General features: G+C 46.4%; 1 protein-coding gene across 2 annotated transcripts; it reads left to right on the top strand.

Moving 5' to 3' along the window:
* Positions 1–2624: 2624 nt before the first annotated feature.
* On the top strand, positions 2625–88592 carry hells (helicase, lymphoid specific). 2 transcript variants are annotated; one of them, XM_038822175.1, is made up of 23 exons: positions 2625–2748; positions 5420–5505; positions 8435–8556; positions 17560–17682; positions 28030–28074; positions 29845–29884; positions 34768–34832; positions 36251–36289; positions 40359–40589; positions 47663–47845; positions 47946–48089; positions 49293–49489; positions 51193–51289; positions 58777–58935; positions 59929–60068; positions 67454–67595; positions 70524–70607; positions 77196–77315; positions 78917–79033; positions 81941–82100; positions 82805–82901; positions 83770–83846; positions 86934–88592. In XM_038822175.1, the coding sequence occupies exons 1-23, from the start codon at positions 2741–2743 to the stop codon at positions 87020–87022; spliced, it is 2565 nt and encodes an 854-aa protein (XP_038678103.1). In that variant the 5' UTR covers positions 2625–2740; the 3' UTR covers positions 87023–88592. The 2 variants fall into 2 exon arrangements, with proteins under 2 accessions (XP_038678103.1, XP_038678104.1); XM_038822176.1 differs by lacking the exons at positions 2625–2748; positions 5420–5505; positions 8435–8556 and adding an exon at positions 21454–21562 and having other exon boundaries at positions 17615–17682.
* Positions 88593–124303: the final 35711 nt, after the last annotated feature.

Below are 124303 nucleotides of genomic sequence, written 5' to 3'. Positions count from 1 at the left end.
GTAGTAGGTTCACCCTCGTCACCGAGGGTGAACATAGCCTTTATGTTCGATAACGCAAAATGGGGCAAAATTAAAAACAACAAAATCTTGAGGTGGAGAATCGAACTCTCCACCAATACTTACGATATCAAGTATAGTCCTGGGGAGCTCAACGAGCCCTCAGATGCCCTGTCTCGCGGCACATGCTCCAGCGCGCAACACAACCGACTTCGGGCTATCCACAATGACCTCTGTCACCCGGGGGTCACTCGGCTTATTAAGGCCCGCAACCTGCCCTACTCCACCGAGGAGGTCAGGGCCATGACCAGGGATTGCCAAGTCTGCACGCAGTACAAACCGCACTTTTACCAGCCAGACACGGCTCACCTGGTAAAGGCCTCCCGGCCCTTTGAGCGCCTCAGCATTGACTTCAAAGGGCCCCTCCCCTCCACCAACCGGAATATGTACTTCTTGACCGTCATTGATGAGTACTCCCGCTTCCCCTTCGCTATCCCATGTCCCGACATGACCTCGACCACTGTTATAAAGGCATTGCACAGCATCTTCACCCTGTTCGGGTTTCCCTGCATACGTCCACAGTGACCAGGGCACCTCTTTCATGAGCCATGAGCTGCATCAGTACCTGCTCAGTAAGGGCATCGCCTCGAGCAGGACTATGAGCTACAACCCGCAGGGAACGGGCAGGTGGAGAGGGAGAACGCGACGGTACGGAAGGCCTTTCTTCTTGCCCTTCGGTTTAGAAGTCTCCAGATTCCCTGCTGGCAGGAGGTCCTCCCCGACGCCCTCCACTCCATCAGATCGCTCCTCTGCACAGCCACGAATGAGACCCCTCATGACCGTTTGTTTATCTTCCCTAGGAAGTCCATCTCCGGGGTCTCGCTTCCATCCTGGCTGACAATTCTGGGACCTGTCCTTCTCCGGAAGCATACGAGGAACCATAAGACTGACCCCCTGGTCGAGAGGGTCCAGCTGCTGCACGCCAACCCCCAATATACCTATGTCGCGCACCAAGACGGACGGCAAGATTCCCGTACCAGCCTCCCCGGACAGGCGCCGGAATGTGGCGACTAGGGGCTTTTCACAGTAACTTAATTGAAGTCTACTCGTGACAATAAAGCGATTTTCATTTTTTCATTCAAGATGCGGTCTCCCTCCAGCTCCTGGCCCCCGCTGGTTCCCATGTCAATGCGCCCCCCCTCCCCACCGCCATCCCCCCAACCACTTACGCACCCCTCCCCTGGGGCTCCTGTACTGTCCTGAGCCTACACTGCAGCCATCCACCACCCCCCTGCCGTCATCCACCACCCTCTGCCTACCCCCACTTCTCAACCGTCGGCAACACGCCGGAACGAAGCTCCAGACAACACGCTCTCAGAGTCAACAACTACAATGCCTGCACCCGCCGCACCACCAGAGCTGAGAAGGTCCAAAAGAACCATCCGGCCTCCAGACAGACAGAACGTATAATGACCCCACTTCACCCCCGCTGGATTTCATTTTTTAACAGGGGGTGAATGTATTCACCATGATATAAGTTGTCTGTATAGTACTGTGGCCTATGGCCAGGGAATGGTAATATGATCTCCTTCCATGTATTGTTCTGGAACCCTGGTGGGCTCCGCCTCTGACCCCCGGACGGTATGTAGACCAGCCGCCTGGGGGCGGCACTCAGTTGTTACAGCAATCTCAGGCAGGCAAGTTCTTGGATAATAAAGCCTATGTTCACTCGCTCTCACCGTCTTGTATGAATTGATGGTATATTATCATAGGATTTACAGTGCAGGAGGCCATTCGGCCCATTGAGTCTGCACCGGCTCTTGGAAAGAGCACCCTACCCAAGGTCAACACCTCCACCCTAACCCCATAACCCAGTAACCCCACCCAACACTAAGGGCAATTTTGGACACTAAGGGCAATTTATCATGGCCGATCCACCGAACCTGTGGGAGGAAACCCACGCACACACGGGGAGGGCATGCAGACTCCACACAGACAGTGACCCAAGCTGGAATCGAACCTGGGACCCTGGAGCTGTGAAGCAAATGTGCTATCCACAATGCTATCGTGCTGCCCCAGGTTGGCACCTCAGTTTTTGGTATGTCTGCTGTCAATCCTGGCAACCTCTCCATTTATTGATCTAGGGTTGAGCTCCTGGCTTGAGAGTGATAGATATACCACAACATGAAGTTACAGATTATGGTTGAGTATAATTCCTCTGATCGCCCAGAACCCCTCAACCGTGTCCAATTCTCAGCTGCTCCACAGGTTCTCAACTTATTCCACTGAACATGCTCCAACCCTGCGCGCCCCCTGCCCAGCGCGCGCCGTCTTCTTATGCGCGCTCCTCTGTCTGGCGCGCGCCTTCACTTCTCGCGCGTCGCTCGATTGGGGTTTTCCACTCGTCCAAATAAATGGGGGGGAATGCAGTGAAATTAAATTTATACACACAGAAACTTAGACAGACGGAGAACTGCAAAGATTTTCTTCTACAATGTATCCTGGAGATTTCAATAATGTTGACAATTACTACCGTGAATTCAGGCTGGAGACTCCAAGCGCTCAGCTGACCGTCACAGCACCCCCTCCCCCAACCCCTTCACTTCGACTCGACCGAGAAGAGGCGCGAAAATTGTACATCTCGCGCGCGAGAGAGAAACTCAGAAAGAGAGATACCGGGATAGAGAGATACCGGGAGGAAGAGAATTGCCCCCAGTGAACGGATTAAGTCTCGACCGGCAAGATGAACGGGTGAGTGCGGGGGGACCCTGAACATTATTTTTTGGCATTTAATACCCCCCCCCCCCCCCCGGGCATGGACATCCCTCCCCGCCCTTCCAAATGCATTGACCCCCCCCCCCCTTCCAAATTCATGTACACAACCCCCCCACTTCCAAATGCAGGGACACCACCCCCCCCCCCTTCCAAATGCAAGGACACCACCCCCCCTTCCAAATGCAAGGACACCACCCCCCCTTCCAAATGCATGGACACCCCCCCCCCCTTCCAAATGCATGGACACCCCCCCCCCTCTTCCAAATGCATGGACACCCCCCCCCCCTCTTCCAAATGCATGGACACCCCCCCCCCCCCTCTTCCAAATGCATGGACACCCCCCCCCCCCCCCTCTTCCAAATGCATGGACACCCCCCCCCTCTTCCAAATGCATGGACACCCCCCCCCCTCTTCCAAATGCATGGACACCCCCCCCCCCCTCTTTCAAATGCATGGACACCCCCCCCCTCTTCCAAATGCATGGACACCCCCCCCCTCTTCCAAATGCATGGACAACCCCCCCCGCTCTTCCAAATGCATGGACACCCCCCCCCCTCTTCCAAATGCATGGACACCCCCCCCCCCTCTTCCAAATGCATGGACACCCCCCCCCTCTTCCAAATGCATGGACACCCCCCCCCCTCTTCCAAATGCATGGACACCCCCCCCCTCTTCCAAATGCATGGACACCCCCCCCCTCTTCCAAATGCATGGACACACCCCCCCCCTCTTCCAAATGCATGGACACCCCCCCCCCCCCTCTTCCAAATGCATGGACAACCCCCCCCCTCTTCCAAATGCATGGACACCCCCCCCTCTTCCAAATGCATGGACGCCACCCCCCCCCCCTCCAAATTTCCAAATGCATGTGACCCCCCCCAAATGCATGTGACCCCCCCCCCCAAATGCATGTGACCCCCCCCCCCCCAAATGCATGGACACCCCCCCCCCCCAAATGCATGGACACCCCCCCCCCCCCAAATGCATGGACACCCCCCCCCCCCCCCCAAATGCATGGACACCCCCCCCCCCCCAAATGCATGGACCCCCCCCCCCAAATGCATGGACACCCCCCCCAAATGCATGGACACCCCCCCCCCCCCCAAATGCATGGACACCCCCCCCCCCCCAAATGCATGGACACCCCCCCCCCCCAAATGCATGGACACAACCCCCCCCAAATGCATGGACACCCCCCCCAAATGCATGGACACCCCCCCCCCCAAATGCATGGACCACCCCCCCCCCAAATGCATGGACAACCCCCCCCCCCCTCTTCCACATGCATGGACAACCCCCCCCCTCTTCCAAATGCATGGACAACCCCCCCCCCCCCTTCCAAATGCATGGACACCCCCCCCCCCTCCAAATGCATGGACAACCCCCCCCCCTTCCAAATGCATGGACACCCCCCCCCCCCCTCTTCCAAATGCATGGACACCCCCCCCCCCCCTCTTCCAAATTCATGGTACAACCCCCCCCCCCTCTTCCAATGCATGGCACACCCCCCCCCTCTCCAAATGCATGGACACCACCCTCCCCCTCTTCCAAATGCATGGACAACCACCCCCCCCCCCCTCTTCCAAATGCATGGACACCCCCCCCCCCCCCCCTTCCAAATGCATGGACCCCCCCCCCCCCCCCTCTTCCAAATGCATGGACCCCCCCCCCTTCCAATGCATGACACCCCCCCCCCCCTTCCAAATGCATGGACACCCCCCCCCCCCTTCCAAATGCATGACACCCCCCCCCCTCCAAATGCATGGACACCCCCCCCCTCCAAATGCATGGACACACCCCCCCCCCCTCCAAATGCATGGACACCCCCCCCCCCCTCCAATGCAGGGACACACCCCCCCCCCCCCCCCTCCAAATGCATGGACACACCCCCCCCCCCCTTCCAAATGCATGGACAACCCCCCCCCCCCCTTCCAAATGCATGGACAACCACCCCCCTCCCTCCCCTTCCAAATGCATGGACACCACCCCCCTACCCTCCCCTTCCAATGCATGGACACCCCCCTCCCCCTCCCCTCCAAATTTCCAAATGCATGTGAACCCCCCCCCCAAATGCATGGACAACCACAGCCCCCCTCCCTTCCAAATGCATGGACAAACCACCCCCCCTCCCCTTCCAAATGCATGGACACCCACCCCCTCCCTTCCAATGAAGCGTGGGACCACCACCCCCCCCTCCCCTTCCAAATGCATGGACAAAACACCCCCCCCCCTCCCCTTCCAAATGCATGGACACCACCCCCCCTCCCCTTCCAAATGCATGGCACCACCCCCCCTCCCCTTCCAAATGCATGGACACCACCCCCCTCCCCTTCCAAATGCATGGACACCACCCCCACCCCCCCCTCCCCTTCCAAATGCATGGACCACCACCCCCCCCCCCCCCCTCCCCCCCCTCCCCTTCCAAATGCATGGACACCCCCCCCCCCTCCCCTTCCAAATGCATGGACACCACCCCCCCTCCCCTTCCAAATGCATGGACACCACCCCCCCCCTCCCCTTCCAAATGCATGGACCCCCCCCCCATCCAAATGCATGGATAGCACCCACCCCCCACCACCACCACCACCCCCACCCTGAATTTTAGTTCCCGTTTTTTGCATTTCTGATTTAACCTTTTTTCCTGCAGTGTTTTTAAAGGTCAAAGAACCACCTCTTGTCTTCAAGTGAACTCCAGTGCGGAGCAGGACTCATTGGACACTGGCTCTGCCGGAGGTAAATTATCAATGGGTACTCCCAACAGTGGTATTTTTAGTTAGTGTGTAAATGTAATCTTTGTTGTAGCATGGAGACATTGCCTCTGATTTGAAGGGTATAAAATACCATTGACATCTCTTTGATTTTTTCTGGCCCATGTACAACTTGATGTTTATATTGAAAAATCCTGATCATGTTATGTAAATCGTCATTAACAAAATGTTTAACTAATCACTGACCAATGTGCCCTGAAGTTCTCAATATTAACGAACCATCATATTGTCACCTTCCGACCAAAGTGTCATCAATTATCACTTTCTTGTTTAAACCTACTGTTGAGCAGAAAACAGTGCTGAACTTGTCCATTTTTAAAAAGCCTACTTACATCTATGTAACATCACTGACCTAGGTTAGGAGCATGTCCAGCAACATCTGAATTTTAATATTATTCTTTTCTGATCCTTCTCTATCTCACTCACCTTCCACAATGCTCTCAAAATATCTGTTTAAACTCAGCAGGTTTGGCACCATCCATTGTTAACTTTTCAGATCAAATGATCCTTCCACAGAACTCTGACACTTTCTTTTGGGCGACCCAACTGAAAGGTGTTAACTCTGGGTAACGAGACAGTCTCCTATTAGTCTCCTAGATCAAATTGGATAATGCTGTTCTTTATTCTGCTATTCATACCCACTCTTCCCAATCTTTTAAAGGCAAATTACTGTGGATGCTGGAATCTGAAACCAAAAGAGAAAATGTTGGAAAATTTCAGAAGGTCTGGCAGCATCTGTAAGGAGAGTGGATGCTGCCAGACATGCTGAGGTTCTCCAGCATTTTCTCTTGGCTAACAAATCATTATCTTTATTGCAGCTATTTACCACTCCATTTGCCTTTTGTGCCATGAAATCTTGCATCAGTTAATCTCTCCTTGCCCGACTTCCATTTTGTTGTTTCTCAAGCTTATTTTTATTTTTCATTTAGAGTACCTAATTCCTTTTTTTGCAATTAGGGGCAGTCTACCTACCCTGCACATTTTTGGGTTGTGGGGGTGAAATCCATGTAGACATGGGGAGAATGTACAAACTCCACATGGACGGTGATCCGGGGCCAGGATGGAACCTGGACCTTCAATGCCGTAGGGAGCAGTGCTAACCACCGTGCTACCATGCCGCCCTAGTTGCTCGAGCATATTATGTTTCTACATTTCCTCGGTGCTGAAGAGAGGTCCTTGACCTAGAAGGTTAATTCAGTTTCTTTCCACATGCTATCAGACCGGCTGAGTATTTCCTGCATTTTCTGTTTTATTACAGTCGTGTGCACACCCTGTTTAGCAGTAATCTCTGAATTGGGGAGTAAAGTAATGGCTAAGTACTGCTAAGTATGACAGTCGAGTACAAGTACCAACTTCCCACTCAAAGCAGTGCTTTTTGATTTTGCTGCAGAATGGAACCACTGGGATCTCTGCTTGGACTGACTTTTGCAACGATTCCCTCCCTCTACTCAGAGATCCTAAGGGACAGTACAGCGATATTTTTGAAACTAGCTGTTTGTCTTGGCAATCACAGAAGGCAGGAAGTTGAGTGCTCCAAGTAGTGCTTATTGCCACACCATGATGGAAACTGGCTTTGCCTTTTCAGATGGTGTAGGTCAACACAAGTTGTGGGACTTGTTGCTCGTTCTGGGTGAGTGTGCTTAACACTCGATTTGGCTCTGTTTCGTTACTTAGCTCTGGAGTCGCCAGGTATCGTTAAGATACCGCCACAAGTTTCAAGGTCAAGTTCAAAGCAATAAAACCATACACCAATTAGTAAGTTCAAACAACTGAGTTTATTATAATACTACCCATGCACACGATGAGATGATTAAACTATTCCTACCACTAAATAAACCAATACTTATCTCAAAGGGAACTGCCGGATCAGGGGACAAGGTCTCTTGCTCTGTTTTGGTCTGCAGACTTCAGGTTGGTATGGGTTAAAAAGGGGTCAGGAGTGTCTATCTCTGGTAGTGATCGTTGTGAGACACTTACTTGCTGGCGGCTGCTGTCCCAAACCTCTCCTCTCTCTCGGTTAAGGTCTTCGATAAAAGCTGGTCGAGAGGGCTGGTCCAGAGAGGAGGGCTGGTCAAGAAGAACGAACTAAGTTTGGGACCTGTCTTTTATAGGTCCTAGGGCGTTGCGCCCTTTTGGGCGGTCCCTTTACCATCTGGGAATCGATTGGGTCTCTTCCCAATCGATTTGTTTGAATCCCCCCAATACTGAGGCTGTCTCTCGGCCTTCAGGTGCTTTGTTTTCGAACCCCGCCGGTGCCGGGGTGTCTGGTTTCCCATACAATGTTGCAATCACTTCTCTATTTGTGTCCATTGTCCCTGGGATCGTTCCATTGCTATGTTAACTATCCCGGAGATTGCCTCATTAGTATGCGGAATGTTCGTTTCGGTGCTGTCTGCTCTCAGCAGACAGAATACACATTGGCTTGGTGCAGCCTGCTTGTGCTGCAAACATTGTCCATTTTAACCTGCAAGCTTTGCGTTCCTCCATTTTGTATTGAGGGAATGACCAACTTCAGTGGCTACAGACTGCTGTGAGGTAATGGCTCTGGGCATTGGCAACTTTCCAGTACCTCAGTCAAGTGGTCAGTCTTCATGTGCAAATCAAGATGGTGAGTATTGGCAAGCTGTGGAAGTCATGGCCACACAATGACCCGTGTCCTGACAGAAGGACTGATGGCAACTGATCAATGGTGAGATTTCTCTTCTTAGCCAGGGTAGCCAAGGATGAGTATAACCCTAAAACGGTATCTGTCAATTCAACACAACTTGGAATCAAGCTTGGGATCTTTTGTTGCGTGCGGCTTGGGAGCTCATTCAGCAATGAATTTATTGAGCAATCGGGAGATTATTTGTAACCATTTGAATGAGTGCTCTGGACTGTTTTTCTTCCTTCAGACTCTAGAAATGGTGACATGGTTGAGGATGAGGTGAATGAGATCATAACAGCCGGCATGTTAGAAGAGGAATGGCAGCTTGAAAAAGAAGGACAGGAGGAGGAGAGAAAGCTGATGCAACAGGTAAGGCTCTTTGTTAAATTACAGTGTAGTTCAGATGGGAGCTGTTGAAGAAATCTATAAAAACTTACAGCACAGGATTTTTCAACCCAACCGCTCTATATCATAGAATTTACAGTGCAGAAGGAGGCCATTCAGCCCATCGAGTCTGCACCGGCTCTTGGAAAGAGCACCCTACCCAAGGTCAACAACTCCATCCTATCCCAGTAACCCCACTCAACACTAAGGGCAATTTTGGACACTAAGGGCAATTTATCATGGCCAATCCAACTAACCTGCACATCTTTGGACTGTGGGAGGAAACCGGAGCACCCGGAGGAAACTCACGCACACACGGGGAGGATGTGCAGACTCCGCACAGACAGTGACCCAAGCCGGAATCGAACCTGGGACCCTGGAGCTGTGAAGCGATTGTGCTATCCACAATGCTACCGTGCTGCTCTATGCTAGTGTTTATGTTCCAACTTACCTTCATCTTGTCCGATGTATAATTTTTATTCCTTTTCTATATGAGGGGGTGGGATGAAATCTGAACCTTATTTTATTTCACAGTGTGATGGGTATATGCTCTTCAAAACTAGAATGGAAATTGGATTTATTTCCTTTTGAAAGAGACAAACTTTTTAGGTGAAGTTTGCAACATGAGGCATAAAAGTGAAAACAAGGAAGTTAGGAATGAGAGGAGGTTAGGATGATTTTCTTTCCCGCACCGAAAGGTGTTTATGAAGCAATTATAAAAAAATGTTTTGAGGCTGGGCAGCACAGTGGCGCAGTGATTAGCACTGCTGCCTCATAATGCTGAAGTCCCAGGTTCGATCCCGGCTCTGGGTCACCGAATATGTGCAGTTTGCACATTCTCCCCGTGTTTACCTGGGTTTCTTCCCCAAAACCCAAAGATGTGCAGGGCAGGTGGAATTTATTTAATTGTTTTGAGGCACGATTCAGCTTGCTTTTAGCTGGGAAACAAAATGTAAGATCACAAATATAATAATCTTAATTGCTCCTAATGCCATGTGCTACTTTGCATGGAAATTGGAGATAATGTTGTTTTAAATGGCTGGAGAGAAGGTGCAAAAGGAAGGATGTTTGGTTCCTGCTACATTAGGATCAATTATAGAGAAATGGAACTTGTGCAAACCGGAGATGTTGGATTCTAACAGGGCCTGTGATAGGGAAGTTGGGTTGTGCTGTTGGGAAAGGTTTTAAACAACCTTGGTGAGGAAGTCGAAGCGTCATCTTAGAATCAAACTTTGAAATGGAACAACAAAAATAAATAGATAAGCATGGAAGGCTGTCTAATGTCCTTCAGATGAGGAATTCTGTTGTCTTTTTCTATCTGGCCGTTGATCCATGATCCACACTAGATGGTTGACTCATTCTCAAATGGTCTCTCATGCAACTCCGTTTTCATACCCTTCATAACCCGGCTTCCACCAAAAGCCTCATTGTATCCGGTCAAAACCAGAACAGGAAATTTCCTGTTGATTGCCATCACCTGCCCTCCTTCAGCTGATGAATCAGTACTCTACCATGTTGATACCAATTGGGACAAGCACTGAGGGTGGATAATAAGGGCACAGAGGTAATTTGGGTGGGGAACTTCAATGTCATAGAATCATAGAATTTACAATGCAGAAGGAGGCCATTCGGCCCATCGAGTCTGCACTGGCTCTTGACAAGAGCACCCTACCTAAGCCCACACCTCCACCCAGTAACCCCACTTAACCTTTTTTTTTGGACACTAATGGCAATTTAACATTCCCAATCCAGCTAACCTGCACATCTTCGGACTGTGGGAGGAAACTGGAGCACCCAGAGGAAACCCACACAGACACGAGGAGAAAGTGCAAACTCCGCACGGACAGTGACCTAAGCCGGGAATCAAACCTGGGACCCTGGAGCTGTGAAGCAGTGTGCTAACCACTGTGCTACCATGCCCCCCAACACTGAGGACATCTGGGTGATGTCCATCACCCAGAATGGTTCGGGTAGCATCGCTACTGACAAAGCGGCATGGTAGCACAGTGGGTAGCACTGTTGCTGCACAGCTCCAGGGTCAAGGTTCGATCCCGGCTTGGGTTACTTTCTGTGCGGAGTCTGCATATTCTCCCTGTGTCTGCGTGGGTTTCTTCCAGGTGCTCTGGTTTCCTCCCACAAGTCCTGAAAGATGTGCGGTTAGGTAATTTGGACATTCTGAATTCTCCCTCTATGTACTTGAACAGGCCACCAGAATGTGGAGACGAGGGGCTTTTCACAGTAACTTCATTGCACTGTTAATGTAAGCCTACTTGTGACAATAAAAGCTAACCCGAGTCCTGAAGGATGTATCTGCCAGGCTGGGTCTGCAGCAGGTGGTGAGAACCAACAAGAGGGGAAAAAGTACTTTTTCTTTTCAATCCACCTGTCATAGATGCACCTGCCCATGATAGTATTGGGAGGAGTGACCACCTCAGTCTTTGTGGGTATGAAGTCCTGTCTTAACACTGAGGACACATTTCATTGTGTTGTTGGCACTGCCATTACTAAATGGGATAGATTCAAAACCCATCTGGGCATTCATGAGGCGCTAGGTATCAGCAACAGATTTGTAGAACATAGAACATAGAACAGTACAGCACAGAACAGGCCCTTCGGCCCTCAATGTTGTGCCGAACAATGATCACCCTACTTAACCCACGCAACCCGTATACCCGTAACCCAACAATCCCCCCATTAACCTTACACTACGGGCAATTTAGCATGGCCAATCCACCTAACCCGCACATCTTTGGACTGTGGGAGGAAACCGGAGCACCCGGAGAAAACCCACGCACACACGGGGAGGACGTGCAGACTCCACACAGACAGTGACCCAGCCGGGAATCGAACCTGGGACCCTGGAGCTGTGAAGCATTGATGCTAACCACCATGCTACCGTGAGGCCCCTTGTATTCAATTATAATCTGTAACCTGGCCCAGCATATCCCTCACTCTACCATTACTATCATGCCTGCTTCAAAGTGGAGTACAGAAAATCCATGTCAGGAGCAGCAACAGAAAAAAGAACTGCTAGCCAGGATGTGATAGAGCTAAGCAATCCTGCAGCCAACAGATCAGATTTAAACCTTGTAATCCTGTCCCATTCAGCTCTGAAAGATGGTAGATAATTAAAAACCTAACTGGAGAAAATGCTGTATGAACACCCCTATCCTCAATCATGGCAGAACCCTGTCAGTGCAAAAGAGTCGTTCCTCAGGCGGAGGTGCCAAGTGGATGATCCATTTTGTTTGCCTCCTGAGGTTAGGTTGTTGCTTGACTGGGAGTTAATGTCAGCCAGTGAGGATGGGGGTAATGGGGGAATGGAACTTGCTGCGAGCTTTCATGGGCAACAGCGTTTTGGATGACCTCAAGTTTATGGAGGGCAGAATGTGCAATTTCTCGAATACTGAAGTAACCCCTGCCCACATGTGTCAAGCCCTGGGCAGCATTCGGGGCTTGGCATGATGATTGGAAAGTAACAGTTATGTCACACAAGTGCCTGGTGATGATCATCTTCAACAAGAGAGGATCTCACCATATCCCCTTGGTAATGCCATTGCTGAATCCCCTACTATCACCATTCTGAAGTTATCATTGACATGAAACTAAACTGGACTAGTATATAAATACTATGACTACAAGAGCAGGCCAAAAGTGGGAATTCTGCAGCAAGTAACTCACCTGTTGAATCTTAATTCTAATAGGACTACACAGGGTAGAAGCAGGGAAGATTTTACCAATGATGGGTGTGTCCAGAACCAGAGGTTACAGCTTGAGGATTTAGGGTAAACCATTTCGGACAGAGATAAAGAGACATTTCTTCACTATTGAGTTGGGTGATCAGCCATGATCGTGATGAATGGCGGAGCAGGTTAGAAAGGCCAAAATACCGCCTCCTGCTCCTATCTTCTATGTATCTATGTATTAATAGCTTGTCCACCATCTACAAGGCACCAGTCCGCAGTATGATGAACACTCTCCATTTGCCTTGAGTGTAGTTCGAACAACACTTGAGAAGTTCCACACCATCCAGGATAGAGCAGCCCATTTGACTAGCATCCTATCCACCACTGTCAATATTCACTCCCTTCACTAAACTCTCAAATTCTTATCATCCAGGACAGGGTGGCAGACATATGGCAACATTGTCACCTCCACATTCCCCTTCAAGTCACACTATCCTGACTTGACTATGTTGTCATTCCTTCACTTTGGCTGGGTCAAAATCCTGAAACACTCTTAGAAGAAAGAAAAGTACAGCATAGGAACAGGCCCTTCGGCCCTTTAAACTAAAATCTTCTACACTTCTGGGGTCTGTATCCCACTGTTCCCATCCTATTAATGTATTTATCAAGATGCCCCTTAAATGTCACTATCGTCCCTCCGTCCGCCACCTCCTCCGGCAGCGGGTTCCAGGCACCCACTACCCTCTGTGTAAAACACTTGCCTCGTACATCTCCTCTAAACCTTGCCCCTCGCACGTTAAACCTATGCCCCCTAGTAATTGACCCCTCTACCCTGGGAAAAAGCCTCTGACTATCCACTCTGTCTATGCCCCTCATAATTTTGAGGACCTCATATCAGCTCGCCCCCCAACCTCCGTCGTTCCAGTGAGAACAAACCAAGCTTATTCAACCGCTCCTCATAGCTAATGCCCTCCATACCAGGCAACATCCTGGTAAATCTCTTCTGCACTCTCTCTAAAGCCTCCACATCCTTCTGGTAGTGTGGCGACCAGAATTAAACACTATACTCAAGTGTGACCTAACTAAGGTTCCATACAGCTGAAATCTGAAAATTTCAGCTGCAACATGACTTGCCAATTTTTATACTCAATGCCCCGTCCAATTAAGGCAAGCATGCCGTATGCCTTCTTGACCACCTTCTCCACCTGTGTTGCCCCTTTCAGTGACCTGTGGACCTGTACACCTAGATCTCTCTGACTGTCAATACTCTTGAGGGTTCTACTATTCACTGTATATTCCCTACCTGCATTAGATCTTCCAAAATGCATTACCTCACATTTGTCCGGATTAAACTATCTGCCATCTCTCCGCCCAAGTCTCCAAATGATCTAAATCCTGCTGTATCCTCTGACAGTCCTCATCGCTATCCGCAATTCCACCAATCTTTGTGTCGTCTGCAAACTTACTAATCAGACCAGTTACATTTTCCTCCAAATCATTTATATATACTACGAACAGCAAAGGTCCCAGCACTGATCCCTGCGGAACACCACTAGCCACAGCCCTCCAATCAGAAAAGCATCCTTCCATTGCTACTCTCTGCCTTCTATGACCTAGTCAGTTCTGTATCCACCTTGCCAGCTCACCCCTGATCCTATGTGACTTCAGCTTTTGTACCAGTGTGCCATGAGGGGACTTGTCAAAGGCCTTACTGAAGTCCATATAGACAACATCCACTGCCCTACCTGCATCAATCATGTTTGTGACCTCCTTGGAAAAACTTAACAGGTTAGTGAGACATGACCTCCCCTTCACAAAACCGCGTTGATACGTCCTGGGACCTCGGCACCGTGCGGCAGCAGGGCTAACCCACTGCGCCACCGTGCTGCCCTTGGGTGCCATAAATTTGAAGTAATTGCCAGAAAGGTTAGAGAGAGACTGAGAAATATTTTCTGAGAATGGTGCGAGTCTGGAACTCATTGCCCGAAAGAATGGTAGATGTCGCAACCCACAATGCATCTGTACAATATACCAATTAAAAACTGGAAAGTGGGATTAGACCAGGTCGCTTTTGTTTGGCTGTCACAAAGGCCATAGAATTTCTGTAGCACAGAAGGAGACCTCTTAACCCAACGTTTCTGTGCCAACTCTCCGTAAGAATTTTCATAGTGCAGCTTCCTCGCCTTCTCCCTGTAACACTGTCCAGTGTAAGCCTTCTGTTATGCAAATTTGCTGTATTACTCTCATGCCCTGTAACATTTTCAGGATGTCCAAGAATAACTAATTTCATTAACTGTAGGTGGGAGATCCTGCAAATTGTAAATGGATGAGTAATCTATTTTTGCTAGTATTGGTTAAGGGAGGATTATCGGCCAACACACAGAACTATCTTCTGAAGGTGCCATGGGAATTTTAAACATCTAACTGAACAGGCAGATGTCCTTTTTTAAAAGGAGTACCTTTGGTACAGCCCATGCCCATTGAGAAAGAAAGGCTATGGGAAGGCTGACCTAAGGAAGTTGAGGATGGTATTAAATTGAAAGTCACTGTGTGAAATGCAGCAAAGATTAGTGGCAGGCCAGAAGATTGGGAACATTGTAGAAACCAGAAAAGGCTGACGAGAAACATGGAGGGAGAAACTAGTGAGAAAATTAACAAGAAATATAAAATCAGAGACTTTGAACCAATATTTTATGTATGTCTTCAAAGCAGGAGACACTATCGCCCCAATAATAGTACAAAATCAAGTGGGACACGTGAGGTAGAAACTTTGATCAGTAGAAAAATAACTGAGAAAATGAACAAGACCAAAGACTGACAGGCCCACCGGACCTGGATGCAGAGATGCTTCAGTGTGATTTGGACAAGCTGAGTGAGTGGGCAAATGCATGGTTGCTGCCGTATAATGTGGATATATGTGAGGTTATCCACTTTGGGAGCAAAAACAGGCAGGCAGTTTATTATCCGAATGGCTATAAATTGAGAGTGGAATGTGCAATGAGACCTGGGTGTCTTGTACACCAGTCGCTGAAGGTCAGCATGCAGGTGTAGCAGGTGATTTAAAAAAAAGGCAAATGGTATGTTGGCCTTCATTGTGAGAGGATTCTAATACAGGAGCAGGGATGTCTAGGTGCAATTATACAGGGCTTGGAGCGTCCACACCTGGAATATATGTGTGCAGTTTTGGTCTCCTTATCTGAGGAAGGATGTTCTTGCTGTAGAGTGAGGTTGTAGAGAAGGTTTACCTGGGATGGCAGGACTGACCTATGAGGAAAGATTGAGTCAGTTGGAATTATATTCGCTGGAGTTCAGAAGAATTGGGGAGATCTCATGGATACATGACTGGCAGACGGACAAGTCCGAATCGGGAAAAATGGGTCTTTTTATGGATGGCAAGATGTAACTAGTGGGGTGTGACAGGGTTCGGTCCTCGAGTCCCAGCTATTTGCAATCTATATAAACGATTTGGATACAAAGGTTATATTGCTAAATTTGCAGACAACACAAACAGAAGTGGAGAGTAAGTTGCAGTGAGGAAATAAGAACCGTACAAATGGATATAGATAAGTTAGGTGAGTGGGTCAAAATGTGGCAGATAGATTTTAACGTGGATAAGTGCGAGGTCATGTAATTTGGTCAGAAAACTGGGTTGGCAACTTATTATCTAAATGGGGAGAGACATCAGGGTGCTCCATTGCAGAGAGATGTGGAGGTCCTCGTTCGTGAGTCACAGAAAACTTAGCATGCAGATAGAGCAGATAAAGAAAGTGAATGGAATGTTGGTATTTATAGCTAAAAGGAATGGAGTGTAAGGTAAGTAAGTGTTGTTGCAACTGTACAAGGCATTGGTGAGAGTGCGCCTGGAGTATTGTGCACACATTGGTCCCCTTATTTGAGGAAAGATGGAATGGCATTGAAGGCAGTGCAAAGGAGGTTCACCAGGTTGATTCCAGAGATGAGGGGCCTGTCGTATGAAGGGAGATTAAACAGTGGACCTATACTCCAGAGTTTAGAAGAACAAAGGCAGATCAAATTGAGGTATACGAGATGGTAAAAGGTATGGATAAAGTAGACATGGAATGGATGCTTGTGGGTCATTCTAGAATGAGGTTATTGTCTTTAGAATAAGAGGTAGCAAATTTAAAACTGAATTGAGGAACAACAACTTCTCAAGGGTTGTGAATCCCAGAGTGTGGTGGATGCTGGGGCAGTGAGTAAATTTAAGGAGGAGTTAGACAGATTTTTAATTGGTAATGGGTTATGGAGAATGGGCAAGAATTTATTTGGCCAACTTTTAAACCTAACATCTATCCTGGGGGGGGGGGGGGGGGGGGGGGGGGGGGTGGAAATGCTACAATCTTGGGCTTTTGTTGTGAGGGTGCGGAAATACAATGGTTCCCAAATAAGGGGCCTCCCATTTAAGACGGAGATGAGAAATTAATTTTCATCTTTGGAATTAATTCTCTTCCACAGAGCAGTAAAGACTTGGTCATTGTTTAACTAAGGCATGAATATATTCAGATTTTTGATATACTGGGCAGTTGAGAGTTATGGCCACATGGAACAGCCTTGATCATATTGATTGGTGACAGGCTTGTTGATCCAAGTGGCCTATTCGTGCAATGCCAAGTTAGAACATTTCTATAAGGGCAGCACGGTAGCATTGTGGATAGCACAATTGCTTCACAGCTCCAGGGTCCCAGGTTCGATTCAAGCTTGGGTCACTGTCTGTGCGGGGTCTGCACATCTTCCCCGTGTGCGTGGGTTTCCTCCGGGTGCTCCGGTTTCCCCCCACAGTCCAAAGATGTGCAGGTTAGGTGGATTGGCCATGATAAATTGCCCTTAGTGTTGGGTGGGATTACTGGGTTATGGGGATAGGGTGGAGGTGTTGACCTTGGGTAGGGTGCTCTTTCCAAGAACCGGTGCAGACTCGATGGGCCGAATGGCCTTCTTCTGCACTGTAAATTCTATGATATAAGAGTTTCTTATTTCATAGAATTTACAGTGCAGAAGGAGGTCATTCGGCCCATTGAGTCTACACTGGTCCCTGAAAGAACATCCTGCCTAAGCCCACACCTCCACCCTATCCCTGCAACCCAGCTACCCCTATTAACTTTTTGACATGGGCAATTTAGCGTGAGCAATCCACCTAACCCTCACATCTTTGGACTGTAAAAGATTTGTAAAAGATTCTTGTAGCTAAACTTATGATCTCAGTGAGGTTAAAAGTAGAAATTAATAGTTGTACTGCTATGTGATTGTTGGTCGAAATTTCTTTGTGACACAAGATTTATTTTTCTAGGCCAAAATGTTCTGGGAAAAAGACTCGCGTGAAATGCGTTATAAGCGATTGCAGCACTTACTGGAGAAAAGTAACATTTACTCAAAGTTCTTATTGACAAAAATGGAGCAACAACAGCTGGAGGTAACTTCTGTGTGTTTCTTTGTGTTATTGGCCAGGGTTTAGAGAACCCCAAAGTGTATCATGGAGTTCACCTGACCCACAACTTTTAATAGATTGTGGTTATGGAGGAGCACACGGGCCTACTTTACAGGGTGGTGCACCAGAGAGCTAAAGTACTTTTAAATTAAAACAATGTTTATTTATGAAACAAGTTAACACTTTATAAACCCACAGTAAACATCTTAACAACTATCAACGCCAATCATCCCCACAGATACAATATTCTATAAGTAATCCTTAATCTTTCCTTATTAACATCCATTAAGACCATTTTTAAAAACACGGATCAGGTTTAAATTCTCTATTGAGAGCAGTTATCACTTTGAAATCACTGAGATGATCTGGAGACAGTCTTTAGATTGCAGAGAGGTCCTTATACAGCTGCTTGCATTTCCTGCAGCTATCCAGCTCTCAAAACTAAACTAAAAACACCCTGTAGCTGCCTGCTCAAAAATGAAAGTGAAAGACAGACAGACCAGCTCCAACCACACTCTGACATCACTGCAGCTATTCGATAAACACACGTTTCTTAAAGGTACTTTCACATGACTCTCTGGTTTCGTACATGCTATCTGGAGTAGGTCGGAGCAGGTCACCCAGGGGTGTATAATGAAAATGAAAAGTTGAATGGATACCACAATTTGCAGGCTAAATCAAAAGATTATAATAAGTATAAAAAAGGATCCCATCTGAATTGTTAACCTGTCTATTTCTATGTCATATGGCGGGTCTGCTATTCCAGCATTTCCTGATCTTTATTTTTTGATAATTGTTTGTAGTTTGCTTAGTTGGCCTTGGACAGTTATATAGAGCTTCTTGCTGCAGGAAAATTAAATATGTGGAGTCCATGATGGAGGGGACTGTATATGGGTTGGAAGGAAATGCAATGGATATCTTAATGCCTATGAGAGGTTAGGTAGGGAGTCATGGGCTGTGTGAGGAGCATGATTAATGGGTCACATGATGTTACGATACTGGACCAGACTCCAACATTTGTTAGGCTACCTAACAAAAACCCCAAACATGTTTTTCTAATTTGTAAAACTGAGGAAAGGATACTTCATCCCAGGAGTTATGACCGTGACCCATAAGTATCTTTTATATCATCAACGCATTTTCATTAAGCACCGATTAACCCCGTTACCTTCTAAGGAAAATAGCTTTACAGTTCTCAGTTCTTACACAAGAAAAATTCAAACTTGCTATCTGTACCCGCTACTAGGTCCAATTAAGAGACCTAATACATTTCAACTTATAAATAAAGTTAACAAACATTTCTTGCTTAGCTGTGTAGGTCTTTGGAGAGCGTTCCTTTTCAAGAGCAGATGCAGTAAACTTCTGTTCAATGATACAGCATTTGGCAAAACTGCTATTCAACTTAAATTCCTTCTGTCTTGTCAGACTTAAATCCTACGGCAAAACTAGACTGCTCTGGTTCCCATTAATTACATCATCTGTATCACACTAAGATGTTACGGGACCTGTTTAGCTAGGACTAAATACAACCCTCATAAATGATCTACTCTCCAGTAGCAATCACAATAATATCCTATGAGCCCTCTACATGCATTAAACAAGTAAATACTCAGAAACCATGATTACCTCACTTTTTACAACTTAATTGCAGTTTTAGCAGATGCAGTCTAGATGCCTTAACCTAGGTCCTTTAATTATATTACTGCAACAAATCTATACCGCACCCAGGCTTTTAGTAACATTACAAATATACAATATATATCAATTTCTACTCTTAAAGGGGCGGCACAGTGGTTAGCATTGCTGCATACGGCGCTGAGGACCCGGGTTCGAATCCCGGCCCTGGGTCACTGTCTGTGAGGAGTTTGCACATTCTCCCCGTGTCTGCGTGGGTTTCACCCCCACAACCCAAAGATGTGCAGGTTAGGTGGATTGGCCACATTAAATTGCCCCTTAATTGGGAAAAATGAATTGGATATTCTAAATTTATAAAAAAAAAATCTACTCTTAAACAAAGATGGCTGTGTTCCAAAGTCTCTTCCACTTTAAACACTGCTCATCATTAAACACTATTACATTGTATGATACATATCTCGTCACGTTTTTGTGTGCAAATTTAAACATCAGTGTTGTTCATTGTACCTGCCTCTACCACTGCCTCTGGCAGCCCATTCCAGATGCTCACCATCCTCTTGTGTGAAGAAATTTCCCCTCGGGTCTCTTTTGTATCTCTCCCCTCTCACCTTAAACCTATGCCCTCTAGTTCTAGACTCCTCTACCTTTGGGGAAAATATGTTGACTATCTACCTTATCTATGCCCCTCATTATTTTATAGACCTCTATAAGGTCACCCCTAACCCTCCTACGCTCCAGGGAAAATAGTCCCAGCCTCTCCTTATAGCTCAGACTGTCAAGCCCCGGTAGCATCCTCGTATATCTCTTCTGTACTCTTCCTAGTTTAACAATATCCTTCCTATAATAGGGTGACCAGAACTGAGCACAATATTCCATGTGTGGTCTAACTAATGTCTTGTACAATTTCAACAAGACACCCCAACTCCTGTATTCAATATCCTGACCAATAAACCTAGCAGGCCTTCTTCACCACCCTGTCGACCTGCGACTCCACTGGAGCTATGAACCTGTACCCCTAGATCTCTTTGTTCTGTAACTCTCCTCAACTCCCTACCGTTAACTGAGTAGGTCTTGCCCTGATTTGATCTAGCAAAATGCATCACCTCACATTTATCCAAATTCAGCTCCCATCTGCCATACATCGGCCCACTGGCCCAATTGGTCAAGATCCTGTTGTAATCTTGTATAACCTTCTTTACTATCCACTATGCCACCAAACTTACTAGCCATGCCTTACATTCTCATCCAAATCATTAATATATATATATAACAAATAACAATGGACCCAGCACTGATTCCTGAGGCTCACTGCTGGTCACAGGCCTCCTCCAGTTTGAAAAACCACCCTGCAGAACCACCCTTTGGCTTCGGTCACCAAGCCAATTTTGTATCGAATTAGCTACCTAACCCTGGATTCTGTGAGATTTAACCTCATGTGAGACATCTTGCTGTTCATCTTCTTAGAAAAATACAACAGCAACGCCTCATCAGTGATCACCTTAAATTGTTTTCGGTGTTGCCAAAACTGGAGCGGTGTTTAACAGTTTTCGGACTGTGCCTTCTGGCATTCTGAGGTCTAATGAAATTTCTGTTGTTTTTTAAAAATTCAGTCAGTGGAGCATCCACACTGCTGAAACATGGCACAGATTTTCTGTAGAAACCACTCAATCCCAGAAATCTAAGGACGTCTCTCCTCGATGATGGTAATGGGATTCCCCATAGCTTTTGTTTTCACATTTTGTGGGGCCGTCTGACCATGTCCAACAGTATGGCCTAAGAATGTGACTCGGGCTTTAACAAACTCATTTTTAGTCCTGTTTACTACCATTCCAGCCTCATGTAGTTGATAAATTAATGTTCAATATGTTCCTTCCATGTTTGACTGAACACCACCAGATCGCCTATATACACTGCACAATGCTTTAGTTCAGAAATGACCTTGTTGGTTAGACTTTGGAATGTTGCTGGCACATTCTTCATTCCAAACGGCATATCTGAAGACCATTTGGTGTCACAAAAGCCAAAACTTCCACTGCCCTTTCTGATAAAGGTACTTGCTAGTATCCTTTAAGTAAGTCAATTTCAGTAATAAAATTTGCTTGTCCCACCTTTCCAATACAGTCTTCCAAATGAGGAATAGGATACGAATCTGACTTCGTAACTGCATTGGCTTTCCTATAGTCCACACACAACCGTTGTGTTCCATCTGGGTTTGGTACCATCACAATAGGTGAGCTCCAATCGATGCAACTCACTTCAATGATATCATTCTTAAGCATGCATTCAATTTGCTTTTGTACCTGTGCCAACTGAGTCTGTATGGATGTTGCTTAATTGAAAAGTAATTTCCAACATCTACACCATGTATACTTCCTAGTTTGTTCCCAAATCTAGCTCTTATGTTTAAGTGGTTCTCTTACCTCATGACCAAAAATCAATTCGAACGGAAATAAATTAGTTAACTAATTAACTGCATCCCTAATTGCAAACCGTATGAATAAAATTACTTTTTCCCAATCATAGCATTTACAGTGCAGAAGGAGGCCATTCGGCCCATTGAGTCTGCACCGGCCCTTGGAAAGCGCACCCAACTCAAGCCCACGCCTCCGCCCTATTCTCATAACCCAGTAACCCTACTCATCCTTTTTGGACAAGAAGGGCAATTTAGCACGGCCAATCCACCTGACTCGCACATCTTTGGACTGTGGGAGGAAACCGGAGCACCTGGAGGAAACCCACGCAGACACAGGGAGAACGTGCAGACTTCACACAGACAGTGACCCAAGCCGCGAATCGAACCTGGGACCCTGGAGCTGTGAAGCAATTGTGCTAACCATTGGACTACCGTGCAGTCCTCTGTATAATCCTGCCTCGAGGCCCTCAAAATGGTCTTTCAAGTTTGATACATCTTTCTAACGCACCCTGTGATTCTGGATGATGCGCAGTTGATTTAAATTGCTTTACTCATAAGCTGTCCATAACTTGCCTGAACAACTTCAGCATTAAATTTGATCCCTGATCTGATTGGATTTCTTTTGGTCGTCCTTATTTGGTAAAATATTTAGTTAACTCCTCTGCGACCCTCTTAGTTTTAATATTTTGTCATGGAATGGCCTCTAGAAATCTAGTTGACACGTCCATTATGGTCAATAAAAGTGTTCCCACTTTAGTTCTTGGGAAGGGTCTCACACAATCAACTTGGACCCTAGTAAAAGGTTTCTCAAATGCCAGAATGGGTATTAAGGGTGCTGGTTTTATTACTGCATGAGGTTTTCCTATTACCTGACATGTGCGACAAAATTCCACTGCATCCTTATGCAGTTCAGGCCAATAAAAATGTTCTTGTATTTTCGCTTGCATTTTCCTTGCACCTAAATGACCCCCTACTGGAACGTCGTGCGCTACCCGCAAAACCTCCTTTCTCTAAACCACCGGTAATATAGCTTGATAAACTTCTGCCCACTTCTCATTTGTTTGAATATCTAAAGGGCTTCACTTCATCATTATTAATTATTTCTTTTTTTTTTTGCAAAAATGTGCAAACATCAAGGTAAAATCAATACTTCAATCGAACCATACTACACAAGCCTGCTCCTCTCCCATCGACACTACCCGCCTATTTATCCCTCCTACTCTACTCCAATCTCTCTCTCTTCCCCCCCCCCCCGCCCGACATTCACTCTCCCGCAAAGAAGTTGATGGATGGTTGCCACCTTCGGGCGAACCCCAGTACAGATCCCCTCAAGGTGAACTTAATTTTTTCCATACCCAGAAAACTTGACATGTCTGAAAGCCATAGCTCGGTCTTTGGGGGTTTTGAGTCCCTCCATGCCAGCAGTATTCGTCGCCAGGCTATCAGGGAAGCAAAGGCCTCTTTCTCGCCCTAGACTCCCGGGTCTTCCGAAACCCCAAAAATTGCCACCCCCATGACTCATCACCACCCTTGTTTTTAGCACCCGGGACATGATCCCCGCAATCCCTCCCAGTACCCCCTAAGCTTAGGACATGCCCAAAACATGTGAACGTGGTTTGTTGGCTGCCTCCACCCTCGACCTCATTTCCAGTGCCTATTTCAAGTCCCTCCCACGTCAGCAGAACAATTCCCCCCCCCCCCCCCCCCCCCCCCCCGAACAACATCCCCTGATACCCCCACCCCTCCCATCCACTGGCTGTGATCTCTCTCTCTCTCTCTCTCTCTCTCTCCCCCCACCCCCCCTACCTGACTCCCTTGACTAGCCAACACTGGCTGTGATCTCTCTCTCTCTCTCTCTCTCTCTCCCCCACCCCCCCTACCTGACTCCCTTGACTAGCCAATCTGCTAGCCCGGTGACATCCAACATCTTGCGGGGCGGCCATGGGGAGGACGGCAACCGCGCGTGCGCGGGTGGCGTCATTTACACGGCGCGCGCCGCCGCCTTTACGCGGCGGGAAGGCCCTGCGCGCGTAAATGACGCGGCACCGCTCCTAGCCCCCCCCCACCGTGGTTGGGAGAGTAGAAGCCTGTGAGCGGCCTCCGACGCCGGAGTGAAACACTCCGGTTTTCACTCTGGCGTCAGGACTTAGCCTTCTGATGGGAGAATTGCGCCCTAGTTTTCTTATCTCTCCCACCTTCAAGTTTTGCTTTTAATGTGAGGCAAAATCACTTTAGAATTTAGAACAGTACAGCACAGAACAGGCCCATCGGCCCTCGATGTTGTGCCGAGCAATGATCACCCTACTCAAACTCACGTATCCATCTGATACCCGTAACCCAACAACTCCCCCTTAACCTTACTTTTTAGGACACTACGGGCAATTTAGCATGGCCAATCCACCTAACCCGCACATCTTTGGACTGTGGGAGGAAACCGGAGCACACGGAGGAAACCCACGCACACACGGGGAGGACGTGCAGACTCCGCACAGACAGTGACCCAGCCAGGAACCGAACCTGGGACCCTGGAGCTGTGAAGCATTGATGCTAGCCACTATGCTACCGTGCTGCCCCCTAACTTTAATATCTCCAACTAGACCTCCTTTGCCTTGAGCACCTGAGGATTTCTCACTTACCCAGTTTCTATCCATCATAGATTGAAATTGATGTCAAAAATAAGACCTTGATTTATGAACTAATTTAATATCATCTGTCATTTCTGCTGCCTGCTAGTAGTTTTAACCCTTTGTTCTACCACAGGAGAGTTCTCACTTCTGCGGGAAGTGAACCTTTAAATTCCTCCAAAATAAAAATTTCCCAAAGAACTTCATACGTTTGGTGTACTTTTAATGGTCATGTCCACCTAATTGAGTTATTTTGTTTGATTATTTCAAATCCTATACCTGGTTCTTCCCTTAAATTTTCTAAACTTCTGTTTGTGGGCTTCTGGTACTGGTTCATATGCACTTAAAGTGGCTTTTCTCATCTCATCATAATCCCCTGATACCTCCTGATCATGACGCAAACATGTCACTAGCTCAACCTACAAGCTTGAACCCACAAGGTTTTTGGCCAATTCAATTGTATAGCTTGATTCTTAAATGAGATTTTTAAAAATGCTTCCATCAAATCTCGTCAAATTCCTACACCGCGTGTATATATTTAAACATATCAATATCTGCATTTAATGGCAACGTTTTAAGTTGATACTCTGTAGTTCCATTTTCCAAAATTCCAATTCTCTCCCTTTTCCTTCTGCTGTTGCCACTTTTTTCCTTTGCTTTTAATTCCAATTCAGACTGTCTTGGTTCTATTTCTTTCTCTTTTTTTCTGCATTTCTAATTGTTTTTTTTGTAATTGAATTTTAGCTAATTGCAATGATTCAGATTGTGTCTCTGGCAAGTTTAAATGCTGAGCTGTTGCTTTAATTACCTTCACTTTCCTCGCCCCTTCAGGTAAAATCAACTGCAGCTTGACTGCCAAATCCAAAAGCCTTGTTTTAACCACCCCTTGAAAACGACCCAGAATTACCTCTTCTACACCCAGGAAACTCTTGGCCATTGAAAGAGCCGTTTTACTAGTCACTCCCTATTTAAATTGACAGAGTATCAATGCCTGAACAAACGTGCCAGTTCCCCCCTCACACTGTCTTTGAACTCAATAATCCCAAACAAAACTAGGAATTATACTTTTTAATCCCGGTAAAGAGCCCCCAATTTTGTTACAGGATACAGGACCAGACAACAACATTTCAGGGGAGGCAGTGGCATAGTGGTATTGCCACTGGACTAGTGATCCAGGGTAATGCCGGTCTGGGTATCCATGTTCGAATCCCATGGCTGATGGTGAAATTTTAATTTAAAAATTTGGCAATAAAAGTCTAACGATGACGATGAAACCATTGTTGATTGTCGATTTAAAAACCCCATCTGGTTTACTAATATCCTTTAGGGAAGGAAATCTTGCGTTACCTGGTCTGGCATACACTTCAATGCCCTCTGAAATGCCAGAACAAGCCACTCAGTTCAAGAGAAATTAGGGATGGGCAATAGAATGCTGTGCCACCCAGCGATGCCCACATCCCCTAAACAAATATTTCTTTTAATTGGTAAGATACCGGACAAGAACACCAAACGTTCTTTTGTTGGAAAACGGAGGAAAGGATACTTTACCTCAGGAGTGATGACTCTGACAAATATTGTCAAAACAAACTTTAATTTAAACACAGAATTAACAATATTACCAACAAAGAAAATAGCTTCACAATGATCAGGTAAACAAAGAAAAGCAGAGGGACTGACCCATCGGCCCTCCAAGCCTGTGCCGATCATGATGCCTGTCTAAACTAAAACCGTCTGCACTTCTGGGATCCTTATCCCTCCATCCCCATCCTATTCATGTATTTTTCAAGATGCCGCTTCGCTATTGTACTTGCTTCCACCACGCCCCCGGAAGAGAGTTCCAGGCACGCGCCACCTCTAAAAGCCTACCTTGCACATCTCTAAACTTTGCCCCTCACACTTTAAACTGATGTCCCCTAGTTGTTGACTTTTCCACTCTTTGGGGGGGGGGGGGGGAGACTATCCACTCTCCCCAATGCTACTCATCATTTTGTAAATTTCTATCAGGTCGTCCCTCGAGCTCTGTCGTTCCAGTGAAAACAAACCAAATTTACCCAAACTCTCCTCATAACTAATGCCCTCCAGACCAGGTAGACCTCTCATGTCCCCTCTCCAAAGCCTCCACATCTTTCTGGTAGTGTGGCGACCAGAATTATACACAATATTTCAAATGTGGCCTAACTAAACTTCTGTACATTTGCAGCATGACTTGCCACTTTTATACTTAATGCCCCGAGCGATGAAAGCAAGCATACCGTATGCATTCTACCTTATCCACCTACTTTGTCACTGTTAGTGATCTGTAGACCAGTACACCCAGATCTCTCTGCCTGTCAGTACTCCAAAGGGTTCTCCAATCTATATTAGACATTCCGAAATGCATTGCCTCACATTTGTCCGGATTAAACTCTATCTACTGTAGCTTTACAATTAACAGTTAAACAGGTCTTAAAGGCAAGGAAAAACAAACTTAATATCTATACCTGCTACTAACAATTAAGCAACCCAATACAGTTCAAATAACACCTATAAATAATGTTAACAAAAAGATTCCTTGCTTAGTTGTGTGAACCTTTAGAGAGAATTCCTTTCAAGAGCAGATTGAGTACACTACTTCTGCTGAATTTAGCAGCACTTGGCACAAGTATTGTTCAACTTAAATCCTTCTGTCTTGTCAGACTCAAATCCCATGGCTAAACTACAGACAGCCCTGGCTCCTCCCATTAACTACATCTGTATCCCACTAAGATGTCACATGACCTGCTTAGCTAGAATTACATACAGCCCCTCAAATGATCTACTCTCCAGGGAATCTCCAGCAATCTTAACAATATCCCGTTATCCCTCTATATGCAAATAAGTAAATGGTTAGAAACTATGGTTACCTCACTTTCTATGACTTCTTAATTACAGCTTTAGCAGAAACAGTCTGGGTACCTTAACCTAGGTTCTTTAATAATATTACTGCAACAAATATAAAATACAATACAATATATATCACTTCAACATTCATCTGTGTCATCTGGACTATTCTTGTTCCTTGCTATCTTCGGAATTGAATTCAGCAGCCCCCCCCCCCCCCGTTAAAAGTACCTGCCAGTTAACTGCTTTAAGTTTTCCGTTTGAAACGTGGGGAGGTTTTGATGTATCAGTTTGAAGGTTCAGAGCTCTATTTTTTTTAATCGGCATACCCAATCTATCTCAGTGGTGTCGTAATGACCTTGTTATATGATACAGCTGTTGGTTCTGTACCTTTGGAATAGGCAGGGCTGTAATCAGCTAGAACTCCTGTTTAAATTCATTGTTCAATGATCCTTGCCGGAAGGTTTATAGGTATGGCTGTCTGACAGAAACAAAACGCAAGTTCTGTTTGTTTCTACCTCACAGTGAAAGACTTGCACATAAAAGTATCGCCATTTTGAGGTGGGCAAATGGATAACTGCTTGTCGAGGGCATGAGATTGGTTTCAGGAGAGGATGGGGAAAATAAACAAATTGGTTTTTTTCCCCCAAAGATTCACTTGGTGAAATATCACCCAGGAAGGAAAGGTGGATTTGCTTCTGAATTTTTTTTTTCTTTTAAACGTATACTCTGATATTAAAAATAAAATCCCTTCTTTGTCACACTGGATTACTAAGAAAATGATGTATTTATTTCTAACAGGAGCAACAAAGAAAAGAAAAACTTGAGAAAAAGAAAATGCTGCTGGTAAGTGCTCAAAAGGTAATGGTTAGATAGCTTTTTCTGAGGAATTATCAACTACTGCCTGTGACAACACATTCCATGTTCTAACAGATCCCTGCAGAAAGACATGTCGTCTTGGGATCAGAGCAAGACATTTTTCATCACATGAGTTCTGTGTCCTGTCATAAAGAATGAGTGTACATTCTGATCGCATCTATCATAACTTGGTGATCTAAGCGGCGCCTTCCTACCTTTAGGTCAAGTAGGCTACCTTGAGAAGAAATGCTCCCCATTTCATGGTGAAAGCAGAAAAAGTTGGGTGACAGGGTAGCACAGTGGTTGGCACTGTTGCTTCACAGTGGCAGGGTGCCAGATTCAATGCCCGGCTTGGGTCATTGTCTGTGCAGAGTCTGCACATTCTCCCCATGTCTGCATGGGTTTCCTCTGGGTGCTCCGGTTTCCTCCCACAAGTCCCGAAAGACGTGCTTGTTAGGTGAATTGGACATTCTGAATTCTCTCTCAGTGCACCCGAACAGGCTCCGGAGTGTGGTGACTTGGGGCTTTTCACAGTAACTTCATTGTATTGTTCATGTAAGCCTGCTTGTGACAACAATAAAGATTATTATATCGCAAGGCACTTCACTGCTAACCGAGTGTTTGTTAGTGTTGTAATGTAGGAAAACATCAGCAGCCAATTTGCACATATCATTGATTTGCTTATAGGCCTGACAATAACAGGATAATAAATGACACGTTAAAGTATTTGAGTGATCTTGATTGAGGGTAATTATTAGCCAATTAACTGGAAGCTCTCAGCACTGCAAGAGGATTTTTGCATCCACCTGAAGGGGATGGTGGGACCTTCATTTAATGTCTCACTTGGAAAAACCATTTTGAAAGTGTAGCACTCCTGTACTGCACTGGACTGAATGGATTTGAACATATTGCCTTCTGTCTCCTGGGAGACTGACATCACTCTGCGAAGTCTGACATGAGCTATAGACCATGTTCTCGTAATATGCATATACTGTACCATAGTTTATATCCATATGTGTATATAATATATATTGCCATACTATACCATTAAGAAGAGGATAAAGCTATCTGATTCAATGCTCATCTTTTCTATTAACTAGCTAAATTCTCCCTCAATTCTTCACTCTTATTTTCCTCCTGAAGTGAAGTTTCTTTGGACCCCTTTATTATTTTTGTCTCCGTGACCGTCCCAGTCTCCTGCCTAATTTCCAATTTGCAATGTCTACCGTGGGTATTTAAACTCTACCACAAGTAGTGTTCCTGGAGATCTGCATGAAGAGAATATAACTTGTTCAAGTGTTGAGAGGTCTCGATCTCTCCCATTTTAAAAAAAAAAGTATTTTATAAAATCAATACTAAACTAGTGGCTTTAAGAAAAGTCATGCTTTTAATTAAATTCCTAAGCACGGTAGCATAGTGGTAAGCACTATGGCTTCACAGCGCTAGGGTCCCAGGTTTGATTCCCAGCTTGAGTCACTGCCTGTGTGGAGTCTGCACATTCTCCCCATGCCGGTGTGGTTTCCTCCGGGTGCTCCAGTTTCCTCCCGCAGGATGTGCTATTAGGTAATTTGGACATTCTGAATTCTCCCACTGTGTACCCGAACAGGCACTGGAATGTGGCGACTAGGGGCATTTCACAGTAACTTCATTACAGTGATAATGTAAGTCTACTTGTGACAATAAAGATTATTATTATTATTAAAGATTAAGACGTTTCTGGTGAAGACACAAATTTGACTTTATTTTGTATGTGTCCAGGTAAAGGTGGACGACTGGCCAATACAGGAAACTGAAACTGGTACGTGTTTGTTCACAATTGTAGTTTTAAACAATTTGCTGCAAGGAAGATTGGTTGTAATCAAATTGAGTAATCCAGTTGAGCACTTGTATTCATTCAACTGTGTTTTCCGGTTAGAACCAATACAAAGACATGTTGACATTTTCAGTCAAGTCTCTTGTGACATCAAAATATTATTGGAGCGTTTAATTAAAATAGGTCGTTTTCAGCACTTTTGCAGGATTTAAAAAGTAGTGCTTATGTTAATTTGGTGGTATCATTAAGAAAAAGGCCCTGTTGCATTTATCTTTTCAGTGTTGTGGTTTCAGATTTATAGAACAGTGCAGCACAGAACAGGCCCTTCGGCCCTCAATGTTGTGCCGAGCCATGATCATCCTACTCAAACCCACGTATCCACCCTATACCCATAACCCAACAACCCCCCCCCCCCCCCCCTTTAACCTTACTTTTATTAGGACACTACGGGCAAATATAGCATCGCCAATCCACCTAAGCCGCACATTTGAGCAGCTTGCACAGAAAACTTCGAATAGAATTGAAGCTTTAGTTGCTTAGTGCGGTTCACTGAGCCCCAAGATACAAGTCTCTGGGAGTATGCAGATTTGTGTCTCCATGGTTGGATTAAAACTTCTCCAACTCCAGTCTCTATCTGCCAGTCTCTTTGGCATGATATTTAAAACACATTGTTAATTAGCACTGCTGCATCACAGCACCGAAGACCCAGGTTCGATCCTGGCCCTGGGTCACTGTCCGTGTGGAGTTTGCACATTCTCCCCGTGTCTGGTGGAAGATATATGGGGGGGGGGGGGGTCAAGAGGTAGTTTTTTTTACCCAGAGAGTAGTGGGGGCATGGAATGCACTGCCTGTGGAAGTAGTTGAGTCGGAAACTTTAGGGACCTTCAAGCAACAATTGGATAGGTACATGAGATTACGGTAGAATGATGGGGTGTAGATTAATTTGTTCTTAATCTAGGACAAACATTCGGCACAACATTGTGGGCTGAAAGGCCTGTTCTGTGCTGTATTTTTCTATGTTTTATGTCTGCTTGGGTCTCACCCCCACAACCCAAAGATGTGCAGGGTAGGTGGATTGGCCACACTAAATTGGCCCTGAATTGGGGAAAAAAATAATTGGGTACTCTAAATTTATTTTTAAAAAATGATTATGCAGCCACAATCAGACTTTTAGAATCATTGAACATTTTTTCACCCAGACGTGATTGTGCACTTTGCCAAGTTAATGTCCAGTTCACAGAATATTCCTGGATGGGTTTCTTGGCATTTATTTTATAACTGGTTAGAAAATTGCATTACATCCAAAATGTGGATATTTCCCAGTCTAATGAGAAAACACTGGTATGCAGACTGATAACCTCAATGATATAAAATTGAAATTTGAGCACTGAAGTCCCTTTCCACCTGCAATTTCCATTGGTAATAAGATCTGGCACAAGAGAATTTCAGCAACAGCACATTTTTTTTTTGCCTCTTCAAATGCAACTATTATTTCATATTTCTGTTTGAAGATGGAGCTATGGGAGTGACTTAATGTTTCTATTTACTGTATATTCCTTGACCCTGCATCTCCCTTGACCCTGTGTCCAATATAGACTTGTGTAGTCCGTGCAAAAACAGACCATGTTTGTGTTTATATTCCATTCGAGCTTTCTCCCATCCTTCCATTCATCCACCTGTGTCAGCACAACCTCAATTCCCTTTTCTCTTCTGTGTTTATCTTCCTCTGACACGTGTCTATAATAGCGGCACGGTAGCACTGTTGTTTCACAGCACCAAGGTTCGATTCCTGCTTGGGTCACTGTCTATGCAGAGTATGCACGTTCTCCCCATGTCTGCGTGAGTTTCCTCCGGGTGCTCTGGTTTCCTCCCACAAGTCCGGAAAGACGCGCTTGTTAGATGAATTGGACATTCTGAATTCTCCCTCTGTGTACCCAAACGGGGGCAGTAGTGTGGCGACTAGGGGCTTTTCACAATCATTTCATTGCAGTGTTAATGTAAGCCTACTTGTGACACTAATATTAAAGATTATAATATTATTTGCCTCAACTACTCCCTGTGGGTGAATGTTCCACATTGTCACCACTCTCTGGGTAAAGAGGTTTTCTCTAAATTCCCTATGTAGTTTCTTGATGTTCATCTTGTATTGATGACCTCTTGGTTTTGCTTTTCCCCACAAACAGAAACACTGTTTACCTTATGAAAACCTTTAATCATTTTAAAGACCTTCATAAAATCCATAGTATAGAAGGAAGCCATTTGGCCCAAAAAGTCTGCACGACCCTCTGAAAGACCACCCTGGCTGGGGCCCAATCCTCTACCCTATCCCGTAACCCCACCGAGGGACAGTTTACCATGGCCAATCCACCTAATCTGCACACCGTTGGACTATGACAGGAAACTGGAGCACCCGCAGGAAACCCATGCAGACGTGGGAAGAATGTGCAAACTCCACACAGTCACCTGAGGCCGGAATCAAAACCGGGTCCCTGGTGCTGTGAGGCAGCAGTGCTAGCCACCGTGTCAGAGGAAGAGAGATCCAGCCTATTCACCCTTTCTTTCTCGGTATAACCACAGTTCTGTTAACATACTTGTAAAGTTTGTTTGCATTTTCTCCTGTGCCTCTTTTTTAATAAAATGATTACCAAAACGTATGTTCAATATTTTAAGTGTGGCTGAACCAAGGTTTAGTACGTAGAGTTACATAGAATTTACAGTGCACATGTTTTGCATTTTTGGAAGAGGTATTACTGGCAGCAATGACCACAAAGTGGGGATAAAGGGGTCTTTTTCAGGATGGCAGCCGGTGACTAGTGGTGTGCCTCGGGTCGATGTTGAGACCACAATTTCTCACGATATACAATAGTGATCTGGAAGAAGGATCTGCAGTCACTGTTGCTAAGTTTGCAGATACAAAGATATGTAGTGAGGCAGATAGTATTGAGGAAGCAGGGGTGGCTGCAGAAGGATTTGGACAGGCTAGGAGAGTGGACAAAGAAGTGGCAGATGGAATACAATGTGGAAAAGTGAGGTTATGCACCTTGGAAGACGGAGTGAAGGCATAGAGGATTCTCTAAATGGGGAAATGCTTAGGAAATCAGAAGCACAAAGAGACTTTGGAGTCCTTGCTCAAGAGTCTCTTAAGGTTAACTTGCAGGTTCAGTCGGCAGTTCGGAAGGCAAATGTTCCCCTGTTCAAGAAAGGGAATAGGGAAATCCCTGGGAATTACAGACCAGTCAGTCTTGCATCTGGTGAGCAAAATACTGGAAAGGATTCTGAGAGATAGTATTCATGATTATTTAGAAAAACATAGTTTGATTAAAGATAGTCAGCATGGCTTTGTGAGGGGCAGGTCATGCCTCAAGCTTCATTGAATTCTTTGAGGATGTGACGCGACACATTGATGAAGGCCGGGCGGTGGATGTGGTGTATATGGATTTCAGTAAGGTTCCCCATGTTAGGCTCATTCAGAAAGTCAGGGGGCATGGGATACATGAAAATTTGGCTGTCTGGAAACAGAATTGGTAGTGGACGGAAAGTATTCCACCTGGAGGTTGGTGACAAGTATTGTCCCGCAGGGGTCTGTTCTGGGACCTCTGCTCTTTGTGGTTATTATAAATGAGTTGGATGAGGAAGTGGAAGGGTGGGTTAGTAAGTTTGCTGATGGCACAAAGGTTGGTGGAGTTGTAGATAGTGTTGAGGGCTGTTGCAGGTTACAACAGGACATTGACAGGATGCAGAGCTGGGCTGAGAAGTGGCAGATGGAGTTCAACCGAGATGAATGTGAAGTGATTAATTTTGGAAGGTTGAATTTGAATGCTGAATACAGGGTTAAAGGCAGCATTCTTGGAAGTGTGAAGGAACAGAGGGTTCTTGGAGTCCACGTACATAAATCTCTCAAAAGTTGCCACCCAGGTTGATGGGGTTATTAAGAAGGTGTATGGTGTGTTGGCTTTCATTAACAGGGGGATTGAGTTTAAGAGCCGCAAGGTTTTGCTGCAGCTTTATAAAACCCTGGTTAGAGCACACTTGGAATATTGTGTCCAGTTCTGGTCGCCTCATTATAGGAGGGATGTGGATGCTTTGGAGAGGATGCAGAGGAGATTTACCAGGAAGTTGCCTGGACTGGAAGGCATGTCTTATGAAGAAAGGATGAAGGAGCTAGGGCTTTTCTCACTGGAGCGAAGAAGGCAGAGAGGTGACTTGATAGAGGTGTACAAGGTGACGAGAGGCATGGATAGAGTGGATAGCCAGAGACTTTTCCCCAGGGCGGAGATGGCTGTCACGAGGGGACATAATTTTAAGGTGATTGGAGGACGTTCTGAGGAAATGTCAGTGGTAGGTTCTTTACAGAGAGAATGGTGGGTGCGTGGAATGCACTTCCAGCGGAGATGGTGGAGTCAGAGTCATTAGGGACATTTAAGTGACTCTCGGACAGGCACATGGACAGCAGTAAATTGAAGGATAGTAGGTTAGGTTGATCTTAGATTAGGATAAATGGTCGATACAGCGTCGTGGGCCGAAGGGCCTGTGCTGTACTGTTCAATGATCAAATGCAATGTTAGCATTCATATCGAGAGGGCTAGAATACAAGAGCAGAGATGTACTTCTCAGTCTACATAAGGCTCTGGTCAGACCCCATTTGGAGTATTGTGAGCAGTTTTTGGGCCCTGGATCTAAGGACGTGCTGACTTTGTAAAGGGTCCAGAGGAGGTTTACAAGAATGATCCCTGGAATGAACTTCCACATGAGGAACGGTTGAAGACTTCAGGCTGAGTGTATGATGTCCTCAGTTGATTTTGGAGAATGCACATCATTCAAAGATCCAACGTGTTAAATAATCTGCTTTCTGGTTTAAAAAATTCTAGCAATAAAGAAAAAAAGGGGAAGAGAAGAAGAAATGTACAACCTTTCCGATTACATCAGTAAGGAGGTAATGTATCTATTTTTCTAGGTAATAAACAGTCTCTTGTTCCGGATATCCTTTTGTATTGAAGGAAGCTGTAATGTCCTTAATTACCCTGCTCTGCCCACTGCGGTTTTGCTGGTATTCTGCATCCAACAATTGATCCTGTGCATCTCCCACATGGCTGAGTCAAATGTCTGCCGCTACTTTCATTATAGTTTTATCAGGTTTCTTTATCTAAACAATTGTAGATGTGGCGCCTCGAAGGAAGGAAGCGTTTGGCCTGTTTATGTCAGTATTGACACTCACCCTAGTGCTAGCTCCTTAACCAGGCTAGTTATTCTGATGCAAAAATAAAATACTGTTCAGTTCAGTTCGACCTATTGTTGGCTGATGTTACCTGATTTTTGAAAACTTCTGAAAACTGCCAGCTCCTTCACTTACTTTATTCTAATGAATAAAGACCTGTTTTTCAAATCTTCTCCCTGGAGTTCTACTTTCCCAAGATAAGTACTTAATGTTTCATGAGCTAACATGTTCTTACCTCTGTGCCAATCTGACTGTATCCTCCTGAATTCTTCTTTGTCTTTGCGATGCTTCCCAGTTTGAGAGTGCCAACAAAACCACCTTGTCCTCCAATCCAGAAAAGGTTCTATCAATTGAAAATGAGAAATCTCAACGTGCGTCCCTGGTCATGACACTAGGGCTGGCCGTAGGTGCCAGTGACTCCCGCATCCCATGAATTTTTAAATAAACTGGCCAAATACCACCTCTGTCAAGCTGGCTACTTTCCTCTTAATATCGGGTTCTTTTGTGACCATTCTTGTGGTTTCTTGTATGCTACGTAAAATTCACAAACCGTCCCTATGTATACTGTCAACATTCATCATGGGTAGCCACCTGTTTTTGGCAAATGGTCCTCACTATTTGCCCCTATCAAATACTGCTTATTACATGTTAAATATGCTGCTCTTTTGGGTAAGGATTTTTGCATCTTGTTATCACCGTTGTATCTAAATCCCTCCACTGATTATTCTGTCTCTTTCGAGCCTCGCACATTTATTTTAACACTCTCCCATTGTGGATTAAAAATAAATCCTGTCCCTGTATTTTGCCAGCTTCTGATTCTTCAAACAGCATTTTTGGCATAACTTGGACAAACCATTTATTAATTTCTATCCATGTTAAAGTTTGTTAACAATAAGTACGGAACGATATTGGAATCCGGCCTGTTGTTTGTTTCCTCTCCTTCTGTGGTCTCCTGGTCTCTAAAAGGCAGCACGCCTCTTTACACTTCTAGCAGGCTCATCCAGGTAACAATCATTGTATCCGCTAGAAGCAAAGTCTCTTGCATTCGCTTTCTCTATCATAAATTTATATTGTTAAAAAATCATTTGTTGAGCCTTGTTACAAACCCTTGCTGATTTACTTTTTGCTTTTTATAGGACATTTTGTCACGTGTGAAAAGAGCTAAAGCAGATGAGGTAGGTCATAAATCAGTGTTGTGAACCAGGAGGTAAAAACCATTTCAGATCTGGGCAGAATAGGAGTGGAATTAGTTCAGTGCATTGACTATGCCAGAGCATTAACAGCATGTCTGTACAGTACCTGGAGTGCACTTTTCTCAACCTGCCTGGCCATAATTTGTGGTAAATGTACAGTGGAAGTATTTGTCCTGCACATCAAATCAGCAGCCCCTGATCCCTATTTAGGGATATTTACCACTATGTTTGCATAAGAATGGGGAAGATAGGATTTTAGTAGGAGGTGGTGCCCCTCCTGCATCACAGTTGAATAGCCCACTACCATAATCCTGGGCTTGCACATGAAGATGTCCCCTTGAGCCAGGTACTGGAGAGCTACTCGTGCCCCTTCATGAGCATTCCTGAGCACAAGGCAATGACTTTGAGAGGAGAAAAGTGGAGTTATTGAGCTCAGGGTTGTCAAGAATACTGACTTTGCAATTCCTCAGCTGAAAGTAATTGTAATGTAGATTGTGCTTCTCTGCCTTTATTCTCCATGACCATCTTTCACCCTGCCCACCCCTAGCCACCCTCAGCAAAGCTTATTTTAAACATTTAATGTGTTGTCTTTTGTACTAAATAAGGAATGTTGGTGCTTGAATTGAGCACTTTCTAATACATGAGTGAGCATTCCTAGGTAAGAAGAAAGAACAAAGAAAATTACAGCACAGGAACAGGCCCTCCGGCCATCCCAGCCTGCGCCGATCCCTATCCTTTATCTAAATCTGTCTCCTATTTTCCAAGGATTTACTTCCCTCTGTTCCCCGCCCGTTCATATATCTGTCTAGATGCATCTTAAATGATGCTATTGTGCCTTACTCTACCACCTCCGCTGGCAAAGCGTTCCAGGCACCCACCACCCTCTGCATAAAAAACTTTCCATGCACATCTCCCTTAAACTTTTCCCCTCACCTTGAAATCGTGACCCCTTGTAATTAACACCCCCACTCTTGGAAAAAGCTTGTTGCTATCCACCCTGTCCATACCTCAATTTTGTAGACCTCAATCAGGTCCCCCCACTTCCGTCTTTCCAAAGAAAACAATCCTAACCTACTCAACCTTTCTTCATAGCTAGCACCCTCCATACCAGGCAACATCCTCATGAGCCTCCTCTGCACCCTCTATAAAGCATCCACATCCTTCTGGTAATGTGACCAGAACTGCACGCAGTATTCCGAATGTGGTCTAACCAAAGTTCTATACAACTGTAACATGACCTGCCGACGCTTGTACTCAATGCCCTGTCCGATGAAGGCAGGCATGCTGTGTGCCTTGACCACTCTATCGACCTGCGTTGCCACCTTCAGGGCACAATGGACCTGAACTCCCAGATCTCTCTGTACATCAATTCTCCCCAGGACTCTTCCATTGACCGTATAGTCCGCTCTTGAATTGGGTCTTCCAAAATGCATCACCTCGCATTTGCTTGGATTGAACTCCATCTGCCATTTCTCTGCCCAACTGTCCAATCTATATTTTGCTGTATTCTCTGACAGTCCTGCTCGCTATCTGCAACTCCACAAATCTTTGTATCATCTGCAAACTTGCTAATCAGACCACCTATATCTTCCTCCAGGTCATTTATGTATATCACAAACAACAGTGGTCCGAGCACGGATCCCTGTGGAACACCACTAGTCACTTTTCTCCATTTTGAGACACTGCCTTCCACCACTACTCTCTGTCTCCTGTTGCCCAGCCAGTTCTTTATCCATCTAGCTAGTACACCCTGAACCCCATGCGACTTCACTTTTTCCATCAACCTGCCATGGGAAACTTTATCAAACGCCTTGTTGAAGTCCATGTATATGACATCTACAGCCCTTCCCTCATTAATTAACTTTGTCACTTCCTCAAAGAATTCTGTTAGGTTTGTAAGACATGACCTTCCCTGCACAAAACCATGCTGCCTATCACTGATAAGTCTATTTTCTTCCAAATGTGAATAGATCCTATCCCTCAGTATCTTCTCCAACAGTTTGCCTACCACTGACGTCAAGCTCAGCTCTATGATTTCCTGGATTATCCCTGCTACCCTTCTTAAACAAAGGGACAACATTAGCAATTCTCCAGTCCTCCGGGACCTCGCCCGTGCTCAAGGATGCTGCAAAGATATCTGTTAAGGCTCCAGCTATTTCGTCCCTTGCTTCCCTCAGTAACCTGGGATAGATACCATCCGGACCTGGGGACTTGCCCATCTTAATGCCTTTTAGAATAACTAAAACTTCCCCCTTATGCTGACTTGACCTGGAGTATTTAAACATCCATCCCTAGCCTCAACATCTATCATGTCCCTCTCCTTGGTGAATACCGATGCAAAGTACTCATTAAGAACCTCATCCATTTCCTCTGAGTCCACGCATAAATTCCCTCCTTTGTCTTTGAGTGGGCCAATCCTTTCTCTAGTTACCCTTTTGCTCATTATATACGAATAAAAGGCTTTGGGATTTTCCTTAACCCTGTTAGCCAAAGATATTTCATGACCCTGCATAAGATAAAGATGCATGGCATTAAGGGTAAAGTAGTAGCATGGATAGAGGATTGGTTGATTAATAGAAAGCAAAGAGTGGGGATTAATGGGTGTTTCTCTGGTTGGCAATCAGTAGCTAGTGGTGTCCCTCAGGGATCTGTGTTGGGCCCACAATTGTTCACAATTTACATAGATGATTTGGAGTTGGGGACCAAGGGCAATGTGTCCAAGTTTGCAGATGACACTAAGATGAGTGGTAAAGCGAAAAGTGCAGAGGATACTGGAAGTCTGCAGAGGGATCTGGATAGGTTAAGTGAATGGGCTAGGGTCTGGCAGATGGAATACAACGTTGACAAATGTGAGGTTGCCCGTTTTGGTAGGAATAACAGCAAACGGGATTATTATTTAAACAATAAAATATTAACGCATGCTGCTGTGCAGAGAGACCTGGGTGTGCTAGTGCAGGAGTCCGAAAGTTGGTTTACAGGTGCAACAGGTGATTAAGAAGGTAAATGGAATTTTGTCCTTCATTGCTGGAGGGATGGAGTTTAAGACTAGGGAGGTTATGCTGCAATTGTATTAGGTGTTAGTGCGGCCACATCTGAGTATTGTGTTCAGTTTTGGTCTCCTTACTTGAGAAATGACATACTGGCACTGGAGGGTGTGCAGAGGAGATTCACTAGGGTAATCCCAGAGCTGAAGGGGTTGGATTACAAGGAGAGGTTGAGTAGACTGGGACTGTACTCGTTGGAATTTAGAAGGATGAGGGGGGATCTTATAGAAACATTTAAAATTATGAAGGGAATAGATAGGATAGATGCGGGCAGGTTGTTTCCACTGGCGGGTGAAAGCAGAACTAGGGGACATAGCCTCAAAATAAGGGGAAGTAGATTTAGGACTGAGTTTAGGAGGAACTTCTTCACCCAAAGGTTTGTGAATCTATGGAATTCCTTGCCCAGTGAAGCAGTTGAGGCTCCTTCATTACATGTTTTTAAGGTAAAGATAGATAGTTTTTTTGAAGAATAAAGGGATTAAGGGTTATGGTGTTCGGGCCGGAAAGTGGAGCTGAGTCCACAAAAGATCAGCCATAATCTCATTGAATGGTGGAGCAGGCTTGAGGGGCCAGATGGCCTACTCCTGCTCCTAGTTCTAATGTTCTTATGACCCTTTTAGCCCTCTTTATTGCGCGTTTGAGAGTTTGGAGATATTCCTCCAAAGCTTCATAAGGTAGAACACTCTTGAAGGCAGAGTGAAAGCTTCCTCTTTAGTGACCCAACAGTGGTGCCTCTGTGTGCTGTACAGTATCTCTAGTTTTCATTTCAGTCCCAAGCCCGTGGCATTTAAATTGGATTGCAGTTTGCTAAATTAGTGCCAAGTGGATTCTGAGCTCTAACCCATGCTCAATCAATTTTGACTTTATCCATGTGAACATAATTCATCGTAAGAGGAGAGGGGGTAGACATTTGCCCGATCACTCTACCATTTCATTTACAATGTTGAAATGGTACTTGTAGCATGTGTGATTTCTGTAATTGCTTTGTTTTAAAAATTTCATCAAAGGATACTGCTACGCCACCTGTTAAAAAGCTTGAGGCTGAAGATATTGAGAAGAACCAAGATTCAAATTTTGACATCAAAGGCCGGCTGGCACAGACTGTACGTCACAACTCGCAGCATCTCCTGGACCCCGTGAGGCAGGTGAACAGCCAACCAGTTCCGTATCAACAGCCCAAACTCTTCACAGGCGGAGTGATGAGGTGGTACCAGGTCGAGGGGATGGAGTGGCTGCGGGTGAGGTTACAATGCTTATCTTCCTGTTGGGGTTTGACATGCTTGTTGGGATCACAGAAGCAATTTTGAAAGCCACATCCAGCTAAGCTGCACAGCCTGAAGGTTACCATGCATGCCGCCTTCTGATTTAATATTGCTTGGCTGTGTAGACACTTAACGCTACCGTGTGTGGAAAGAACTGACCACACAGAACATTAAAATTTTGTAGGGAACCTTAGAACATAGAACATAGAACAGTACAGCACAGAACAGGCCCTTAGGCCCTCAATGTTGTGCCGAGCCATGATCACCCTACTCAAACCCACATATCCACCCTATACCCGTAACCCAACAACCCCCCCCCCCCCCTTAACCTTACTTTTTTATTAGGACACTACGGGCAATTTAGCATGGCCAATCCACCTAACCCGCACATCTTTGGACTGTGGGAGGAAACCGGAGCACCCGGAGGAAACCCACGCACACAGGGGGAGGACGTGCAGACTCCACACAGACAGTGACCCAGCCGGGAATCGAACCTGGGACCCTGGAGCTGTGAAGCATTTATGCTAACCACCATGCTACCCTGCTGCCCCGCTTGTCCAGAAGTGTCCTTTGTTCAGACCCGTGATAGGATGGATTCAAAACACCATACACTGAATTGGTGATAGTGTGACATCGGGTTCATTGGCTTAATGCTACTGTTAAGATTCTACATTAAAAAAATTATTCAACCTGGAAAAAAATGTTGGTTTAATTTAAATTTCTGCTCCTGTTCGATGCTTCACGAGGTTAAACTCAAAAAACAAGGATTCTGTTTGGAAAGAGACAAGCTATCTAGGATACAGTTTAGGGCAAATTAGTTAAAGTCTCATCTGTTCTTTTGTATCAGTTTGAGGTGAGGGAAGTTACTGAATACCTCTCAGAAACTTATTGTGTTTTTTTTAATGATGGAAAGATTTTCTTTTAAGTGACCAACTGGGGGCTTAGCTTAGCAGTTTCCGTGGTTCCCAGAAAAATCAACAAGGTTTCCCATTGAAAGTGGTAGGCTTGAACAATCCGAGACAGATGAGGCAGAGAGACTCAGAAGACATTTTCTTGTCTCTGTCATTCTTACTTTTTCAGTTGGTGTCTTCCTCCCCCTTCTAGCCACCGCTACCTGCACTTTAAGCATAGACCATCAAAACCACTTTTTGTTTAAAAAGAAATATTGCTGGTTTGAGGTCCTATATCAGTGATTTTTTAAAAATAATTACCGTTATGTACACAGATAAGATAAGAAGGGCACACCCCAACATACCAAGGAGAAGGAAATGGTACATAGTAAAATAAAATACAATAAAATATGAAATAGAATAACTGGTAGGGTATTGTGCACCAGCTCGACAGCGGCAGCTCTGTCCACCTGGCAAAATTATTTACACCACTTAAGTAGGCGACTGTTTGCGGGGGGAAGGGGGGTGGGGGGGGGGGGGGGGGGGGGGAATTGGGGAGGCAAATATATATTTGGGTGCCGGGGAGATAATTACAGTGTGCGATACTTGGCTGTGTTTCGTGTTGTTGTCACCTGCTTCTCCCGGATGGATCTCGCTGCCGTCTCCCGCTCGCCTTTGCTTCTGCTGCTCCTTCCGTCCTCTGTCTTTATTTTCCTCATTCCCCGCTCCTGGAGATGTCATGCAAGTTTTGGTATCCCCTTCCTTCCGGCTCCCATTTCCCTGCCCCCCGCCCCCCCCCCCCCACCTCGCTGGTTCTCCTCTCTTCCCACCCCTCCACGGTTCACCTTTCTTTCCTCAGGTTTAGCTGTGTCCTCCCCTTCCCTCCCTCCCTGCCTATCTCTCCCTTTCATGCCATGGCTACTTTCCCCTGATTCTTGACTACTTTCCCCTGATTTTTGGCTACGTGGCTATTCTTTCTCTTGCTCGTTGGCCACAAACAGGTCCCGCAACAGTCGCGTGAATGGCTCCCACGTTCTGTGGAAGCCGTCGTCTGACCCTCGGATGGCGAATTTGATTTTCTCCATTTGGAGAGATTCTGAGAGGTCGGACAGCCAGTCTGCAGCTCTGGGTGGTGCTGCTGACCGCCAGCCGAACAGGATCCTACGGCGGGTGATCAGGGAGGCAAAGGCAGGGGCGTCCGCCCTCCTCCCCAGGAATAGATCTGGCTGGTCCGAGACCCCGAAGACCGCCACTTTCAGGCATGGCTCCACCCTCGCCCCCACCACTTTGGACATTGCCTCAAAGAAGGCTGTCCACTACTCCACAAGTCTGGGGCAAGACCAGAACATATGGGCGTGGTTGGCCGGGCCTACTTGGCACCGTTCACATCTATCCTCCACTTCCGGGAAGAACCTACTCATACGGGTTCTTGTTAAGTGGGCTCTATGTACCACTTTTAGTTGCGTCAGGCTGAGCCTTGAGCACGTGGCGGTGGAGTTGACCCTATGCAGTGCTTCGCTCCAATGTCTCCATCCTATCTCAATCCCCAGGTCCTCCTCCCATTTCTTTCTTGTTGTGTCCAGTACGGTGTCGGCCCTTTCTGTCAGTCGGTCATACATGTCACTATAGTTTCCCTTGTCTAGTTGTTTGTCGTGGCGGTTGTGGGTACGTCCTTGTCTCCTTTCGTAGGAAGTTTTTAAGCTGCAGATACCGTAACTCGTTCCCCCTGGCTAGCTGAAATTTCTGTTTGTTCCTGCCGTCTGTGTATAGGTCCCTGACTGTCAGTGTCCCTCCGTCCTGCCCCCACCTTTTGAAGGTGGCGTCAGTCAGTGCTGGTGTGAACCTATGGTTGTTGCAGATGGGAGCTTTGTCCGACATTTTGGTCAGGCCAAATTGCTGCCGCAGTTGGTTCCAGGATCGGAGGGTGGCTATCACCACCGGGCTGCTGGATGGGAGTGCTGCCTTGGTGAGGGCCCGGAGGGAGGTCCCCATGCAGGAGGCCTCCTCCGCGCGCACCCACTCGGCCTCTGGCTCCTTGATCCATCCCCTTATTTGCTCGGCTGTCGCCGCCCAGTGGTAGAATTGTAGGTTTGGGAGGGCTAATGATTAGTTTGCCCAGCGCTTTGAAAAAGGCCTTGGGGATGTAGATCGGGATGGATCTAAACAGGAAGAGGAACCTGGGCAGTACGTTCATTTTGATCATCTGGACTCTCCCCGCGAGGGAGAGTGGGAGTGTGTTCCATCTTTGCAGGTCCTTTTTTACTTCCTCCGTCAGACTGGTGAGGTTCCATTTGTGGATCCCTTTCCAGTCATGGGCTATTTGGATCCCCAGGTAATGGAAATTGTGTCGGGCTTGTTTAAACGGCAACCCCTTTAGTGCTGCCCTCCCCACTTGCGGGTGTACTAGGAAGTTAGCTCATTTTCAGTTTGTAGCCCGAGAAGGCTCCAAACTCTTTCAGGAGCGCAATGATTCCGTCCATGCTGCTCTGTGGGTCCAAAATGCAGAGGAGCAGGTCATCTGCATAGAGCAGGGGTGGGCAAACTACGGGCCGCATGCGGCCCGCCAAAGGTATTTCTGCGGCCCACCAAGTCATTAAAAAAAAAAAAAAAAAAATTTTTTTAAATTCTTTTTTATTTTTAAAAAATTTTTTTTTATTTAAAAAAAAAAAATTTTTTTTTAAGGTTAATGTGTGGGGGGGCTGTTGGGTTACTTACTGGTATAGGGTGGATACGTTGACTTGAGTAGGGTGATCATTGCTCGGCACAACGTTGAGGGCCGAAGGGCCTGTTCTGTGCTGTACTGTTCTATGTTCTATATGAGGCGCCCAGAATCATAACCGGGTGAAGTAATTATTTTACTTAATATACTATGCGGCCCTTTGTGAATTGTGAATTTCTGAATGTGGCCCTTGCACGGAAAAATTTGCCCACCCCTGGCATAGAGTGAGACTCTGTGCTCGCTGCCTCCCCTTCGGATCCCCCTCCAGCTTTTTGCTGCTCGGAGCGCGATTGCTAGTGGTTCGATCGCTAGGGCGAACAGCAGTGGGGACAGTGGGCATCCTTGTCTGGTGCCCCTGTGTAGTTGGAAGTATTGGGAGTTGGTATAGTTGGTCCGTCCGCTCGCCATGGGAGCGTTGTATAGGAGCTTTACCCAGGAGGTGAACCCTGTTCCAATCCCGAACCGCTCCAGTACCTCAGGTATTTCCATTCGACTCTGTCGAAGGCCTTTTCTGCGTCGAGGGAGACGATCACCTCTTGTGTTCTCTCCCCGGAGGGGGTCATTATCACATTCAGCAGGCGCCTGATGTTCAAGGTAAGCTGTCAACCTTTGATGAAGCCCGTCTAGTCCTCTGTGACCACCTCAGGTACACAGTCTTCTAGCCTTTTGGCTAGGGTTTTGGCCAGTATTTTGGCGTCTGCGTTCAGCAGTGAGATGGGTCTGTATGACCCACATTCCGTTGGGTCTTTGTCTTTCTTGGGTATCAGCGAGATTGAGGCCTGTGCTAGCGGGGGTGGCAGTGTGCCCCTAGCTAGCGAGTCTGTGAACATCTCCCGCAGGTGCGGGGCCAGCGCTGTCACAAATTTTTTGTAGAAGTCTACCCGGAATCCGTCTGGTCCCGGTGCCTTCCCCGCCTACATGGAGCTAATGCTGTCCATGATCTCTCCCTGTGCTAGTGGTGCTTCCAAGCCCCGCTTTCTGCCCTCCTCCACGAATGGCATGTCCAGTCCATCAAGGAACCGTTTCATCCCAGACTCCCCCCTTGGGGGCTCTGAGGTGTACACCTCTTGGTAGAAGGCCTTGAAGGTTTTGTTAATATTTTCTGGTTCTGTTTCTAACGTGCCTCTGTTACCCTTGATTTGTGCAATTTCTTTGGTGGCTGCCTGCTTTCTCAGCTGGTGTGCCAACAGGCGGCTGGCTTTATCTCCGTGTTTGTACAGGGTCCCACGCGCCTGGCGGAGTTGGTGCACTGCTTTCCTGGTGGAGAGCAGGTCAAAGTTCCTTTGTCGCTCTTTCCTCTCCGCCAGGAGGTCTACGGTCGGTGCCTCGGAGTATTTACGGTCTACCTCCAGTATGGAGTCGACCAGCTGCTGCCTAGCCACCCTTTCCTCCCTATCTCGGCGTGCTTTGAAAGCGATGATTTCCCCTCTTAGTACAGCCTTTAGCACTTCCCAGAACGTGGAGGGTGAGACCTCCCCGTTCTGGTTGTTCTCCGTGTACTCTGCTATGGCCCGCGATATCCTTTCGTTGAAGGCCTTGTCAGCTAGTAGGGCACCGTCCAACCTCCATGTGGGGCGTTGGGCCCTGCCCGTCTCTAGCCGCATGTCCATGTAATGTGGAGCGTGGTCTGATATCACAATTGCGGAGTATTCCACTTTGTCTACCCCTGGAAGCACCGTTTTCCCCACCACAAAGAAGTCAATTCTGGTGTATACGTTGTGTACTGGGGAGAAGGAGAATTCCTTCTCCCCGTGTGGGCGAACCTCCAGGGGTCCACCGCTCCCATCTGCTCCATAAAGTGACTGAGTTCCCTTGCTATGCTTGAGGTTTCCCCTGTTTTGAGGTTTGATCTGTCTGCCTTTGGATCCTGTACAAAGTTGAAATCCCCCCCCCCCCATGATTAGGCGGTGCTTCGCTATGTCCGGGAGTTCTGCCATGGTCTTCTTGATGAAGCTTGTGTCGTCCCAGTTGGGTGCGTACACGTTGACTCGTACCACTGGTGCCCCATCCAGGGCCCCGCTGACCATGACGTTCCGTCCCCCCGGGTCCATAACCGTCTTTGTCGCCCTAAACGTCGTCCTCTTGCCGATCAGTATCGCCACCCCCCTAGCCCTTGTCCCATAGCAGGAATGGTAGGTTTGTCCAACCCAGCCCTTTCTTACCCGCAGTCGGTCCTGCTCCCTCAGGTGTGTCTCTTGGAGGAAGACTATGTCGGCCCTCCTATTTCTGAGGTGGGTGAGGACTCTAGATCTCTTCACTGGGCCGTTGAGTCCTCTTATGTTCCAGGTGACTATCCTGGTGGGGGGGCTTCTGCCCCCTCGCTCCTGTGGGATTAACCATACTTATCTGGTGATATCAAAGTGATTTTGTTCAATTTCCAAATATGAGGATCAGTAAGATGGTGATTAAAATTTGCTTTGAAAACTCTACAGTACATCTGAAATAAATCACTTTGTAGACTCACTGCTAACTTTGTAATGCAGAATTACTCTTCACTCTGCCATCTGAAAGATAAGACAATGTACATGTCTAAAATTGTTGTCCTGTATTCAATTGTGGGGTCATTTAAATATTTACCTGGGGCAGGACAGTTCAGCTGGCTATTGAGCAGCAAATTACACTAGATCGCAGGGAACCACAGAATATGCTTGTGGGACTGATTGGAGCTGTTGAATGCAAAATTAATATTATGGGTGTATGTGAAATTTTCACTTGTGTTTATACCTCATTCTCTACTGTCCTCTGCTGAAGATGACATTCAGTAGGTATTGGGAGACCTCTGCAACCGCACATAAGTGACCAGCATGATTGCAAGTGTCAGTCTGCAGAATGGCTGTAGAAATTGAGTCTGGTCCTGTCCCTTGTTCACAATTTCTGCAGGAGGCAGTGTGACAGGGGCAGCAGGGTAGCACAAGTGGATAGCACTGGCTTCACAGCGCCAAGACCCCAGGTTAGATTCACTGCTGGGTCACTGTCTGTGCGGAGTCTGTACGTTCTCCCCGTGTCTGCGTGGGTTTTCTCCGGTTTCCTCCCGGAGTCCAAAGACATGCAGGTTAGATGGATTGGCCATGATAAATTGCCCTTAGTGACCAAAAAGGATAGGAGGAGGTTTGGTTTGTGGGGATAGGGTGGAAGTGAGGGCTTGAGTGGGTCGGCGCAGACTCGATGGGCTGAATGGCCTCCTTCTGCACTGTATGTTCTATGTGACCACAAGTGGAACTTGGCTAATCTTGACTTTCTCTCTTTCCCTGATCAGTTTCTGCGTCTGCAGTTCCTGGGGAAAAGGGAAAATCAATTTGTCTCTCCTGGTCACACACCATGCTGATGTTGACTAACTCGGACCTACTGTTGAGTCTCTGACTTTGGTACAGCAGTAAATTCATGATGGGTTGCTGTAAGTATCTTTCACGGGCCCTAATGTGACTGTATTTCTGTCTCAGATGCTGTGGGAAAATGGTATCAATGGGATTCTGGCAGATGAGATGGGCCTGGGGAAGACCGTCCAGTGCATCGCCATGATAGCCATGATGGTGGAGCGAGGGGTACCCGGACCTTTCTTTGTCTGTGGCCCTCTGTCTACACTACCAAATTGGGTATCGGAGTTCAAGCGATTCACCCCAGAGGTGAGTCAGGCAGGGGAAGATCTCTATTCTACTACAAATTTTGATTTTTGGATGTGATTTTTGTGGAATGTATTTTAATGTGTTTTCTTCTGTATCTCAGATTCCTGTGCTGCTTTATCACGGGAGCCAGAAAGATCGTTTACAAAGCCTGCGTAAAGTCCACAAACGGCAGGGCTCTCTACACATTTTACCAGTTGTCATCACTTCTTATGAAATAGCCATGAGGGACAGAAAATACTTCCAGGTGCATGCGACCTTTCTTATTTAAACTTTGGGTGGATCTGGTAGAATTCAGGTCAAATATCAAAAGGTTATGACTCGTGTGTAACCTTTGTCAGGCCTCTGTCAAAGTTCCCTGTTTATAAGCTGATAAGATACATCATCACATTAGTATAAGATGGAAAACACGGTTATTGGAATGGTGTTCACTGAGATTTGATTGATTAGTTCTCACTGATTTTAGCAATGTTGGAATTGAATCCTTGGTTTAATTGCAGCATAATTAGCCAGTTGTACTCACTGGTTTTGATGGAGTATCCTTAATTGATTATGCTAATATTCCTGCAAATGGTTGTGCAGAACTGCTGAATATTGCAACAACTTCTTGCCTCATCGGAACAGAATTTAAAAAAAAAACCTGATATCCAAGGAAACAATTTATACTGCAGAAGAAGAGAGTGCTGATTGGTTGGCAATTGAACTCTGGTGAAGATGCAGCCATGGAGAATGCACCAGGGAACAGTTAACTGTCGAGTTTGTTTAAATTCACTGGGCTTTCACCGCATGTCTTTTCAGCAATGCTAATTTCTGTTTTAACATTTTGCTGAGATTTGTAATGTTATCGCACATCTTTTTCTATTTTCTCCTGTTAGTGATTTTGTGTTTGGGTGTAATATAACTAATCCTGGAATTATCTTGGTGCAATGCCGTAGCCACCGTTCTTTCTGATTGAGCCTAAAGAGTTGAGTATCAGGAAACTCGGCATCTATTTGTGTGCACGTTCCAGCATAAATGCTAGACTGAAGTTCAGAGGTGTAAGCATTACTGTACTCCTGCCTCTAAATCAATGCCACTGGGAAATTAATTAATCATAATGTATTTGACTTGAGGGTATTCAGTAATTTTTAAATCTGGGCTGTTCCAGAATTTTTCACGAACAGATCCTGAAAGAAAGAATGCTTCTCTTATTCCATTGCTGTTACTATCTGGCTGACTTGGCTGCAAATTCTGCTGGGTCATAATGTCCTGAATCCAACCAATGCTGAGTCCAAGCTTGCTTGTGAGCAGACATTTGAGTGGAGTTTGATTCCTGTGGAACTGCAAGCATCAGTACCTGTGGGGGGGGGAAAGTGGGGAGGGGCGAAATATCTCTTCCACTGTGCCAATCCATAACTGTAATTAAAACGTTTGTATGACAATTGTATTTTATTTTCCCCCAAATAAACAGAATTGTCACTGGAAATACCTTATCGTCGACGAAGGCCACCGAATTAAGAACTTAAATTGCCGCTTGATTCAAGAGTTGAAGAGGTTCAACACTGACAATAAATTGCTGTTGACTGGAACCCCCCTCCAGAATAACCTAGCTGAACTCTGGTCGCTGCTCAACTTTCTGCTGCCTGATGTATTTGACGACTTGAAAAGGTAGCTCATGTGATTGGACTCGGTGCTGCACTGTTAAATTTAACTGACCTTTTCTCTCAAAGGCACTACCTATTATACAGAGCTGTAAGAGAAGGCCTCTAATTTAATCTACTGAGTTAACTGCTCCTGGCTGGGTTTGCAATAGGGACATTGTTCCTTTAAACAAAGAAGTAAAAACCAGTTAGTATTTTGCTATCTGATCCCTTTCAGGCGACTAGTGTCAAGTACTGAGTATCAAGTGATTTGAAACAAACCTGTTGGACTTTAACCTGGTGTTGTAAGACTTCTTACTGTGCTCACCCCAGTCCAATGCCGGCACCTCCACATCACAAGTACTGAGGGCATTGACTTCAGCTGTGATTCCCTCTGTAGTTACATAGCCTGTTGGCACTCCCTGCCCTGGTTCGCCTTTGGGAAGAAAGGCTACTGGGGTGGCCAGAGAGCTTTCCGTGAACCTGGATAAGTCCATGAGGGGGGGGGAAGGTCTTGGTGTTTAATTTTACCAGAGCAGGTTTAAGATAGAGGATTGTTCCATTAATTATTTTCATTGGTGCATTAGGAATGTGAATAGTGTAGTGACCTTGCAGCTCTGTAAACTAAAGTAATGGTGCATTTAAAGGGAGGTATCTTGGATACCTCAGCCTATTTCTGTTCTGTCCACCCGTTTGTTGTCTTGATGGAGCCCAGTGGTCCTGAATTCGGCAGTAATTGATACTGTACTCGTTTATATGATGTGCACAATATTGGAAGCTTTATTCTACATCTGTCTTCACCGTCCTCTCCTTTAAAATCCACATTTGTGACTAAATGTTTGTTTGCCTCTTCAAATAGCTGCTGCTTAGTCTGATTTGGGAAGGAGGAACTTGAGGAAAATTACAATCGCCAGGAAAGTGGCCCTGAGCAAATTGTTGGGTCTGCTGGCTGACAAATCCCTGGTCTGGATGGACTTAACTCTGAAGTTTTCAAAGAGTTGATGCTTTGGTTTTAATTTTCCAGAATTCCCTAGATTCGGGGAAGGTTCCATTAGATTGGAAGATAGAAAATGTAACTCCTTTATTCAAAAAGGGAGGGAAACAGAAAGCAGGAGCTATAGGCCAGTTAGCTTAACATCGACCATTGGGAAATGTTAGGAGCTATTATTAAAGATGTTATAGGGCAATTGTGTAACCAAACAGACGACTAGGGGCTTTTCACAGTAACTTCATTGCAGTGTTAATGTAAGCCTACTTGTGACAATAAAGATTATTATTATTATTACAACAGTTTTAAGATTTCATCAGTCTTGGCCACCAGACCATCTCAGCTAGTTTCACTGCACAAGTCTGTATGGCGAGAGTGTGAATGGCATCCTTATTTTATGTATCAATTTGCTGCACCTTGTTCTTTTAACAAAATAGCCCCATCTGTTGGTTTAGTCTGATTCTTTGTCTTCTGAACATTTATTCAAGTCTCTTGAACAGAACAAGATAGAGTTGTGATTTGAGGCATTGGTACACAGCTACTAGGATGTGATGGTTCTATGTTGTAATCCCCTTGTCTTGCTATTGATGGCCTAGATATCGGGCAGTTAAAGGGTACATTCAAGGATGTAGGGGATCACGGCCTGCTTGTGATGCTGAACCTGAGAATATGTAGCAAAAAAATCATCACTGCACTTTGGTGAACTAGTTTTGTAATAAATGCAATTTTTGTTTGTCCCCTAGTTTTGAATCTTGGTTTGACATTACAAACATCACGGAAAATGTTGAGGATATAGTTGCTAGTGAGCAGGAACAAAACATTCTGCACATGCTTCACCAGGTAAACTTTGTTTAATTGTGGAAATGTTCTTTTGAACACTCAGCTCTGATTCTGAAAGTTGCCTTTTAAAATTTGTATTTCCCACTTCTATCCCTCTCACTGTTGTGCCTCCATGTATTCATGATCGGTAGTTCGAGCTGTTTTATTCCCATTTCATCTTTCTGATGCGTTTTCATGCCCTGAAGGCATGAAGGCAGTGAACTTTGCTTGCCAGCGTGCAAAAAAACTTTAATCCAATTGGATATTATTTTTGGCCATCTTTGGAACCGTCTGTGTCAGCATTTTATATGTGTATGTTTTCTTTCTGCTAAAACATTTTCCCATCATAAATGCTTGCATATGGGATGGAAATTAACAATGCAAATTTACTATAGTGTTTGCATCTCTCAGCTGCTCGGACTACCCTGTATGTAAACCACTCTTTGTAAATTCCTCCAAGTTCAAATATAAATATCAAATTTAAGCTATTTTCCAAAAGAAAGCCAGAGTGCATCTTTAAAATGGGGAATAAATTATATTGGTGCATCCTTTCCAAAATTTTCCCCTATCCTTTAATCAACTGCATTTGAACATTGACTTGATTCGGCCAAATCTACATGATAGTAGGTCAACTCAGTGTATTAGAACATCAAACAGTACAGTTCAGGCCCTACAGCCCACGATGTTGTACCGACCATTTATCATAATCTATGATCAACCTAACCTACACCCCTTCAATTTACTGCTGCCCATGTGCCCCACCTCTGCTGGCAGTGCATTCCACACACCCACCACTCTGTGTAAAGAGTCTACTTCTGACATCTCCCCATACCTTCCTCCAATCACCTTAAAATTATGTCCCCTCATGACAGCCATTTCCACCCTAGGAAAAAGTCTCTGGCTATCCACTCTATCCATGCCTCTCATCACCTTGTACACCACTATCAAGTCATCTCTCTGCCTTTTTCGCTCCAGTGAGAAAAGCCCTAGCTCCCTCAACCCTTCTTTATAAGCCATGTCCTCCAGTCCAGACAGCATCCTGGTAAATCTCCTCTGTACCCTCTCCAAAGCATCCACATCCTTCCTATAATGAGGCGACCAGAACTGGACACAATATTCCCAAGTGTGGTCTAACCAGGGTTTTGTAAAGCTGCAGCAAAACCTTGCGGCTCTTAAACTAAATCCCCCGTTAATGAAAGCCAACACGCCATACGCCTTCTCAATAACCCTATCAACCTGGGTGGCAACTTTGAGGGATCTATGTACGTGGACCCCAATATCCCTCTGTTCCTCCACACTTCCAAGAATCCTGCCTGTATTCAGCATTCAAATTCGACGTTCTAAAATGAATCACTCCACAATTATCACGGTTGAACTCCATCTGCCACTTCTCAGCTCTGCATCCTGTCAACGTCCTGTTGTCACCTGCAATGACCCTCAACACTATCTACAACTCCCCAACATTCGTGTCATCGGCAAACTTACTAACCCACCCTTCCACTTCCTCATCCAAGTAATTTATAAAAACCACAAAGCAAAGGTCCCAGAACAGATCCTTGCGGGACACCACTGGTCACTGACCTCCAGCCGGAATACTTTCCATCCACTACCACTCGTTATCTTCTTTCGGCCAGCCAATTCTATATCCAGGCAGCCAAATTTTCATGTATCCCATGCCCCCTGACTTTCTGAATGAGAGTCCATGGGGAACCTTATCAAATGCCTAACTGAAATCCATATACACCACATCCATTGCCCGAACTTCATCAATGTGTCTCGTCACATCCTCAAAGAATTCAATGAGGCTTGCGAGGCATGACCTGCCCCTCACAAAGTCATGCTGACTATCTTTAATCAAACAATGTTTTTCTAAGTAGTCCTAAATCCTACTTCTGCCTGTTCAACAGCTACCCTATCCTCTGATCCATAGCTCTGGTTCCCATCCCCCTGCCAAACTAGTTTAAACCCTCCCGAAGAGCTCTAGCAAACCTCCCACCCAGAATATTGGTGTCCCTCCATTTTAAGGTGCAATCCGTCCTTCATGTACAGGTCCCACCTTCCCCAGAAGATATCCCAATGATCCACATATCTGAAGCCATCCCTCCTGCACCAGCCCTGTAGCCACGTGTTCAGCTGCACTCGCTCTCTGTTCCTTGCCTTACTTGCACGTGGCACCGGTAGCAATCCTGAGAACACTACTCTGCTTGTTCTGCTTTTTAGCTTACAACCTAACTCCCTAAAATCACTTTTTAGATCCTCATCCCTTTCTTAGCTATGTCATTGGTGCCTATGTGCACCACGACTTCTGGTTGCTCCCCTCCCCCTTAAGAGTCCTGTAATGGCAGCACGGTGGCACAGAGGGTTAGCCCTGCTGCCTCACGGCGCCGAGGTCCCGGGTTCGATCCAGGCTCTGGGTCACTGTCCGTGTGGAGTTTGCACATTCTCCCCGTGTTTCCGTGGGTTTTGCCCCCACAACGCAAAGATGTGCAGGCTAGGTGGATTGGCCACACTAAATTACCCCTTAACTTGAAAAAATGAATTGGCTACTCTAAATTTATTTTTAAAAAAAGAATCCTGTAGACTCGATCCGAGAGATCCCTGGCACCCGGGAGGCAACATACCCTCCGGGGAGTCTCGTTCGCGACCACAAAATCGCCTATCCATGCCCCTAACCATTGAGTCTCCGATCACTATTGCTTTTCTACTCTTTCTCCCCCCCCACCTTCCGTTCTGAGCCACAGAGCCAGGCTCAGTGACAGGGACCCTGCCGCTATGGCCTTCCCCCAGTAGGTCATCTCCCCCCCCCCCCCCCCCCCTCCCCTCCGTGCGGCGGAAAGTCTCCAGATCCGAAACACTGTTTATGTTGCTCATGTCACCATTGGTTCTTTTGCTGATCACTTTAAATCATTGTCCTCTGGTTCTGTGGCTTTCCCAGACCCCTCATGATTTTAACTTCTGTTAGATTTCCTCTCAATTTTAGGGCAGTCAAAGCCTCTTCATTCTATCCATGCAACTGATTATCTTTTCTGTAGTCATTCTTGTAAATATTTTCTGCAACCTCTCCGAAACTTGTGACATTCGTCTTAAAGTGCGGTGTCCAGGATTTGACACACTGCCCAATTTTAGCTGAACCAGTATTTTGTAGAGGTTCTTCATAATTACCTTGCTTTTTTATGCTGCTTTGATTTGTAAATTCCAAGATTCTATATACCTTTTTAACCACTTTCTCAACCATAAGATATAGGAGCAGAATTTGGCCGGTCTGGTCTGCTCCGCCATTCAATCATGGCTGATATGTTCTCCTCCCTTCTCCCTATAACCCTTGAGCCCTTATTAATCAAGAACCTTTCTATGTCTCTTAAAGACACTCAGTGATTTGGCCTCCACAGCCTTCTGCGGCAAAGAGTTCCACAGATTCACCACCCTTTCTTTGGCTGAAGAAATTCCTCCTCATCTCTGGTTAAAGGATTGTCCCTTCAGTCTGAGGCTGTGCCCTTGGGTTCTCGTTTCTCCTACTAGTGGGATCAGCCTCTCCATGTTCCCTCTCTACAGTATTCTGTAAGTTTCAATAAGTTTCCACCCTCATCTTTCTGAACTCCCATCGAGTTCAGACCCAGAGTCTTCAACCACTCCTCGTATGGTAAGTCCTTCTTCATTCCAGGATCATTCTTGTGAACCTCCTCTGGACCCTTTCCAAGGCCAGACATATTCTCTCACTGGCAGGTCGATTCTCTGCTGCCTGATGGCATGAAAGCTATTGGCTCATTAAAACAGATGCTCACTGGAATCTCCCAACGTCTTCAAAACTTTCGTCATATGAGTGTGAAATCATGTTGGCTCAAATCCGTTTGAAAGAATGGCGTGCACAAGGCAGACCTCTGTTCCCTCACAACTTCGAGGAGAGTACAACATACATGGCCTACCTGCCATGATGCTGCGCTGCTCCTGCTGTGCTGAATGCCACTCTGCTGGGGCAGACTGATTTGTGTCTCCTGTTCCATGCTGAGACCTATGCTGCGGGGCTCATTAAGTGATGGGGTGCGAGTTGGGGGAATTCTGACAAAGGGGCAATGTTCACCACAACAACTGGATCTAGAACACCTGCAGGGATAGTTGTTGGGGGATAAGGGATACTAACTTAAAAGCTGGTTGTCTCCGGTGCAGACCAAGGGACACTTAAAAATAGGTGGTCTCGCCTTTAAAACAGAGATGCGGTCAAATATTTTTCTGAGAGATTCTCCCCCAGAAAGCAGTGGAAACTTGGTCATTGAATTTTTTCAGGGTTGAATTAAATAGATGTTTCATAGACAGGGAAGTCAAGAGTTATGGGGGGCAGACAGGAAAGTGGAGTTTGAGACTACAATCAGATGAGCCATAATATCAAATGGTAGAGCGTGCCCGAAGGGCTAAGTGGCCTTCTGTTACATGGAAGCCCTATGTTTATTGTGCTGCTCTTTTCAATTAAACAGTCACCCGAGATGATATTTCCCTGATACCTTGGTCAAGGTATTGATAAGACGAATGGCATCCTTTCCTCACGCAACATAGTTTGTTGCTTGCTTTGAACTTTGGCATTCTTATATTTGTCCTGGTGAGGCAAAACAGAAATCTTCAACAGCATGGCTCTCTTTTTCAGCAATACTCATTCTTTAGTTACAATTTTATAGATCGGTCAGATAACAGGACTAGAATTGTGACTTTTTCAGTCACTAAAAGCATTAAATCTAATTCATTATGCACAATATGCATTTTGTGGAGCAGCCATCAACTCGGAGTAATACCTCAGCGAATCTGCTTCTGTATTATAAAACATTTACAGGACCCAATATTAAGCACTTTGACGGCTCGTTCCCAATGCTTAGAAACTAACGGAGGGAACATGCTTTGTCAGCAAGAGACCTGATTAGTGAGAGGCCGAGTTCAGGTGTAAGGCACGGCTTGCACCTGAACTTGCGTCCTTATGCCAGACTTCACACACTTGTTAATTCATTTCATGTTCAGCAAGTCACAACCTGATGGCTGAGAAATGTAACCAATGTATAGAAATAAAGCAAACCCTGAATCTGGCAGGAATCACAGATGCATATGTGTAGCACCTAGCAAGCATAGACAGAAACAAATAACCTATATAAACCTTTACAAAAAGGAACTGAACCAAGCTTTTTGAATATATGTAGTTTACTTTCAGTCTGTTGATGACTAAACTGGTTGAAGGTATGCCTGCGTGTTACCACCAGCCTGAGGCAATCAACAGGCTGAGATAACAGATATCAAATATTCTGTACAGCTTGCTTCAGTTTCTAAATAGCAAAAAATGTATAAATATAATAGACTAGCTCCTGTCAAATGTATTTACCGTTGTAACCTGAAGGAGCCACAGTTCCCACATTCTTCCTCAACATTAAAACTCATAATACGAATGTGCACATTTATTATAATTTACAAATTTTTAAATTTTATCTAAATTTATTTTAATGTAGGCAAAGGACTTCTCTGCCTCAATCATCCGATTCTAAATTCTCCAAGCTCTTTCCCGACAACTCGGTTATGAGTCAGACTATGTTCCAGCAACCTCCAGGTGTGAGCAAATTCAGTTTATAGATCTTTGATGCTTGCAGTCTGGTTCTCTCCAATCCCTCCTCCCAACCGTGCCTTACACCTAAACTCGGCCTCTCACTAATCAGGCCCCTTGCTGACGAAGCATGTTCCCTCCGTTAGCTTCTAAGCATTGGGAACGAGCATCAAAGTGCTTCACATTTGTTGGCAGGTGCAGTGCAATCGCACCAAGTGTCTCAGCTAAAGTTGGTGCATCTGACACTCCGCATGCTAACAGAAAAATCTCTAAATAGAATTGGGAGGGAAATAGTAGATCCAAATGGGTTCAAAGCCATTTATAACATGGCCAGTTAGTATGAAGCAAAAAGGTAAAATCGCTAAATATTAAGCTACGAAACCAATGAGCCAGCAAACACTAAAGGACAAATATAAAGGTAGATGGAAGTAAAATGTCTCAAATGGTCAAAGTTGACATAGTTACTTTAGGAGGCGTGAGTTAGCCATGAGATGGAATACTAAACCAGATTTAAAGAGCACTGAATAACTCGTATGGTAGTGCTCAAACCAGAGAGATGAAGATCGAGTTGTTAAAGACTAGGAGTTGAGAAAATCGGAGTTTACATGAAAGATAATGCAGAGCACTGGACAAACACCGGATTGCTGCATCCATAAAACCTGATCTCGGGTGTAAATAATATGAAGGAACTTCTGTGTTTTTGACACATTTAGATTCATCTTCTCAAACACTGTTCACTGGTCCTCCAAACTCTGTAAAGGAACTGTCAACTTGCCTTGAAACGGTGCCACCCACATCCTGTCTGTTAGGTGTTCCCCATCCACCACCTTCTCTGGCTCCCTGTCTCCTAATACTAAATTTTGGAAGATGATGGTGTAGTGGTAATGCAACTGGACTGGTAATCCAGAGGTCCATGGTAATGCTCCGGGGAAATTAGTTCAAATGCACCATGGTAATTGGCATTTGAAATCAATGAATAAAATCTGGACTATAAAGCTAGTCTCGGTAATGGTGACTTATGATCACCTTTCATAAAAACCCCTCTGGTTCACTGACGTTTTTGAGGGAAGGAAGTCTGCCATACTTACCTGGTCTGGCCTACATGTGACTCTGAACCCACAGCAATGTTGACTCTTAAACTGCCCCTCTGAAATGGCTGAGCAAACCACTCCATTCAAGGGCAGTTGGGGGTGGGCAGCAAATGCTGGACGAGCCAGTGATGCCCACATCCCATGAAAGAAAAATCCCTCTGGAATCTATTACTATGTTTCCAGCTGCTCCCTACAGATCAATGCACATGTTTTGCCTATGTTCCCAGTGTTTCACTCCGGTTGATTAGCCTTTTACTGCTGCCGTGGCAAATCTGCAGGATGGAACGTTCTCCTGCTACTTTAAGGTTGACCTTTGTCTGTTGTTCATTCACCTGAACCTCTCGACTTTGGAGTACCTTGAAATGCTTTATTATAATGCGGATCAATGTAAATTAAAATTGTCTCATGTCCAAGGCTTGTTGTTAAAATGTAGCAAGAGAAAGTAGACATTTCCAATTGGAAAATGTGAAAAATTTAGTTGTTTTAAATTTTTGAATGCAGGATCACCAACACTGGACCTGAGTTCACCCAGTGTTAAATGAACAAACGCGTACAATTTGGTAATTAGTTGTGTTTTACGTGATGTCATATTCCTATCTGTGACTTGCAGCAAGCAGTGCCCTGGGAGATTTGCATGTCTTTGTTTCATGCCTGAGACTAGTTTGTGTCCAGTCCAGACACATGGGTACTGACTTATAAGTGCTTCACGATGAATCCTCTTGAGTAGTGAAGTTCCCTGTGGGATCTCCATAAATGGTAAATCCTGGGTGATAGCTGCTATCCAGCTGCATGAAGTCTGCAGTTGTGGTTATCAGATTCTAGATGGAATATTATTGGTGTTGCAGATCCTAACTCCGTTCCTGCTGAGGAGATTGAAATCTGATGTCACTCTGGATATTCCTCCAAAGCGAGAAATTGTGGTTTATGCACCTCTAAGCAAAAAACAGGAGTCCTTCTACACTGCCATAGTCAACAAGACCATTACAACGCTGGTGCGACAGGAGGTATGATAAAATTATAAAACAATGGTGAGATGTTTCATTACTCTTGTAAGGGCCCTTCCTGTTGATTCCCTTAGTTCCGGTTTCTTTTACTTTGTCTTTTATCGCTTTTGGTCCGTGGATCGTTAATGGAGACATCCTTTAAGTCGAGCAGAGGAAGTCAGGATAAAGTGTCAAAGTACTACACTGTTATAAAGTTTTGTATTTTGGGTCGAAGAACCCAAATTTTATGGCACCCAAGAGATTTGGGGGGGGGGGGGGGGGGGGGGGTTGGTTTGTTTCGATTGGTTGGCTGGTGGTCAATGGATTGGCCAGGGACAGTGTTCTACCTGACAACCAACAGCAATTGGTTCCTGTCGGATGGGAATTTTCAGAGAGAAGCCAGGAGAAGTCATGGACCCTTGGGGTGGAAGCAGCTTCTCCGCTCTCTTTCTGCTCTGTTGCCTGCTGTCTGAAGGCTTCTGGACCCTGAAAGAAGAAGCAGTTTCTTTCTCAAATGCTGTCTGCCTGCTGTTTCTGTGAGTCTACAGTGAAAAACATTACAAGATGAAAGAAAGATAATATCCATCAAAATGCCTAGACTGAAGACCTAGGAGACGACCATCTGAAACAAATACTTTTGGCCTTTACTTGCATAATTATTTTGGACCCCCCTTTCCCATGTCGGTATGGGTGTGTATAGAGGGTGGGGTGAGTTAAGGTTGGGGGGGGTTGTTAGAGATTAGATAGTAGTTAACAGTTGTATATGTTGCCTATTTAATTATAGTAACTGTTAATAATAAAAGTAAATTGTGTTTAAATTTACAAACCTGGTGGCTACTTATTGGGCAGTCGAGACCGTGGCTATTTTAAAAATAGGAGTTCATTTCAACCGTGTTGTGACTCCGGCTCAAGTGGGGCTAGAATTGTTTATGCCCTGGCCCAGGGTGTTGTAATACTCTGTTGAGGTTTTAAGTTTGTTGCAATTGTTTATTCTTCTCTCCCATCCCCAAACAGCCCGAGCAGGAGAAACTACAGCTGACCCCTACCGGTCGACCGAAACGTCGAAGCAGGAAGCTGGTGAATTACACAGAGTATGATGATGGTGATTTGGAGAAGATGATTGCTAGGATGCAACAGAATTCCCACGAGCAGAGGTTGGTGATACTGCTTTATACTGACAACTTTATGAATTGGGTGTCTGCATTCTCTCTTCTGAGTCGAAAGTTTGTGAAGTCACCCTGCACCCTGGCACATAATCTAGGTTGACACTTCAGTGCAGGCCTGGGGGAAATTGGCACTGTCAGATGGAAGGTGGTGGTTTGGGCAAATGTGATCTGGATCTGTTGTCACTATTTGAACAGGAACCAGAAACATTGTGTCTCTTGGTCAATAGTCACCCGTAAATTGCCATCAGAAAAATGAGTAACTGGTTATCCATTTGCTTTCTGTGGGATCCTGCTTTGCATACATTTGTAATGAAATTCACCTGCATGATAAATCATTTGCTTATGAAGTGTTTTCTAAGTTCTCGATATGAAATGAAAAATGAAATGAAAATCGCTTATTGTCATGAGTAGGCTTCAATGAAGTTACTGTGAAAAGCCCCTAGTCGCTACATTCCGGTGCCTGTTCGGGGAGGCTAGTACGGGATATATTTATGTAGAGGCAAATAGATGCATCTTGTAGATAGCACACGGCTGCCATTGTGTTTCGGTGGTGGAGTGAGTGAATATTTGTCGATGGCTCCCAATCAGTGTGCTGCTTTGTCCAAGATGGTGTTGAGCTTCTTATGTGTTGTTGGTACCCACTCATGCAGGTAAGGGGAGAGTATTCGATTACACTCCATTACTCGTTGTTGGTGGACAGGCTTTGGGGAATCGGGTGAGTTACTCGCTGCAAGATTCCGAGCCTTGAACCTGCTCTTGTAGCCAAAGTATTTATCTGGCTAATTCAGTTTCTAGTTGATTGTAACTCCCAGGATGTTGATAGTCGGGGATTCAGTGATGGTAATGCCGTTGAATGTCAAGGGACAATCGGTTGATTCTCTTGTTGGAGATGGTCATTGCCTGGTACTGCATGGTATGAATGTTACTTGTCAGCCAAGCCTGAATATTGTAGAACATACAGTGCAGAAGGGAGGGGGGGGTTAGAGATTAGATAGTAGTTAACAGTTGTATATGTTGCCTATTTAATTATAGTAGACCCACTTAAGCCCTCACTTCCACCCTATCCCCGTCACCCAATAACCCCTCCTAACCTTTTTGGTCACCCGGGGCAATTTATCATGGCCAATCCACCTAACCTGCACGCCTTTGGACTGTGGGAGGAAACCGGATCACCCGGAGGAAACCCACGCAGACATGGGGAGAACGTGCAGACTCCGCATAGACAGTGACCCAAGCCGGGAATCGAACCTGGGACCCTGGTGCTGCGAAGCCACAGTGCTATCCACTTGTGCTACCGTGCTGTTCGTGAAGAAGGATTGCTTCAGTGTCTTGAGTCGCAAATGATGCAAAACATTGTGCAATCTTTAGTAAATATACCCACTATTCTCCTTTGATGATGGAAGAAAGGTAATTGATGAAGCAGCTAAGATGGTTGAGCCTGGGACACTATCCGACACATCCTGCCCACGGACCCCCGACTGCAGTGGGTACCCCAGACACCTGCACATTGTGTTGCGTGGACCGTGTGCTAGTACCCTCCCCAGTGCACTCACCCACCTCTGGTCCCTGAAATGTCCCTGGTGCTTCGGACCAGCCCCTGGATGTTTGGAAGTTGGACGCTGCATCTGTGTTGTTGCTCCTTGCAGTGTTCAGGCACTGTGTCCAAGTACATGGCACGCATGCACACCCACGGGAATCCACTTGGGTGCTGTGAAGTGCTCACTTAACTACAATTGCCAATTCCCTATTAGCAATAGTTTTCAGCTGCACTGCCAGAGGCCTCCGTGGTCGGTGGGACAGACAGACAGGCAGGGGCTGGGGTTGCCCCCCTTATGGGTACTGCGATACATGGAGGTGCTACTTGCAGCTGGAGCTTGTTAATTAGTTAATTGGATTAGGCCAGTTTTCAGAGGCTAGAGTCACAGTATAAAGGTGAGCCAGCTTGCAGTGCTGAATTTGGGTGCTAGAGTGAGAGTTTGGTGACTGAGGGAGTTGGGTGAGAAAGGAGCAAGGTGCTCCTTTCATTTAGTTTCCTACACTTCCAAAGAGCGTGAAGGGAGCCGGGAGTTGACAGAGTGCAGCTGACTGGGAGCAGATTCGGAGGGCGGAGTTCAAGTTGGTCCACAGGGCAGCTATGTTCTGTAAGGTAAGAGTTGTTTAAAAATTTTAAAAATTTTAGTTTTTGTTTGTTTTGTTTTTTGGGGACAGCAAGCTATCATTCTTTGATTTTGCAGAATCACAATTTTCGAGGGTTCACTTGGGAGAGTAGCAACAGTGTGTGTGTATATATATGATATTTTTTTTTTTTTTAAGGGCTTAACGGGTGCTTAATCTTTCTTCTTTGTTCCCCCTTTACATCTCTGTGAATTCAGATCAGAGGGGATGGAGGCTAGGGCAGTTGCATGCTTCTCCTGTAGGATTAGGAGCTGGTTTAGCACGGCTAAGAGCTGGACCAAGGCAAACCAGCAGCACTATTCAATTCCCGTACCAGCCTCCCCGAACACCACCGGTGTCCCCACTGACTATACCAGCGGGATGTGCACCCAACCCCAGCTTGTCCGAGACCGCGTTGGGGAACTGGAGCTGGATGAACTTGGAGGCAGAGGGGGTGATAGAGAAGAGTTACAGGGAGGTAGCCGCACCCAAGGTAAAGGACGAGTAGCTGGGTTACAGTGAAGGGAAGGAAAACGAACGGGCAGACAGTGCAGGGATCTCTCGTGGCCGTTCCCATTGAAAACAAGTATAATGTTTTGGATGCTGTTGAGGGGGGATGGCCGACTGGGGGAAGGCCTGAGCGTCAGGTCTCGGGCACGGAGTCTGTCTCTGTGGCTCAGAAGGGAATGGGGGAGAATAGAAAAGCAATAGTGATAGAAGACTCAATGGTGAGGGGAATGGATAGGAAATTGTGGTCGTGAGTGAGACTCTTAGAAGATATGTTGCCTCCCGGGTGCCAGGGCCAGGGATCTCTCAGATCGAGTCTACAGGATCTTCAGTGGGAGGGTGGGCAACCAGAAGCCGTGGTGCACATAGGTAACAACGACATAGCTAAGAAAGGGATGAGGATCTAAAAAGTGATTTTAGGCAGTTGGGTGGGAAGCTAAAGAGCAGGGCAAGCAGAGTTGTGATATCAGGATTGCTACCGGTGCCACGTGCAAGCGAGGCAAGGAACAGAGAGCGGTTGCAGCTGAACATGTGGCTACAGGGCTGATGCAGGAGGGAAGACTTCAGATATGTGGATCATTGGGGTACCTTCTGGGGAAGGACGGATTGCACTTAAACTGGAGGGGTATCAATATCCTGGGTAGGAGGATTGTGAGAGCTCTCCGGGAGGGTTTAAACTAGTTTGGCAGGGGGATGGGAACTAGAGCTGTGGATCAGAGGATAGGGTAGCTGTTGAACAGGCGTAAATAGTATGCAGCAGGTCTGTGAGGAAGGATAGACAGTTAATAGGGCAAAGTTGCACTCAGCGGAATGGGTTAAAGTGTGTCTGTTTCAATGCAAGGTGTGTCAGGAATAAGGGAGATGAACTTGGAGCATGGATGAGTACTTGAACTACGATGTTGTGGCCATTACGGAGACATTAATTTCACTGGGGCAGGAATGGTTGTTAGATGTGCCGGGGTTTAGATGTTTTCAGAAGAATAGGGAGGGAGGTAAAAGGAGGGGGAGTGGCACAGCTGCAGAAAAGGAGGTAGTTTAGGAGGGTTTGTCTACTGAGTCAGTATGGGTGGAAGTCAGAAACAAGAAAGGAGCAGTCACTTTATTGGGAGTTTTCTGTAGACCCCCCCCCCCCCCCCCAATAGCAGCAGAGAGATAGAGGAACTGATTGGGTGGCACATTTTGGACAGAAGTTAGTGTTGTTGTTGTCATGGGTGACTTCAACTTCCCTAATATTGACTGGAACCTCCTTAGTGCAAATGGTTTGGATGGAGCAGATTTTGTCAGGCGTGTACAGGAAGGATTCCTGACTCGATATGTAAATAGGCCGACTCGGGGGGAGGTCATATTGGACTTGGCGCTCGGTGGGAGAGCATTTCGGTGTCAGTGACCACAACTCCTTGACCTTTACCATAGTCATGGAGAGCGATAGGAACACACAGTATGGGATGGTATGGAGAGCGATAGGAGCACAGTGTGCGAAGGTATTTAATTGAGATGGGGAAATCATGCTGCTGTGAGACGGGAGCTGAGGAGCGTAAAGTGGGAACAATTGTTCTTGGGAAAATGCACAACAGTAATGTGGGGATTGTTTAAGGAGCACTTGCTGCGAGTGCTGGATAGTTTTGTCCCACTGAGACAAGGAAGGAATGGTAAGGTGAAGGAGCCTTGGATGACAAGAGAAATGGAGCTTCTCGTCAAGAGGAAGAAAGAAGCTTGCATGAGGTTGGGGAAGCGAGGATCTGATCTGCTCTGGAGGGTTACAAGGTAGCCAGGAAGGAACTCAAAAATGGACTGAGGAGAGCTAGAAGGGGGCATGAAAAAGCCCTGGCGGGAAGGATTAGGGAAAACCAAGGCGTTCTACACTATAATGTGAGAAATAAAAGGATGATCAGAGTGAGAGTAGGGTTGATCAGAGATACTGGGGGGAACTTGTGCCTAGAATCTGCAGACATGGGGGAGGCCCTAAATGAATACTTTGCTTCAGTATTCACTAGAGAGAGGGACCTTGTTGCTCATGAGAACAGTGAGAACCAGGTTAATAGACTCAAACAGGTTGATATTAAGAAGGAGGATATGCTGGAAATTTTGAAAAGCACCAGGATAGATAAGTCCCCCTGGGCCTGACAGGATATACCCAAGGTTACTACGGGAAGCAAGGGAGGAGATTGCTGCGCCGTTGTCGATGATCTTCGCGTCCTCACTCTCCACTGTAGTACCAGATGATTGGAGGAAGGCAAATGTTGTTCCCCTGTTCAAGAAAGGGGAAATCCCTTGGAATTACAGACCCATCAGTCTTGCGTCTGTGGTGAGCAGAATATTGGAAAGGATTCTGATTAATTTAGAAAAACATCGTTTGGTTAAAGATAGTCAGCATGGCTTTGTGAGGGGCAGGTCATGCCTCCCAAGCCTCATTGAATTCTTTGAGGATGTGACGAGACACATTGATGAAGGGCGGGCAGTGGATGTGGTGTATATGGATTTCAGTAAGGCATTTGATAAGGTTCCCCATGGTAGGCTCATTCAGAAAGTTAGGTGGTATAGGATACAGAGAAATTTGGCTGTCTGGATACAGAATTGGCTGGCCGAAAGAAGACAGCGAGTGGTAGCGGATGGAAAGTATTCCCCTGGAGGATCTGTTCTGGGACCTCTGCTCTTTGTGGTTATTATAAATGACTTGGATGAGGAAGTGGAAGGGTGGGTTAGTGAGTTTGCCGATGACATGAATGTTGGGGAGTTGTAGATAGTGTTGAGGGTTGTTGCAAGTTACAGCAGGACATTGACAGGCTGCAGAGCTGGGTTGAGAAGTGGCAGATGGAGTTCAACCGAGATAATTGTGAAGTGATTCATTTTGGAAGGTCGGATTTAAATGCTGAATACAGGGTTAAAGGCAGGATTCTTGGAAGTGTGAAGGAACAGAGGGTGTTGGGGTCCATGTACATAGATCCCTCAAAGTTGCCACCCAGGTTGATAGGGTTGCTAAGAAGGCGTATGATGTGTTGGCTTTCATTAACAGGGGGATTGAGTTTAAGAGCCGCGAGGTTTTGCTGCAGCTTTATAAAACCCTAGTTAGACCACACTTGATATATTGTGTCCAGTTCTGGTCACCTCATTATGGGAAGAATGTGGATGCTTTGGAGAGGGTACAGAGGAGATTTACCAGGATGCTGCCTGGACTGGAGGGCATGTCTTATGAAGAAAGGTTGGGGGAGCTAGGGCGTTTCTCACTGGAGCGAAGAAGGCAGAGAGGTAACTTGATAGAGATGTGTAAAGTGATGAGAGGCATGGATAGAGTCGATAGCCAGAGACCTTTCCCTAGGGTAGAAATGGCTGTCACGAGGGGACATAATTTTAAGGTGACTGGAGGGAGGGTATAAGGGAGATGTCAGAGGTCGGTTCCTTGCACAGAGGGTGGTGGGTGTGTGGTATGCACTGCCAGCAGAGGTGATGGAGTCAGTCATTAGGGACATTTAAGCGACTCTTAGGCACCTGGACAGCAGTAAATTGAAGGGGTGTAGGTTAGGTTGATCTTGGATTAGGATAAATGGTCGGCACAACATCGTGGGCTGAAGGGCCTGCACTGTTCTATGTTCCAAGGAGTGACACAGTGGACCCATGGGCACTGGGATGTGTGTCCCCCACCACCCATCCACTGAGGTTCCCCCACCACCCATGCCGAGTACTGGGGAAAACACCCTAGTGCCCCTGGGCGCATTACCCAGGAGGATAGACGGCTACTCTCCTCCTCTAATCCCCACAGCAGTCCTTCTGCCAGCTTCACATTTTTATTAAGGAGTTTTAATCGGTGCCGGCGTGACTACTTGCTGGGGAGATGGTTAGACCACTGGAGGCTGTTAGATAGGATCTCATTCAAATTAATTGTATGGAGATTGGTTTTTAAGTGGTGATTATTGGTTTTGCCACAGTAGGATCCTGATTTTCTTGATGAGCAGGCCGGTTAGATCACACACCGATGGCGCCCAGCGTAGTTCTTGATTTTGGCCCCTAATGATCATGCTTAACACGGCCTTAAAATCGCTCCCGATGTTTCAGATCACCGACCTTTCATCAGAAAGGCCATCAAACTGTAATGCTCTCTCTTAACCACTATGTAGTTGTCACATTATGTTACACATGAGAGAGTTTAAGGTATGTAGCATTGCGTGTTACTGTAAAAAGTTTTGAGTCAGTGGCACATTGGTTTGCAGTAATCTTGGAGGTACCACAGTCTCCCTTTCAGTGAGAACTTGCCATTTGAAGCTGAATCGCAATATTTGCTTTCGACCACTTGAGCCTTAAGCAACTGTTTTTCCTTAGCTTATATGGTATCCACTTCCTAGCCAATGATATTCACTGTTTAAAATGAAGCAACCAATTTGTATACAGCAAGATCCCACAACTTGTGTTGGAAAAAATGACCAGACTTTGGTATTGGATAAATATTGACTAACTGGGAGCGACCTTGTTGTTGGGAAATGGTACCATGGGATCTTTTACATCCTGTTGAGGCTAAACATCATCTGAAAGATGGCCCATTCAATAAGGTAGTATTCTCTCAGCACAGCACTGCGGTGCCAGTGGATTGTTTTGTTGCACTTTCTGGAGTAGGGGTTTGAAGTGGTGACTGCCATCACTGAACCAAGGCTGACAGAGTAGCAAGCTGTCTCTTTGTTGATTGTTTTGAAAGTAATTTGCTGTCTCTTCTATTTTCTCAGCAGGCCTGTGTTGGATGTGTGTATTCCACAAGATAAGGAAGTCCATCTGAAATTGCAGAATGTGTTGATGCTGCTCAGGAAGTGTTGTAACCACCCTTATTTAATTGAATACCCACTGGACCCCAAAACCCAGGAGTTTAAGGTGAAAACCATTTGATTTCCTTAACATCCTCCGTTTTTTAAAAACATTTAAAAAAAATAAAAAAAATTTAGAGTACCCAATAATTTTTTCCAATTAAGGGGCAATTTAGCGTGGCCAATTTACCTAACCACATCTTTGGGTTGTGGAGGCGAAACCCACGCAGACACGGGAAGAATGTGCAAACTCCACACGGACAGTGACCCAGGGCCGGGATTCGAACCCGGGTCCTCAGCGCCGTAGGCAGCAATGCTAACCACTGTGCCACCGTGCTGCCCTTTAACAATATATATAATTTTTTATATATGTAACTAAAACTCATAGCCCGTTAATAAGATGGAGGCTGCTTAAAAGCAAGTCTGCGAAAAGTCCACCGTGTCTATAAATATGTCTGGAAAATAATGAGGAGCAGAGATACTCAACATCTTTTCCCAAAGGTAGAGGAGTCTAAAATTAGTGGGCATAGGTTTAAGGTGATAGGGGAGAGATACAAAAGGGTCCAGAGGGGCAATTGTTTCACACAGGATGGTGAGTATCTGGAACGATTGCCAGGGGCAGTAGTAGAAGCGGGTACAATTTTGTATTTTAAAAAGCATTTAGATAGTTATATGGGAAAGATGGGTACATAATAACTAGGAGCAGGAGTAGGCCATCTGGCCCCTCGAGCCTGCTCCGCCATTCAATGAGATTATGGCTGATCTTTTGTGGACTCAGCTCCACTTTCCGGCCCGAACACCATAACCCTTAATCCCTTTATTCTTCAAACAACTATCTATGCTTACCTTAAAAACATTTAATGAAGGAGCCTCAACTGCTTCACCGGGCAAGTAATTCCATAGATTCACAACCCTTTGGGTGAAGAAGTTCCTCCTAAATTCAGTCCTAAATCTACTTCCCCTTATTTTGAGGCTATGTCCCCTAGTTCTGCTTTCACCCACCAGTGGAAACAACCTGCCCGCATCTATCCTATCTATTCCCTTCATAATTTTATATGTTTCTATAAGATCCCCCCTCATCCTTCTAAATTCCAACGAGTACAGTCCCAGTCTACTCAACCTCTCCTCATAATCCAACCCCTTCAGCTCTGGGGTTAACCTAGTGAATCTCCTCTGCACACCCTCCAGTGCCAGTATGTCCTTTCTCAAGTAAGGAGACCAAAACTGAACACAATACTCCAGGTGTGGCCTCACTAACACCTTATACAATTGCAACATAACCTCCCTAGTCTTAAACGCCATCCCTCTAACAATGAAGGACAAAATTCCATTTGCCGCCTTAATCACCTGTTGCACCTGTAAACCAAATTTCTGTGACTCATGCACTAGCACACCCAGGTCTCTCTGCACAGCGGCATGCTTTAATATTTTATCGTTTAAATAATAATCCCGTTTGCTGTTATTCCTACTAAAATGGATAACCTCGCATTTGTCAACATTGTATTCCACGTAGAGAGGGATATGAGGTAAATGTGGGCAATTGGGACTAGCTTAGTGGTAAAACCTGGGCGGCATGGACAAGTTGGGCCGAAGGGCCTGTTTTCATGCTGTAAGTCTCTATGACACCAGAAGTTGTGAACTCCCTTGGGTGCATGGCCCGAGTTGGCCTTTGATTGATTAAATCCATTTTCAGGGATCTATTTCTGTCTTAACAGTAAGCCCTGTTGCCCTTGCCAGCACATTCTGCTGGAGAAGAAATATAAATATCCGTGCAGCAAGGAATCCTAATCTTGCTTTTTTTAATGTAGCGACATATAAACCGCATCCAAGATCAACGAGTGTAGGATAAGCAGCCGAGCCTCACACCTAAAATGTGCTGCATCTTGGCACCGAGTATTAGTAATGAGAACAGAAAATGTGTTCTTGCCAAATTTGGAAAAAAAACTGATCTCTGACTTAACCACTCAGATTTTAATTTTAGGGGGGATTGGTTAAGAATTAATTTTAATGATTAACAACCAGTTTCCCTTCTATTTCTGTATTTATAACTTCTTTGTACTCTCACAACTTGCTGCCCTTGTACCCACACCCGTAAATATTTAAAAGAAATAGCCTTTAGAATGGGTTTTTATCATAGAATTTACAGTGCAGATGGAGGCCATTTGGCCCATCGAGTCTGCACCGGCTCTTGGAAAGAGCACCGTACCCAGGCGCACACCTCCACCCTATCGCCATAATCCACCCAACACTAAGGGCAATTTTGGACACTAAGGGCAATTTATCATGGCCAATCCACCTAACCTGCACATCTTTGGATAGTGGGAGGAAACTGGAGCACTCGGAGGAAACCCACGCACGCACTGGGAGGATGTGCAGACTCCGCACAGTGACCCAAGCTGAAATCGAACCTAGGACCCTGGAGCTGTGAAGCAATTGTGCTATCCACAATACTACGGTGCTGCCCACAAGGTTGTTTCTGCCTTAAGTGGACAACCCAGGCCCCGACAATCCTCTTCTAATCTCACCTTCCTCCTTTTGCAGTGATTTTAGACACGTACTATCTCGATACTGATTCACTGGCTAGTGGAAAATCTTTTCCCTTTCATCTCGCCCCGTACCTTTCATAATCTTCAACATCTTTGAAATCTCCTCTTGGCTTTTCTATTCTAGTTAAAAACAGCTCCCTTATCTCTGGTTTCTACCCTTTCATTCTGGGTGTTATGTGGTTCAACCCTCACCAGGCCCATAATATCCTCCCTACAGCCAGGGCTCTGAAACTGGGTAGTTTCTAACTGGGCCTATCCAATGATCTCTATATGTAGTGTTACCTCTTTTATTATTTTTTAAACCTATTTATGGAACCAGATGTCAAATGATTTTTTAATAATTAACCATATTCTTATTTTGATAATTTTTAACAATCGCTGTAAAATTGGAGGTTTTCTTTGCATTCTTTAGGCACTTAACACTGCCCATTTCAATCTGTTTCTTGTAGATAGATGAAGAGTTGGTGAAAAGCTCAGGAAAATTTCTAATTTTGGACCGAATGCTGCCGGAACTCAGCAGAAGAGGGCACAAGGTGATCTGTCTCTGTCAACCTCCACAAAGTCACGCATAGACTCAAATTGCTCAATCTTTGAACAATGTTGCTTCGCTCTCAAAGACAAATAGGAAACACCTGCAATCAAATTGCTTAGGACTAGCCGTGCTTGCAAAGTAGAGCAAAACTGCCAAGATAGAAAGTTCTTCAGTTCCTGGTGGGATGAGGCTGGATGCGAGTTGGAATGTGATCATTGCACATGAGCCTTAGAAGCTGGTCCCTGGGTTATCTATAGCTCAGTGAGTCTATAAGACTTTACGCAGTTATATATGTTTATTCCAAATTTAGGCATCATTAATTGTGCCTTTTGTTCCAGGACAACCCTATTGGATGAATGCACATTAGTGTAAAAACGGCAACTGCTATTGCTGCATGCAATATAATCAACTCGAGTGGATTTAGAATTGAGGCCCACTCTAGCTCATCCTGCCTACAGTCTATGGAGATCAGTTAGATCATTACTCGCAAAATCATCTCCTTCTAATGCAGCTAGAGCTGGATTTTGCTGCAGGAATTGAAGTCTGGGGAACGGTAATCCGATGACCATTGTACTGTAGAGCAGAGGGCAGCAGAGCAGAGCTACTGATCAGCTGTTCTGGGGGAATTTGCATACGTGCAGTGCGGTCAGCCTAAGTTGAAGGGGAACCGGCGTAGGAGACCCAAGGAGTTTGAGTGAAGACAAGCATCCAGCAGAGGGCAGCAGAGCAGAGCTACTGATCAGCTGTTCTGGGGGAATTTGCATACGTGCAGTGCGGTCAGCCGAAGTTGAAGGGGAACCGGCGTAGGAGACCCAAGGAGTTTGAGTGAAGACAAGCATCCAGCAGAGGGCAGCAGAGCAGAGCTACTGATCAGCTGTTCTGGGGGAATTTGCATACGTGCAGTGCGGTCAGCCTAAGTTGAAGGTGGTTTGTGTAGGGGCTGTTGGCAAGTGACAGTTAAACCCGAAACACTTCGTGAGTGTTTCCCCACCCTACCTCCTCCTCTAACCAACCCCCCCACCCCACGGTGGTTGGGAAGCGGGAGCAGGGGCCTGTCGTGAAGGTGAGTGAGTGCCTTTAAATTTGCTTAACTTTCAGCGGGAGCAGGGTTTGAGGTAATATCAGGTAAGCTCTTCCTTTCTTTTTCTTTTTCTTTTTTTTTAAATCTAGAGGTGATGTCAGGGAAGGCAGTACAATGCTCCTCCTCCAGAATGTTTGAGGTGAGGGACGCCATCAGTGTCCCTGCTGATTTCATCTGTGGGAAGTGCACCCAACTCCAGCTCCTCAAAAACCGTGTTAGGGACCTGGAGCTTGAGCTGGATGAACTTCGGATCATTCGGGAGGCAGAGGGGGTCATAGATAGGAGCTTCAGGGAAGTAGTTACACCAAAGACTGGAGATAGATGGGTAACTGTAAGAGGGACTGGGAAGAAGCAGTCAGTGCAGGGACCCCCTGCGGTCGTTCCCCTGAGTAACAAGTATACCGTTTTGGATACTTGTGGGGGGGACGACTTACCAGGGGTAAGCCATGGGGTACGGGCCTCTGGCACGGAGTCTGTCCCTGTTGCTCAGCAGGGAAGGGGGGAAAGGAATAGAACATTAGTAATTGGGGACTCAATAGTCAGGGGCACAGATAGGAGATTTTGTGGGAGCGAGAGAGACTCACGTTTGGTATGTTGCCTCCCAGGTGCAAGGGTAAGTGATGTCTCGGATCGTGTTTTCCGGGTCCTTAAGGGGGAGGGGGAGCAGCCCCAAGTCGTAGTCCACATTGGCACTAACGACATAGGTAGGAAAGGGGACAAGGGTGTCAGGCAGGCCTTTAGGGAGCTAGGATGGAAGCTCAGAGCGAGAACAAACAGAGTTGTTATCTCTGGGTTGTTGCCCGTGCCACGTGATAGTGAGATGAGGAAGAGGGAGAGAGAGCAATTAAACACGTGGCTACAGGGATGGTGCAGGCGGGAGGGATTCAGATTTCTGGATAACTGGGGCTCTTTCTGGGGAAGGTGGGACCTCTATAGACAGGATGGTCTATATCTGAACCTGAGGGGCACCAATATCCTGGGGGGGAGATTTGTTAGTGCTCTTTGGGGGGGTTTAAACTAATTCAGCAGGGGCATGGGAACCTGGATTGTAGTTTTGGGGTACGGGAGATTGAGAGTATAGAGGTCAGGAGCACAGATTTGACTTCGCAGGAGGGTGCCAGTGTTCAGGTAGGTGGTTTGAAGTGTGTCTACTTCAATGCCAGGAGTATACGAAATAAGGTAGGGGAACTGGCAGCATGGGTTGGTACCTGGGACATCGACGTTGTGGCCATTTCAGAGACATGGATAGAGCAGGGACAGGAATGGTTGTTGCAGGTTCCGGGGTTTAGGTGTTTTAGTAAGCTCAGAGAAGGGGGCAAAAGAGGGGGAGGTGTGGCGCTGCTAGTCAAGGACAGTATTACGGTGGCGGAAAGGATGCTAGATGGGGACTCTTCTTCTGAGGTAGTATGGGCTGAGGTTAGAAACAGGAAAGGAGAGGTCACCCTGTTGGGAGTTTTCTATAGGCCACCTAATAGTTCTAGGGATGTAGAGGAAAGGATGGCGAAGATGATTCTGGAAAAGAGCGAAAGTAACAGGGTAGTTGTTATGGGAGACTTTAACTTTCCAAATATTGACTGGAAAAGATATAGTTCGAGTACATTAGATGGTTCGTTCTTTGTACAATGTGTGCAGGAGGGTTTCCTGACACAATATGTTGACAGGCCAACACGAGGCGAGGCCACATTGGATTTGGTTTTGGGTAATAAACCAGGCCAGATGTTGGATCTGGAGGTAGGTGAGCACTTTGGAAACAGTGACCACAATTCGGTGACCTTTACGTTAGTGATGGAAAGGGATAAGTATACCCCGCAGGGCAAGAGTTATAGCTGGGGGAAGGGCAATTATGATGCCATTATACATGACTTAGGATGTGTTGGTTGGAGAAGTAGGCTGCAAGGGTTGGGCACACTGGATATGTGGAGCTTGTTCAAGGAACAGCTATTGCATGTTCTTGATAAGTACGTACCAGTCAGGCAGGGAAGAAGGGGTCGAGCGAGGGAACCGTGGTTTACCAAAGAAGTGGAATCTCTTGTTAAGAGGAAGAAGGAGGCCTATGTGAAGATGAGGCGTGAAGTTTCAGTTGGGGCGCTTGATAGTTACAAGGAAGGATCTAAAGAGAGAGCTGAGACGAGCAAGGAGGGGACATGAGAAGTCTTTGGCAGGTAGGATCAAGGAAAACCCAAAAGCTTTCTATAGGTATGTCAGGAATAAAAGAATGACTAGGGTAAGAGTAGGGCCAGTCAAGGACAGTGGTGGGAAGTTGTGTGTGGAGGCTGAGGAGATAAGCGAGATACTAAATGAATACTTTTCGTCAGTATTCACTCAAGAAAAAGATAATATTGTGGAGGAGAATGCTGAGACCCAGGCTATTAGAATAGATGGCATTGAGGTGCGTAGGGAAGAAGTGTTGGCAATTCTGGACAAGGTGAAAATAGATAAGTCCCCGGGGCCGGATGGGATTTATCCTAGGATTCTCTGGGAAGCCAGGGAAGAGATTGCTGAGCCTTTGGCTTTGATTTTTAGGTCATCATTGGCCACAGGAATAGTGCCAGAGGACTGGAGGATAGCAAATGTGGTCCCTTTGTTCAGGAAGGGGAGTAGAGATAACCCCGGTAACTATAGGCCGGTGAGCCTAACGTCTGTGGTGGGTAAGGTCTTGGAGAGGATTATAAAAGATACGATTTATAATCATCTAGATAGGAATAATATGATTAGGGATAGTCAGCATGGTTTTGTGAAGGGTAGGTCATGCCTCACAAACCTTATCGAGTTCTTTGAGAAGGTGACTGAACAGGTAGACGAGGGTAGAGCAGTTGATGTGGTGTATATGGATTTCAGTAAAGCGTTTGATAAGGTTCCCCACGGTCGGCTATTGCAGAAAATACGGAGGCTGGGGATTGAGGGTGATTTAGAGATGTGGATCAGAAATTGGCTAGTTGAAAGAAGTCAGAGAGTGGTAGTTGATGGGAAATGTTCAGAATGGAGTTCAGTTACGAGTGGCGTACCACAAGGATCTGTTCTGGGGCTGTTGCTGTTTGTCATTTTTATAAATGACCTAGAGGAGGGCGCAGAAGGATGGGTGAGTAAATTTGCAGACGACACTAAAGTCGGTGGAGTTGTAGACAGTGCAGAAGGATGTTGCAGGTTACAGAGGGACATAGATAAGCTGCAGAGCTGGGCTGAGAGGTGGCAAATGGAGTTTAATGTGGAGAAGTGTGAGGTGATTCACTTTGGAAAGAATAACAGGAATGCGGAATATTTGGCTAATGGTAAAATTCTTGGTAGTGTGGATGAGCAGAGGGATCTCGGTGTCCATGTACATAGATCCCTGAAAGTTGCCACCCAGGTTGATAGGGTTATGAAGAAGGCCTATGGTGTGTTGGCCTTTATTGGCAGAGGGATTGAGTTCCGGAGCCATGAGGTCATGTTGCAGTTGTACAAAACTCTAGTACGGCCGCATTTGGAGTATTGCGTACAGTTCTGGTCGCCTCATTATAGGAAGGACGTGGAAGCTTTGGAACTAGTGCAGAGGAGATTTACCAGGATGTTGCCTGGTATGGAGGGAAAATCTTATGAGGAAAGGCTGATGGACTTGAGGTTGTTTTCGTTAGAGAGAAGAAGGTTAAGAGGTGACTTAATAGAGGCATACAAAATGATCAGAGGGTTAGATAGGGTGGACAGCGAGAGCCTTCTCCCGCGGATGGAGGTGGCTAGCACGAGGGGACATATCCTTAAATTGAGGGGTAATAGATCTCGGACAGAGGTCAGAGGTGGGTTTTTTACGCAAAGAGTGGTGAGGCCGTGGAATGCCCTACCTGCAACAGTAGTGAACTCGCCAACATTGAGGGCATTTAAAAATTTATTGGATAAGCATATGGATGATAAGGGCATAGTGTAGGTTAGATGGCCTTTAGTTTTTTTTCCATGTCGGTGCAACATCGAGGGCCGAAGGGCCTGTACTGCGCTGTATCGTTCTATGTTCTATGTTCTAACTGTGCTCATCTGGAGAGGTGTCATCTGGATGTGTAAAAACCTATCTCAACTTGGGTTAATGGTAAACGGTGCTATTCAAAGCAGTGATGACCAGGAAGTGTAGCGAGCTTTGGTGAGACTATAGCTGGAGTAGTGAGTGCAGTTTTGGTCTCCATATATAAGGAAGTATGTACTTGTTTTGTATGTACATGTACTTGTTTTGGAGCTGGTGCAGCAAAGGTTCACTAGATTGGTTCCTGGGTTGAGATGGTTCTTGTGTGAGGAGAGGTTGATTTGAGTTGGTCTTTGCTCCCTCTGGAGTTTAGAAGAATGAATGGTGATTTCATTGAAACATACAAAATTCTGAAGGGGTTTGGCAGGCTTGACACAGAGGTCTGAGGAATCTAGAACAGGCACAGGATAAGGGGACTAAGATGAAGGAAATTTTTTTCACTCAAAAATTATCAACCAGAAAAGGGTTGTGGATGCTGCATTGTTAAATATGTTTAAGGCTGCGAGAGACAGGTTTTTGGTTCTTATTGAATCAAAAGATATCGGTAGCCAGCCAGAAAAGGGAGTTATGGCTGAAGATCGGCATAATAATGGGAAATGCTCGAGACGTCGACTGGTCTACTCTTATGTAATTGAAGAGATCAAAGAGCTACAATGATGCATTTACAAATTTACATTTAGGCCCACATAACATTTAAGATGTGATCTATTTTGAAGTGTCACTCTTAACAGCTCTGTACTTTGAAAAGTGCTTTGTAAGATGTTGTATACCTTGACTATAAATGTCACCCCTGTGACTTGATGACTGTGACAGTTCAGAAGTAATGTAGCTGTAGAATTGAAATGGTTGAGCTTGAAAATTAAGCCTGCTTTTACTCTCAGTCACTTGTTTTATCCTACTTTAATGTTCCAAATAATACTCTATATTCTTTGTGTCTTCATGTGAGGTGTATGTATGTTGTTTGGCTTTTTTTTTTAAGGAGGCTGCTGGTTTTTGGTCTTCACTCTGAACTATTTCTCTCAGTAGTGTTGAACGCATTACTATAAACAAACCCTTGCTTTTAAAATAACAGAAAAGTGGTAACCAGAGAGTGCAATAATCCAGAGAATTTATAGACCCTGACTCTTGACGACCCCCCCCCCCCCATCCCAGTCAAATTGCCCCAAGAAATGGTATTCTCTGTCACCTTTGGAGCTGGACCTGAAACATAGCTAATCAAATATATGAATCATCCAAAACCAAATGTACTTGGAAATACGACATTTGAGATGCTCTTCAGTGTTGGTATGTTCAACCAGATACCAAACCGTTTGTCATGTTGCTGCAAATCCCATTTGAAATATAATAGCATCCTGGGTGGTCGGAGATAGAAAAACTCCACGAACATCTATTCCCGCTTTCCTTATCTTTTATTCCGACTGCTGCAAGATGCTAGTGCCTCTCTAAAAGCTTAATTTCCCCATTATTACTTTAATTCAACATTCTGCTTTATTCTAACTGATTACAATGATTTGTTTTAACAGGTGCTGATCTTTTCCCAAATGACATCAATGCTGGATATCCTAATGGACTATTGCTATCTGAGGGACTATAAATACAGTCGACTGGATGGTTCGATGTCTTATACAATACGTGAGGAAAATGTATGTTCCCTTGTGAGGCTGCACCTGAAATCTCTCCTCTTTTGTCTGCCTTTAAGCTTAAAGCCATTTTATATGGCTGGGTCAAAATCCTGAACTCCCTCCCCAACAGCACTGTGGGTGTATCTACACCTCTGGGACTACAGTGGTTCAAGAAGGCAGCTCACCACCGCCTTGTCAAGTGCTGTTAGGGATTGACAATGAATGATGGCCTAGCCAGCGACACCCACATCCGTGAATGAATTAAAAAAAAAAACAACAAAGCACTGGAAATGCTACCAAAGAGATTAAACTCTTCGTTTAGGCTCTGTCGGCCCAGGGTGGACCATTAATAGTGTCTTTAGTGAGAAGGTACTGGATTTGTCTTTCATAGAACATAGAACAGTAGAGCACAGAAATGGCCCTTCGGCCCTCGATGTTGTGCCGAGCAATGATCACCCTACTCAAACCCACGTATTCACCCTGTACCCATAACCCAACAACCCCACCCCCCTTAACCTTACTTTTTAGGACACTACGGGCAATTTAGTATGGCCAATCTACCTAACCCGCACATCTTTGGACTGTGGGAGGAAACCGGAGCACCCGGAGGAAACCCACGCACACACTGGGAGGACGTGCAGACTCCGCACAGACAGTGACCCAGCCGGGAACTGAACCTGGGACCCTGGAGCTGTGAAGCATTTATGCTAACCACCATGCTATGCTTTTTCTTTCTGTCCTGATATTGGATGCAGTTGGAGGTGGTGGGGTAGTGGTATTGTCACTGCATTAGTGATGCAGAGACCCATGGTAATTATCTGGGGACCCGGGTTCGAATACAACCACGGCAAATGGTAAAATTTGAATTCCATAAAATTCTGGTATTAAATGTCCAAAGATGATTGTCATAAAAACCCACACGGCTCATTAATGCCTTTTGGGGAAGGAAATTTGCCATCCTTATGTGGTCTGATCTATTGTGACTCCAGACCGACAGCAACGTGGTTGACTCTTAAATGCCTTCTGAAATGGCCTAGCAAGCTACTCGGTTGAAGGGCAATTGGGGATGGGCAACAAATGGAGGCCCAGTTAGCGACGCCCACATTCCATGAACGAAAAAAAGAAAAATGCGCATTAGCCTGAAAATATCATCAGTAAAAGTTTTAAATGCGCAATGAGTGGAGCACAATGTTTGTCATTAGCACGGTAGCATTGTGGTTTGTCATTGGGGAGCACGGTAGCATTGTGGATAGCACAATCGCTTCACAGCTCCAGGGTCCCAGGTTCGATTCCAGCTTGGGTCACTGTCTGTGCGGAGTCTGCACATCCTCCCCGTGTGTGCGTGGGTTTCCTCCGGGTGCTCCGGTTTCCTCCCACAGTCCAAACATGTGCAGGGTAGGTGGATTGGCCATGATAAATTGCCCTTGGTGTCCAAAATTGCCCTTCGTGTTGGGTGGGGTTACTGGGTTATGGGGATAGGGTGGAGGTGTTAACCTTGGGTAGGGTGCTCTTTCCAGGAGCCGGTACAGACTCGATGGGCCGAATGGCCTCCTGCACTGTAAATTCTATGAAAAATTAGAAAAGTATGTTTATAATCTCTGTGTTTTTTGTTCTTTTTGCAGATAAACAATTTCAACAGTGATCCTGAAGTCTTCATATTTTTACTGAGCACTCGAGCTGGGGGTTTGGGCATTAACCTGACAGCAGCAGACACGGTCATTATATATGACAGTGACTGGGTAAGCAATATTCCCACCTTACTTGTGTACTAGGTAGAATCCGCTGTGGCTAATTAATAAGTGCAGTTTATAATATCATTTGGGTTTTTACCACTGCTGCACCATTCACTCTGTACGTTCGGTGACAGCTCGTTGTGGTAATTGCATTGCAAATGGAGCACATTGAACTCTTCAACGCAAGAGTGACATAGAGGTCTTCTGCTGAGAACAGTTTATTGGTGATCTAATACAATCCATTTGCATTCTTCCCTATTACTGCAATGTGTTTGGAATGAGAACTGTGTGACAAGCATTTGCAAGGTATTACAATCCCAGACCAGACCTCACCAGCGGCTAGGATCCTGGACAGAAACCACAATATTCTAGTTTATTTATAAGGCTGTGCGGAAAGAACGATTCTCTCCAGGAGTGATTGCATGTTGGTATTTTTAAAGCAAAACTTTATTATGACTACAATATTAAACTTTATAACTTCACACCAAAAAAGAACAACTTACAATTACTTCTTAAACACTATTATTCAATTTTCCATTAAATAACAAGAAAATAAACGTCCATCTCTCAATCTATCTCAATAATTAGTATGGCATAGAGTGATACTTGTATCATAGAACAGATTTTGACTCCTGGTAGAATCCTTCAGACTCTGGCTGAATATCTTCAAAACGCAGGTTCACCTGGTATGTTTCAGCTTCTTCCTTGTATCCAGGCAAGACTGCTCTGTTTTAAATGTTTCTCTTCTGTAGCTATCTTAATGTGGGAGAATTGTGAACTCCGTGTCAGGCAGATCAGAATTCAACTACTTTCTCCAAAGTTTCTCTGCAAAACCTGTTTCTCTAAAGCCTTTCAAAATGTCTGCATTCCTTGGCTCCACCCACCTCATCTCCCCAAGCTGAAAAACAAATGATCTCTGTAGGCTACAAAGCACATTAGCTCCCCAGGGACTTTCCCAGTCAAACCACACTCCATTAACCCAGACTGTACATAGAACATAGAACGATACAGCGCAGTACAGGCCCTTCGGCCCACGATGTTGCACCGACATGGGAAGTAAAAAACTAAAGGCCATCTAACCTACACTATGCCATTATCATCCATATGCTTATCCAATAAACTTTTAAATGCCCTCAATGTTGGCGAGTTCACTACTGTTGCAGGTAGGGCATTCCACGGCCTCACCACTCTTTGCGTAAAAAACCTACCTCTGACGTCTGTCCTATATCTATTACCCCTCAATTTATGGCTATGTCCCCTCGTGCTAGCCACCTCCATCCGCGGGAGAAGGCTCTCACTGTCCACCCTATCTAACCCTCTGATCATTTTGTATGCCTCTATTAAGTTACCTCTTAACCTTCTTCTCTCTAACGAAAACAACCTCGAGTCCGTCAGCCTTTCCTCATAAGATTTTCCCTCCATACCAGGCAACATCCTGGTAAATCTCCTCTGCACCCGTTCCAAAGCTTCCACGTCCTTCCTATAATGAGGCGACCAGAATTGTACGCAATACTCCAAATGCGGCCGTACCAGAGTTTTGTACAGCTGCAACATGACCTCATGGCTCCGGAACTCAATCCCTCTACCAATAAAGGCCAACACACCATAGGCCTTCTTCACAACCCTATCAACCTGGGTGGCAACTTTCAGGGATCTATGTACATGGACACCGAGATCCCTCTGCTCATCCACACTACCAAGAATTTTACCATTAGCCACATATTCTGCATTCCTGTTATTCTTTCCAAAGTGAATCACCTCACACTTCTCTACATTAAACTCCATTTGGCACCGCTCAGCCAAGCTCTGCAGCTTACCTATGTCCCTCTGTAACCTGCAACATCCTTCCACACTGTCTACAACTCCACCGACTTTAGTGTCGTCTGCAAATTTGCTCACCCAACCTTCTGTGCCCTCGTCTAGGTCATTTATAAAAATGACAAACAGCAACGGCCCCAGAACAGATCCTTGTGGTACGCCACTCGTAACTGAACTCCATTCTGAACATTTCCCATCAACCACCACCCTCTGTCTTCTTTCAACTAGCCAATTTCTGATCCACATCTCTAAATCACCCTCAATCCCCAGCCTCTGTATTTTCTGCAATAGCCGACCGTGGGGAACCTTATCAAACGCTTTACTGAAATCCATATACACCATATCAACTGCTCTACCCTCGTCTACCTGTTCAGTCACCTTCTCAAAGAACTCGATAAGGTTTGTGAGGCATGACCTACCCTTCACAAAACCATGTAAAAACTGTAAAACCGACTTCTTTGCCAATTTCACTTTTGGCTGCTAAAAACACTCGGGGGGGGGGGGGGGGGGGGGGGGCTGCAAAACAGAATAAAAAAAAAAACATGAACACTGCAGTCAAACACTCTTAACCCCAGGCCAATTCTTAAATTGACCAATACTTAGAATGCAATATTTCTAAATACTTCCAGTCGTCACAAAGAAATTGTCTTGAATTATGTAGATTTTAAATGCTAATTGTGTAAGCATCCCCATTCATAGTTGCAGCCATTTCACACTGGATTTGCTGAGAGTCTGGAAGATGTTTTTCTTTAATCTGTTCCAAGATCACACTTCCTAGGTGGTTTAACTTGAAGAATTACCACTTGAAGCATCAGAAGACTGCAAGGCTTGTGATACTGTATACAAACAATGGCCGCAGCACATGCTGTTGCAGGTCATTGTATGCATTGCCTGTCCTTTGCATCATATGTTCGTTATAATTGCTTCTGCATAATGTAGGCAACCCACTTTTGTGTCTTGTAGCAAAGTTAGCCTCGGCATTAACATTGTTGAGTGGTACCGTTAAAAAGAAGCCAGTATCAGTTTCAAATCTGTTCACTCAATGACAGATGGTGGGTGAATACTGAAACTTGAGGTGTCTTTATATCCTTCCAGAATCCTCAGGCAGATCTTCAGGCTCAGGATCGTTGTCATCGGATTGGCCAGACTAAACCCGTTGTGGTATATCGCCTGGTAACTGCTAATACTATTGATGAGAAGATTGTGGAGAAAGCTACAGCAAAAAGACAACTCGAAAAGATGGTTATACATAAAAGTTAGTGTTCGAATACAGCATGTTCGTGGTCGGAACTGTAGTGCAAACTTTGTTTGAGAACTCGCCTTTACTCTTCTCAATGTGCTTTTATATTTTTAGTATTGCATCACCTATTTTTATTTTGGGTCATAAGCTATCTATTTTAGCCAGCCATTGTCTGTATTGTGACTGACAAGGAGAGCTTCATAGATGCATTCACAGCATGTTGAATGCAGACCTAATCCTCTGGTAACCTGGCTGCAATCCAGGCCAGAGTGATGAACTGAAATTGTCCCCTGCATGTAAGGCACTTTTGAGTTCTGGTATTCTGAATTCAGCTTCTAGCGGGAATTGGCTCAATCTAAAACTGTTCCTAATTTGACACTAATGGGTTATCTTGGTCCAAGCCCTCAGGAAGATTTGTATGAGAATGAAGAAAATGTCACTGGTGCAGTTAGGGATGTTGCCTTGGGGTTGTGCCTGTTAAATCCAGCTGAACGTTGCCTGACAGACATACTCACACTGGGTGTGTCTGAAATGCCAAGATTTCCCTTGCACCACTATCCTCGCCTGATCATGACGCAATAAGAATAAAGCTTTACTCTCCAGCCATGTGCCTCTAACTCAACCTCCAAACAACAAATGTCACAGCGCAGTTGAACCTTTAAAATTTTGTACTCTTTATTTGCCTCATTCAGAATGTCTCTTTCTCAATTCTTAATCAGATAAGTTCAAAGGTGGAAAGTCAGGTTTGAAGCAGTCAAGGAGCTGTCTAGATTCAACAGAGCTGATGGACTTGCTAAAGTCTCGAGATCATGAAAGGCAAGTAGATGAGCAATAGAATGTTTAACCTTTTGTGAGGCTCTTTGCAGTTTGGGGTCTAGCTTCTTACAGTCCTATGCTGTGCTCAAAATTGTTCCTCTGAAGTTTTGTCATTCATCTGAAGCTGCATTATATTAGCCCAGGCACTCGTCCTCTTCCCCACATTCATACTATCTATCTTCCTGAAGCACTGAATAAAAAATAAAATGCTGGAAATATCAAGCAGGTCTGGCACAACTGTGGAGCGAACAACTCAGAATCAGTAACCACAGACATGAAACATTAATAGATGTTGCCTGACCAGATGAATATTTTCATAATTTTTCTGTTTTATTCAGATTTTCAGCATCCACAGTATGTATTTTGCTTTTATATTCCAGAATCATTGCCCAGTCTTATTTTCTGCCCTAAAGTACTCTTGGGCAGGGCCTTTTATGTGCTGTGGAAGCCCAAGGGTCTTTCTCAAAAGATTCACATGATGAGTAAATTGCCAGTGTGTGTCTTGAGTTGGAATGAGGCATTCTGCCAGGATACAAGTGGAGCTTCCTTCCCTGTTGAAACTAAATATTTCTCGGTAGTTGTTAGCTGGGTTCTAGTGATGTCCGCACTGGACTGGATATTTATTCTCTTGTATAGTTCATAAACATTTGCAGTTTGGAGGCGCTAATGTTTTTATACAGGACATGTGATAAAGATACCACTAACTGGAAGATAAATGATTGCCCTAGATTCATCTGTCTGAATCTTTGTTAACTATTGTAGTGATTAATTGACTCATTGATGCTAATTAATTTGCTGGTTAACTGCAGACGATCAGCTCATCGCCAAACCTCACTTGCCTGAAATGTTTTGTCGATCTTTCCAACAGAGTGGTGAAAGGATCCACTGAGAAAGTGATTAATGATATTGACCTTCAGACCCTCCTGGATCGCAGTGACCTCAGCAGTAAGTTCAAAACACTTGCCTATGCTTCTATTGAGCACCCTGCTAGTCTGAAAATTAGTTTTCACTGCTACAGTCCTCAATATTAAAGTTGTATTTAAATAACATTTTTTTTAATCTAGGAGAAAAATCCAAGATGCTTCACGAGCTTTGTCTTTCAAGGTTTGGTACCTTGACACGGGGGCAGTACATTACGGATGATCAAAAACTTAGCCAAATAATAATAATCAGTTATTGTCACAAGTTGGCTTCAATGAAGTTACTGTGAAAAACGCCTAGTTGAAATAGTTGAATCTTAAAGAGCATCTTAAAGAAGGATAGAGGGGCAGAAAGATTTATATGAAAATAAATAGGAGCAGGAGTCTGCCATAAGGCTTCTCCAGCTTGCTCCAGCATTCAGTGACATAGTGGCTGATTTTTGATTTCTGTTCATGTCCTACCCGACCCAATCCTCCTTGTCCCATCACTTTCAGCCTTGAATAAACTCATATATATCAAGCACCTGGAGGAGAAAATCTCAAAAGATTCACTTCAAATTAGACCAGGGATTCCAGAGCATTATGACCCACAGCTGTAAACACTTTGGAATGACCAAAATCGGCACTAGGAAAGTTGCCTGAATCGGATCAATGCAGAGATCACAAAAATATTTGTAGGGCTGGAAGCGGTTAACAAAAATTAGAGGCAAGACCAGGGAAGAATTTGAAAATAAAAATGAGAACTTTAAAATTAAAGTTTGCCAGACCCAATTTGGATCCATGAGCACAGGTTTGTGTGCAGGACTTGGTGCAAATTGAGAAACTGGCAACGGAGTTTTTGGAGAAGCACAAATTAAGATTCAAAATGGGTGGGCTGCCTAGTAGACTATTGGAGTAGTTGGCTCTGGCGGTAACAAAAGCATTGGAAGATTTCAGCAGAAACACTGTTGCAGTTAGGCAGAAACTCATCTTGGGTTCAGATATAAGACCATGTTGCCATGAAGAGGGATGAAGGTCAGTAGCGAGGACATGGGTTTGTGATGGGGACCAAAGATAATGGCTTCAGTTTTCTCAATATTTAATTGGAGAAATTAGAAACAGTGGAATCTTTGAGTGAGTTGTTTATGAGATGGAGATAGAATTCCTCCAATGCAGAAAGCGGCCATTCAGCCCATCAAATTGAGCATCCTGCCTCGGTCCACTCCCCTGCACCATTCCTGCGTCCCCACCTAACCTGGACATCTTTGGACACTTTAAGAGGGAATTGATTATGGCCGATCCATGAAAATGAAATGAAATGAAAATCGCTTATTGTCACGAGTAGGCTTCAAATGAAGTTGCTGTGAAAAGCCCCTAGTCGCCACATTCCGGCGCCTGTTCGGGGAGGCTGTTACGGGAATCGAACCGTGCTGCTGGCCTGCTTGGTCTGCTTTCAAAGCCAGCAATTTAGCGTTGTGCTAAACAGCCCCTAAGGCCGGTGTAGCCCATAAGGACCCGGGTTTGATTCCCGGCTTGGGTCACTGTCTGCAAAGTCAACTAGTTCTCCCCGTAACTGCGTGGGTTTCCTCCGGGTGCTCCAGTTTCCTCCCACAGTCCAAAGATGTGCAGGTTGGGTGGATTGGCCACGCTAAATTGCCCCCTAGTGTCCAAACGTTAAGGTGGTCTACTGGGTTACAGGGGTAGGGTGGAGGTGTGGGCTTAGGGAGGGTGCTCTTTCCTGGGCCGGTGTAGCCAAATGACCTTATTCTGCCCTGTAAATCCTATGAATCCACCTAACCTGCACATCTTTGGACTGTGGGAGGAAACACACGCAGGCATGGGGAGAAAGTGCAAACTCCACACAGTCACCCAAGGCTGGAATCGAACCCGGGTCCCTGGCGCTGTGAGGCAGCAGTACTAACTACTCTGCCATCCATATAATGTATTAGCTAATATGTGGAATTGGACATATATTTTTGGATGATGTTTACAGAGGGCCAGAGTAGAGATGAGAAAGGATAATCCTTGTGGGAGAAGAAAGAGAATCATTGTAGGTAGTTTTCTGGCTATAATTTAAAAAAAAAAATAAATTTAGAGTACCCAATTATTTTTTCCAATTAATGGGCAATTTAGTGTGGCCAATCCACCTACCCTGCACATCTTTTGGGTTGTGGGGGTGAAACCCACGCAAACACGGGGAGAATGTGCAAACTCCACACGGACAGTGACCCAGGGCCGGGATTCGAACCCGGGTCCTCGGCGCCGTAGGCAGCAATGCTAACCACTGTGCCACCGTGCTGCCCTTCTGGCTATAATTTGATAGACAAGAGCCGAACCTACCCAGCTGGAGAATGGAGTTAAGACACTGGGTGGAGTTTCCGGACCTTCACGCTGGCAGGATCTTCCAGTCTTGCCAAAAGCAACCCACCCCCGCCGGGAGGTTCCCTGGTGGCGGGATGGGTCAGCGACAGGACATCGGTGGGACAGGAAGATCCCATCGGTGGCCAATGGCAAACCACCTCCCCTGTTAGTGAATGTGTCGTGCTCAGGGTGGGGGTGCTGGAAGGATGGTACAGTCGACTGAAAGGCTTCAGATGAAACCATGTTTATTTGAATGCCACTTTTTTTTTAAAAATCGTAACATTTCTCCCAAGTGCTTTAGAGGGTTGAACGGGTGAGGAGGTTTATTGTAGTCAGTCACAAATGTTTCTTATGACTTTGATTAGGGCTGTTCCAGTAATATGGTAGAATTGAGTTGTAAAACCTGATTGGAGGGATTCAGAAATGGATTGCAGGAAAGGTTTATGAGGGGTCCTGTTCAAAGGTGCTGGAGAGGAAAGGGCGGTTGGAGTTGGGAGAGGAGGACAGTTCCGCAGGGGAGGAATAGCTAACAATTGCTAACCATTGGGCTGAGGGAAAAAAATGAACACCTCCATATCCCTCATCTTTATTTTGAAAAACACTTCCCTGTAAATGTAAGCAGGGAGCTCTATTAATTTGCATATGGACTGGAGAGATTCACTGGAGGACTGCTGAAAGGTTATTTGGAAGAATAGTTTTTTGAGACGTGTTATCAGTTTGTATAAAGCATTGCCGGTGTGATAAAACTTGTATTTGATTTATTTTCTTACAGAACAAATGAAGAAAGGAATCAAAAACCAGACGGACAAAATTTTCAGAGTACTTGACAGTGATGACACAAATGCAGGAATCCAACTGTGAGAGATGGCTGGAGACTTCTCTTCATTCAGGTTTTAGTTGCCATTCCCTGTCCTGCTCTCCCTGGTAGGGAAGAGTCATAGTTTTGAGTGAAAATACTCCTGAAGTGCAGATTTTAGGATCAGTCTGTACTCTTTTGATCTGACAAGCCATCCTGCTGTTAAAAGGTTTTTAAAGTGGGTCTTTTTAAAAACAAGATTTTTTTGCACAGTAGACTGCAAACATAGATTTTGCTTTCAGTTTGAGACTTATTGCTACCTGGAATCTAAATAATGAGCTTAATTTCAAACCTTCTTTAACCACTGGACAGGTGGAATGGGCGAATAAAGATAGTTTATTTTTTGTTTGGCTTTTTCATTCTATATAATTCAGTTTAGTTTACATGTATGTTGCGCTCTTACTGTCTTAAGATATTTGCACATTTATGGCCTAAGCAGAGAAGGCCCTGTTCAAGAGAAATAGGAAGTTGACAGTGTGCAGTTTGACAGGAGTGTGTGTGTGTGCCTTACTGTTGTGATTAATGCAAGTCATTGGTTGTTGGCATCTGATTCAGAATTGAGAAGTCTGGCAGTGGACCACTGCATGTTTTTAAATTCTCATGGTCTTCCTTCACCATCAGAAGACAATTCACACCATTATTTTTTTAAATCATTTTTTAAAATAAATTGGCACCAGGGTGGTGTCACTGGGTACAACTGTTTCCCCACTCTGAACAATGCTTCAGACATTGATCTTTTAAATTGCAGAGTGAGATTTCTCTCCCCTTTTTGAGTTTCTGTTATACTGAATGTGAAATCTATGGAACTGTTTGACAGCGGTTAACTTTTTTTCTCTCTCCTTATCTACACCCCCCCCCCCCCAAACCCAGTGTTAATTGTTACCATTGAGGTTAAGGGTTATCAGTTAACTTGCTAATTTCCACAGAATAGGACCTGTTGCTCACCCATGCACCTACTTGTGTTTTGGTAAGAATGCCAGGTGAACGCAATTGAAGTGGAAATCTTCCAAAGCGCATTTCACTGCACCTTGCTTTCTGTTTGCAATGTGTCACCACTTCTGTTGACCCAGGGCCATGGAATGAGAGCTCCCTCCAATAACCTCTCTTAGGATCATGAAAGCCTGGTTCTCGGGAACAGTGGATTTTCTTCTCTTTGGTGGCAGCAGTTCATGTGACATGAATAGAATTAATGGTTAAGTGATTATGATGTGTTAAACCTGCTGCAAGCTAAGAAATGCAAGCCTTGAAATTTCAGTTCCCTTTGGCAAGAATGCTGCTGTTCCTTTAAAACCATTTGGGTTTGGATAATTGCACAGGGATAAAATCTTAGAACAAATATCAGGATAAAGTTTGTCGGACCTGAATACTGCCACTTGAGTTCCTGTTTAGTCAAGACAAACAGATGCCTAGCACTACAAATAGGAGACTGATTCCTGCTTGTAAAAAGCTGGAGAACCGGAATGCTTCAGCATCGTCAAGACCAGGGACCCGGAACTCCCCTCAGCTCAAAACCTCATGTGCCGAATGCTGATGTATAAACTGTAAAAATAAAAATTGTTTTTATTAGAAATAAAATTTTCAAATTGATCAGTGTTACTGGTTTTTCATATTGCTAATCCAATATCAGATACTGTCTGAGTGTATTCCTCGTGGTGAGCTCCATGTTTGGAGACTATTCTGTTATTAAACCGTGAACATTAAAGTACATTAAAGATACAGATCCTGGGGGGATCTGTGGCCTTTTTCATATTTAAATGTTTTGGCAGAAATTAAGTCTTATTGCAACTGACTTCTTGCATTTGTTCTGTTTTGTTTCCATTCTTAATCCCTTTCTTCTTGTGCCTCACAAATATTTAATTTTTAACGATTGAACGCTCTTGCTTTCTGTAGTCTTTCAGTCTACCTCCTTTCTGTACCATATGTTTGCCACAAAGTCTTTTGCTTTGTCGTTTTATAAAGAAAGTTGTTCCATTTATGTGGTGCCTTGTTCTAGGGACATTGTCAGGAGTCTGAGATGGACCCACAGCTCCATGTTGGTGAGGAGCGGAGGGATACCACCTTCCCCAGTGTGGGCCGCGCACACAAGCCTGCTCTGAACACTGCCTGGGAGGTGGTGGCAGAGGCAGTCAGCACTGCGAGTCTCACCAGGAGGAGCCAGTTAGTGATCTGGAGGGGTGGGGGTCACTGGTGAGGACTGAGAGGGACAGAGGAACAGGGAGGGTTCCAAAGGCTGCCTAGTGAACCAGAGAGGACACAGCCAGAGGTGAAACACAGCGAAAGAGTGAGTTTGGGAATTTGAAGCTGGGTGGTAATTCGAAACTGGGGGGGGGGGGGGGGGGGGGGGAAGAGAGAGGTGCTTTTTATCTGTGGTGAGTGACTGGTAATTAGTTTTTCTTTTATTTCATTATTTATTTTTTCTTTTGTTTTTTAGCATTGTAGTTGTATAAGTTAACCTAAGGTTTAAGACATGGCAGGAGATCCCAGCCGCGTATCATGCTCCTCATGTATGATGTGGGAGCTCAGGGACACGTCCACTTGACCCTGGCTCCTTCATGTGCAAGAAGTGTGTCCAGCCGCAACTCCTGTTAGACCCCTTGACGGCTCTGGAGCTGCGGGTGGACTCACTTTGAAGCATCCGTGATGCTGAGGACGTCGAGGATAGCACGTTCGCTGAGTTAGTCGCACCGCAGGTGAAGTTACTGAGGGAAATAGAAATAGAAAACGGGTGACGAAAAGACAGCAAGAGTAGGAAGGCAGTGCAGGTGTCCCCCTGCGGTCATCTCCCTGCAAAACACATATACCGCTTTGGATACTGTTGGGGGAGATGGCTCACCAGGGGAAAGCAGCAGCAGCCAGGTTCATGGCACCGTGGCTGGCTCTGCTGCGCAGGAGGGCAGGAAGAAGAATCCTAGAATTTACATTGCAGAAGGAGGCCATTCGGCCTATCGAGTTTGCACAGGCCCTTACAAAGAGCATTCCTACTGAAACCCACGTATCCACCCTATCCCCGACTGGCAAGGCTATAGTGATGGGGAACTTGATGGTGAGGGGAACAGCAGACGGTTCAGCGGACGCAATCGGGACTCCGGGGTGGTATGTTGCCTCCCTGGTGCAAGGGTCAAGGATGTCTCGGAGGGGCAGCAGGACATTGTGTGTGGTTGGGGGGGGGGGGGGGGGGAGCCAGCTGTCGTGGTTCATATAGACACCAACGATATAGGTTTTAAAAAAAACAGGATGGAGTCCTACAAGCTGAATTTAGCGAGTTAAAATTAAAACTAAAAAGTAGCACCTCAAAGGTAATCTCAGGATTGCTACCAGTGGAAAGAGCTAGTAAGAGTAGGAATGTCAGGATAGATAGGATGAATGCGTGGCTCCAGAGATGGTGCAAGAGGGAGGGATTCAAATTCCTGAGGCAGTGGAACCAGTTCTGGGGGAGGTGGGAACAGTACAAACCAGATGGTCTGCACCTGGGCAGGACTGGAACTGATGTCCTGGGGCGATGTTTGCCAATGCTGTTGGGGAGGGTTTAAACTAAAGTGGCAGGGGGGTGGGAACTGATGCAGGAAGTCAGAGGGTAGTACAACGGGGACAGAAACAAAAGGCAGTAAGGGGGAAATGTAAGGGAGAGAAGCCATAGTTAAAAATCAAAAAGGGCCACAGTACAGGGTACAGTGACTGAGGAGAGCTCTTGTGAATAGGTCCAGGAATACGAAAAGGAATAAAACGAGAAGCAAAAACATGAATGGAAAGCAACGCGGCAGGTTGTTACATGAAGACTAGGAAAAAAGTTAAAAGGAAAAATAATTTAGGAGAGGTTACTGATGGAGGTCTTTGGCAGGTCGGATCAAGGATAACCCTAAAGCTTTCTATAGGTATGTCAGGAATAAAAGAATGACTTAGGTAAGAGTAGGGCCAGTCAAGGACAGTAGTGGGAAGTTGTGCGTAGAGTCCGAGGAGATAGGAGAGGTGCTAAATGAGTATTTTTTGTCAGTATTCACACAGGAAAAAGACAAAGTTGTCGAGGAGAATACTGAGATACAGGCTACCAGACTAGAAGGGCTTGAGGTTCATAAGGAGGAGGTGTTAGCGATTCTGGAAAGTGTGAAAATAGAGAAGTCCCCTGGGTCGGATGGGATTTATCCTAGGATTCTCTGGGAAGCTAGGGAGGAGATTGCTGAGCCTTTGGCTTTGATCTTTAAGTCATCTTTGTCTACAGGAATAGTGCCAGAGGACTGGAGGATAGCAAATGTCCCCTTGTGCAAGAAGGGGAGTAGCGATAACCCCGGTAACTATAGACCAGTGAGTCTTACTTCTGTTGTGGGAAAAGTCTTGGAAAGGTTTATAAGAGATGGGATGTATAATCATCTGGAAAGGAATAATTTGATTAGAGATAGTCAACATGGTTTTGTGAAGGGTAGGTCGTGCCTCACAAACCTCATTGAGTTCTTCGAGAAGGTGACCAAACAGGTGGATGAGGGTAAAGCAGTTGATGTGGTGTATATGGATTTCAGTAAAGCGTTTGATAAGGTTCCCCATGGTAGGCTATTGCAGAAAATACAGAGGCATGGGATTCAGGGTGATTTAGCAGTTTGGATCAGAAATTGGCTAGCTGATAGAAGACAGAGTGGGGGTTGATGGGAAATGCTCTGACTGGTGTCCAGTTACTAGTGGTGTGCCACAAGGATCTGTTTTGGGGCTGTTGCTGTTTGTCATTTTTATAAATGACCTGGAGGAGGGCGTAGCAGGATGGGTGAGTAAATTTGCAGATGACACTAAAGTCGGTGGAGTTGTGGACAGTGCAGAAGGATGTTACAAGTTATAGAGGGACATAGATAAGCTGCAGAGCTGGGCTGACAGGTGGCAAATGGCGTTTAATGCAGAAAAGTGTGAGGTGATTCATTTTGGAAGGAATAACAGGAAGGCAGAGTACTGGGCTAATGGTAAGATTCTTGGTAGGGTGGACGAGCAGAGAGATCTCGGTGTCCATGTCCATAGATCCCTGAAAGTTGCCACCCAGGTTGAGAGGGTTGTTAAGCAGGTGTACGGTATGTTAGCTTTTATTGGTAGAGGAATTGAGTTTCGGAGCCATGAGGTCACGTTGCAGTTGTACAAAACTGGTGCGGCTGCATTTGGAGTATTGTGTGCAGTTCTGGTCGCCACATTATAGGAAGGATGTGGAAGCATTAGAAAGGGTACAGAGGAGATTTACAAGAATGTTGCCTGGTATGGAGGGAAGATCATATGAGGAAAGGCTGAAGGACTTGAGGTTGTTTTCGTTCGAGAGAAGAAGGTTAAGAGGGGACTTAATTGAGGCATACAAGATGATCAGAGGATTAGATAGGGTGGACAGCGAGAGACTTCTCCCGCGGATGGTGATGTCCAGCACGAGGGGACATAGCTTTAAATTGAGGGGAGATAGATATAGGACAGATGTCAGAGATAGGTTCTTTACTCAGAGTAGTAAGGGCGTGGAATGTCCTGTCTGCAATAGTCGTGGACTCGCCAACACTAAACGCATTTAAATGGTCATTGGATAGGCATATGGACGATAAGGGAATAGTGTAGAGGGACTTTAAAGGGGTTTCACAGGACGGCAACATCGTGGGCCGAAGGGCCTGTACTGCGCTGTTATGTTCTATGTTCTAGGTGTTAAGATTCAAAACTGGAGGTATAAAAGCCAACATAAGGGTAATTTACCTGAATGCTCGTACTATTCTGAATAAGGTAAATGAGTTGATGCCGCAAATCATCGTGAATAACTGATTTAGTGGCCATTACTGAAACATGGTTAAAGGATGGTCACAACTGGGAGTTAAATATCCAAGGGTATCAAACTTTGGAAGTACAGGGTGGATGGTAAGGGAGGTGGTGTAGTTCTGTTATTTAAGAATGACATCTGGGCAGTAGTGAGGGATGACATCGGTGCTATGGAGGATACGGTTGAATCCATTTGGGTGGAAATCCGGAATAGTAAGGTGAAAAAGCCACTGATCGGAGTAGTCTCTAGACCACCAAATAGTAACATTATGGTGGGGCGGGCAATAAAAAAAATAACTGATACGTGTAGAAATGGTACAGCAGTTATCATGGGGGATTTTAGTCTACATGTCGATTGGTTTAACCAAGTCGGTCAAGGAAGCCTTTACAATAGAACATTACAGCGCAGTACAGGCCCTTGATGTTGTGCTGACCTGTGAAACCAATCTAAAGCCCATCTACACTATTCCATTATCATCCATATGTTTATCCAATGACCATTTAAATGCCCTTAATGTTGGTGAGTCCGCTACTGTTGCAGGCAGGGCATTTCACGCCCTTACTACTCTGAGTAAAGAACCTACCTCTGACATCTGTCCTATATCTATCTCCCCTCAATTTAAAGCTATGTCCCCTTGTGCTAGCCATCACCATCTGAGGGAAAAGGCTCTCACTGTCCACCCTATCTAATCCTCTGATTATCTTGTATGCCTCAATTAAGTCACCTCTTAACGTTCTCTCTAAGGAAACAGCCTCAAGTCCCTCAGCCTTGCCTCATAAGATCTTCCCTCCATACCAGGCAACATCCAGCAGAGGGCAGCAGAGCAGAGCTACTGATAAGCTGTTCTGGGGAAATTTGCATACGTGCAGTCAGCCTAATTTGAAGGTGAACCTGCGAAGGAGACCCAAGGAGTTTGAGTGAAGGCAAGCATCCAGCAGAGCAGAGCTACTGATCAGCTGTTCTGGGGAAATTTGCATACGTGCAGTCAGCCTAATTTGAAGGTGGTTTGTGGCGGGGCTATTGTCAAGTGACTGGGGCCTGTCGTGAAGGTGAGTGAGTGCCTTTAAATTTGCTTACCTTTCAGCGGCAGCAGGGTTTGTGGGAATATCAGGTAAGCTCTTCCTTTCTTTTTCTTTTTCGTGTTTTTTTTTTAATCTAGAGGTGATGTCAGGGAAGGCAGTACAATGCTCCTCCTGCAGAATGTTTGAGGTGAGGGACGCCGTCAGTGTCCCTGCTGATTTCATCTGTGGGAAGTGCACCCAACTCCAGCTCCTCAAAAACCGTGTTAGGGACCTGGAGCTTGAGCTGGATGAACTTCGGATCATTTGGGAGGCAGAGGGGGTCATAGATAGGAGCTTCAGGGAAGTAGTTACACCAAAGACTGGAGATAGATGGGTAACTGTAAGAGGGACTGCGAAGAAGCAGTCAGTGCAGGGACCCCCTGCGGTCGTTCCCCTGAGTAACCAGTATACCGTTTTGGATACTTGTGGGGGGGGGGGGGGACTTACCAGGGGTAAGCCATGGGGTACGGGCCTCTGGCACGGAGTCTGTCCCTGTTGCTCAGAAGGGAAGGGGGGGGGAAAGGAGTAGAACATTAGTAATTGGGGACTCAATGGTCAGGGGCACAGATAGGAGATTTTGTGGGAGCGAGAGAGACTCGCGTTTGGTATGTTGCCTCCCAGGTGCAAGGGTACGTGATGTCTCGGATCGTGTTTTCCGGGTCCTTAAGGGGGAGGGGGAGCAGCCCCAAGTTGTAGTCCACATTGGCACTAACGACATAGGTAGGAAAGGGGACAAGGATGTCAGGCAGGCCTTTAGGGAGCTAGGATGGAAGCTCAGAGCGAGAACAAACAGAGTTGTTATCTCTGGGTTGTTGCCCGTGCCACGTGATAGTGAGATGAGGAATAGGGAGAGAGAGCAATTAAACACGTGGCTACAGGGATGGTGCAGGCGGGAGGGATTCAGATTTCTGGATAACTGGGGCTCTTTCTGGGGAAGGTGGGACCTCTATAGACAGGATGGTCTACATCTGAACCTGAGGGGCACCAATATCCTGGGGGGGGAGATTTGTTAGTGCTCTTTGGGGGGGTTTAAACTAATTCAGCAGGGGCATGGGAACCTGGATTGTAGTTTTGGGGTACGGGAGATTGAGAGTATAGAGGTCAGGAGCACAGATTTGACTTCGCAGGAGGGTGCCAGTGTTCAGGTAGGTGGTTTGAAGTGTGTCTACTTCAATGCCAGGAGTATACAAAATAAGGTAGGGGAACTGGCAGCATGGGTTGGTACCTGGGACTTCGATGTTGTGGCCATTTCAGAGACATGGATAGAGCAGGGACAGGAATGGTTGTTGCAGGTTCCGGGGTTTAGGTGTTTTAGTAAGCTCAAAGAAGGGGGCAAAAGAGGGGGAGATGTGGCGCTGCTAGTCAAGGACAGTATTACGGTGGCGGAAAGGATGCTAGATTGGGACTCTTCTTCCGAGGTAGTATGGGCTGAGGTTAGAAACAGGAAAGGAGAGGTCACCCTGTTGGGAGTTTTCTATAGGCCACCTAATAGTTCTAGGGATGTAGAGGAAAGGATGCGAAGATGATTCTGGAAAAGAGCGAAAGTAACAGGGTAGTTGTTATGGGAGACTTTAACTTTCCAATATTGACTGGAAAAGATATAGTTCAAGTACATTAGATGGGTCGTTCTTTGTACAATGTGTGCAGGAGGGTTTCCTGACACAATATGTTGACAGGCCAACAAGAGGTGAGGCCACATTGGATTTGGTTATGGGAAATGAACCAGGCCAGGTGTTAGATCTGGAGGTAGGTGAGCACTTTGGAAACTGACCACAATTCGGTGACCTTTACGTTAGTGATGGAAAGGGATAAGTATACCCCGCAGGGCAAGAGTTATAGCTGGGGGAAGGGCAATTATGATGCCATTAGACATGACTTAGGATGTGTAGGCTGGAGAAGTAGGCTGCAAGGGTTGGGCACACTGGATATGTGGAGCTTGTTTAAGGAACAGCTATTGCATGTTCTTGATAAGTACGTACCAGTCAGGCAGGGAGGAAGGGGTCGAGCGAGGGAACCGTGGTTTACCAAAGAAGTGGAATCTCTTGTTAAGAGGAAGAAGGAGGCCTATGTGAAGATGAGGCGTGAAGTTTCAGTTGGGGCGCTTGATAGTTACAAGGAAGCGAGGAAGGATCTAAAGAGAGAGCTAAGACGAGCAAGGAGGGGACATGAGAAGTCTTTGGCAGGTAGGATCAAGGAAATCCCAAAAGCTTTCTATAGGTATGTCAGGAATAAAAGAATGACTAGGGTAAGAGTAGGGCCAGTCAAGGACAGTGGTGTGTGGAGGCTGAGGAGATAAGCGAGATACTAAATGAATACTTTTCGTCAGTATTCACTCAGGAAAAAGATAATATTGTGGAGGAGAATGCTGAGACCCAGGCTATTAGAATAGATGGCATTGAGGTGCGTAGGGAAGAAGTGTTGGCAATTCTGGACAAGGTGAAAATAGATAAGTCCCTGGGCCCTGATGGGATTTATCCAAGGATTCTCTGGGAAGCCAGGGAAGAGATTGCTGAGCCTTTGGCTTTGATTTTTAGGTCATCATTGTCTACAGGAATAGGGCCAGAGGACTGGAGGATAGCAAATGTAGTCCCTTTGTTCAAGAAGGGGAGTAGAGATAACCCCGGTAACTACAGGCCTAACGTCTGTGGTGGGTAAGGTCTTGGAGAGGATTATAAAAGATACGATTTATAATCATCTAGATAGGAATAATATGATTAGGGATAGTCAGCATGGTTTTGTGAAGGGTAGGTCATGCCTCACAACCTTATTGAGTTCTTTGAGAAGGTGACTGAACAGGTAGACGAGGGTAGAGCAGTTGATGTGGTGTATATGGATTTCAGTAAAGGTTTGATAAGGTTCCCCATGGTCGGCTATTGCAGAAAAATACGGAGGCTGGGAATTGAGGGTGATTTAGAGATGTGGATCAGAAATTGGCTAGTTGAAAGAAGACAGAGAGTGGTAGTTGATGGGAAATGTTCAGAATGGAGTTCAGTACGAGTGGTGTACCACAAGGATCTGTTTCTGGGGCCGTTGCTGTTTGTCATTTTTATAAATGACCTAGAGGAGGGCGCAGAAGGATGGGTGAGTAAATTTGCAGACGACACTAAAGTCGGTGGAGTTGTAGACAGTGCGGAAGGATGTTGCAGGTTACAGAGGCACATGGATAAGCTGCAGAGCTGGGCTGAGAGGTGGTAAATGGAGTTTAATGTGGAGAAGTGTGAGGTGATTCACTTTGGAAAGAATAACAGGAATGCAGAATATTTGGCTAATGGTAAAAATTCTTGGTAGTGTGGATGAGCCAGAGGATCTCGGTGTCCATGTACATAGATCCCTGAAAGTTGCCACCCAGGTTGATAGGGTTGTGAAGAAGGCCTATGGTGTGTTGGCCTTTATTGGTAGAGGGATTGAGTTCCGGAGCCATGAGGTCATGTTGCAGTTGTACAAAACTCTAGTACGGCCGCATTTGGAGTATTGCGTACAGTTCTGGTCGCCTCATTATAGGAAGGACGTGGAAGCTTTGGAACGGGTTGCAGAGGAGATTTACCAGGATGTTGCCTGGTATGGAGGGAAAATCTTATGAGGAAAGGCTGATGGACTTGAGGTTGTTTTCGTTTAGAGAGAAGAAGGTTAAGAGGTGACTTAATAGAGGCATACAAAATGATCAGAGGGTTAGATAGGGTGGACAGCGAGAGCCTTCTCCCGCGGATGGAGGTGGCTATCACGAGGGGACATAGCCTTAAATTGAGGGGTAATAGATATAGGACAGAGGTCAGAGGTGGGTTTTTTTACACAGAGTGGTGAGGCCGTGGAATGCCTTACCTGCAACAGTAGTGAACTCGCCAACATTGTGGGCATTTAAAAGTTTATTGGATAAGCATATGGATGATACGGACATCGTGTAGGTTAGATGGCCCTTTAGTTTTTTTCCATGTCGGTGCAACATCGTGGGCCGAAGGGGCCTGTACTTGCGCTGTATCGTTCTATGTCTATGTCCTATCCTGGTAAATCTCTGCAACCTTTCCAATGCTTCCCACATCCTTCCTGTTAATGCGGCGGCCAGAACTCATGCAGTACTCCAAATGCGTCCGCACCAGAGTTTTGTACAGCTGCAACATGACCTCATAGCTCCGAAACTCAATCCCTCGACCAATAAAAGCTAACACACCGTACGCCTTAACAACGCCATTAACCTGGGTGGCAACTTTCAGGAATTCTATGTACGTGGACACCGAGATCTCTCTGTTCATCCACGCTACCAAGAATTAAAAAGACTCTGAGGTTGAGGGGGGACCTCATTGAGGTCTACAAAACTCATGAGAGGTATAGACACGGTGGATAGCAAGAAGCTTTTTCCCAGAGTAGGGGATTTCATATACTAGGGGTCACGAGTTCAAGGTGAGGGGGAAAAGTTTAAGGGAGATATGTGTGGAAAGTTCTTTACGCAGACGGTGGTGGGTGCCTGGAATGCATTGCTGGCGGAGGTTGTCGAGGTGGGCACAATAGCATCATTTAAGATTCATCTAGACGGATACATGAATGGGTAGGGAGCAGAGGGATACAGATCCTTAGAAAATAGGGAAAAGTTTTAGAGGATCTGGATCGGTGCAGGCTTGGAGGGCCGAAAGGCCTGTTCCTCTGCTGTGATTTTCTTTGTACCGTTAACCCAGTACTCTGTATTCCTGTTACTCCTTCCAAAATGAATCACCTCACACTTCTGCATTAAACTCCATTTGCCACTTCTCAGCCCAGCTTTGCAGCTTATCCATGTCCCTCTGCAACATCCTTCCGCACTGTCTGCAACTCCACCAACTTTAGTGTCATCTGCAAATTACTCACCCATCCTTCTACACTCTCCTCCAGGTCATTTATAAAAATGACAAACAGCAGTGGCCCCAAAACAGATCCTTGTGGTACACTACTAGTAACTGAACTCCAGGCTGAACATTTCCCCTCAACCACCACCCCTCTGTCTTTCTTACAAAGAAAATTACAGCACAGGAACAGGCCCTTCGGCCCTCCCAGCCTGTGTTGATCCAGATCCTTTATCTAAACCTGTCTCCTATTTTCCAAGGTCTACTTCCCTCTGTTCCCACCCATTCATATACCTATCTAGATGCCTCTTAAATGATGCTATTTGTACAGATAGCCAATTTTATGATCTAAATCACCCTGAATCCCATGCCTCCATATTTTCTGCAATAGCCTACCGGGGGAACCTATTCAAATGCTTTACTGAAATCCAATATACCACATCAACTGCTTTACCCTCATCCACCTGTTTTGGTCACCTTCTCAAAGAACTCAGAAGGTTTGTGAGGCACGAACCTACCCTTCACAAACTGTGTTGACTATCCCTAATCAAATTATTCCTTTCTAGATGATTATAAATCCCATCTCTTATAATCCTTCCAAGACTTTGCCCACAACAGAAGTAAGGCTCACTGGTCAATAGTTACCGGGGTTGTCTCTACTCTCCTTCTTGAACAAGGGGACATTTGCTATCCTCCAGTCTTCTGGCACTATTCCTGCAGACAATGACGACATAAAGATCAAAGCCAAAGGCTCTGCAATCTCCTCCCTAGCTTCCCAGAGAATCCTAGGTTAAATCCCATCCCGCCCAGGGGATTTATCTATTTTCACACTTTCCAGAATTGCTAACACCTCCTCCTTATGAACCTCAAACCCGTTTTAGTAGCCTGTATATCAGTATTCTCCTTGACAACATTGTCTTTTTCCCTGTGTGAATACTGACGAAAAATATTCATGTAACACCTCTCCTGTCTCCTCGGACTCCACGTCCAACTTCCCACTACTGTCCTTGACTGGCCCTACCCTTACCCTAGTCATTATTTTATTCCTGACATATCTATAGAAAGCTTTAGGCTTTTCCTTGATCCTACCTGTCAAGGACTTCTCATGTCCCCTCCTAGCTATTCTTAGCTCTCTCTCTTTAGGTCCTTCCTGGCTAACTTGTAACTCTCAAGCATCCTAACTGAACCTTCACATCTCATCTTTACATAAGCCCCCTTCTTCCTCTTGACAAGTGATTCAGCTACTTTAGTAAACCACGGTTCCCTCGCTCGACCACTTCCTCCCTGCCTGAAAGGTACATACTTATTAAGGACGCGCGGTAGCTGTTCCTTGAACAAGCTCCACATTTTCAATTGTGCCCACCCCCTGCAGTTTCCTTTCCCATCATATGCATCCCAAGTCTTGCCTAATTGCATCATAATTGCCTTCCCCTCAGCTATAACTCTTGCCCCTGCGGTATATACCTATCCCTTTCCATCGCTACAGTAAACGTAACCGAACCTGTCCTGGTTCATTACGCAGTACGAAATCCAATGTGGCCTCACCTCTTGGCCTATCTACTACTATGTCAGGAAACCCTCGTGCACACATTGGACAAAAACGGACCCCATCTAAAGTACTCTTAGAATTTCCAATCAATATTTGGAATGTTAAATTCCCCCATAACAACTACCCTGTTACTTTTGCTCCTATCAAGAATCATCTTTGCAATCCTTTCTCTACATCTCTGGGAACATTTTGGAGGCCTATAGAAAACTCCCAACAGGGTGACCTTCCTTTCCTGTTTTTCTAACCTGAGCCCATACTACCTCTGTAGGACAAGTCCTCATCAGATGTCCTTTCTGCCACAGTAATACTGTCCTTGACTAACAATGCCACCCCTCACCCTCTTTTACAACCTTCCCTGAGCCTACTGAAACATACTAAACCTCAGAACCTGTAACAACCATTCCTCTGCCTGCTCTACATGTCACCGAAATGGCCACAACATCGAACTCCCATTTACTAACCTATGCTGCAAGCTCACCCACCCTTCTTCCTGATGCTTCTGGCGTTGAAGTAGATACACTTCAAACTACCCTTCCTGCCTGCCCGGTACACTCCTGTGACCTTGAAACCTTACTCATGACCTCGCTGCTGTCAACCTCTGCACACTGGAGCTACAATTTCAGTACTTGTTGGAATTTAGAAGGCGGGGGGGGATCTTTTAGAAACATAAAATTATGAAAGGAATAGATAGGATAGATGTGGGCAGGTTGTTTCCACTGGCAAGTGAAAGCAGAACTAGGGGGCATAGCCTCAAATAAGGTGAAGTAGATTTAGGACTGAGTTTAGGAGGAACTTCTTCACCCAAAAGGCTGTGAATTCCCTGCCCAGTGAAGCATTTGAGGCTCCTTCATTAAATGTTTTCAAGATAAAGATAGTTTTTTTTTGGAGAATAAAGAGTTATGGTGTGTTGGCGGGAAAGTGGAGCTGAGTCCACAAAAGATCAGCCATGATCTCTGAATGGCGGACCAGACTCGAGGGGCCTGATGGCCTACTCCTGCTCCTAGTTCTTATGTCTCCTGATTGAGCCTTGACAGAACTGGAGTATGAGGGTGTCCAAAGGGGCAACCTGGGCAGACTTGCAGATGACCAGTGGCTTTCTGAGCATTAAAAGACAGGCAGCAATGAGCAATGAGAGCAACCAGGCTCCTGTAAGTAGCACCAAAGGGGTGCATTTGAAAAACAGACTGCAGCATTTGCAGTCTTAACCAGGCCACTCCGATCCTGATGGGGACACCCAAAGTCCACGGACTTAACACCAGGTCACTACATGCTACTGGCCCCTGACATGGGCAGTCACCCACACCCCACCCAGGTGCCCCAACAGTTTTCAATGATTTCAGAGTTTGTTTTTAAGCTCCCTCTCCGCAGCCATGGCGCCCAGTCCATATAATATTAATCTTTGTTATTGTCACAAGTAGGCTTACACTGTAATGAAGTTACCATGAAAAACCCCTAGGCGCTACACTCCAGTGCCTGTTCGGGTACACTGAGGGCGCATTCAGATTGTCCAAATTACCTAACAGCTTGTCTTTCGGGGACTTGTGGGAGGAAGCAAGAGTACTGTGAGGAAATCCACGCAGGCGCTGGGAGAACGTGCAGACTCCATACAGACAGTGACCCAAACTGGGAATTGAACCTGGGACCCTTGCGCTGTGAAGCAACAGTGCTAACCACTGCTACCGTTTGTAAATGCATGTAGTAATTCATGCCCACGAGGCCTTCTCCATCGGGGAGCACTATGTCCAAGCCACTAATTACATTTAAATACGTGCAAATGCCAGTTTTGCATGTTGGTGCAGGGCACAAACCTATTATTCCAACCAGTGAGGGACTGGAGCATGGCACATGAATCGGCACCAGGCACGTATCTCGATTTTGGCTGGACATCCGATTCTCTACCCAATTGAGGTTTGCATTTATGGTGTTGCGAGGTGGAGAATTTTGTCCAGTATGTCGTGTTAATCACCCTGGGCAACACGGACTGAAACTTGATGCAGTTGCACTGGAACGTAGACTCCAAATGTTGATGTTCGTTCAACACGTTTTATTGAACTTGCTGAGCAGTGCACACAGTTCGCTGTGGGTTTGACACTTTACTAACCTAAGTGTGCTTACTATAACTAACTAGACCAGACTAGCTCTGAGCCATGTGTAGAAGGTGCTAACTGATATATGATGTGTTGGGCAGGTTGCGTCTATGTGGACTGCGCTTGATGCAGTGTAGCAAGAGACAGACTTCCAACACTTGATGAGACGCAACACAATTTTATTTAACATCTAACTATTTTACATGTTCAACTGTGGGTTGACACTATGCTGACTTGACTGGAGACCTGATGTTAGCCTGACCAGACTTACTAGCTACCGCATGGTGTTTGCACTGGCTAGCTCACGAGCTCTGACTGTCTCAAAGGCTGGATCTCGAGAGAGCAGGAAAACTGGTGCCCTCTGGCTTTATAGTGGTTGTGTCCTGTTGGTGATTGGGCTGCTCTGTTCTGTGTACTTACTGGTCATCCTGTGTGTCATCACTGCCTGTCTGCCACTCCATTATATACATATGTATATAATGACAATATACACCCTGACTGTCACTACAGTTGTCACTTGTGGAAAGAGGCAAGAGTACTGATGCCTCGTGTGTTTTATAGTGGGAAATCCTCTTCCAGTGTTGTGCCTGGTGATTGGTTGTGTTCTGTCCTGGGTGTTGATTGGCTGTACTGAGTGTCTGTCACTGCCTGTCTGTATCTCATTATGTGCATGAGTGCATATTATGACACAGTATTACAGTTTAATCAAGGAATATCGTAGGTCGGAATGTTCCAGTAAAATTTACAGTGCTGCTCAAATGTTCAGTATTTTGAGATTATTTCCGCACCAGTATGGAGTGGCATTTTGTGACATTTAGTATATTGAAAATATGAACAAGGTACCTTTGCACCTGCAATGCCTGTTACTTGTGGCATTGGATTGTTTGCATTGAAGAAACTTAGTCCAAAGGTCTTTCCTGATGACATGGAAAGAGTTCATTGAACGTCAGTTATGTGTTTACATAATACTTGGACCAGCGTACTTGTAATGCATCACTCTTGTTGACATTAAATAGAATATCAGCTGACTGATTATCGATTCCTTCACTTGACTTTATTTTTGGCAGCTATTGTAAGTTTCAATTATTTATGATTTATTATCTCTTACGGTGGTACAGTGGTTAGCACTGCTGCCTCACAGCGCCAGGAACTTAGAACATTGAACAGTCCAGCACAGGCCCTTTGGTCCACCATGTTGTGCTGACCATTTATCCTAATCTAAGATCAACCTAACCTACACCCCTTCTATTTGCTGTCCATGTGGCTGTCCGAGAGTCGCTTAAATGTCCCTAATGACTCTGACTCCATCACCTCTGCTGGCAGTGCATTCCACGCACCCACCACTTTCTGTGTAAAGAACCTACCTCTGACATCTCCCCGTACCTTCCTCCAATCACCTTAAAATTATGTCCTCTCGTGACAGCCATTTCCACCCTGGGGAAAAGTCTCTGGCTCTCCACTCTATCCATGCCTCTCATCACCTTCTACACCTCTATCAAGTCACCTCTCTTCCTTCTCTCCAGTGAGAAAAACCCTAGCTCCCTCAACCTTTCTTCATAAGACATGCCCTCCAGTCCAGGCAGCATTGTGGTAAATCTCCTCTGTACCCTCTCCAAAGCATCCACATCCTTCCTATAATGAGGCGACCAGAACTGGACACAATATTCCAAGTGTGGTCTAACCAGGGTTTTATAAAGCTGCAGCAAAACCTTGCGGCTCTTAAACTCAATCCCCCTGTTAATGAAAGCCGACACACCATACGCCTATCAACCTGGTTGGCAACTTTAAGGGATCTATGTACGTGGACCCCAAGATCCCTCTGTTCCTCCACACTTCCAAGAATCCTGCCTTTTACCCTGTATTCAGCATTCAAATTCGACCTTCCAAAATGAATCACTTCACATTTATCTAGGTTGAACTCCATCTGCCACTTCTCAGCCCAGCTCTGCATCCTGTCAATGTCCTGCTGTAACCTGCAACAGCCCTCAACCCTATCTACAACTCCTGCAACCTTCGTGTCATTGGCAAACTTACTAACCCACCCTTCCACTTCCTCATCCAAGTCATTTATAAAAACCACAAAGAGCAGAGTTCCCAGAATATCCCATCGGGACACCACTGGTCAGCAACCTCCAGGCGGAATACTTTCCATCCACTACCACTCGCTGTCTTCTTTCGGCCAGCAATTCTGCATCCAGACAGCCGAATTTCCCTGTATCCCATGCCGCATGACTTTCTGTTAGGGAAACTTATCAAATGTCTTACTGAAATCCATATACACCACATCCACTAGCCGACCTTCATCAATATGTCTCATCACATCCTCAAAGAATTCAATGAGGCTTGTGACGCACCTCACAAAGCCATGCTGACTATCTTTAATCAAACTATGTTTTTCTAAATAATCATAAATCCTATCTCTCAGAATCCTTTCCAGTATTTTACTCACCACCTCATAGGCACCTGTAGGGCAGCACGGTAGCCTTGTGCATAGCACAATTGCTTCACAGCTCCAGGGTCCCAGGTTCGATTCCCGCGGGTCGCTGTCTGTGTGGAGTCTGTACATCATAGAACATAGAACAGTACAGCACAGAACAGGCCCTTCGGCCCTCGATGTTGTGCCGAGCCATGATCACCCTACTCAAACCCACGTAGCCACCCTATATCCATAACCCAACAACCCCCCCCTTAACCTTACTTTTTTTTAAGGACACTACGGGCAATTTATCATGGCCAATCCACCTAACCCGCACATCTTTGGACTGTGGGAGGAAACCGGAGCACCCGGAGGAAACCCACGCACACACTGCGAGGACGTGCAGACTCTGCACAGACAGTGACCCAGCTGGGAATCGAACCTGGGACCCTGGAGCTGTGAAGCATTTATGCTAACCACCATGCTACCGTGCTGCCTACTTGCTGTACCGTGCTGCCTACATCCTCCCCGTGTGTGCGTGGGTTTCCTCAGGGTGCTCCGGTTTCCTCCCACAGTCCAAAGATGTGCAGGTTAGGTGGATTGGCCATGATAAATTGCCCTTAGTGTCCAAAATTGCCCTTGGTGTTGGTGGGGTTACGAGGTTATGGGATAAGGTGGAGGTGTTGACCTTGGGTAGGGTGCTCGTTCAAGAGCGGTGCAGACTCGATGGGCCGAATGGCCTCCTTCGCACTGTAAATTCTATAAGACTGACAGATCTGTAATTCCAAGGGATTCCCTATTCCCTTTCTTGAAAAGGGGAACAAAAATTGCGTCCCTCCAATCATCTGGTACAACAGTGGAGCAAGTGAGGATGCAAAAGATCATCGCCCAAGGCGCAGCAATCTCCTCCATCGCTTCCTGTAGAAAACCTGGGGGTACTACCTGTCTGACTCAGGGACTTACCTATCCTGATGCTTTTCAAAATAATCCAGCACATCTGCCTTCTTAATAATCAACTGTTCGAGCCTAATAACCTGGATCACGCTGTCTCATGAGTAACAAGGTCCCTCTCTCTGGTGAATACTGGATGCAAAATATTCAATTAGGGCCTCCCCTTTGTCCTCAGTCTCTAGGCACAGTTCTCTCCACTATCCCTGATCGGCCCTACTCTCACTCTGATCATCCTCTGATTTCACAAGTGTAGAATGCCTTATGGTTTTTCCTAATCTTCCCTGCCAGACCTTTTTCATGGCCCCGTCTAGATCCCTAAGTCCCGTTTTTGAATTCCTTCCTGCTACCTGTAACCCTCCAGAGCCGTGTCAGATCTTTGCTTCCTCAACCTGACCATAAGCTTCCTTCTTTTCTCTTGATTAGAAGCTCCACTTCTCTGGTCATCCAAGGCTGCATCACCTTGCCATTCCTTCCGCGTCTCATGGGACAAAACTATCCAGCCTCGCAGCAGTGCTCCTTAAACAACCTCCACATTACTGTTGTGCATTTCCCCGAGAACATCTGCTCCCAATTATGCTCGCTGGCTCTGTCTAATAGCAGTATAATTTCCCCTCCCCCAATTAAATACCTTCCCATATTGTGTTCCTATCCCCTCCATGACTATGGTGAAGGTCAAGGAGTTGTGGTCACTGTCACCGAAATGCATCTCCACCGAGATATCTGACACCCTGGCCTGTTCGTTGCCAAACACCAAATCCAATATGGACCTCCCCTCTAGTCAGCATATCTACATATTGAGTCAGGAATTCTTCCTGGACACACCTGAACAAATCTGCTCCATCTAAACCATTGCACTAAGGAGGTTCCAGTCAATATTAGGGAAGTTGAAGTCAGCCCATGACAACAAATTCTGTTAGCTCTGCCACTTTCCAAGATCTGCCACCCAATCTGTTTCCTCCATCTCTCTGCTGCTATTGGGGGGTCTATAGAAAACCACGTGTTCAGCTGCACTCACATCTCTGTTCCTGCCTCACTAGCACGTGGCACTGGTAGCAATTCTGAGGATTACTACTCTGGCCTGCTCACCCTGTGCTTTAGCTTCCACAACCTACTCCCTATAAATCACTTTTTAGACCTCATCCCTTGTCTTAGCTATGTCGTTGGTGCCAATGTGCACCTTGACTTCTGGTTGCCCCCCATCCTCCTTAAAATCCTGTAGACTCGATCCGAGACATCCTGGACCCTGGCACCCGGAAGTCTCGTTCGCGACTCACAGAATCTCCTATCCATTCTCTAACCATTGGTCTCCTTTCACTGTCACCTTTCTGTTCTCCCCACTTCTCTTCTCAGCCACAGAACCAGGCTAAGCAACAGAGACCTGGCCGCTATGGCCTTGCCCTGGTAGGTCATCCTCCCCTAACAGCATCCAAGGCGTTATACTTGTTTTGAATGGGGAATGGGTTCAATTCCGGACTTGGGTGACTTTGCGGAGTTTGAACTTTCTGCCTGTTTCTCCTGTGGATTTCCTCTGGTGCTCCGATATCCTCCCCAGAGTCCAAAGATGTGCAGTTAAGTTGATTGACTATACTAAATTGTCCGTTAGTGTGCAAGGTTAGGTGGGGTTATGGGATTGCAGGGAAGAGGGCATAGGTAGAGTGCTCTTTCAGAAGGTCGGTGCAGACTCGCTGAGCCGATGCATTGGAAGATTCCATGATCTTCAATTATGAAAAAATTGAGCCCCTGCTAAGAGTTTAATTTCCTCGATCTCAGGTCTTGAAGGTTGTATGAAGAATCTGGGACATCAATTGCCAACTTCCCTTTGTGTCATCAGAGTGAGTTGTAGTGAGAGCTGTCAGCTTTTGTGTGTCCCTCTTAAGTCGAGTATTGAATTTTGTAAGGATTTTGAAAATAAGATGAAGGATCTTTCTAGAAACCATCTTTGTTGCAGAGTATAACATTTGTAGATGGAAAAGTGATCATCTGTCAGTGACAGCAATAGAATACTGACAAGTAAGGTCCTCTCTGTATATTCTATCATGGCTTGAAAAATAGTTCTGCACTTTGCTCTCACAGGAAAAATGGTGTCTACTTCAAACTAGATAAAGTGGGATGGTAAGTTGCCATAGTCCGAGGCGGTGACCATAGCTCTTTCCCTTTGAGGGGAGAGCTGTATGGTGGTGATTTAACCTGAGATCACCACACCTCAGGTGAGGGGCAAAATTGAGAAGGCCGGGCCTTCATGAATAACCTCAGCCAGTACGGGAATTGAACCCACGTTGCTGGCCCAACTGAGCTAAACCAGCATCCTATTGCCTATGGTGAAGCATTATGAACTTACCTCTTGCAAAGTGATTTCTCCAAACCTCAACACTTCTATTGACTCATCCGTGAGCACAATAGTTCGATATATGCCCAGTTGGAATAGTAGCTGCTTTCCTGAGACAGTGCTGCCTATCATCTTCCAGGGTTTAATATTGACGCTATTGAGAATGCACCCAAGTAAGTGTGTTGGGCTACTTGTGAGCGGTGATGATAGCAACACTTGTTAACAATGGAGCAGCTGAGAGCCGTGTTCTGTGAGCCATTGTGCCTCTGAGCAGTAATCCCCTGGGACAACATCATGAGTGCAATTGTTGCATTCTACAAATAATCAGACATGGGTATCTTTCACCGGGCCTTGGTTATTTTACCAAAGATTAGAGCCTAAATGTGGCTCATTAATAGCTTCTTAAATAACAAAACACAGTCATGTGTTTGGGCTTCCGGGATATGATGAGATTTTAAAATACCTCCAGAAGGGGTAACCTGGGACAATTTTATTACATTTTTTGACGATAAGCCTATTAAATACCATTTTATTGAAGTATTGTAGAAAAAGATGTCAAAGTTTTTGGTGTGCACTTATCAGACTTTATATTTATATTGCAGGAGAAGAGGCAGTGGCATGGAGAATGTACCGTTGATGGTGACTAACCATTAACTGCTGAGCATTGTTTGAAAATTTAAACCAGGCAGCTTGACCCTGATTAGTCAAGGGTGCATACAATGGGAAACCCCACTGACCGAGGCAGGGTCAGGTGATCCCAATAACAGGCCGCCTCCACCACCACAAAGCATCCTGCAGGGGCTGTGGAAAATCCTGCTCAATGTGTGTGAACGTGTCTGGTCTGCAAGAGCAGGGCCCTATGTTCTAATTTATTTATTTATATAGATGTAGTGTGTGTATATATATATATATATAGAGATATATTATATATATATGTATATTATATTTATATCTCCCCGTTATATGCGCCCTGTGAACTAACTTTGAATTGAATGAGGCTAGGCCTAGCGCATGAAGAGGTTGCATTCACCCTTCTCAGAGCCTCCTCCCAAAACCCAGGCTCCAGCACCCTCCCCAGCTTTTCCTCCCACCTCTGTTGTATTAGAGTATATAATATATATATATTTATATATATTTAAAAAAACATTTTTTAATTTATTATATATAATAATCGAACCAAAAGGAGAACACAAAGAAAAATCTCACAACAATCATTAATCAACACCCCACACCCCACTCTCCCTGCCAAACCCCCCACCCACTCTGCCTCCTTTATTAAACCAAAGACGCCCCTTAACTATCCCTGAAGAAATCGATAAACGGTTTCATCTCCAGGCAAACCCCTCCACAGACCCTCTCAAGGAAAACACTTTATTTTCCAGCCTAAGGAATTGCGAGGTTGCCTCACTCACACCCCCAGTTTCGGCAGCCCCGAGTCTCTCCATTCCCAACAGGATCATCTCCGGGCTACCAGGGAGGCAAAGGCCAAAACTATTGGCCTTCTCTCATTCTCTGGACTCCGGTATTCCGACACTGCAGAAACTGCCACTCCTGGACCGGAACCCAACCTCATCCTCAGTACCCCCCAGACATCACGTCAGTCAAACTCCTTCCAGCTTCAGACGTCTCCAAACATGTGACAAGGTTCAGGGACAAGGACCCCCTCACGCACCTCCCATACCCATCCTCCAACCCCCTCAAACAACTGCACATTCTGGCCACCGTCATATGTGTCCTGAAAACTACTTTAAATTGGTTGAGGCTAAGCCTAGCGCAGAGGAGGAATGCATTCACCCTTCTCAGAGCCTCATCGCATAACCCAGTCTCCAGCACCCTCCCCAGCTTTTCCTCCCATCTCCGTTTAACTTCTCATATCGGGGAAATTCCCAGTCTATTAATTCTTTGTAAATCTCCGACACCCTCCCCGAACCAACCCCTGTTTTCGACCCGGGGGCGGGGGCAGGTCAGGAAAGGATAGCACCTGTTTCCTCACATAGTTTTGCAGCCGTAAGTACCTGAATCCATTCCCACTGGACAGCTCATACTCCTCAACCAGTCCCTCCAAACTCGGGAAGCTGTCTCCCATGAATAGGTGTCCAAATTGCTCAATCCATGCACCTGGAGCCCCCCCCAGAATCAAACCCCTCCAGCCTCAAGTGCTGCCGCCACTGCCTCCGCACCCTCTGGGGAACCACCACTACTGGGCTTGTGGAGTGTCGTAGTAACCATTGCTGTATATATTAGGGTATGTATGATAAGGCCCTGTACTACAGGTATGGGGGTAGTTCCCTGCCTGCTGGCTCCACCCAGTAGGCGGAGTATAAATATGTGTGCGCCCCGTACAGCAGCCATTTCGCCAGCTCTCTAGGAGGCCACACATCTTAGTGTAATAAAGTCTCAGTTGTATTCAACTCTCGTCTTTGTGCAATTGATCGTGCATCAATTTATTACACTAAAGTTTTCAGAAGATGGACCTCCGCATCAAGCCGGATCGCCTGCAGCTAGATCCGCAATCAAACAATGCCAAAAAGGACTTTGAACACTGGCTAGCTTGTTTCGAAGCTTACATCAGGTCTGCACCAGACTCAATTCCAGAAGCTCAGAAGATCCAGATCCTCTACACGCAGCTGAGCTCCAGCGTTTTTCCGCTTATCCAGGACGTGCCGGCCAACGATGAAGCCATGGCGCTACTGAAAGAGAATTATGCTCAGAGGACTAACATGCTTTACGCCAGGCACGTCCTCTCAACTCGTAGTCAACTCACTGGTGACTCGATAGAACATTTCTGGCGTGCCCTAATTCCCCTGGTCAGAGACTGTGCCTGTCAGGCCGTCACGCCCACGGAACACACAAATTTACTCATGCGGGATGCTTTCGTTACGGGGATTGCGTCAGATCACATCCGCCGCCGACTTTTAGAGGGGACCACGCTCGACCTCGCGGCAACCAAAAAGCTGGCGCTATCGATGATTGTCGACTCGCGCAATATCCAGGCCTACACTCTCGGCCGCGCGGCCCACCCTTCCTATGCATCGTGGACCGCGCAGATGGCCGCCCCATTGGGGACCCCACTCAGCCAACCCTACGCCTGTGCCACGTGCCAACCAGCCAACCCCGGGGATCCCAGATGTTACTTCTGTGGGCAGCCAAAACACCCCCGCCAACTCTGCCCGGCCCGGAGCGCCCTTTGCAAGGCCTGCGGCAAAAAGGGACACTTCGCTGTGCTGTGCCAGGCTCGCTCAGTCGCCGCTATCGCTCTGACCCCACTCCGTGGCGATCCGAGGGTACTGCACAGCCACGCTCACTATCCAGTGCGTAGAGTTCAGCGGCTTCCGTCTCTACATCCTCCCCAACCTCTGCGCTGCCCTGCTACTCGGCCTGGACTTCCAGTGTAATCTCCAGAGCCTAACATTGAAATTCGGCGGGCCCCTACCACCCCTTAATGTGTGCGGCCTCCCGACCCTAAAGGTCAACCCACCTTCCGTATTTGCAAACCTAACCCCGGATTGCAAACCCGTCGCCACCAGGAGCAGACGGTACAGCACCCAGGACAGGATCTTCATCAGGTCCGAGGTCCAGCGGCTGCTTCGGGAAGGCATCATCGAGGCCAGCAACAGCCCCTGGAGAGCCCACTTGGTAGTGGTGAAAAAGGGGGAGAAACACAGAATGGTCATGGACTACAGCCAGACCATCAATCGGGGTACACGCAGCTCAACGTGTACCCCCTCCCACGCATATCTGGTATGGTCAATCAGATTGCATAGTACCGGGTCTTCTCAACTGTAGACCTAAAATCCGCCTACCACCAGCTCCCCATCCGGAAGGCGGACCGCCCATACACTGCCTTCGTGGCAGATGGCCGCCTCTACCATTTTCTTTGGGTTCCCTTCGGCGTCACCAACGGGATCTCAGTCTTCCAAAGGGAAATGGATCGAATGGTCGACCGTTACGGGCTGCGAGCCACTTTCCCGTACCTAGACAATGTCACCATTGGCGGCTACGATCAGCAGGACCATGACACCAACCATGCCAAATTTCTCCACACTGCCACTCTCCTAAACCTCACTTATAACAGAGAGAAGTGCGTATTCAGCATGACCCGCTTAGCCATCCTTGGCTATGTGGTCCAGAACGGGGTTCTGGGGCACGACCACGATCGCATGCGCCCCCTCATGGAACTCCCCCATCCCCACTGCCCCAAGGCCCTCAAACGCTGCCTGGGGTTCTTTTCTTACTACGCCCAGTGGGTTCTAAATTATGCGGACAAGGCCCGCCCACTCATCCAGTCCACCCTTTTCCCCCTGACGGCCGAGGCTCAACAGGCCTTCAACTGTATTAGGGCCGACATCGCCAAGGCCGCGATGCACGCAGTCGATGAGACGTTACCCTTTCAAGTGGAGAGCGACGCATCAGACGTCGCTCTAGCCGCCACCCTCAACCAGGCAGGCAGGCCCGTGGCATTCTTTTCATGAACACTTCATGCTTCCGAAATTCGGCACTCGTCCGTTCAAAAAGAGGCCCAGGCCATCGTTGAAGCTGTGAGGCATTGGACGCATTACCTGGCCGGCAGGAGATTCACTCTACTCACTGACCAACGGTCTGTGGCCTTTATGTTTAACAACACACAGCGGGGCAAGATCAAAAATGATAAAATCTTGAGGTGGAGGATCAAGCTCTCCACCTACAACTACAAGATTGTGTATCGCCCCGGTAAGCTCAACGAGCCCCCCGATGCCCTATCCCAAGGTACATGTGCCAGCGCACAGGTGGATCGACTCAGGACTCTGCACGACAACCTTTGTCACCTGGAAGTCACATGGTTCTACCTCTTCATTAAGGCCGCAATCTTCCCTACTCCGTCGAGGAAGTCAGGGCCATCACCAGAGACTGCCAGGTCTGTGCGAAGTGCAAACCGCACTTCTACCAGATGGACCGTGCGCGCCTGGTGAAGGTCTCCCGCCCTTTTGAACGCCTCAGTGTGGACTTCAAAGGCTCCCTCCCCTCCACCGACCGGAACGCGTATTTCCTCAGTGTGGTCGATGAGTACTCCAGATTCCCCTTCGCCATCCCATGCCCCGACATGACGTCTGCCACCGTCATCAAAGCCCTCAACACCATCTTCGCTCTGTTCGGCTTCCCCGCCTACATCCACAGTGACAGGGGATCCTTATTCATGAGCAATGAGCTGCGTCAGTTCCTGCTCAACGGACAGGTGGAGAGGGAGAACGGGACGGTCTGGAGGGCCGTCCAGCTGGCCCTACGGTCCAGAAATCTACCGGAGGTCCTCTCTGAAGCACTGCACTCCATTCGGTCGCTCCTATGCACTGCGACTAACAACACACCCCAGGAACGTCTCTTTGCCTTCCCCAGGAGGTTCACCTCCGGGGTGTCGCTCCCGACTTGGCTCGCAGCTCCAGGACCCGTAATCCTCCGTAAGCACGTACGACTCCACAAGGCGGACCCATTGGTGGAAAGGGTGCAGTTACTCCATGCCAACCCCCAGTATGCCTATGTAGCGTACCCCAACGGCTGCCAAGATACTGTCTCTCTCAGGGACCTGGCACCAGCAGGTTCCACACACACACCCCCCCAGCTCGGTTCCACCCTCCCCTCCCCTGGTGCACACAGCAGCAACCCCCCCCAGGACCATCCGTCCTCCCCTTGCCCACGCCTGAGGATGAAGAGGATCTCGGCACGCTCCCAGAGTCACCAAGGACCCGACCGATGCCAGAATCGCCGCCACCACTGCGTCGCTCCCAACGTCAGATCAAAGCTCCGGACTGGCTTAACCTGTAATTGGTTCTGGACTCAAAATTGTTTCTCTGTATATTAAATTTGTGCTGTATATAGTTCTCCACCACCCCGGCCGGACTCAATTTTAACAGGGGGTGAATGTGGTAGTAACCACTGCTGTATATATTAGGGTATGTATGGTAAGGCCCTGTACTACAGGTACGGGGGTAGTCCCTGCCTGCTGGCTCCGGCCAGTAGGCGGAGTATAAATATGTGGGTAGATATGGGGCAGCATTGTGGTTAGCACAATTGCTTCACAGCTCCAGGGTCCCAGGTTCGATTTCGGCTTGGGTCACTGTCTGTGTGGAGTCTGCACATACACCCCGTGTGTGCGTGGGTTTCCTCCGGGTGCTCTGGTTTCCTCCCACAGTCCAAAGATGTGCAGGTTAGGTGGATTGGCCATGATAAATTGCCCTTAGTGTCCAAAATTGCCCTTAGTGTTGGGTGGGGTTACTGGGTTATGGGGATCGGGTGGAGGTGTTGACCTTGGCTAGGGTGCTCGGTCTAGGAGCCGGTGCAGACATGATGGGCCGAATGGCCCCCTTCTGCACTGTAAATTCCATTTCGCCAGTTGCTGTGGGAGGCCACACATCTTAGTGTAACAAAACCTCAGTTGTATTGAACTCTCGTCTTAGTGCAATTGATTGTGCATCATGGAGTACCTGGCCAGTGAGAACAACAGAGGCGCCGTCAACTGTGCAGCAAAGCTAGTGACCTTACACGAGGCTGCCTCCATCCGCTCCCATACCGACCCCTCCCCCACTGCCTACTTCCTTCCCATGGCTATATTTGCTGCCCAGTTATATTCATTAAGTTTGGCAAGGCCAACCAGCACCCCCGATGTCCCCACTCCAGCAGCACCTTCTTCACCCATCGGGCTTTCCCCTCCCATACAAACCCCGAGGTCCATGTATTCACCTTCCTAAAGAAGGCCTTTGAAATAAAAAGAAGGTTCTGGAGCATGAAAAGAAAACTCGTCATCTTCACGGACTGCACCCTTGCCAATGACAACGGGAGCACATCCCACCTCTTAAAATCCCTCTTCATTTGCTCCACCAAACGGGCCAAACTCAATTTGTGTAACTGCTCCCATTCCTGCACCACCTGGATGCCCAGATACCTGAAATTCTCCCCCACTACTTTAAACGGCAGCTCACCCAACCTCCTCTCCTGCCTCCCCCCCCCCCCCCCCCCCCCCCCCCCCGCGGCCTGGATCAGAAAGACCTCATTCTTCCCCATGTTTAACTAAAACCCAGAAAACCTGCCAAGTTGCACTAAAGTGTCCATGATTCCTCCAATACTTTCCAATGGGTCCAATTATGTAGAGCAACAGGTCATCCGCATATAGTGAGATCCTGTGCTCCAACCCCCCCCCCCCCCCCCCCCCCCGTACTATCCCTTTCCAACCCCTTGACGCTCTAAGCGGCATTGCAGTGGCTCTATTGCCAAGGCAAAAAACAATGTGGAGAGTGGGCATCCCTGCCTGGTCCCACGAAGCAGCGAAGCAGCCTAAAATACCAATCCACAGATCACTGTCCGAACCCAAACCGCCCCAGTATCTCTCACAAATACTCCCATTCTACCCAATCAAAGGCCTTCTCTGCATCCATAGCGACCACCACCTCCATATTCTGTTCCTCCTCGGGCATCAATTACAACATTCAACAGACGCCTAACGTTAGCCGACAGATACCTCCCCTTTACAAACCCAGTCTGGTCTTCCCCTATCACCCCTGACACACAGTCCGCAATCCTCCAGGCCACGATCTTTGCCAACGTGGTGTCTACATTCAGCAGTGATATCGGGCAGTAGGACCCACACTGCTTATCCATCTTCAAACTTAAAGATATTGAGACCTGCGATAATTTGGGATGGGGGTCGGGGGCTGGGGGGGGGGGGGGGGGGGGGGGGGGGGGGGGAAGCTCCTCCTTCTCCCTCGCCTCATTAAATGCCCTTGCAGGGGACCCAGGTCTCCCAAAAACCTTTTATAACATTTTACCGGAAAGCCATCTGGGCCCTGGCCTTCTTGCATGCATCACCTCCATACTCTCCATCACCCCCACCAGTCCAATGGGTGCTCCCAACCCCTCTACCACGTCCTCCTCCACCTTGGGTAACTCCACCCATCCAGGAATTGCCGTATCTCCCCCCCCCCCCTCCGGTCGGGGGCTCCGATTTATAAAGCCTTGTGTAAAACGCCTCAATTGACTTTGATCGATTACCCCTTTGTGTCCAAACAAAATTGTGGACAGTGTCGATGGGGTGATGGAAATAGGGCCCAGGTGTGGGCCTAGGTGGGTGCTCTTATGGAGAGTCGGTGTAAATATGATGGGCCAAACGGCCTCCTACACTCTAGGGATTCTATGATTTCTATGATGTAAAGCTAACAAGTCTGCAGTTCCCCTTTTCTCTCCTTTTCTCCCTTTCCTTTCCCTATTTCCTTTCTCTCCCTTGGTAACATCACCTCAAAACACAACGTTCGTTGTGTAGGCTGATGTTACCAGGCTCCACCTTGCCAAAACCCCTCTGGACTCCTTCAGTATCCTGTCTGGCACCCAATCTGTCCTCACCCCCCTTTCCTTTTCCTTCTCTGACCTAAATCTTAGTTTGAAGGTGCTATTTGAATACAACTGTTTGCTGTTATATATGTCAAAGTTTCGTAGTACAGAAAGAGGCCCTTTGGCCCATTGTGTCCATGTCGGCTATCAAGCACCTATTTACTCTGATCCTATTTTCCAACACTTGGTCCGTAGCCTTGTGTGCTATTGTGTTTCAAACGCTCATCTAAATGCTTCCTAAATGTTGTGAAGCTTCCCACCACTACCACCCTTTCAGATAGTGAGTTCCAGATTCCCACTACCCTCTGGGTGAAAAGGGATTTCCTCACCCTCTGAATCTCTTGCCCCTAACCTTAAGTCTATGCCCCATCATAAAATTCTGGCACTTAGATTCTCTGTCTCAGTTAATAAAGGCAAGTATCCCATAGGCCTTCTTAACCACCACTTCTACATGTCATGCTGTATTCAGGCACCTACGGACATGCACCCTTTGATCCTCTACACCCTGACATCTTACCGTTCATTGTATACTCCCTTGTCTTTTATGTCCTTGCAAAATACATAACCTCACACTTTTCAGGGTTAAATTTCATTTGCCACTGTTCTGCCCATGCACAGCCTGACTATATCATCCCGTAATCTAAGGATTTCCTCCTCACTATCGCTAGGATAAGAATAGAGGGATATGGACCCTGGAAGTGTAGAATATTTTAGTTTAGATGGGCAGAATTGTCAGCGCAGGCTTTTTCCTGTGCTGTACTTTGTTCTTTGTTCTTTATTTACCACACCACCGATTTTCGTGAAATCTGTGAACTTACTGATCATAACCCCCTACATTTGCATCTAAATCATTAATGTACACTAACGTATGTTACATTTAAAATATTGTAACAGAATGAAACTGTAAAACCAAGCTTTCTGGCTATTCCTGTTGCCCGCTCCGCTGAGCTTTAATGAGGCTGGGTTGACGAATCATCCATCAATAAATTCTCATTGGATAAAAGCCTTTAACAACACAACTTTAAATAAAAACAAGTTTGTGTGTTTGCAGTTATTCGCATTGACATAGAAACAAGGAACATGAGTAGGCCATTTGGCCCTTCGAGTTCTATATGATCATGACTGGTCCTCAATCTCAATGCCTTATTCCTACTCTCTTCCTATACCCTTGATGCCATTAAAATCTAAATCATGACCTATTTCTTTCTTGAAAACATTGCGATTTGGCATCTACAACCGTCTGTGGTAGAGAATTCCATACGTTGACGACTCTTTGAGTGAAGAATTATCTCTTCATCTCAGATCTAAATGGTCGACCCTGTACCCTGAGACTGTGTCCCCTGGAGTCCCAGGTATGAGCTACACTCACTAGTTGTGAGTCCCACTCTCCAGGTGTGTGTCCCACTCTCCAGGTGTGTGTCACACTCTCTAGGTGTGAGTCCCACTCTCCAGGTGTGAGTCCCACTCTACAGGTGTGTGTCCCACTCTCCAGGTGTGAGTCCCACTCTCCAGGTGTGTGTCCCACTCTCCAGGTGTGTGTCCCACTCTCCAGGTGTGAGTGAACTCGCCAACATTGAGGGCATTTAAAAGTTTATTGGATAAGCATATGGATGATAAGGGCATAGTGTAGGTTAGATGGCCTTTAGTTTTTTTTTTCCATGTCAGTGCAACATCGAGGGCCGAAGGGCCTGTACTGCGCTGTGTCATTCTATGTTCTATGTCCCACTCTCCAGATGTGGGTTCTCTCTCCAGGTGTGAGCTACATTCACTAGGTGTGAGCCCCACTCTTCAGGTGTATGTTCCACACTCCAGGTGGGAGTCCCACTCTCCAGGTGTGAGTCCCATTCTTGAGGTGTGAGTCATACTCTCCAGGTGTGGCTCCCATTCTTCAGGTGTGAGTCCCACTCTCCCGTCTTAGTGCCCACTCTCCAGGTGTGAGTCTTGTTCTGCAGGTGTGAGTCCCACTTTCCAGGTCTGAGTCCCGTTCTCCACCTCTGAGTCCCACTCTCCAGGTGGGATTCCCATTCTCCAGATGTGAGTCTCACTCCCCAGGTATGAGTCCCACACTGCAGCTGTGAGCCACACCCCAAGTGTAAATCACACTCTCCAGGTGTGAGCCCCACTCTCCAGGTGTGAGACCCACTCACCAGGTGTGAGTCTCATTCTCCTGGTGTGAGTCCTACTCCAGCTTTGAGTCCCACTCTCCAGGTGTGCGTCCACTCTCCAGGTGTGGGTCCCATTCTCTAGGTGTGAGTCCCACTCTCCAGATGTGAGTGTCACTCCCCATGTGTAAGTCCCACTCTCCAGGTGTGAGTCCCACTCGCCAGGTATGACTCCCACTCTCAAGGTGTGAGTCCTACTCCCCAGGTGTGAGTCCAGTCTCCAGGTGAATCCCGCTCTCCAGGTCAGGGTCCCACTCTCCAGGTGTGAGTCCCGCTCTCCAGATGTGAGTCCCACTCTCCAGGCATGAGTCCATTCTCCAGGTATGGTTCCCACTCTCCAGGTCTGAGCCGAAATTTCCAAGAGTGTGTCCCACTCTCCAGGTGCGAGTCCCACTATCCAGGTGAGAGTCCCACTCTCCAGGTGCGAGTCCCACTCTCCAGGTGCGAGTCCCACTCTCCAGGTGAGAGTCCCACTCTCCAGATGTCAGTGCCACTCTCCAGGTGTGAGTCCCACTCTCCAGGTGCGTGTCCCACTCTCCAGATGTCAGTGTCACTCTCCAGGTGTGAGTCCCACTCTCCAGGCATGAGTCCACTCTCCAGGTACGAGTCCTACTTTCCAGGTGTGTGTCCCACTCTCCAGATGTGAGTCCCACTCTCCAGGTATGACTCCCACTCTCAAGGTGTGAGTCCTACTCTCAAGGCATGAGTCCATTTTCCAGGTGTGGGTCCCACTCTCCAGGTCTGAGCCGAAATCTCCAGGTTTAAGTCACATTCTCCAGGTGTGAATCCCACTCTTCAGGTGTGAGCCCCACTCTCTACGTGTGAATCCCACTTTCCTGTTGTGAATCCCACTTTCCTGGTGTGAGTTACTCTCTCCAGCTGTGAGTCCCACTCTCAAGATGTGAGTCCACTCTCCAGATGTTAGTCCCACTCTCTAGGTCTGAGTCCCGCTCTCCAGGTGTGAGTCCCACTCTCCAGGTGTGAGTCCCACTCTCCAGGTGTGAGTCCCACTCTCTAGGTGTGAGTCCCACTCTCCAGGTGTGAGTCCCACTCCAGGCATGAGTCCACTCTCCAGGCGCGAGTCCCACTCTCCAGGTGTGTGTCCCACTCTCCAGATGTGAGTCCCACTCTCCAGGTATGACTCCCACTCTCAAGGTGTGAGTCCTACTCTCCAGGCATGAGTCCATTTTCCAGGTGTGGGTCCCACTCTCCAGGTCTGAGCCGAAATCTCCAGGTTTAAGTCACATTATCCAGGTGTGAGCCCCACTCTCTAGGTGTGAGTCCCACTTTCCTGTTGTGAATCCCACGTTCCTGGTGTGAGTCCCTCTCTCCAGCTGTGAGTCCCACTCTCCAGATCTGAGTCCACTCTCCAGATGTTAGTCCCACTCTCTAGGTCTGAGTCCCACTCTCCAGGTGTGAGTCCGACTCTCCAGGTGTGAGTCCCACTCTCCAGCTGTGAGTCCCACTCTCCAGCTGTGAGTCCCACTCGCCAATTGACTCCCACTATCAAGGTGTGAGTCCTACTCCCCCAGCTGTGAGTCCCACTCTCCAGATGCGAGTCCAGTCTCCAGATGTGAGTCCCACTCTCCAGGTGTGAGTCCCACTCTCCAGGTATGAGTCCCACTCTCCAGATGTGAGTACACTCTCCAGATGTGAGTCCACTCTCCACGTGCGAGTCCCACTCTCAAGGTGTGAGTCCCACTTTCCAGATGTGAGTCCCACTCTCCAGGTGTGAGTCCCACTCTCTAGGTGTAAGTCCCACTCTCCAGGTGTGAGTCCCACTCGCCAGGTATGGCTCCCACTCTCAAGGTGTGAGTACTACTCCCCAGGTGTGAGTCCAGTCTCCAGGTGAATCCCGCTCTCCAGGTCAGGGTCGCACTCTCCAGGTGTGAGTCCCACTCTCCAGATGTGAGTCCCACTCTCCAGGTGTGAGTCCCACTCTCCAGATGTGAGTCCCACTCTCCAGGTGAGAGTCCCACTCTCCAAGTGTGTGTACCACTCTCCAGATGTGAGTCTTGTTCTCCAGGTGTGAGTTCCACTCTCCACGTGCGAGTCCCACTCTCAAGGTGTGAGTCCCACTCTCCAGGCGTGAGTGCCACTCTCCAGGCGTGAGTGCCATTCTCCAGGCGTGAGTGCAACTCTCCAGATGTGAGTCCCAGTCTCCAGGTGTGAGTGCCACTCTCCAGGCGTGAGTTCCACTCTCCAGATGTGAGTCCCACTCTCCAGATGTGAGTCTTGTTCTCCAGGTGTGAGTCCCACTCCCCAGGTGTAAGTTCCACTTTCCAGATGGGAGTTCTACTCTCCAGTCATGAGTCCTTTATCCAGGTGTGTGTCCCACTCCAGGTTTGAGCCGAAATCTCCAGGTGTGGGTCTCACTCTGCAGGTATGAGTCCCACTCTCCAGGCGTGAGTCCCACTCTCCAGGCGTGAGTGCCACTCTCCAGGTGTGAGTCCCACTCTCCAGGTGTGAGTCCCACTCTCCAGATGTGAGTCCCACTCTCCAGATGTGAGTCCCACTCTCCAGGTGTGAGTCCTACTCTCCAGATTTGAGTCCCACTCTCCAGATGTGAGTCCCACTCTCCAGATGTGAGTCTTGTTCTCCAGGTGTGAGTTCCACTCTCCACGTGCGAGTCCCACTCTCAAGGTGAGAGTCCCACTTTCCAGATATGAGTCCTGCTCTCCAGGTGTGAGTCCCACTCTCCAGATGTGAGTCTTGTTCTCCAGGTGTGAGTTCCACTCTCCAGATGTGAGTCTTGTTCTCCAGGTGTGAGTCCCACTCTCCAGATGTGAGTCCCACTCTCCAGATGTGATTGCAACTCCCCAGATGTGAGTGTCACGCTCCAGGTGTAAGTCCCACTCTCCAGGTGTGAGTGCCACTCTCCAGGTGTGAGTCATTTTCTGCAGGTGTGAGTTCCACTCTCCAGGTGTGAGTCCCAATCTCCACATGTGAGTGCAACTCCTCACACGTGAGTGTCACTCCCCAGGTGTATGTCCCTCTCCCCAGTTGGGATTCCCATTCTCCTGGTGTAAATCCCACTCTAAAGGTGTGTGTCCCACGCCCCAGATGTGTGTCCCACTTTCCTGTTCACAATTTACATAGATGATTTGGAGTTGGGGACCAAGGGCAATGTGTCCAAGTTTGCAGATGACACTAAAATGAGTGGTAAAGCGAAAAGTGCAGAGGATACTGGAAGTCTGCAGAGGGATTTAGATAGGTTAAATGAATAGGTTGGAGTTGGGGACCAAGGGCAATGTGTCCAAGTTTGCAGATGACACTAAAATGAGTGGTAAAGCGAAAAGTGCAGAGGATACTGGAAGTCTGCAGAGGGATTTAGATAGGTTAAATGAATGGGCTAGGGTCTGGCATATGGAATACAATGTTGACAAATGTGAGGTTATACATTTTGGTAGGAATAACAGCAAACGGGATTATTATTTAAACGATAAAATATTAAAGCATGCCGCTGTGCAGAGAGACTTGGGTGTGCTAGTGCATGAGTCGCAGAAGGTTGGTTTACAGGTGCAACAGGTAATTAAGAAGGCAAATGGAGTTTTGTCCTTCATTGCTAGAGGGATGGAGTTTAAGACTAGGGAGGTCATGTTGCAAATGTATAGGGTGTTAGTGAGGCCATACCTGGAGTATTGTGTTCAGTTTTGGTCTCCTTACTTGAGAAAGGACGTACTGGCACTGGAGGGTGTGCAGAGAAGATTCACTAGGTTAATCCCAGAGCTGAAGGGGTTGGATTATGATGAGAGGTTGAGTAGACTGGGACTGTACTCGTTGGAATTTAGAAGGATGAGGGGGGATCTTATAGAAACATTTCAAATTATGAATGGAATAGATCGGATAGACGCGGGCAGGTTGTTTCCACTGGCGGGTGAAAACAGAACTAGGGGACATAGCCTCAAAATAAGGGGAAGTAGATTTAGGACTGAGTTTAGGAGGAACCTCTTCACCCAAAGGGTTGTGAATCTATGGAATTACTTGCCCAGTGAAGCAGTTGAGGCTCCTTCATTACATGTTTTTAAGGTAAAGATAGATAGTTTTTTGAAGAATAAAGGGATTAAGGGTTATGGTGTTTGGGTCGGAAAGTGGAGCTGAGTCCACAAAAGATCAGCCATGATCTAATTGAATGGCGGAGCAGGCTCGAGGGGCCAGATGGCGTACTCTTGCTCCTAGTTCTTATGTTCTTATGTCCCACTCTCCTGGTGAGGGTCCCACTCTCCAGGTATGAGTCCCACTCTCCAGATGTGAGTCCCACTCTCCAGATGTGAGTCCCACTCTCCAGGTGTGAGTCCCACTCTCCAGATGTGAGTCCCACTCTCCAGGTGTGAGTCCCACTCTCCAGGTGTGAGTCCCACTCTCCAGATGTGAGTCCCACTCTCCAGGTGCGAGTCCCACTCTCCAGGTGCGAGTCAAACTCTCCAGGTGTGTGTCCCACTCTGAATGCGTGAGTCCCACTCTCCAGGTGTGAGTCCCACTCTCAAGGTGTGAGTCCCACTCTCCAGATGTGAGTCCCACTCTCCAGATGTGAGTCCCACTCTCCAGGTGCGGGTCAATCCCTCCAGGTGTGAGTCCCACTCTCCAGATGTGAGTCCAACTCTCCAGATGTGAGTCCCACTCTCCAGGTGTGAGTCTTATTCTCCAGGTGTGAGTTCCAACTCTCCAGGTGTGAGTCCCACTCTCCACATGTGAGTGCAACTCCTCAAATGTGTGTGTCACTCCCCAGGTGTATGTCCCTCTCCCCAGTTGGGATTCCCATTCTCCTGGTGTGTGGCCCACTCTCCAGGTGTGAGCTCCAGTCTCCAGGTGTGAGCCCCACTCTCCAGATGTGAGTCCCGCTCTCCAGATGTGAGTCCCGCTCTCCAGATGTGAGACCCGCTCTCCAGATGTGAGTTCCACTCTCCAGATGTGAATCCCACTCTCCAGGTGTGAGTGCCACTCTCCAGATGTGAGTGCCACTCTCCAGATGTGAGTGCCACTCTCCAGATGTGAGTCCCACTCACCAGATGTGAGTCTTGTTCTCCAGGTGTGAGTTCCACTCTCCAAATGTGAGTCCTACTCTCAAGGTGTGTGTCCCACTTTCCAGATATGAGTCCTTCTCTCCAGGCATGAGTCCATTCTCCAGATGTGAGTCCCACTCTTCTAATGTGAGTCTTGTTCTCCAGCTGTGTGTCCCAATCTCCAGATGCGAGTCCCACTCTCCAGATGTGAGTCCTACTCTCCAGGCATGAGTCCATTCTCCAACTGTAAGTCCCACTCTCAAGATGTGGGTCCCACTCTCCAGGTGTGAGTCCCACTCTCCAGATGTGAGTCCTACTCTCCAGGCATGAGTCCCACTCTCCAGGTGTGATTGCCATTCTCCAGGTGTGAGTCCCACTCTCCAGGTGTGTGTCCCACTCTCCAGGTTTAGTGCCCACTCTCCAGGTGTGAGTCCCACTCTCCACATTTGAGTGCAACTCCTCAAATGTGAGTGTCAGTCCCCAGGTGCATGTCCCTCTCCCCAGTTGGGATTTCCATTCTCCTGGTGTGTGGCCCACTCTCCAGGTGTCTGTCCCACGCTCCAGGTGTGAGATCCACTCTCTAGGTGTGAGTCCCACTCTCCAGCTGTGATTCCCACTCTCCAGGCGCGAGTCCCACTCTCCAGGTGCGAGCCCCACTCTCCAGGTGCGAGTCCCACTCTCCAGGTGTGTGTCCCACTCTCCAGATGTGTGTCCCACTTTCCAGATGTGAGTCCCACGCTCCAGGCGTGAGTGCCACTGTCCAGATGTGAGCCCCACTCTCCAGATGTGAATCCCACTCTCCAGGCATGA

The sequence above is a fragment of the Scyliorhinus canicula genome, chromosome 16 (assembly GCF_902713615.1).
Source record: "Scyliorhinus canicula chromosome 16, sScyCan1.1, whole genome shotgun sequence".
Taxonomy (NCBI): domain Eukaryota; kingdom Metazoa; phylum Chordata; class Chondrichthyes; order Carcharhiniformes; family Scyliorhinidae; genus Scyliorhinus; species Scyliorhinus canicula.
The sequence above is the reverse complement of the archived record's forward strand: the minus strand, read 5'-3'. Positions and strand labels throughout refer to the sequence as shown.

Coding starts and splice junctions, on each gene's coding strand:
- hells (XM_038822175.1), top strand. Junction 58,936..59,928: donor CAACGCTGGTGCGACAGGAG/GTATGATAAAAT, acceptor ATCCCCAAACAG/CCCGAGCAGGAGAAACTACA. Junction 82,902..83,769: donor AAGTCTCGAGATCATGAAAG/GCAAGTAGATGA, acceptor TCTTTCCAACAG/AGTGGTGAAAGGATCCACTG.